At 40.6% G+C, this 131,833-nt stretch overlaps 6 protein-coding genes across 23 annotated transcripts; 5 read left to right on the top strand and 1 right to left on the bottom strand.

Annotated features, from left to right (window-relative positions):
* Positions 1-10,676: 10,676 nt before the first annotated feature.
* LOC124151599 (pneumococcal serine-rich repeat protein-like) lies at positions 10,677-24,364 on the top strand. 2 transcript variants are annotated; one of them, XM_048380874.1, is made up of 10 exons: positions 10,677-10,779; positions 13,421-13,450; positions 14,464-14,489; positions 15,509-15,752; positions 17,146-18,132; positions 18,602-18,680; positions 19,255-19,383; positions 20,102-20,225; positions 22,071-22,239; positions 23,782-24,364. In XM_048380874.1, exons 1-10 carry the CDS (start codon positions 10,746-10,748, stop codon positions 23,877-23,879), a joined length of 1,920 nt encoding a protein of 639 aa, XP_048236831.1. In that variant the 5' UTR covers positions 10,677-10,745; the 3' UTR covers positions 23,880-24,364. The 2 variants fall into 2 exon arrangements, with proteins under 2 accessions (XP_048236831.1, XP_046380088.2); XM_046524132.2 differs by having other exon boundaries at positions 15,509-16,118.
* Positions 24,365-30,326: 5,962 nt separating this feature from the next.
* LOC124151616 (hornerin-like) lies at positions 30,327-47,673 on the top strand. Its single transcript, XM_046524169.2, has 14 exons — positions 30,327-30,532; positions 32,728-32,760; positions 33,579-33,719; positions 34,053-34,073; positions 34,334-34,351; positions 34,521-34,547; positions 35,028-35,054; positions 35,656-35,694; positions 36,249-36,260; positions 36,652-36,681; positions 38,955-39,014; positions 39,287-39,316; positions 41,452-41,475; positions 43,771-47,673. The coding sequence occupies exons 1-14, from the start codon at positions 30,499-30,501 to the stop codon at positions 47,439-47,441; spliced, it is 4,167 nt and encodes a 1,388-aa protein (XP_046380125.2). The 5' UTR covers positions 30,327-30,498; the 3' UTR covers positions 47,442-47,673.
* A 485-nt stretch (positions 47,674-48,158) lies between these two features.
* LOC124151615 (flocculation protein FLO11-like) lies at positions 48,159-69,971 on the top strand. 2 transcript variants are annotated; one of them, XM_046524167.2, is made up of 15 exons: positions 48,159-48,276; positions 48,535-48,558; positions 51,682-51,717; positions 53,199-53,327; positions 54,725-54,748; positions 55,741-55,809; positions 58,613-58,657; positions 59,794-59,808; positions 60,320-60,358; positions 61,012-61,038; positions 62,404-62,427; positions 62,820-62,846; positions 63,731-67,726; positions 68,608-68,643; positions 69,272-69,971. In XM_046524167.2, exons 1-15 carry the CDS (start codon positions 48,213-48,215, stop codon positions 69,274-69,276), a joined length of 4,560 nt encoding a protein of 1,519 aa, XP_046380123.2. In that variant the 5' UTR covers positions 48,159-48,212; the 3' UTR covers positions 69,277-69,971. The 2 variants fall into 2 exon arrangements, with proteins under 2 accessions (XP_046380123.2, XP_046380124.2); XM_046524168.2 differs by lacking the exon at positions 59,794-59,808.
* A 957-nt stretch (positions 69,972-70,928) lies between these two features.
* LOC124151614 (WAP four-disulfide core domain protein 3-like) lies at positions 70,929-79,285 on the top strand. Of its 2 annotated transcripts, none has more exons than XM_046524165.2 (4): positions 70,929-71,045; positions 72,275-72,583; positions 77,696-77,926; positions 79,121-79,278. In XM_046524165.2, exons 1-4 carry the CDS (start codon positions 71,009-71,011, stop codon positions 79,252-79,254), a joined length of 711 nt encoding a protein of 236 aa, XP_046380121.1. In that variant the 5' UTR covers positions 70,929-71,008; the 3' UTR covers positions 79,255-79,278. The 2 variants fall into 2 exon arrangements, with proteins under 2 accessions (XP_046380121.1, XP_046380122.1); XM_046524166.2 differs by having other exon boundaries at positions 70,941-71,045; positions 72,278-72,583; positions 79,121-79,285.
* Positions 79,286-82,563: 3,278 nt separating this feature from the next.
* Positions 82,564-85,866, top strand: LOC124151598. 2 transcript variants are annotated; one of them, XM_046524130.2, is made up of 3 exons: positions 82,564-82,689; positions 84,222-84,500; positions 85,680-85,866. In XM_046524130.2, the coding sequence occupies exons 1-3, from the start codon at positions 82,653-82,655 to the stop codon at positions 85,811-85,813; spliced, it is 450 nt and encodes a 149-aa protein (XP_046380086.2). In that variant the 5' UTR covers positions 82,564-82,652; the 3' UTR covers positions 85,814-85,866. The 2 variants fall into 2 exon arrangements, with proteins under 2 accessions (XP_046380086.2, XP_046380087.2); XM_046524131.2 differs by having other exon boundaries at positions 82,588-82,689; positions 84,225-84,500.
* Positions 85,867-88,173: 2,307 nt separating this feature from the next.
* Positions 88,174-130,884, bottom strand: LOC124151613 (basic proline-rich protein-like). Of its 14 annotated transcripts, none has more exons than XM_046524151.2 (21): positions 130,538-130,884; positions 120,417-120,440; positions 119,171-119,194; positions 117,740-117,760; positions 114,109-114,144; positions 112,425-112,511; positions 111,259-112,167; positions 110,415-110,447; positions 107,070-107,090; positions 103,498-103,554; positions 102,683-102,715; positions 101,932-101,985; positions 100,432-100,530; positions 99,350-100,060; positions 98,015-98,047; positions 95,956-96,438; positions 93,492-93,518; positions 91,680-91,718; positions 91,389-91,497; positions 90,065-90,139; positions 88,174-89,391 (listed from the first exon to the last, which is right to left on the bottom strand). In XM_046524151.2, the coding sequence occupies exons 1-20, from the start codon at positions 130,623-130,625 to the stop codon at positions 90,070-90,072; spliced, it is 2,958 nt and encodes a 985-aa protein (XP_046380107.2). In that variant the 5' UTR covers positions 130,626-130,884; the 3' UTR covers positions 88,174-89,391; positions 90,065-90,069. The 14 variants fall into 14 exon arrangements, with proteins under 14 accessions (XP_046380107.2, XP_046380106.2, XP_046380110.2 ...); XM_046524150.2 differs by lacking the exon at positions 117,740-117,760 and adding an exon at positions 116,284-116,343; XM_046524154.2 differs by lacking the exon at positions 117,740-117,760.
* Positions 130,885-131,833: the final 949 nt, after the last annotated feature.

Here is a 131,833-nt window from a genome sequence, read left to right as displayed (position 1 = left end):
TTTTTGTGGTTAAGCCAAATTATTTTTGTCAGCATTTTTTTTCGTTTTAAAAATATTAAATGTAAACGTCAAACACTGACATAACATAAAAGGTCATAGGTGTTCATAGTCTAATAAATATAATATATATATATATAATATAATTATGACTCATGGGTGTACAGATCGATGACATATTTAACCTTTGATACAAAATGTTTAGTTGAGAAGAGAAATAAACCACTCAGAAAACGAACAGTCGTATAAAAATATATGATACAATTCTGCATGAATGTGAAATGAACATAAGACTGTAGAGCGATGCCTCTTCGATGCCAAATATTGACCTTTTTAATCCTTTCGGCATGTTGATCGGGAGCAAACAGCAAGTTATGACCAGGAACTCCATGGATTGAAATGTTAGGGACCATTGAGGGAAATGTTGAGACCAAATTTGTAATAATATATATATTTTTTAAAGTCATGTTGACACACTGTGGCAGATTTTGTTTCTTCCAACAAAAGGAAGCATAATTATTTTTGTTCAAGAATTTTCGGGGACAGTTGATTTGTTTCGATAAGACCCTAGCACACACTCCCCATCGCCCAATAATATCAAATGGTCGGCCACTGACTAGAACATTGTATCCTATATGTCCAAAATAGAAGATTTTGCATATTTAGTGCTGACGTCCAACGACATTGTGCTTGTAACACACTGGTCTTTTCATTTTGCTGTCAGGAGCCCGGACGTAAATCAAATGGTGCATTTCGAGTTACACATGGCTTACAGTATGCCACCGAGGTTATGACAAAACAAAGTGATAGTGTATTTAAAGACAAATGTGTATCGTAAATCTACTGCATGACATTCAGCACTTCCGTGCATTTGCTCTTTCGCTCAGTGTACGAGTTTTGCCATGAGTCCAGTTGACACAAGACACTGTTCTTCCAAAATATAAATGAATTAAATATTAAATTAATCAGATATAAATAAAAAAACTGATGAAAAGGAATCAAGTTAATTCAGCAATCAAACCAAGATAAAAAAGGTTTTAATTATGTCACTGGAATGAGACAAAAAGAGACATCAAATAATCAGTAAATCAAAATCCCTGTAAAGAGGTTAAAATATGTATTGTTTACTTATGACATCACTTTCTTTGAAAGCCAAATACAAGTTGACTATATATCACAATTTTGTATTGGCTTGATAATGATTAATCATTCGTTTACTTTCAATATGTCAAGAAGAAACACCGTAATAAAATCAAGGTGCAATTTTGGTCTGTTACACTTCAGTTGAGAGTGTAACAAGAATACATTTATCCTTCATTCTGACATACTTCTGTACCGTCTTGGCACTGTACCTGAAGCCACCAACTACTAAACTATTCATACACTAAACTCCTAAACATAATCACTAATATATGTGGAATATGGAAAGTAAATTTGACAAGTTCCTGGAGATGAGTAAAGAAAATAATACCCGTAATTGTGTCTAGTCTAATGAATTTCAAATAGGACTTCTTAATACTCATGACCAAATATGATATTATTTTCAATTAACTTTTCATAAAGTGTTTCAACTCCTTTTATTCAAAAATTATTGGAAACTATAGATATATATTTATACAGGAATAATTTTGAAAGTTTGATATTTGTAAATACCATTATGTTAACTTTAATATATATAGAGAGATATCCCAATCGGTATTGGGAGAAAAAAATAAGGTAATCGTATATATATATGCTGGGTGAGTGAGTGAGTACTTGTTTCAGCTCTGTTCAGACCATTGTCCGTTAAAAGTGGCAGGGAGCACATCAAAATTTCTTTTGACTTCTTCTCCATGGATAAGGGGAAATAAACTATGGAAAGTTTAGACTGTGTAGATAATCATTGTATAGACTCAACGCCCAATGTTTCAATTATATTGTTACTTCTATGATTTTAAATAAATAAATATGTTAGTCTTCTGTCAAAATATTTCTTATTCAGCAAGTAAAATAAGATTTCGAAAGTTTAATTTTATTGAATTACAAAACATACTGTTTTAGAAAAGATTGTTAACAATAGCCAGATATTACATAATAATTATGTAGTTATTGCACACAGTAAACACAACATCATCTAATATATATTAACAGGATTTATCAATTATCCAAAACATGATATTTGCTTGCACAAAAGAAAATAGTGTATTTCGAAAGTATGAAAACATGTTTTGAACATAAAACAGGGAGTCTTACATCAGATGGATTTCACATTAAAACATGAACAAAAGAAAAAAAATGAGTTATTATTATCGTCATAGTAATTGTACAACGTCAACAATGTCTTTCTATTTGCAGTAATCACCGTCTCAATTGTTAATTATACTTTTAACATATCTTTAGGTTGAAGTGATATCTCTTTCTGTATATGAAAATCACATTCATATTTAAACTGAACATTTATTGGACATTTGTCATCAATTTCAAGTTAATTAGTTGTTTGTTTTTCTTTTAATGACAATATGATCAATAAAAATAATGTTCCCAAAAATTCAATTCAAACTGTATTTCATTTGAAAGATGTCCACACCTTTTAAGTAATTATTCTATATAAATGCACCTCAAGCTCGAAAGTCTGATTGAGATTTATCTTTCTACATGCTTAATGTGTTACAATATGATTGATTAGATTAACATAATTTCTTACATCTACGCGTGTGTACTTTTGTCAAAGGTTTTCTACTTTCCAAAAAGGATCCTCCTCGCCTAATATTCAAGTTATTAAAACTCACACATGATTAAATAAAGTGACCAAAGCTTTTTTTTCCCATAATCATTTGATATCTCTAGTAATAGCAGCTACCACTGTACGATTCCGACAATACCTTGAGCATGGGTATATGAATTACTATCAAATAGTGAAGGGTACTCGATTTTCCCCCCGACATTTCTCGATTTCTCAGAACAATTTGAAATGACGAGAAAATCGTTCGAATTAACGAGCAAAAACTCGTAATTTCGAGAAAACTATTGAAACAACGAGAAAATAATCGAAGCAAGAGAACAATCGAAATTTCGAGTTTTTGAAAAACACTTGAAATAAAGACATAATAATCGAACGAGAAAAGAATCGAAGTAACGAGAAAATAATTGAAATTACTTACAAATAGTCGAAGTAACAAGAACAGAAATCTGTCAGCATCTCTGTACAATACAGGGGTACGGGTGGCACAGTCGTCTGAGGGGCCGCGATTCACTGTGCAGAGTTGCGTACCTTGGGCACGCCAGAAACCTATGATTGTGGGGTCGATTGCTGGTTAGCCCCGATTATATTTTTAGGTTTGTCAGCACCATACCCGTGCTCGTGGGTTTCACCGAAGTGGTAAACGTCTGAGACCTGCATCACTTCGGGCTTTCCTTAAATATAAAAATATCAAAAGTGATATAACTGGAATACTTTTAAAAGCGGCGTTAAACCCAACTCACTCACTGACTCGTACATCAATACAGTGTACAGCAGCTCTATATATTACCCCACACAATGACTCCATAAAGCCCTTCTAGATTGTACTACAAAACAGTACACGTGTCTCTGTATTAGATTGTCAACAGGACTATATATAGATGTGTGGACACCGATGGTGACCAAATGAATATCACTGTATGCACTGAAGCCGCACCTTCCTGTCGCCGTACCGTATGGCAGCTCGTGTTTAAGCTTCAAGGTACCGGCTTAGATATATTCGTGAGAGGCGCCAATAAAATCTGCTCATGCAGTTCAGTGTGTTGGGCATTTGACTGCTTGTGTGTATGTGTTTTAAACTTCACTTACAGGATATGTGTATGTGCTTGATATTTCACGGACTGCATGTGTGTCTGTGTATGATACTTCATATGTGTTTGGGCTTCATATTCCACGTATTGCACATGTGTATGTGCTTGATACTTAACTTTGTTTCAAAATAGATTTTATTCCATTTCCATTTTTTGAACGCATGGTGACTATGGACAGAGAGTAAAAATCAGTTGCTTCCATTTCCATTTGATAACAGTGCATTCTGTTGTTTTTGTTTGCAATATATTTTTCAATTTGACAGATATCACTCAATCTTTTTATGAATTAGACGGTATTTGTTGAATCATACATGGCAAATAATGAATCGTTTTGCTGACAGCAAAATAGGTTTAACTGCATGGTCATATGTACAATATCGAAACATAATAGTATGTTTTCTTAATTCAAGTTCAATATTTAGATTACTGTTGATAAATATTTCAACCTGTGACCAGAAGTCCTTGACGTGTTCACATTCATAATAAATATGTGATAAATCTTCTCTACAGCATTTACAGAATGTACAAATATCATCATCAACTAAGTTTAGGACAAGTAATTCTTTCTTTTGGTAGATTGTTCTATAAATAAATCTATATTGAAAGTCCACAGCGTACAGTACATTTACTGTAGTAGGCAAAAACTTCTTCAATTAATAGGGAAGTAGAAAATACCATACCAGTACAGTAAACTACGGTTATAGCGAACACGCTTATAACGAACTGACGGATATAACGGATTTACTTTTTTGGTCCCGACCATTTGATGTAGTTATGCTGTATATATGCTTATAACGAACTACGGTTATAACGAACTGAAATTAGTATTCCCTTTGAGTTCGTTATAACCGTAGTTTACTGTATTCTAATACTTTAATGCTTGTGATTATTTTGTCATAAAATATCCTGGATCCCTTTTTATCTGAGAGAATGTGAGAACAAACATTGTTTATGCTTAGTTCACTTAAATTTCATGATCTGTTTGTAACGACAACTTTAGGAATATCAGTTTACAGCTTTTGATAGTCCAAAATTGTTCCTTTAATTTTGTATCTGATCTTAAAATCTTCAAATTTAGAATACATTTTCATTGCGAATATCTCTTATGTAGTGAACACCACGATGCAACCAATGCCTTATAATATATGAAGATACAAAATGATGATTAATTAGAGCGGTTGAACCATGATTTGTTCTATATCATCATTATCAAACTCATGTTTTCTATAACCTATGCCCCATGCAGTCAAAACATCTCACCAATAAGGATTGTCCATATGACTGACTGAGTATGGTTTTACGCCGCTTTTAGCAATATTCCAGCAATATCACGGCGGGGGACACCAGCAATGGGTTTCACACATTGTACCCATGTCTGGAATCGAACCCGGGTCTTCGGCGTGACGAGCGAACGCTTTAACCAGTAGGCTACCCGACCGCCCCTTGTCCATATGAGATAAGCAGTCACCAATATTATTTATATTAGCGCCGAGTAAGAATGTGTGGCTTATGGGAAAGATGTTATTGCTACCTGTGTTCTATATTAATTATCCTTTGAAGGTAGACAGTTTAAGAGTATTTATAAAAGATTCAATGTCAATCATTCTAATACCACCGTCACTTTATACTCGAATCATATTTTTTTCTTTTGATCTTTTCCTTTTTGTCATTCCAAATAAATTTATAAATAAAATTGTTTTGATTTCATGAATAAATGTTTTTAGTGGGTAAGGTAGTGTAGAGAAAATATGTACTAGAGTAGAAATTTATAACTGTGATTTTCCCTATTCGTGTTTAATTTCTTCTACGCCAGTTGGCAAGTATTGTGTCTACAGCTGCATCCCAAAAGTTTGTTCACCTCAGTAAGACATTGTAAACAACCAACTTTGGAGTAAAATACAGAGAAAACAACAAACATTTTTATCATTTGATCATTTTATTCTGAAAGAACGTTCAATAATGAGTGTGTCCACCTTTAGCAGTGACGACTGCATTCACTCTTTGGCATTTTAGACCAAAGAGCATAAGTCGTCTTGAGATTGTCATCCTACTGATTGTTCTACACAGTGATTGCTTTAATTTTCCATGAAGAATGTTGAGCGTTGCATACCTATCTCTTAGACATTCTTTGCGGATTATTCTGTCTTCTCGTACAGAAGTACATTTCGGTCTGCCAGATCTTACACGGTCGTTAACACTGCCTGTTGTCTTGTACTTTTGATAGAGTTTTATCATTCCTCTAATTGACACCCTACATTCGTATTCTCTTCTCATTCTTCTTTTCACAGTCTTCCTTGGAAACCCCAAATCTCTCATGGTTACAATTTGCCTGCTCTCATCTAAAGTCAGGTTACGTCTCTTTCTCGCTGCCATCCTTCGTTACAAGTTAAATCAAATAAATTATAACATATTAAACTAGAATTTGAAATGATTTGCAGAGTCTTATCTCTAGAACAGTGACATTGGCAGATATTATTATGCAAAAAGCACATTGTATCGAAAAATCAATTAAACTGCATTTAAAGTTAACATTTATCTCGAAATAATTATGACAGACACTTTTGCAGAGGCCAAAGGTTAGCTACTAAGCTTACTGCATAGAAAAGATGATAACTTACGCTTTGATGCTGCAAACAATCTTCTCCGTCCTACTGACGACTGTTAGGTGACATATTAGAAAATGGATACAAAACTAAATATACATGTAAAGTTGGCAAATTTCGGTTACGTTTGGCACATTTGCATATAAGGTTAGTATGCATATCTAAAAAAACAATAGATTGGAAAATAAAATAATCTAAGGTATTAAAACACAGTACCTAACTTTAAGAAAGTGAAGTGAACAAACTTTTGGGATGCAGCTGTATAGTATCCAATCGCTTCTTTGTATTGAACATCCATAGGTCTTTTAAACAGGGTTTAGTGAAATATCTAAAATTTCAAAATCTCCTTTATGTCAGTGTTGTTTTAAATCATTACCTAAAGATATATTATTTCCCGACATTGCACCTAGCCAGATTTGATTGCTTTTGTCTTATCTACATTCATTTTAAATTATATAGAAATTATTTAATGTTTCTATGGCAGCTATTTTCAGATCCCCTCAGAAAGACTTGTGTATCGTCAGAATACTGTCCTAATTTGAGTTCTGCGTTATTTAGTGTAATGCCCTTTATGTAAGAATTAACCCTGATCATTGTATCTAATATTTCGACTACAAATAGGAACAGACAGGGAGAAACCGGGTCTCCCTGTCTACATCCTCTTTCTGACATACAAAATGATGAAATATGCCCATTTTGTAAAACAGATGCTGACGTAGTTAAAATCTTTATCCATTTAATGATTTTTGGTCCAAATCAATTTTTTTTGTAATACTTGTACAATAAATTGTGTTGAGACTGTGTCAAAAGCTTTTTCAAAATCAGGGAATAACAGTAGGCCTGGCCTGCTTAACCTTCTAGTTTCAAAGATAATATCATAAAGTATGCTTATGTTTTCAGTCATACAGCTTCAAGGAATAAAGCCTGTTTGTTTGTCATGTCTATTTGCATAACTTATGATTTTATAAAGGGAATTTAGCAATGTAATCTGGCGCCTGTTGTTTTACTAGATTTCTGTCTTTATTTGGTTTGGGAAGACAAGTGATAATTTCTCTATTCATTGTTTTAGATAATCTGTTATTTTTATAGGTTTCCTTCATAAATCTATGAATCCAAGGGCCTAATTTCTTCCAAAAGGACCAGATATCCATCGATACTAGTGCTCGTTTTATGTTTCATGGACAGAACTGCTGTTTCAATTTCTTCAATGCTAATTTCCTTATCAAGATTTTCAACTTCATCTTTACTTAGTTTAAGTTTTTTTATATTATTCATTTTAATATCTCTGGCTTGCTCGGTTGTGTTTATTTTCTTGAGAGGCGTCATTCGTGAGAGGCGCCAATAAAATCTGCTAATGCAGCTCAGTGTCCGTCGGGATAGGTTCAAAGTTCTCTTACAGCAGGTGTGAATGTGCTTGATATTTCCCGGACTGCATGTGTGTCTTGTGTTCAACACTTACCTGACTGCATGTGTGAATGTGCTTGATATTTCCCGGACTGCATGTGTGTCTTGTGTTTGACACTTACTTGACTGCATGTGTGAATGTGCTTGATATTTCCCGGACTGCATGTGTGTCTTGTGTTTGACACTTACCTGACTGCATGTGTGAATGTGCTTGATATTTCCCGGACTGCATGTGTGTCTTGTGTTCGGCACTTTCCTGACTGCATGTGTGAATGTGCTTGATATTTCCCGGACTGCATGTGTGTCTTGTGTTCAACACTTACCTGACTGCATGTGTGAATGTGCTTGATATTTCCCGGACTGCATGTGTGTCTTGTGTTTGACACTTACCTGACTGCATGTGTGAATGTGCTTGATATTTCCCGGACTGCATGTGTGTCTTGTGTTCGACACTTACCTGACTGCATGTGTGAATGTGCTTGATATTTCCCGGACTGCATGTGTGTCTTGTGTTTGACACTTACCTGACTGCATGTGTGAATGTGCTTGATATTTCCCGGACTGCATGTGTGTCTTGTGTTCGACACTTACCTGACTGCATGTGTGAATGTGCTTGATATTTCCCGGACTGCATGTGTGTCTTGTGTTCGACACTTACCTGACTGCATGTGTGAATGTGCTTGATATTTCCCGGACTGCATGTGTGTCTTGTGTTTGACACTTACCTGACTGCATGTGTGAATGTGCTTGATATTTCCCGGACTGCATGTGTGTCTTGTGTTTGACACTTACCTGACTGCATGTGTGAATGTGCTTGATATTTCCCGGACTGCATGTGTGTCTTGTGTTCGGCACTTTCCTGACTGCATGTGTGAATGTGCTTGATATTTCCCGGACTGCATGTGTGTCTTGGGTTCAACACTTACCTGACTGCATGTGTGAATGTGCTTGATATTTCCCGGACTGCATGTGTGTCTTGTGTTCGACACTTCCCTGACTGCATATGCGTTTGTGCTTGACACTTAACTTGCTGCGTGTGTGACGGCTTGATACCTCGCTGACTGATTGGTTCATCTTACACATTGGAACCGTTGTGTCTGATATGAGTACTAAAATGACAAAATGTGGGCAGCAGATCTTTAGCGTGGCAATGGGAGATTTGGAGACCCCCCCCCAAAAAAAACACACACACATAGACACGCCCACACCCACACCCACACACCCCATTTTTCGGTAACTTAGGTGTCATCTTATGGTTTGTGATTGCAGAAAAGTACTATTATTACTATCAAAATCAATAGGGTTGAGCCCTGATAGTGATTAAATCTATACCATTTCAAAAGACGTTGAGGACCACCCGATTCGTCAGTAACTATTGTTAATCTGGCATGGCATATGGCATATTAACTATAGCAATATGAAACAGTCAGGTGCTTCTTAACCTTTTGTGAGTAGCATATGTATTCAGCTGCCATTAGGGTGATACGTCTGTGCTGGCAGTCTTGCGGCTTGCTCACTTGGTGATGAACTGACGTCTTCAGTATCTGTGCGACCCGTGAAGATCCGAGGTAGAAGAGCTCTTCAGCAATCAAAGCATGCCCTAAATGTCGTAAGAGGCGACTTACGGGAACGGGTGGTGAGGCTCGCTGACTTGGTTGATGCATGTCATCGTATCCGAAATTACGTGGATCGATGCTCATGGTGTCAATCACTAGATTGTCTGGCCTAGACTCGATTATTTACAGACCGCCGTCATATAGCTGGAATATTGCTGAGTGCGGCGTTGACAACAAACAAATCGAAACAGCATCAACGCCTCCAGTAGCTATGCTGCACCGGAGACACGGGTGACTAAATCGCGCATTCACCGTTTCTTCCCTTGGGTGTGGCATAATCCTATACAGTTAGAAAGTGTGCAAGACCTGTATCACTTTATACCGACATTCCTTAATTTAACCGACATACTGTTCAAAGAAGCGCTTTCCTGACCCAATCACTATAAATAACAGCAGGGCAAAAGAAATATACACTTGAAAATTGGATTTGACCAAAACAATTAAAAAAGTTATCAAGACGTTGCTAGGCAGAAAACAGTTGCCGAAAAACATCCAGGTTAGGGTCCAAAACACAGCTATGATACCCGTATAAGATACATCACTATTAAATAACTATGTCCTGTTATTTCATTTTTAGCCACAATGGGTGTATACTTTCTTTTGCCCGGCAGGGTATTCACACGTCAAACAGATCCTATGTTGGCCTGTAGTCTAGCGCAGTAGAACTCTGCTGTTCGTTTATACAATGTCAATCGTTTCTGGGCGTAAGAAAGTGAATGAATTGACTCAGCGCCCACGTGAGAGGCAGCATCTAGAAACTGTATGGGTTCATGGGAGCAGCACCTATCGTGCAAGGTTCATGTGCTTATACAAAGACAGGTGCATGTACGTTCCACGTAGACACAGCACAACCCCGTCATAATCCAAGACAAATCGCTTCCTAGATTAAGCGATCCTGTCATCATGGTCTGCGTGACGCCAGTTAAAATAACATTACATCTACTTTACATCTTAAATAGTACCCTAAGCATGGCACGACAGTTTTATTACGTTTCATTCTATTTGTCTCAAAGGTTATCCAACCGTTATTAAAACCATTCCTTACAACACCTACATTCAGCTCTGTATGAGAAACAATACAATATTAACAAAAATAGTTATATTTCATGGGTTTTATTTACGCTAATGGGGAAAAAGATACCTCGTGTGACATATATATATTTTTATTGTTTAAAGTGTCAGTGTGGCATTGAAATCGTGATGACACTTTATACGCTCACGCAAAGGGTGGAAAGTAACGTAAGTTAAAATCAAAACACATCCTGCTGTCTCCATCTTTTGCATCGCAGTGGCCAAGGGCAGAGATCATCTGACAATGGGGCCGAGAATGATCTGGATCGCTTTCATGGGTAAGTCCGAAAATATTTAACAAGGCCGTGAAATTGCGTTTAGCTCAATGTCAATAGGACGACAAGCACATAAGCGACTGCAGTGATCTGTCGAAGGACAGCAATGGTAGCAGCGAGTGAGTGAGTGAGGTTTTACTTATTCGAGCCTGAGAGACGCAATGACGAAAGTGGAACACCAAACTTGTGCTTCACATATTGTGCCCATGTTGGGAGTCGAACCCGGAATGGCAAATTAAAGCAATAACTACTAGGCTAACAAAAGAACTGACGGGTAAAAGAAAATATACACTTATGTTTCATTGGTCCTGAAAATGAAACAAACAAGGAATGGTTATTCGATGATGAATATATTTTAGTTGTGTTTTGGAATTTAATTGTGCAGTGAGTGAGTGAATTGGGTTTTACGCCGCTTTTAACAGCAGACCAGTTGTATCACGGCGTGTCAGCTTAATGTGGGAGGAAAGCCTGCTCTGTGATGCAGGTCTCAGACGTTTACCACTTCGGTGAAACCCACGAGCACGGGTATGGTGCTGACAAATCAAGAAACATTATCGAGGCGAACCGGGATTCGAACCCACAATCATAGGTTTCTGGCGTGCCCAAGGGAAGCAATTCTGCACAGCGAATCGCGGCGCCTTAGACAACAGGGCCGCACTTGCCCCCTTTATTGTGCAGTGTTTCGGCGACTGTTTCAGGCCAGTAACAATTTAATGACGTTTGTAATTGTTAAATTAATTAATTATTAAATTAAATTACGCATTTATATAGCGCTACTTATCCAGACAACTGCCTGCTCAAGAGCGCTCAGTCGTATGCTCTTTTGAAGAGGATGGTCTTGAGTTTTGATCTAAAGGTGTTGCACCTGCTTTTCGGAAGGTTCTGTCGCCATATGTTGTTCTGCTGGTTGGTGGAACAGCAAGCTGTAGTTGGTTTGCAGATCTCAGTGTTCGGCCAGGTTGGTAAAGGGCAGTGAGTTCCTGGAGGTATACTGGGGATAGCCCATGGATCGATTTGTAGACAAACATGATCAGCTTGAACACGATCCTGAGTCTCACAGGTAGCCAGTTCAGCTCTTTCAGGACGGGTGTAATGTGTTCACGCATTGACTTCCGTGTGATGAGTCTGGCAGCAGTGTTTTGCACACGCTGTAGTCTATCCAGATGCTGCTGCTGGATACCATACAGAAGACTATTACAATAGTCAAGTCTTGATGTTACAAATGCATGGACTAGGCACTTGACTGATGCTGTGTCTACGTATCTTGCTATCTGTCTGATGTTCCTGATGTGAAAGTAAGCTGTCTTTGCACATACTGCTTACATGGTTATCCAGACTGAGTGTTGAGTCAATGATCACGCCTAGATTTCGGGCACAAGAGTTTTGCTCAACCGTACACTCCCCAATTTTCAAACCAGGAAATCGTACTTTGGACTGCATCTGTTAAGAGCTAATGATCAAGAGCTCAGTTTTGTCATCATTAAGTTTGAGAAAGTTGCTTCTCATCCAGCATCTGATGTTAGGTTAAATCTAAGTTTCAAATATATACTTTCTTTTGCCAGGCAGTTTATTCTTATAACTATTGTAGATGCTGAATAGTTATAATTATGTCTGGGTCTGATGAGTCTAGAATATGACTTTGAGAACATGATGTCACAGACATATGACGTCATTCTGAAGCTCGTCCCCTGACATGGTTCAAGAGTGTAACCCACTAAATGTTGCATGTCGGCAGATGTAGATGGTAGTATTCCTGACAAACAAGACTCGGTGAACTAGAGATCTGGAACTACACTTAGAAATACTTTATTGAGATATCAAAAATATTTTTAAACCATTGATTAATGAGAAGGCAATAGGTGTTATAGCTTATATTTTTTGCAGGGTGTCACGTAAATGTTTTAGTCTCTTACTTACCCCAAACAATATTTTGACGTGTTCACATTTATGTCTATTCCATTAAAACATATATTTAATATCTGGACAAACGTGAAGTCAGTGAATATGCATCTGGGACGGTTTTTGTCGTTATTTCGAAAGAACCTTTTAACGGAACATAATGGTTGTTGTTATTTTGTGAATGTGTCTTGTCAAAAGACAATCTCATTAAAATCAGATCTTAGTTTTCGCTATCGCTAAACAAAGATCTGAGGACATCCCATTACGGATCACGTCAGAACGACCTTTCGCGATTTTTGACCGACCAATTTAATGACTGACAAGAAATCGACAATAGCCAATCAGCTTTCTCGAGCTTTACGACACTAGTTTCAAACTGGCGACTACGCTTTGAAACATATTTTGACATATTCTCGATTAAAAAAAATTAAAACTGATAAGAAGAACATTCTGGAATGGCTTATATATGGCCTAGATTGTACGGATATAATCATAAAACCCGTAACTGTCGTTCGGAATACCCCGTGTTAAATATTTCGTGGTTGCATGATTGGAAAACACATTCCGACAGTCACTTTCATGATCTGGTAAGCGACGCTCTGATTGGTTGGATGAAAGGTCGCTCTGACGTGACCCTTAATGGGATGTCCTCAGATCTTTGTTTAGCGGTAGCGAAAACTAAGATCTGATTTGAATGAGATTGGTCAGAAGATGTTTCCATTGATGGTATGTTCTCTGTGTGCAGTTGCCGTGACAGTCGCTCACATTGATGGATGTAAGTATAGCCACACATTGTTTGTCTGGTACCAATGGGTATTTGGTTTAAGGGGGGTTTGGAAATAATTGGAAAAAGTATTTGGCACAGCTTTTTTAAAAAATAAGCAATGTCTTTTGAAACAAAATGTTCGCTCTTCCGTTCAGGGATCTATGATCCACCCCCATCAAAACTACATCGGCAAACACCAAAAGGTTGGTCCCCAGTGCCTTCACGAAAACATTTCAGCATATGACGAGTCTTGACCAGACAATCCAGTGATTGACACCACTAGCATAAATCTACGCATCAGGGATACGATGACATGCACTAACCAAGTCAGCGAGTCTGACTAACCGATCCCGTTGGTCACCTCCTACTAAAAGCATTGGTTACTGAAAACCAATTATAACCCTGGTTTTCACGTCGGTCATGAAAAGTGTCAAGAATGACAAATACGAAAACGGAATGTGCAAAGTATATTCACAAATATAAAATATATAATACAGTTTAGACCAGCTTTCTATTAGTAATATGCATATAGCAATATGCCAGCAATATCACGGCAGGGGAAACCAGAAATGGGCTTCACATATTGTACCCATTTCGTGAATCGAACACGGGTCTTCGGCGTGAGGAGCGAACCCTTTAACCACAAGGCTACCCGACCGCCCCTGAGTAGATCTATCTGAGAAACAATCCATTTTTTAAACAAAAAATTGAATTTGATCCTCCATTTATTAGGACGAGGTTTATTGACCATCTATTACTGAATCAGATAATCTTTTATCCACAATATATAATTCTGTACCTTCTTCAATATCCAGTGTTGATTGACAACGGTATACGCGTCTGTACCGAAAAGTTGCTGTTACAGTATATTAAAGAAGATGTTATCCATACATCTTTCGTCAACGTTGTCATCCGTCAACTTGTAAGAAATGCCTAGCAAACAATGTATTTAGCAAGACATTCGCACATTCCTCCGTCCCCTGTGACAAGTGTTGACATGTTTTCTGAATTTTCAATTTCAGTACACGTCGTAAAACGAAGTCTCGTGGTAAGTCTGATTACAAGTGTCAATTTGCATGTTTCAACAGTGGGCAAATATCCGCCCTGACCGTAATAGTCAGGTGACCGTAATAGTCAGGTGGCTCTATCATACTTGGTAATATTGATGAGGTTTTACAGGGTCATTGATATCAAACTTCGGAACCTTCAGATGTACAAGGTCACGCCAGAAACCTATGATTGTGGGTTCGAATCCCGGTTCGCCCCGGTTATGTTTCTAGGTCTGTCAGCACCATACCCGTGCTCGTGGGTTTCACCGAAGTAGTAAACGTCTGAGACCTGCATCACTTCGGGCTTTCCTCCCACATTAAGCTGACACGCCGTGATATAACTTGAATACTGTTAAAAGCGGCGTTAAACCCAACTCACTCACTCACTCACTCACTAACGTTATCTCAGCTGCATGTGTTTATGATGAGAGGCCTGTATGCGACTAAGGTCATAACTCGAAATGACCATTTGTCCTTTCGTATTAACAGAAATCAGAAGACCTGTTCTATATAGATATGAAGATATGTTCTACCAAACCATTTATATCAAAAAAGAGACAAACCCTTTCCATATCCAATCGGCATCTCTGCATAAAGTAGAGTGGATTGTACAATTCCGACTATATCTTGAGCATATGTTTATAAATCACTATCAAATAGTAATGATACCAGGTGTTGGTGAAAAGGTGACCGTATCCTGTCCCACCATGGCACCCGTCACAAACACATGCAAATGCAAGTCAACTGTTCACCTGAAATAACATTGGAACATATGGTACAAGTCAAAATAGGGAATTGCATCGGACATCATTTTTGTCACTGATGCGTCAAATTTGGAAATGTCCCCCACACGTCTCCCATAAATCTTTTTGAAAGCTTAACTGAGGCCTTGAATGTTGTAACCTTGATCAAACAACTTCTGAGCAAGAAACTCATATTCGATGAGAAATAATTTCTTTGTCATGGATGTAAAATAAAAATCGTTGTAAAATGTTTAAACCCCTTATTTTTTATTAAGGACGGTGGAACTAATGAGGTCAGTTCTGATAAGGCCTCGGCGGCGTCCGCAGCAGCAACAGAAAGTGCAGGGAAAGATGCAGCAACTACAGGGACCAGCGAGTCCTCCTCCTCCTCCTCCTCCAACACACTCGGGGCATCTCTTGTGCCCACTATTTCAAAGATGGCTCTGTCGCCGAGCACAATTGCGTCCATCTTATCATCGACCCCTGGAACCAAGGTCTCGACTGATAAATCGACCACAGGTAACTCCTCTTCTTCTACAGCTGCTGTAGATGCTAGTGCCTCGGCTACAGCTGCAGTTGCCTCACTCCCAGTTAATTCGGCATCGGCACGAAATGCCAGTGCTCCTTCACCAACAAACACCACTGGTGCCAACTCTTCATCAACAACCGGTACAAATGCTGGCCCGTCATCTAGTGCAAACGCCAGTTCGTCCTCCACCAGTGCGACCATCGGTATCATGCAGTCTTCGTCTGTCACCGATCCCAAAGCATCCTCGAATTCTTCTGTAACCACAATTGCAGCTTCGACGACATCAACAGCTTCATCAAATGCCAGTGCAGCATCAGGTTTACTATCCTCAGATAAAAATAGTGCAGCTGCAAATGGTAAAGGCACAGATAATAGTACAGTAAACTACGGTTATAACGAACACGCTTCTAACGAACTGACGGATATAACGAACTTACTTTTTTGTCCCGACTATTTGCTGTAGTTATGCTGTATATATGCATATAACGAACCACGGCTACAACGAACTAAAATTAGTGGTCCCTTTGAGTTCGTTATAACCGTAGTTTACTGCACTACAGTACTAGTAATGTAATCAACTGATTCCTTATTTCCTCTCTGGCTAAGAGACGACTAACGGGATCGGGTGGTCAGTCTTGACGCATGTCATCGTATCCGAATTTCGTAGATCAATGCTCATGATGTCAATCATTGGAAGGGCGGTGGGGTTGCCTAGTGGTTAAAGTGTTCGCTTGTCACGACGACGAAGCCTATTTCTGGTGTTCCCCTCCGTGATATTGCTGGAATATTGCTAAAACGGCGTAAAACTATACTCACTCACTCAATCAATCATTGGGTTATGTTCGGGCGGCCTTATAGCTAGCGGCGTTAAACAAACGAAAAACAAAACAAAACATAGTCTTCCACATGTCCAAAGAGCTGAAGGTCAACGGTTCCATACAATATAGTGGATAGAGCGTCCGCCCAGGGTGGTTCTATCCCCTTGCCGCGTCGTAACAAAAGACGCTAAAAGGTAGTACTTGTTGTCACCCTGTCTGGCGCTCGGCAGGAAGGCGATAAAACAAAGGCTTAAGTCTACCGTGTCTGAGTAGGTTATCCATGTTTATCCTTCGGCATGATATCTCAATGAATCCGGCATTTGTCCGGACTAGTACAAGCAGCCAGACACACGTGCATGCACGTCGCGAGATAAGTGCAATAATTTTGAACGCCACGTTAAACCCCATTTCACCTCTTATTCCACAACTAGTGCCCTTTAATTAGCTACAGGTAACGTTGGTCCTTATACAGTCGGAACTAGTCATAGTTTCACGGCCTCTGTTGGAGGCAGTTGTGTTTCGTTCCCTACAACTGTAGATTCAACATATTCTACTTCATCCACAGCTGCCTCCAGCGCCGATACCTTATTCGCGGCCGTTGTGAATGCATCACCTGCTCCTTGGACAGTTAACGCTTCCTCATCTGAGCCTGTCACTGGATCTTCAACCACAATAGCTTCCGTCGCTTCCACTACACCCATCACAAGTACCTCAACCACAGTCGTTGCTAGTACTGTTTCATCTTCTGCACCAAGTACTAAAATAAGTGTTAGTTCTCCAAGCACAACAGTGGCGCCTACATCTCTTACCTGGAAGAGCTCTGGTTCCCCCGCAATAGCGGCAACTGCAACAACTGGAACAAGTGCAGGCACCTCAGCAACCACAGGAATAGGTGCTAGCACATCACTGACAGGAGCCAGTGCCATCACTTCATCAGCAAGAGGAACAAACGCCATCACATCGTCAGCAACAGGAACAAGCTCCATCACCTCGTCACAAACAGGAACAAACGCCATCACATCGTCAGGAACAGGAATAGGTGCTAGCACACCACTGGCAGGAACCAGTGCCATCACTTCGTCAGCAACCGGAACAAACGCGATCACATCGTCAGCAACAGGAACAAACGCCATCACATCGTCAGCAACACCAACAAGCGCCAGTTCGGCGTCTGCGACAGGGACAAACGCCATCACATCGTCAGCAACTGCAACAAGCGCCAGTTCGGCGTCTGCGACAGGAACAGGCGCCATCAAATCGTCAGCAACTGCAACAAGCGCCAGTTCGGCGTCTGCGACAGGAACAAGCGCCATCAAGTCGTCAGCAACAGCAACAAGCGCCAGCACTACGTCAGCAACAGGAACAGGCGTCATCACATCGTCAACTACAGTAACAAATGCCAGTACGGCGTCAGCAACAGGGACAAGCGCCAGTACGGCGTCAGAAACAGGAATCAATGCCGGTGTCAAACCTACAGCTGGGGCAAGTGCTAGCTCTGCACAAACACCTCCAGTAGATTCATCCCCATCTGCTGGCGCACAAGTGAACAAAGGTGAAAAATCTACCTCCCCTTAAACATTACTTGTATCCTCACATATAGTACCAACTTTCAAATAATGCTCTCCATGAGGGGGAAGCAGATATATGTGTGGACTATTTTCTGACTTACATTTTAATCTCCCACACCATTTGTGACGAATGTAGCATTACACGTCACAAGAGTGAGTGAGTGAGTATGGTTTTACGCCGCTTTTAGCAATATTCCAGCAATATCACGGAGGGGGACACCAGAAATGGGCTTCACACATTGTACCCAACACGTCACAAGACCTTACTTTGTGTCAATTAGATCTATCTTGACCAATTGTTACGTTACAAACAAGTGACGTCAAACCAAATATTATGACGTCAGGATGCTCTTACAAACAACTTATATAGTTTCACAAGACGGTGATTGGTTGGATGGTGACAAGTCGGATGGCTAGATTCAGTAATAATACCTCCTTCTTGTCGTGTTTCAGTGGATACAAAGGGTGTCGAGACGACGTCTGTGACAGAGGCAACGAACAAACAACAGGGCACGACACCAGCTGAAACTCAGTACGTTTAAACATAAATATAGTTGAAAACTGACAATTTATACAAAATATACTTATGTACTTATGTATGCAGAAGGAAGGTCACTACCCTGAAACAAATGTGACTGCCTCCGTGGTCTAGTGGTAGAGCGTCCGCCCGGAGAACGGAAGGTCCGGGGTTCGATCCCGGACCGCGTCATACCTAAAGACGTTAAAAGATGGTACTTGTTGTTACCCTGTCTGGCGCTCGGCGCTCATGTTAAACTGCGGCATTGTATCTCAGTGAGCTAGCACTATAAATAGGCATCAGTCCGGACTAGTACAAGCAGCCACACAAACACACACACGTACATGCACGTCGCTATATAAGTGCAATAATCTTGGACGCGACGTTAAACCCCATTTTACCTCACCTGAAACAAACGTACCTGGGACTTCGTTACCGCTATGCTGAAGACATTTATTTAACCAAATGAAAGGATTTATGAACTAAACAATATTTTTGAAACGGATGACACATGTCTGTGTATTGTTTCATGTTGGATATTGATTATGGGGGCTGATATGACTACTATAAAGTGGTTCGACTTTTGCAGGAAAGCACAGCTATCGTTGGAGCAAATAAAAGAATTAGTGCAAATTTACAGCCTTCGACCAAGCAACTACGGTCGTTTCTTGGAAGCACTTCAGTGGCAGTCAACGAAGATGGTCAGGACTATGGACACGTGAGTGAGTGAGTGAGTGAGTGAGTGAGTGTGTGGGTGGGTGGGTGAGTGAGTGAGTGAGTGAGTGAGTGAGTGAGTGAGTGAGTGAGTGGGTGGGTGGGTGAGTGAGTGAGTGAGTGAGTGAGTGAGTGAGTGAGTGAGTGAGTTGCAGGCACATCGCGGCTTAATTCAGGATTAAAATCGCGTTTGTAACTTATCGTAGACGTTTGCCACATTGATGGAACCCATAAGCTCTGGTTTGGTGTCTATAAACCAAAGATCGTAATTGGGACGAGTGTAGGAATCGACTTTGAAAATGAAGGAATCAAAATATTCACATGATCCAGTTATTTGGTTTCAGATGTAGATCAAAACATATGTCCAGATGTACTTGTCCAAAGAACTTTGTGTTGATATTGTTAGAGAGGATTGGTGACAAGTGAGTGTCAGAAGGCCTCAACGGGACGGTTTTTGTACTAGCATCAACACGTTTCGACTAAATTTCGACTAAATTCAAATTTAACGATTCGGTTTGTTTCTAATAAATTGCTAATGGAATGCATATTTGTAAGTTTGGAGTTACCTCCCTTATGCCTGGCGGGAAGCACAGTTTATCCTTTTGAAAATAACCACAACTTGAAGGTAACTGCAGACAGACGAAGGACTTGCAGTGAGTGCTTATATCATTGGTAATTTTGAATAGGAAACATAAGAAATATTAATCTTTTTCAATGTCCAGACGCCGTCGAGTTATCACCCCCGTGGCAGCCACATACCAGGTGGTCCTCAACGGAGGTGACTGTGTGCCATGGAACAGCTTCCCCTTCGACCGCACCCTCACCTGGCAGGGGGGACGCGCCACGGTAAGAACAGCCCTCTCACCCTCAGGTGGTAGGGAGAGGGCACGGCAAGAAAAACCCTCTCACCCTCACGTGGTATTGGGGACGTGCCACGGTAAGAACAGCCCCCTCAGCCTCACTTGGTAGGAGTGGGGCACGGTAAGAACAGCCGTCTCACACTCACGTGGTAGAGACGGGACGGGGGATGGTCACGGTAAGAACAACCCTCTCACCCTCACGTGGTAGGGGTGGGGTGGGGGATGGTCACGGTAAGAACAACCCTCTCACCCTCACGTAGTTGGGGTGGGGGATGGTCACGGTAAGATCAACCCTCTCACCCTCACGTGGGAGGGGCGGGGGTGGGGGTGGTCACGGTAAGAACGACCCTCTCACCCTCACGTGGTAGGGTTGGGGTGGGGGGATGATCACGGTAAGAAGAACCCTCTCACCCTCACGTGGTAGGGGCGGGGTCGGGGATGGTCACGGTAAGAACAACCCTCTCACCCTCACGTGGTAGGGGTGGGGTGGGGTGGGGTGGGGGATGGTCATGGTAAGATCAGGGTTCTCATCCTTACCTGGTAGGGGGTGGCTACGGTCAGGACAAGCCTTACATTTACGCCTGGCAAGGGAGACACCACGGTAAGAGGGGTGCGTGCGTGCGTGCGTGCATGCATGCTTGCGTGAGTGCGTGCGTGCATGCGTGCTGTAAGAGCATCTCTGCGGTGACTTAACGCGTATCCAAATGTTATATGTGAATAGCAGTTAGATGTCAAGCAAATGTTATATCCATGACAGAACGATACGCGGAATCAGCAGTAGTCGGACGCACTCGTCAAATCAGTCAATCGCGAATCAATCAATACAGCATCTGCATTGACGGAGAAGTCCATATCCTTACTTCTTTCAAGACTGAAACTCCCTGATTATGTCCATCTGCCATCTACAGTTACCATACTGGGCAGAAAGATTGAGGGAAACATCAATTAATAGGTACTTACTGATGCAGTGTTGTCAATAAGCTGTCTTTTTAAACTATTGCATTAACATGGCTCCATATACCACACATATTATAAGATTGCGTCATCAAATGACGTCATTCACGCTTCATGACATCACGTCACCATGAGAACTTTGGGAAGTCCCACGCGTTTGCTTCTTTAGTGAGTGATTGAGTGAGTTTGGTTTAACGCCGCTTTTAACAATATTCCAGTTATATCACGGCGTGTCAGCTTAATGTGAGGAAATCCAGAAGTGATGCAGGTCTCAGACGTTTACCACTTCGGTGAAACCCACGAGCACGGGTATGGTGCTGACAAACCTAGAAACATAATCGGGGCGAACCGGGATTCGAACCCAGTATCATAGGTTTCTGGCGTACCCAGGGGACGCAACTCTGCACAGCGAATCGCGGCGCCTTAGACGACTGGGCCACCCGTGCCCCCGGGAGGTGAATGAATGACAGATGCGCTGAACACAAGGAGTTTCAGACGCGTCTTCTCCGTTGTTGAGGGGCGGTTGGGTAGTCCAGTGCTTAAAGCGTTCGCTCGTTCCGCAGAAGATCCGGGTTCGATTCCCCACATTGGTACAATGTGTGAAGCCCATTGCTTGTGTCCCCCGCCCTGATAATTCGATCCCCGGCCCGACAATCATAGGTTTCTGGCGTACCCAGGGGACGCAACTCTGCACAGCGAATTGCGGCGCCTTAGACGACTCGGCCACCCGTGCCCCCTGCTTCTTTAGACCATCATGTATTATTTGAAACTGAGGCTGATGAAGATGTAGTAGTATTTCCCCATAGGTTGAAACTTCCAACACCGAGCTGTGTACGTCAGGCCACTAAGTCATGTTTCGTTGCTTTCATCAACACAGATCCATTTCTTCAATCCTGATGGTCGATATGCCGAGCGTTGCCTTGGTAACCCTCTGACTGAAACCGACAAGGAGTGTCGTTTCCAGATCGTCATCCCCAACGAAATCATCACCGCGATAGACACGCCTGGATTCGTGGTGTTCAATCGGATTATGCATATTCAACACCGTGAGTATTGTCTAGAATCTTTACAATACAACTTTTGAAACATGAAGGCGCTGTAAGATGCCACAATGCTGAATCACGTCGACGTTTTTAGGTTGGCCCAAGGTGAGCGAGTGAGCTGGATTTAACGCTGCTTTGAACATTTATATTATGGCTTATGAGCTTAACGTGTTAGCTCAAAGTAAGTTTCAGACGCATACCGGTCGGTGGGGTAACATGGTGGTTACAACGTTCGCTCGTGTCGCCGAAGACCCGGGTTCGAATCCCCACATGTTGAAGCCCATTTCTTTTGTCCCCGCAGTGATATTGCCGGAATATTCCTAAATACGGCGTAAAACCTGACTCACCCAGACGCTTACCACTTTGTAAAACCATAGAGTTTACAAACCAAAACTAGCATCATAACGAATATGTGCTTCCTTTCCGTGATCATCGGATTCTGGTACGCCAAACTGACGTAATTCTACACAATACAAGAGCGCCGACGGCGTGAAGGTATCATCCATACAGTTGTAGTTGTGTGAGGGAGTGAGTGAGTTGGGTTTAACGCCGCTTTTAACATTATTCCATTTATATCACGGCGTGACAGCTTAATGTGGGAGGAAAGCCAGAAGTGATGCAGGTCTCAGACGTTTACAACTTCGGTGAAACCCACGAGCACGGGTATGGTGCTGACAAACCTAGAAACATAATCGGGGGGAAACCAGGATTCGAACCCACAATCATAGGTTTCTGGCGTGCCCAAGGGACGCAACTCTGCACAGCGAATCGCGGCGTCTTAGACGACTGGGCCACCCGTGCCCCCTGTTGCAGTAGAAGTAAAGTGCTACACCGAATGGATTAGAACGAGACCCGTGAAGATCCGGGGTAGAATCGGACTTCAGCAATCCATGCTTACCGCAAAAGGCCATTATGCTTGCCGTAAGAGGCGACTAATGGGAACGGTTGGTCAGGCTCGCTGACATGGTTGATGCATGCCATCGTGTTCCAATGACATAACATCGATGCTCATGATGTCAATCACTTGCTTGTCTGGTCCAGATTCGATTATTTACAGACAGCCGTCGTATAGCTGGAAAATTGCTGAGTGCGGCGTTAAACAACAAACAAACAAACAAACAAACACGATTAAAGCGAATTGTAATGTATTATAGCTAAAATGGATAGACTTATCAGTAAACCGCCCGCATGTTATCAAGAATCAGCGGGCTACTGTAACTTGATAATGCCCTCATATGGCTTGACGACGGGCCATTATCACGCCCGTTGTAAGGTGACGTCATAGGGTAGGCATAGGTGACGTCACGTTAAATAGTGACGTCATCTGGTTTGTTCTATGACGTTTCCATACTTGTAAAAGTGGGTCAGTGACATTTGTGTTGATTGCAGTAAAAAGTCCAAAACCGATATTGTTGTTTCTTTTTATTTGATACAAAATTCCATCCATTTTAGCTATTCGTCGGGCAGTTAATGGAAGACCTCGGGTTTCTGCAAATGATAATGCCCTGAAAAATAGCGTTACCCTTAAAATGACCTCTGTTTCAGTGGGAGATGTTCACACGATTGAGAACATGTTATCAAGAGGCCCCGAATTCATGCAGAGAGAGGCGACCATAAACGAGTTCTCGTCCTGCTACAACTAAACCTTTGGTAGTAGAACTACCACCCTGGCCTTGTTGACGCTGCCTGTACAATCAATCAACAGACATAACATTGTCACAGTGAATGTAGACGCATGTTCATTGTTTACAACGTCGCACGACGTACTGTCGAGATAGTCAAGGATGCACCAATTACATATGGCCTCCTTTCCAGGGAGTCAACAATATCACAAATATGTACATAACCCCCTTTCCAGAGGGTCACGTTGTAACAAGTCTATCTATGAATTCTTTTCAGATTCTCACGGTTGTAACAATTGCAACTATGAATACTTTTCAGATTCTCACGGTTGCAACAATTGCAACTATGAATTCTTTTCAGATTCTCACGGTTGTAATAATTCTATCTATGAACACGTTTCAGAGTTTAACGGTTGTAACACTTATATTTATGACATACTTTCCAGTGATGGTCAAACTTGCTTCATGTCCCATGTATCATGTTGTTTATAAAGAGAAAATTTAAACTCTTTGTGTCAATGTGTTGTTTGTGAACAGGGAGGTGAATGAATGACAGATGCGCTGAACACAAGGAGTATCAGACGCGTCTTCTCCGTTGTTGAGGGGCGGTTGGGTAGTCCAGTGCTTAAAGCGTTCGCTCGTTACGCCAAAGATCCGGGTTCGATTCTCCACATTGTTACAATGTGTGAAGCCCATTGCTTGTGTCCCCCGCCCTGATAATTCGATCCCCGGCCGCGTCATACCAAAAGACGTTAAAAGATGGTACTTGTTGTTACCCTGTCTGGCGCTCGGCATTAAGGGGCTAAAACAAGGACTGGTCGGCTCGGAGTCAGTATACTGTGTCTGAGTTGGGTATTCATGTTAAACTGCGGCATGGTATCTCAGTGGGCTAGCACTATAAATCGGAATCAGTCCGGACTAATACAAGCAGCCAAACAAACACACACACGTACATGCACGTCGCTATATAAGTGCAATAATCTTGGACGCGACGTTAAACCCCATTTAACCTCACCTCACCTCACCTCACCCTGTCCATAATATTCACAGAATGTATTCGGTTTGTTTTGTTGTTTAACGCCGCGCTCGGCAATATGCCAGCAATATGACAGCGTTCTGTAAATAATCGAGTCTGGACCAGACAATCCAGTGTTTGGTATCAAGAGCATTGATCTACGCAATCAGTCAGCGAGCCTGACCACCCGATCCCGTTAGTCGCCTCATACGACAAGCACAGTCGCATTTTACGGCAAGCATGGGTTGCTGAAGACCTATTCTACCCCGGAATCTTCAAGGGTTGAATTGGTAAAGACCGTCATACGACAAACAACTTCTCACATCAAGGTTACAGCATTCAATGCCTCTGGAAAAAGTATATGTCCAGTTGACTCATATGGAAGCATGGGTGGCCCAGTAGTTGAAGGTGCTGCAATTCGCTGTGCAGAGTTGCGTCTCTTGGCGATGCATATATATATTTATTATATATTTATTATATATTTATTATATATTTATTATATATATATTTATATATATATTCCTTTTCTAAACGAGTTCCAGAGCTCCAAATTGATGCACTGATATTAAAAACACAAACACTGAAAAAGGAGCTTGGAGTTAGACAAATGTCGAGTATTTTATCTACTTTCCAAGCCAATAGGGGATATTCGCAGATAGCAAATGATTTCATAAATGAAAAGACCCAATGCCATTCATGGTGTCTCACAATGACTTTCCCGTAACGTTGGTTCCAGAGACGCACACGCCTGTCTAGAAAGGCCAGGGTGAATGTGGACCCCTCTGTAACCATTAGACGAGACCATCGACACTACGCTCTAAACACCATGGCCACTGGCGAGAATGTGTTGAATCTTTTAACGGTGGTTCAGCACGTGGTCGCCGAGCATGCACAAAAGCCCCATGCATATCGTCTGGTCAGTAATTAGAACTCAGGTAGCCTCGCGCTAGTGAACAGCGTTTTAATTGGCTGTTTGATCTCGAGTTCTTAAGGCCTGGTTTCTGATCAATCGATCCCGGACTTGTGTGTTTGACCTTGGGCCCCCTGTGCGGGGCAGATCATTAACTTGTGTCTGCAGAAACCAGACTGGGCTGCAAACCACCGACTGAGATAACATATTGGCCCCTCTCGCTGATTTCTACCAGTTACAGGCATGCTAATAGCCCTTAGGGGTTCATCACGTAGTCGACGCATTCCCAATACGGAGAAATAACATGGTTCACATGCAATGTTTCGGGTGTGTTGGGGCGATAACTTTTGGTTCTGAAATCGTTCAACCTCTGTCAGTCATTTGTCACAGATGATCTTACACTGAACTTCTGACAATCGATCATAACATTTATATTTCATGATCCCCAAGTTTTAACGTAACGTTTCATCAGTGCACATTGGATATTTGCAAAGTAATTAATAAATAAAGCACAGGAGATACACACATACATTTCATATCTTAGATTCTGAAACAAATTCTGTATTGCGCGTTAACAACATCAGTGTTTTGTTGAAGACGTTGATGGTTGTTACGTGCATATATTTGTGAGTGAATATCCTGCGTGCATGTCGGACAAAACAGCAGACAATGTTATTGAACTTCAACGTTTCTGCCACTTAACGGGCATACTCGTAGCCTGATCTATGAGAATATGATATTAACCGCCGGATGTGATAAACTCAATCTACATCTCATTAAGAATTGACTTTCACTTTGTGTGAGTTCATTGGAGTATGAACCTTCATAGAGTGAGGGCCAACTCTATGAACGTTTGCGCTTACTTTGGACCTCACTCTATGAAGGTTCATACACCAAGGAACTCACACAACGTGAAAGTCGATTCTTATCATCTTTTATCAATTTTGGTTACCCCTAAGGATGTAGGCTTAGATCTATACACAATTTTATTTCGTACGTGTGAATTCATGCTTTCACAGACAGCCATACGACGACCAGCTGTATCGCGGAATAAAATAGTTCCTGAAAAAGAGAGCGAATATAGCTCAACTTGCTCTTCAGAAACATCTAACACATGTATTCAAATAACATCACCATTATATGAGAAAGGTATGTTAAGAACTACCTCAGCAAGTAAGTCACAATGACAGCGCGTCGTAATACATTTACATCAAGTACAAGACGTCAAAATGGCCGAAAACGGTAAACGTGACGGGAGGGATTTCGGAAGTTATTAATGAACCTGTGGCGATCAGTGAGAGGTGAAGGAAGATGTGTCAAATAGACACTAAGGTAAAATCATAGATTGCTGTAGACTGTCAGTGTCAGCCTAGACACAGATCGAGTCGATACTACGATAGATTGGATGTGCATTTCTTCGTTTTGTTCACTAGGATGGGTCGTAGCGAGGATATTCGTGAACGATCATGCAGTCGAACTCTCTGACGTTTCAAAATGTATACCAGAACGCTGAGTTCAAGATCAGAAGGCCTAAATGATCAACGCTTCAGTGTGCATCAGCGCAAGGGAATTCCCAGAAGATTCCGGGGTAGAATAGGTCTTCAGCAACCCATGCTTGCCGTAAAAGGTAACTATGCTTGTCGTAAAAGGCGATTAATGGGATCGGGTGGTCAGGCTCGCTGACTTGGTTGATGCATGTCATCGATCCCAATTGCGTGGATCGATGCTCATGATATTTATCACTGGATTGTCTGGTCTAGACTCGATTATTTCCAGACCGCCGTCATATAGCTGGAATATTGCTGAGTGCGGCGTTAAACAACAAACCAACCAACCAACCCAGGTCAAGTGACCGGCCTTTCGTCCAAAGGAAAAGTTCAAATTAAAAAAAATATTTTCCGTCACGGATTGTCTAGTTATTGAACAACCCCTATGAGTATAGACACGATCATAAATTTCGTAATGAGAGCTATTATTCAAGTTGCGTATCTTTCATGAAAAAGTATACAGAAGTCGTGTCCTGTTGACTCATACGGGAGCATGGGTGGCCCAGTAGTCAAAGGTGCTGCAATTCGCTGTGAAGAGTTGCGACTCTTGGCGTTGCATGGGGACGCCAGGACCTATGGGTTCGAATCCCGGTCGCCCCAATTATGTTTCTAGGTTTGTCAGCACCATACTCGTGCGTGGGTTTCACCAAAGTGGTAAACGTCTGAGATCCGCATCATTTCGTCTTTTTTCCCACATTAAGCTAATTCGTCGTGTTACACCGTGTTACGCCTGGGATACTGTCAAAAGCGGCGTTAAACTCAAGTCACCTACTCAATTACTAAATCATATATTTGATACCATCTCCTTGCTTCAACCAAACACAAATTACCACCATCAAATAACGAATTATGCTCGACATAGGTACATACTGCAACTCATCAATATGAAATAGCAGATCATATGATTTCTTTCGGATTTCCTCATGCTCTTAGCCGCCACGCCGTGATTTAACTATTCAAAGTGGTAATAAACTCATTCATATAGTGAAATGAGGTGGGGAGAAATGAGGTTTAACGTTTAGCGTTCAAGGTTATTGCACTGACAATACCATGCCACAGTGTGACGATCTCAGCGGTATGCTTGGGTATGTTATCTCAATATAACACTCACAGTTAATTAAATAAATTTACAGATAAAATATTGGATCTTACAATTAATAATTAACATGAAAACCCCCGATCTGCTTGCTCTCACGACCTGTCGTTTTTACGTCCATTACGTCTCTGCCACATTTACACTTTACCGATGTGCAACTTGTCAGGGTCCTCTGATGTGACTTCTTTTTTCTTTTCTCTCTCTCTCTCTCTCTCTCTCTCTCTCTCTCTCTCTCTCTCTCTCTCTCTCTCTCTCTCTCTATCCCTCTCTCTCTATCCCTCTCACTCTCTCTCTCTTTCTCTCTCTCTCCCTCTCTCCCTCTTTCTCCTCTCTCTCTCTCTTTCTCTCTCTCTCCCTCTCTCTCTCCCTCTCTCTCTTTCTCTCTCTCTCTCCCTCTCTCTCTCTCCATCTCTCTCTTTCTCTCTCTCCCTCTCTCTATCCCTCTCACTCTCTCTCTCTCCCTCTCTCTCTTTCTCTCTCTCTCCCCTCTCTCTCTTTCTCTCTCTCTCTCTCTCCCTCTCTCTCTTTCTCTCTCTCTCTCCCTCTCTCTCTATCCCTCTCTCTCTCTCACTCTCTCTCTTTTATTACTCGACAACAACCATCGGTGGTACATGGGTTGTACAACAACAAAAACCTACAGTAATAGGTATACAGCTTGATGGCATATAGTGTAGCATACGTCACAGTATAGCATTCAAATGTCTGAGGACCTTTGAGAGTTTTATTTTAAGGTACCTGCTTTACCATTTGTGAACAGTTTACGATATCTACTTAAGTTTAGCCAGTGGGTGTAGTATTCATTAACTCATTCAGCGCGTAAGGTTAAAGAGGAATTACAGTTGAATACATAATGGAACTCGTCACCAATTACTTGGCAGTCACACAATATACATATCATTTGTTCTCGTGATAGAATTTCCCATCGGCCTGTTTCTATTGGTAGTTTGTGCATGTGCCTATTGCTTGCCACTGTGCGCTACTGTCATGTATTATGTCGCAATTATGACTATTACAATGCAACAATGTCTCCTCATTCCCTTATGCTTCTCTTGCTCAAAAGTTGTTTGATCAAGGTTACAACACACAATGACCAAGTAAACCTTTCAAAAGATTTTATGGAGACATGAGGAGGACATTTCCAAATCAGTCACAGAAATGATGTCAGGTGTAATTCCCTATATTGATTTGTGCCATATGTTCACGTGTTTTTTCAATTGTTTGAACAATTGACTTGCCTTTGCATGTGTTTGTGATGTACCATCATTCTCGTCTGTTAAACGGCGATTAGGTTTAAGCCTGCTAGCATACTTTCTTTGTGCAATCCTGCGCTTTGGCACATTCAGCCGGAAGTAATTCCAGGATCCTTGCGTGTATCAATGAATGTGATCAATATATGAACTATAGCTGATTACACTCAAAGTGATCTCGGGGCGGTCGGGTAGCCTAGTGGTTAAAGCGTTCGCTCGTCACGCCGACATGGGTACAATGTGTGAAGCCCATTTCTTGTGTCCCCCGCCGTGATATTGCTGGAATATTGCTAAAAGCGGCGTAAAACCATACTCACTCACTCACTCACTCAAAGTGATCTCGGGGTCTTCAACAGGTATATGTCGAAGACTTCTTCAAATTATATGTTATTTTTAGAATGAACTACAGAAAACACCTCTTCTTCCACCTGACGGAAATAGCATAGTCACATTTCACGAAGTGACAATCTCGTCTCGCCTAACCTGGTCACACCGGAAACGGCTGCGGCTACGACGCAAGAAGACAATCCTCGTGACAGAGTTCAACACGACTGCATGACACTTTAATTGCGTTTTGCTGTCGACCGTAATATATGACAACAATGCCAGTAATTAACATGAAATATGTTTTATCAAAACTCATCCATTTGTCAATATCCTCTAATGTATCGGTGGAGCTTGTAGATTTCAGTTGTTCATATAATGGTCTATTGTAAGTAGATGGTTCAAGGTGTGTTCTATGTCTTCCAATGAGACACGTGGGTTGTGTCAGTATCATGGTAGCGAGCGCCGTGTGACCTGGGACTAGTGAAGCTGATCACCAATATGTTCACTGCCTGTTTCCTATTCACACTTACAGGTAGGTGTGGCTTGTCACGTTGTTCTGACCAGCCGTTTTAGTTCCTGCCAGGTCAGCTTTATGACAAGGACTTGCATGTACCATATAGGGCGTTCAGCTTACACTCGTGCGCCATTTTCGGGAAGAATGTACACGCACTTGACAATTCCGTCTTCTCTATTCTGGGTTTGCGCTATTGTGTCACTTGATTGTGGACCCGTGAAGATTCCGGGGTAGAATAGGTCTCCAGCAACCCATGCTTGCCGTAAAAGGCGACTATGCTTGTCGTAAAAGGCGACTAACGGGATCGGGTGGTCAGGCTCGCTGACTTGGTTGATGCATGTCATCGATCCCAATTGGGTGGATCGATGCTAATGATATCAATCACTGGATTGTCTGGTCCAGACTCGATTATTTACAGACCGCCGTCATATAGCTGGAATATTGCTGAGTGCGGCGTTAAACAACAAACCAACCAACCAACTTGATTGTATGGTCCATCGGTCACTTGATTATGTGGTCCATCGGTCACTTGATTGTGTGGTCCATCGGTCACTTGATGGTGTGGTCCATCGGTCATTTGATGGTGTGGTCCATCGGTCACTTGATTGTGTGGTCCATCGGTCACTTGATGGTGTGGTCCATCGGTCACTTGATTGTGTGGTCCATCGGTCGCTTGATTGTTTGGTTTGTTCTCAGGCCGCCGTCGCGTACGAGCACTAATGTCCGGCGTCAAGCTACAAACATATACATTTTATCATGCAAATTGTGTGAGAGGCGGGTGCTATCGGTAGGGAGGGACATGCTTACCATTTTATTGGACACGTGGTGTTATCACAGATTTTGAGTGTTCCATTCAATTTTTACCGCTATTTTGATTATTACTGTTTAGGCTGATAATCAAGATTGATTATTGTCTAGCGTTTACGTTGTAAATTTACAGAGCACTTATGGTCGCTCAATCATTTTTGGGGGAGGCATATTATATCTTGCTTATTTGGATTCACAGACGCATCGTGGAATGTCTATATATCTCTTACTAGAGAAAACAACTTTCACTTTTAGATCAACATGTTAATTGCTGGTAAAAATATAAATCATCATTGTCCACACGCTTATTTTTTAAAGTTGGATTAATTTATCCTATTTGTAATGATGAGAAGAATTTAAAATAACATCATCTTCGATTGTATTTTTGATGGGTTTTTTAAATGTTTGATATGAGTACAGGTCTGTCTATATATTCCTTTCTATTTCTACTCGAAAAGACATACAAAAATCTACTGCGGGCGGTAGAACTAGAACTAGAAAATTAGTCCATTTCTTTCCAATTATGCACCGTATCATAAAGTGAGTGAGTGAGTGAATGTGTTGGGTTTATCGCTGCTTTGATCAGTATTAGGATACACTGCGTGTATCATTAGAAGTGAGTGAGTGTGTTAAGATTTAAAGTTACATCGGCAGTAATTCAGCAATATCGTGACAACAACAATTTAAACATGCATCCGAAATATGTGTACACTTTCTAAAATACCCGTCAGGAAAGGACAGTACAATAACTTGAGTATCATTAAGAACAAGATGCGATAATGCAGTGTAATGTACCGCATACCTGTAAACCATGATCTTGTAACACCATTGGGAGAGTAAAGAATCTGAGGAACAACTCGTTACAAAGACACGATCTTGACTGAAACTTGGAACCAGAGTGATACTCATGTTAACGTTAAACAAACGTTTTGTGTGTGTCTCAGTCTAATTTCACTTATAACACGGACACTTTATGATTGTATGAATTAAACAACTTTATGAGTTGTATCGAATGATTGAACTCATCTATCGGGAAAAAGAAATAAACATTTGCAGTTTAAAAAAAAATACAAAACGTTATCGAAACGTTACTCTGTTGCAAACAGTCGCCGAGCTACTACACACTCCAAAACAGAAATATGATACCCTTATCAACTATATCACCATCGATTAACCATTCTTTCATCATTAGCCACCACAAAACATGGGTGTATACTTTCTTCTGCCCGGCAGTTTAACGATGATATAAATGGCCCGATGGCAACACATGCATACCACATTGAAATATACAGATAGATATTATTGATGCATTTCTGATCTGTTTTGTGTTTTTACCCAAATCACATTTTGTGTTGTCTCATTCTGGTTTACCAGCAAATTACTATGATGTATTCGCTGTGTTTCAGGATTATGTTTCTCCCAAATGGCTCCTCCTCCAGGTAAGCTAAAGGAAAGGTTTGTTTGTTTTGTTTGTTAGCCCACACCATGGTCGAGGCTAGACAAACCCGTGATTGATATTATGAGGATCGTTGTGCTACGATGACGTGCAATTAACCAAACTGGGAGATATTGCAACAATTAAATTGCATCACTGTGCTTGGAGATTATTATGACGTAATCGGTTCCAGTGACATCACAATGGCATCACCAGTCTCTGTCAGTTGATTTGGTTAGCTTTACTCCTTACACTCAAGACACTTGGGGCGCGTTACAAGCAACGAATCGCTTGGAGTAAGCAAATTTAGCTCACCCCCGTGCTTACGCACTTTTCCAAAATGGCGGCGGAACTACCGCTTGGTTGCCTTGCCCAAATGAAGAACGTAATAAAAGTCGCTCGATGAATTTATGACTACTTTGAAGATGTAGAGCGGACTAAGGAAGGTGCGATGTGAGCTGCCAATTTCCAAACTAATCCAGGCAAGAATTTCTTGTTCCGCTGTCAAACTCAGCCGCCATTTTGGTTTGAGAACGAAGCGATTTTGCCAGCGATTGTTGCAATTGCAAGCGGCTGGAAGTTAGCGTACCATTGTAAGGCGAATCGCTGTACATCGCTTGCAAGCGATTGGCTTTTAGCAACGCACCCTGGGAAGCAACTCTTTACAGCGAAATGCGGTGCATTAGAGGACTGGACCACTCGTGGCTCCTTTATGGCAAAAAGTCAATAGCGTTATATTTACAACTATGAAGGGATATGTTTGACCTGGAATATAGTTTTTGACAAAAACGTACTTGAAAGAATGATCTTGTTATCCTACAGGTCAAGCGGCATCAGCTGGAATGGCGGCTGCGGGAGGAATGGCTGGAGCCGGTGGAATGGGCGGGGCTGGAACAGTGGGCGGGGCCGGTTTACTGGGCGGAGTCGGAGGCATACCTCCTCATCTGTTGGGTGACCCGGGGGGTACGTGATCAATCACCGCAGTGGAAATCATAAATATATCAAGTTTAATAAATTCACAAAAAAAACTTTGCTGTTTAATTTTGTCCTACATGTATGACCAAATATGGACATATCTTCAATATGGACAACGAACATGCCAGGATCAGATTTTATTACGTAACTCCATTTACTCACGAAAACATAATGATTTGTAGGTCTGTTAAGGTGAAATGTCGACAAAGCTGTTGATAAGTTGTACAGAATTACATGTATTCACACAGGTTAGGTTTATATAATAACATACATATGTTGTCAAGGAGTCTCATGTTTAATCACATTTTATTGCGTTTTCAGAGAACCCGTTTGCCCTAGACGGTAAGTATATCCACAAAAATATATTTGATTAAAAATTATTAGATATACATTTGTTTTGTTCTGAATCATTTAAGAAATACAGTTATAATAATATGTTAATCAGAGGAAGAAATTCGACTAATTGTGAATGTTCAATTATCTGGAGGACAATTGAAGTATGTGATTCATTCTCAAACATAGCTAATCTACATTTTTTCTGACATTTCAAATTTGAAACATGTATGAATTATGCTAACGTATTATCATTTTCCTTTGTATAGGCATGTGCTGGAATTTAGGTAAGTTGGTGAGGGGTGTTCTTTTATATTTCTTGAAGAGCATATCGGACTTCATTATGAAGTGTTTACAGATTCGTTTTCTTTAATTTAAAAAATACTGGACCACAAATGACGCATCTAAAAGTACCTGGTAAAATTTCGAAAATTGAACATGCCATTTCTGTTTCAGAAAAACAACTCAGAGCCACATTGCCACGTGAGTATCCCCATTTACCGGATCTTGATGTTTGAGCTTCAGGAATTAAATAATATCAGGGCCGTTCCTCAAACTGATTTTACGCTACGAATGTCGTAAGTCTGTGTTACAGTATGGGAGTTACGAGAGTCCTAGCACAAAGATCGATTTGTGGAACAGGGTTTTATTATGAATGTCACTAAGTCGAAATTTATCGCGAAATATATTTGTGGTAATGTTGGTAATATTGCATGTAGTACAATAGAACAAGTTTCATAGTTATGGTGTCATTGGATTCGAATCAACAATCATTGCATGCTGTCAATATTATAGGCGCATCTCTGCACAACGAACTGCGTTTGATAACAACTGACCAATTAATATTTTGGAATATTCTTTTCTTCAAATTGTCACCTTAGCGTTGACAGAAATATTCAATAGTTTTTCTGTCTCATTCATCACTAAACTTACAATGAATTAATGTTCATATATATGTTACAGCAAATACAAGCCCCAAAGAAATGATGGGTAAGTACATAAGCACTGAACCGATGTGGTACCAAAGCTGATGATACAAATCTATATTACATGCATGTAGCAGCCACGATTAACAATACAAATAGAGGGCTTCCAAGTTGACTAGTCCACTGAAGTTGTGTTCATGTCGTTTATAACGAACACGCTTATGTCGAAGCTTTTAAGAGACGGATATAACGAACTGTTTATTTTTGGCCCGGCCATTTGGTGTATATATGCTGTATATATGCTTATAACGAACTGCAGTTATAACGAACTAAAATTAGTGGTCCCTTTGAGTTCATGATAACCGTAGTTTACAGTATGTAGAAAAAAACGGACAGAGTTAAATAAAGCTTATCCAAATAATCAAATAAACAAATCCTGGCACTTCGTGTCTGAACACATACTAACATTTAGCATTGTCACTGCAGCAGGATGGCATAATATTCTTAAATGTTTAATTGAAGTCTTTAAGGGACGTATTTCATACAATGCATGTTGTCACAGTAAGTTAGAATTTTTCAAACTAATGTTGACTTTTCAACCTGCAGTGCTTGTCATTAAGCAAATAGTGGGCTGGAAATATATCTTCTGATGTTTGCTGTTTCAGCTGACAAGGTGCAGTTGGCTATCACAAGCTTCCTTAACGGTGGGTGTACAGTGTGGTACAAAAGAAAGTATACACAACTGAAACAAACAAACAATACAGAGTTGCGTCCCTTGGGCACGCCAGAAACTAATGATTGTGGGTTCGAATCCCGGTTCGCCCCGATTATGTTTCAAGGTTTGTCAGCACCACACCGATGCTCATGGGTTTCACCGAAGTGGTAAACGTCTCAGACCTGCATCACTTCGGGCTTTCCTCCCACATTAAATTGACACGCCGCGCTATAGCTGGAATACTGTTAAGAGCGGCGTTAAACCCAACTCACTCACTCCAATTGTATACTCTCTTTACTCGGCAGTTAAGGTATATGTTTAGAGCAAGTTCAGTTCGATTTCTATTTTAAATATCTTATGAGTTGTAATTAGAGTTACGACATTCAAAGAACGGAAGCAATATCATACTGCAGAGATCAGAAATGAAAATTGCATCATGCTACGACACTAACTGGTAATGATGATGATGATGATGATGATAACTATAACTATGACGGTACTGATTGTTATGAACAATACAACATCAACTCATTTATGTTTCAGGCGGAGGAGAAAGTAAGTGTTTCTATTTCTGAACGTAAGGTTAAAAAGGGGCGATCATCGAAATGTAAGCAATGTACATCATTTACGATCACATACTCAAACGCAAAGGTAAATATCTTCATGTTCTGATTGATCATATCACGATATGACACATTGCAACAACACATGCTACTTAAATTTCATAGGTATTATTTGAACCAATGGGTGTGTGATTAAGTATGTTTTAATTCAATACAAACCACATTCTTGAGTCTTGAGAATCAGAGCGAAATTATTCTACGTCCGTATGAAAATCGCAAACCCAACTTTTCTTACAACTATTACCGATGACTCATGTTCATGAAGGTCTTATTTTGCCGGAAACAAATTTTCTTGGCCTTCATTTTTCCTGTATATATTTCAGTTCCTTCGACCGGCGGGGGTAACATTGCATGTAAGTACAATCAGATCACACGGAGGTCAATGTCTGTTCTCAGTACCGATCTACATTCAGTTCCACTCGGCTTTTTCCGTTGCATACCACTGCAACGTAGGAGGAACAGCGCAAACACGTACTGCACGTGCTACACAACGGTGTGCAGCATTAAAGGGGTCGTCTCCCGATAATTGTAATCGCAATCTGTCTCGCTCACGGGACGTTGTAGCTTGGGTTGCCACGGATATGGTCTGATAGAGCTGACGTTGAGTCAATTTTGATGTTCTTTATTTCGTGTTTTGAGGAGCCTTGATGTTTCGCCAATATCAGCCTGTCCAAAATTAGACCGCCTCCGTGGTCTAGTGGTAGAGCGGAAGGCCCGGGGTTTGATCCCCGGCCGCGTCATACCAAAAAGACGTTAAAAGATGGTACTTGTTGTTACCCTGCCTGGCGCTCGGCATTAAGGGGCTAAAACAAGAACTGGTCGGCTCGCAGTCAGTATACTGTGTCTGAGTGGGGTATTTATGTTAAACTGCGGCATGGTATCTCAGTGTGCTAGCACTATAAATTGGCATCAGTCCGGACTAGTACAAGCAGCCACACACACACACACGCGTGCATGCACGTCGCTATATAAGTGCAATAATCTTGGACGCGACGTTAAACCCCATTTCACCTCACCTCACCTGTCCACAATTGCGAGGAATGTGGTACACTGCTCCTGATAGGTCTTGCTTGTGGATGAATAGTGGTGTTCCTGTTGCATTAATGGTGTTCTGAATGCTGTTACTTCGCTTGAAAACTAAGTCAATGTTGGCCTGTTATAAGAACTTGTTAACCATACTCTGGACACCACTTGCTTGGTAACAGTGTCAGAACCTTCACCGAAACGTCGCTGCTAATTGTGATAAAGAAGTTGTTCATCAATATATCATATCCTTACTTAGTACTCTAACTTCTAAATGCCTCAGTGTGTCACCGTATTCCAATAGCGTGGGTCGATGCTTATGATATCAATCACTGGATTGTCTGGTCCAGACTCGATTATTTACAGACCGCCTTCATATAGTTGGAATATTGCTGAGTGCGGCGTTAAACAACAAACAAACAAAAATCTAAATGCCTCTCAAAGAAGTTCTGTTAGTCGGTGTTTTACAGAACTAGGTGCACAATCATACCAAAGGGACACGCCATAAGGTTCACGACCTGCATCAGGTTGTGTTGTGTCACGTGAGTTACAGTTGGAAAATAATCCCAATTATTAAGTACAAATGTCAGTTTATATTGTTTATTATGCCTTAAAGTGAAATTGACCAATCAGTGAGCAGAACTACTGACCCCACATGAGCCCCAAAATCGTCAGTAAATATGCAAGATGGTTGTTACTAATATTAGACCGTATACCAACAGCCATCTTGGATTTTCCAACACACACCTCACATATTTCACATGAAACTTCTGGTACATAAATTCCTTATTCGACACTGTTTTGTGTTTTTATATCATTAATTGTTATGTGCAAGGACATTAATCATTTCTGAGATCACGTAACTTTATTGTTAAAGATAATAGTTACAATTTTCAACAAGATTTGGCCTTTAAGGATTGAAGAGTAGTCTCCCTTTGACCCTTAATGTCAACGGTTGTACGATATGGTTACCAGACAGTTCGTTATGGTGTCTTTAGTCGCCGTGTACGGTGACATATCTGGGCTGATGCATCGCCCAAAATGTTCTGCTTATTTGATATGATACCGCAAACGGCAACTAAATATACCACTGTCAGTTACGTGCCACTGTGCGATGTTATAACGAATATTATAACTTCAGGTATAAGTGTGTTGTTAAACTACGGGTATGAGTGTGTTCTTAAACTTCAGGTATAAGTATGTTGTTAAACTCCAGGTATGAGTGTGTTCTTAAACTACAGATATAAATGTGTTGTTAAACTCCAGGTATGAGTGTGTTCTTAAACTACAGATATAAATGTATTGTTAAACTCCAGGTATGAATGTGTTCTTAAACTAAATGTATGAGTGTGCTCTTAAGCTACAGGTATAAATGTGTTGTTAAACTACAGGTATGGGTGTGTTCTTAAACTAAAGGTATGAGTGTATTGTTAAACTACAGGTATCAGTGTGTTCTTAAACTACATATATAAATGTGTTGTTAAAGTTCAGGTATACGGATGTTGTTAAACTACTGGTATAAGTGTGTTGTTAAACTAAAGGTATGAGTGTATTGTTTAAATACATGTATGCACCTATTTCATATTATTTTCCTCTTGTGCAGGTTTTATACGAAACGCCAAGAAGAAGGCTGGAAAAATGAAGGTCATGAATGCCGAACTCGGTAAATAAACATACAGCCATACATTGATTAATATCCGTTGATGTTTTCAACATATATATATATTGATATTGTCATGCATTTGTATTGAAACGTTCATCGAGCTATATAAAGTAAATTCATAAACGTAGGAATAATTATATTGATATTTTATTGGTTCTGAGCAGCCTCCATTCTAATTGGACAATTACGTCTTCATGCTGTTGAAGAAGTCGTTATTCCTGGAGATAACGTTATTTTGATAACGCTATAATCATATTGTGATGTCATTTCAGCTACTGCAGTCGCTGATCGAGTAGCCGATGGTAAGTGATTTTATGTTCGCTAGACGACGTTAACTAACGACTGGGGAGCTGTCTCGTGGAGCCATGTTAATAATAGGTCCCAGCTCTCTTTTACCTGTCGTAAACAGGCCACTGCACTGGATCAGCTGGTCAAATTCGGTGACTTGGCTGATTGTGTGCCATTGTACCCCATATTACGTTGCTCGTAATGTAAAGAAAACACACAAACAGACACGAAATGTGCGAGAAGGTTCCCTTTCAGATAGAATATGATAACTCTTACACGTAATACATAAATGAGTACTCTTTTTCGCAATACATAAATAATTACTTTTCCACACCATACATAAATAATTACTCTAATTACTCTTCAACGCATTACATCAATTATTACTGTCACAATACAAAATATAATTACTCTTCCACGCAATACATAAATAATGACTGGCACAAAATAATTACTCTTCCACGCAATGCATAAATTATGACTGTCACACAATGCAAAAATAATTACTCTTCCATGAATATACATAAATAATTACTCTTCCGCGCAATGCATAAATAATTACTTTTCCACGCAATACATAAATAGTTACTACCACAAGCAATATATAAAAAAATTATTGTCACACACATTGCATGAATAATTACTGTCACACGCTATACATGAATAATTACTCTAAAAAGCAATATATAAAGAGTTCCTGTCACACACAATACATAAATGATTACTTTCACACGCAATACATAAATAGTTACTCTCACAAGCAACATATTAAGTGAAACTGTCACACACAATACATAAATGATTAATCTCACACGCAATACGTAAATAGTTACTCTCACACGCAATATATAAAGAATTAATCTCACACACAATACATAAATAATTACTTTTCACACACGATACATAAATAATTTCTCTTTCACGCAATACATAAATAATCACTCTCTTTTGCAATATATAAAGAGTTACTGTCACACACAATACATAAATAATTGCTCTTCCATGCAATACATAAATAATCACTCTCACATGCAATATATAAAGAGTAACTGTCACCCAATACATGAATAATTACTCTCAAACACAATGCATAAATAGTTACTCTTACTCGAAATACAAAATTTCTGTCACATACAATACATAATAATTACTGTCACACGCAATACACAAATGATAAATCTTACTCGCAATAAATAAATAATTACTGTCATACACAATACAAAATATTGACTGTCACACTATACAAAAATAATTACTCTTATAAGCAATACATAATAATTCATGAAGGCCAGAGCGTTTGGTGGTAGTTCTTCCTGAATGTGGGTTCACTAAAGATGCCAGTATCTTCACCTACTCGTATGTGCAAATAAAGAGTGAGTGCGTGACTTGGGTTCAGCATCCAATGTTTAACAATTGTTGTCAGAGGAGGAGCCAAACAGGTTTTTTCTTGTGACAACACGTTTTGTCAGGATATCCTGCATGTCTTGCAAACAAATGTGGTTGGTTTAAAAAAATCTACGTTAAGTGCAAAATTTAAACGATACACATGCACTCACAGGCACACAGGCACACACACACGCACACGCACATACACACACACACATGCATATACATACATATATACACATACACGCACACATACACACACATGCATACACACATACACACACATACTCATACTCATATTCATACTCATACACACACATACATGTACACACATACACACATGCATACACACACACACACACACATGCATACACACATACACACACATATATACTCATACTCATACACATACACACACACATACATGTACACACATACACACATGCATACATACACATACACACACACACACTCATACTCATACAAACACACATGCACATATACACACGCACACCCATAGACACAAGCATACACATAAACACACACACACACACACACATACACACACGCACACACACAAACATACCCATACATACCTTCAAGTAAGCAGGAATGATTGATGCTCGGCTCCTACTACGAGACATTGCAACATGTGTTTTAATCTCACGTGTGTGTTGACATAATCAGTGTGAACCTAGGACTAGGTATGTACATACAGATCCATTTCATATGTTGTTTACCAAATTTTTCTTATTTCCCCCAGCTGGCTGCAGGATACCATGCTTCGGTATGTATTGACACGCGAATAATTCTAAAATATCATGAATATACGAAGTACGGCTTTTCCACCTCGCCCTTCAATAGGTGTATGAACGTCACATTGCGAGCTACATTCAATGTAGAAACCTCTGCTCGATGTATGAACCTCCACTCTATGTATGAACCCCCGCTCTATGTATGAACATCCGCTCTATGTATGAACCCCCGCTCTATGTATGAACATCCACTCTATGTATGAACCTCTACTCTATGTATGAACCTCCGCTCTATGTGTGAACCTCCACTCTATGTATGAACCTCCACTCTATGTATGATCCTCCACTCCATGTATGAACCTCCACTCTATGTGTGAACCTCCGCTCTATGTATGAACCTCCGCTCTATGTATGAACCTCCACTCTATGTATGAACATCCACTCTATGTATGAACCTCCGCTCTATGTGTGAACCTCCGCTCTATGTATGAACATCCTCTCTATGTATGAACCCCGCTCTATGTATGAACATCAACTCTATGTCTGAACCTCCACTCTATGTGTGAACCTCCGCTCTATGTATGAACCTCCGCTCTATGTATGAACATCCACTCTATGTCTGAACCTCCGCTCTATGTGTGAACCTCCGCTCTATGTATGAACCTCCACTCTATGTATGAACCCCGCTCTATGTATGAACATCCACTCTATGTATGAACCTCCAATCTATGTGTGAACCTCCACTCTATGTATGAACCTCCGCTCTATGTGTGAACCTCCGCTCTATGTATGAACATCCACTCTATGTATGAACCCCGCTCTATGTATGAACATCAACTCTATGTCTGAACCTCCACTCTATGTGTGAACCTCCGCTCTATGTATGAACCTCCGCTCTATGTATGAACATCCACTCTATGTCTGAACCTCCGCTCTATGTGTGAACCTCCGCTCTATGTATGAACCTCCACTCTATGTATGAACCCCGCTCTATGTATGAACATCCACTCTATGTATGAACCTCCAATCTATGTGTGAACCTCCACTCTATGTATGAACCTCCGCTCTATGTGTGAACCTCCGCTCTATGTATGAACATCCACTCTATGTATGAACCTCCACTCTATGTATGAACCCCCGCTCTATGTATGAACATCCACTCTATGTATGAACCTCCGCTCTATGTATGATCCTCCACTCTATGTGTGAACCTCCACTCTATGTATGAACCTCCGCTCTATGTATGAACCTCCGCTCTATGTATGAACCTCCGCTCTATGTATGAACCTCCACTCCATGTATGAACCTCCTCTGTATGTATGAACCTCCACTCTATGTGTGAACCTCCACTCTATGTATGAACCCCCGCTCTATGAATGAACATCCGCTCTATGTATGATCATCCACTCTATGTATGAACCTCAAATCTATGTGTGAACCTCCACTCTATGTATGAACCTCCGCTCTATGTATGAACCTCCGCTCTATGTATGAACCTCCACTCTATGTATGAACCTCCTCTCCATGTATGAACCTCCTCTGTATGTATGAACCTCCACTCTATGTGTGAACCTCCACTCTATGTGTGAACCTCCACTCCATGTATGAACCTCCGCTCTATGTATGAACCTCCACTCTATGTATGAACATCCACTCTATGTATGAACCTCCGCTCTATGTATGAACCTCCGCTCTATGTATGAACCTCCGCTCTATGTATGAACCTCCGCTCTATGTATGAAGCTCCACTGCATGTATGAACCTCCTCTGTATGTATGAACCTCCCCTATATGTATGAACCTCCACTCTATGTATGAACCTCTACTCTATGTATGAACCTCAACTCTATGTATGAACCTCCACTCTATGTATGAACCTCCACTCTATGTATGAACCTCCGCTCTATGTATGAACCTCTACTCTATGTATGAACCTCCACTCTGTGTATGAACCTCCACTCTATGTATGAACCTGTACTCTATGTATGAACCCTTCTGTATGTAGGAACCTCCACTCTATGTATGAACCTCCACTCTATGTATGAACCTCCGCGTTATATATGAACCTGAACCCTATGTATCAGTATCAATTTGAAGCTAAGTGCACGACGTGTATAATGTGTAGTTATCAGTTATAGCGTCACTAGTTAAATTGATCTAATTAACTCTTTGCTCTATTATTTCGTCCAGCAGGATGAAAAAGTTTCAATACTTCAACACTTTTGTTCGAAAATCAAATCAAACAGTGCTAGGTTTTTCTTTGAAATATTAACATATACTCAATCAAAGATACGCATATCGTTTGAGATATACCCTATTGTTTTACAGATGCTACTACTGGTATGTGGGCTCAGCCTCCGCCTGGCATGGCTCCAGCATCACTGACACCGGCTCTGACTGAACCAATGACTGCTTCTCATATGTTCCCCAGGCACCAGGCCCCGACCTATGATCCTAGAATGGGAGCAGTTGACCCCTATGGCAATACTATGGCTGGTCCAGGTCCTTATGATCCGCTAAGGAGCAGAGGACCTTACGATCCAGGGATGGGTACAGTTGGCAGTGTAGATCCCGGAATGGGCGGCATGGGCAGCATGGGTCCGGGACCATATGATCCAGCCAGAGGTGCTGGACCTTATGATCCAAGTATGGGAAGAGGCGGACCTTATGATCCAGGTATGGGAAGACCCGGTCCTTATGATCCAAGTATGGGGACATCCGGTCCTTATGATCCAAGCATGGGACCAGTCGGTCCTTATGATCCAAGCATGGGAGCTGCTGGTCCTTATGATCCAAGTATGGGACCACCTGGTCCTTATGATCCCAGGCTTGGCGGGGGAGCAGGGCCCTATGATCAAACTATGGCAGGGTCTGGACCCTATGATCCGTCTGTGGGTGGACCTGGACCTTACGACCCTGGTCCTGGAGCATTTGATCAAGGTCTTGGCGGACATTATCCAGGGCGGAGTGGAATGGGAACTGAACCCTACCCTGCCGATGTGGCTCCTCGATCAACATCCTCACATGACCGTGGGCGTGGCCTTCACACATCTCACCAGATGGCACTGCATGAGCGGAGGAGAATGGGACTGACACACAGAGGACCGCCGTCACAGATGGACATGGGTACTGGCTTCCGAGAACATCCACTGAGCAGGACTAATCCTACTAACCACATCACAGGAATGGAGCAGTCATCTCGTCACCTATCCTCTTCTATTGCCGACACTCAACTCAGAGGCTCCTCTGGTCAACAATCAGGCTTTGCTAATGCCGATCAAACAGGAGCCTTTCTAGGAGGTTCCAGTGGGCATGGTCAGTCCATGCCCGGCACTGGTACGAATCCCTTATTGCAAGACACTGCGCGCTTCTCAGCTGGAAATATGGCATCAACTGATCTTGGAACGTCTCCGACCAGGCCTGCTGATAACCAGTTTCAAAGAGCCATATTAAGGGATGGTGTTCCGACACCTAATCTGGCTAGTAGTCAAGCGATTTCAGGTTCTGGTACTGGAACTAATGCAATGCAGGCCTCAGGTGGTACTCACCTAATGGGCGACCCTGCTGGAAGTCAACTTGGTCAAACACAACGAATGTTGTCTCAGTCCGCAACACAGCTAGCTACAAGTCGCCAATCACAGTTTGCCTCTGATCATGCTGGATTTACATTTGACAGGAAACAATCTGCAAATCAGATGACGCCTACAAGAGTATCCTCAGGTATGTCCCAACAACCTGGTGGACTGAGCCAGGATTTTGCCAACGCACGGTTGCAGAGTGGTAGAAGGGATTTCAGGGATGTAGGGCTGATGTCAGACAGAAGGATGTCACACCCTTCCAGAGAGGCATCATTATTTTCAGAGAATCCCCGTTCGTCTAGAACAATGTCTCATTCCTCTGACATGATGACACATCCTAACTGGAGAATGACAGACAGATCCAACTCTCACTTCAATTCTCACGCTATGCGAGGAGAAACGTCAGGTAGCTCTCGTAGATCAATGCAGGCCATAGATCGACATCAACTTGTGGGCACTGGCTCATCATTTGACCATAGTTCCCAAAGGATGTCTTCGGATTCACCTAGGTCCTCTGACCGGATGTCAAGCTTTTCCCACCAGAGTATGTCGCCATCTTTCCCAAGGAGTAGAATGGCACAGATATCCCGGGTAGACACACGCGGATGGGGGACGCATTCACCTTCAAGAATGAACTCTCATTTTAATGATCAAGCTAGATTTGTGAGTTCGGCTGTTGGTAGCACTACAAAAATATTTTCAAAGAGACCCACGATCAATTCTGTCCATGAAACACCGGGTGTCGCAGAGGTAAGGGATCTAAAACTTACCGGGAACAACGGTGCCAAATTTGCAATGACATCGCCTGTTGGCCTCGGGGGAAAATCACCTGATGCTCTGTTGAGGGAAAAACAGACCTTATCGACATTTGACACACAAAAAGATCCCAAGGTTGGTACAGTAGGGAGCAATTCTTTGACACAAGGAACGACTCTTTCTGATAAGAACTTCTTTCACCGTAAAACAGATCTTCATTTAAACCAGAACAGAATTACGGGTAATGAAGAGAGTACGCAGCCAGCAAAGGATGTCCTTTTACCAAATATGGGCAGAAGTGCTCAAGGGTCATTATCTTTGTCCCAGGAATTATCACATGATGGCACATCACTAAAGAATGGAATACTTGGGAGAACAGGCAGCGATATGACTCAAACAACTAAGTCCACTGGAGATGTGACCAAGTTGGGATTAAACAATAACCGTCTTAATGACAGTATCACGGGAAGTGTTAGTGGCAGAGACACGCTTATGGGCCAAGTTTCTAATAAGGATCTCCATGCAGACTCGGTTCCACTGAGGAATACTTTACAGGATGGTGGTCAAAATGACCCCACCAGACAATCAGAGCAAGGTAGAAGTTTGTCGAACAATGCCCTTGGCAGTGATGCACAACACACAGACTTATCAGTGATGTCTCCTGACATGCTGACAGAGAACAGTTCTTCAGGCGGTGTTGGGGACGTGTTAAACAAAGCTAAAGGACTTGATAGTCGTTCTGGTTCTACGTTTACCAGTGGTAAACAGAATGTCACTGACATAGTAGATGGGGGTCGGATTACTGATGCGGAGCTTCTCACTAAATTCCGACTCCCCATAGTGATCAGTGCTGCGGACATCAATAGTCCCGTTAGGGATCCACACATTGACAGGTTTGGGGGTAGGCTGAGAATAACGCAGTCGCTAGGTGCAAATGATAAATTAATGGAGAAGGGACATAGTAGTGGTCTTAACACGCATGGTGGAAACCTCAGACTTGATGCTGCCTCAAGATCTCAATTTGCGTCAGAGAACAAGGCCGCCATGGACATGCTGACGGCTAACCAGGGTCAAAGTAACATACAGGATATTCAAATTGCTGTTCAGAGGCTAGGGGGTGGACGTCCTTTTCAGACTTTAGGGCCAGACAAGGCATCTGGTGGTGTTGTAGATACAGGTGTAGGACACGCCGATGCTGCTCTTGGGATGGGTACAGGACCTATTGATACATTACATTCCAGACAAGGAGCAGGAATGGACACACGTTCTGGTCACCCAATGGCAGATCGCCATGCTACTCATACGGGTTTCAGAGACGTAGGTCGGCTTCAAGGCCCTGATATGGGTATGGCTACCGATGTTGGATTTGGACACCCAGGTCCGTTCCACGGTGCTGAGATGGGTTTGGGACACCAAATGAGGGACAGACATGCAACTGATATGGGTTTTGGAAACGCAGCTCCGTTCCCTGGCCCGGATGTGGGTTTTGGAAACCCATGGAGGGACATTCATGCACCTAATATGGGTTCTTTTCACGGCCCTGATGTAGGGTTGGGTGCAAATCAAGGGATAGGCGTTGGATTTGAATCACATCATTCTACATATCAAATGGTTGATCCTAACCATGCCATGGGACCAGATCCATTCTTACTTAGCCTCCTCTAAATTTTGCAGATTTGATTGCAAAACTGCATTTCCTTTGAGTTAAAACTACTATTTTGGTTGTGAAAGTCGCATTGTACAGAAACGACGTGGATGGCATGATATGGCTTCTATGTTATAAAGGACTGCTAAATTATAATCTGTCATAAGGATAAGCCTACGGGTTCATTATTAGTGTGCTGAAATGAAATACGTTATGTATGATTTGAAATAAAATTGATTTCTATTAAAACAAGTAAATATTTTCTGTTTTGAAAAGGGTCAACATGTATGGACTGGTGGTATTTTTTTTTGTAAAAATTGATTATTCCAGCTGGGTGTAAGTGAAAAATGGATGCTTTGTCAGACATATGTTAACTGTCCAGGTGAACCCTGTTAATCTGGACCCGTTTAATCCGGAAACAATGCCTACCGAACGAATACAGTGGAGAACAATCATCAATATAAAAGGAAATAAAAGTATTTAGTTTCTTTAAAAAGTTAATCCGTAAATTTGTCAATCCGGGCGAGTTCGCTAAGGACGGAACAGTCCGGATTAGCGGGGTCTAACGGTACACCATGAACTATGATTCACAGCAGTGACATATCGTAAGTGCTGATATGGAGCAATATCATAAAAATTCTTTGCTGTTGGTGTCTCTATTCCTGTGACGTGCGCGGATGCTATGCAAGAAGGAAAACACCCTTTGTTTGACGTGACAATTAAAATGTCACGTGTCACGACCGATTAACGAGGGAGATGACACAGGAGGTCCTTCTCGCGCCGACGTGGAAATGGTCAATATGGTATCAGTGAGGATCCTTGTGCAGCCATTAGTCGTTTTGTTGACATTGAAAGGTAGGTTTACGCTTATTTATATTTTTCAATAATCAGTAGGTGTGCATTTGTGATTTTACCTGACATCAAATATCTCCAGCAATTGTTGTGAACAGGCTGGGAGCTTATGTTCCAGCTCAAATGTATGAGGCATTCCGCAAAGGCATTAAGTAAAGTATGTTTGTGTAACTGTCATGTTTATGAAAGTCATTTGTACAATGTTGGTGCATTATAAAATGTACCTGAGTTTGTTACCAATAACGTTGATTCAATTTCCAGGTGTCACCGGACAATGGGGCGGAGGTAACTATGCGTTATAAGTATTGTAATTCCTTGTTGAGTCAACGTGACTACAACGTTAAAACGCGAGGCATGAACAAAGATTGTTTAATTGACCATTATGCATGAAGTATGTATTATACATGCAACCAAAATATTATACATAACGTAATGGTAAGATGTATACTAGTATTAAAATTAATTTAAGAATCATATTTTTTTCATATCTTGGACGGATGATGTTTTACATGTTGGGCAAGTTTATGCATTTTCCCCACGATTTAAAGTGTATGTCATAACACTATTTACATCTAACTAAACAATGATGTCAAGGGAACTGCTAGGCAGTCCTTTAAGTAAGTATTGGATATGGCACATTCACGAACATGTTGTGGATCTCAGCTAAGCCTATGTGATATAATACTAGTGTACAAAGTTCCCAGTTCAATACAATATGTACAATATTCTCGTTTCAATACAAAGTTTACAATATTCACAATTCAATACAAAGTGTACAATATTCACATCTCAATACAATATATACAATATTCACAGTTCAATACAAAGTATATAATATTCACATCTCAATACACTATGTGCAATATTCACATCACAATACAATATGTACAATATTCACATCTCAATACAATATGTACAATATTCACAGTTCAATACAAAGTATATAATGTTAACATCACAATACAATGTGTACAATATTCACATCTCAATACAATGTGTACAAAATTCACATTTCAATACAAAGTGTACAATATTCACAATTCAATATAAAGTGTACAATATTCACAGTTCAATGCAATGAGAACAATATTCACAGTTCAATACAATATGTAGAATATTCACATTTCAAAACAATATGTACAATATTCACAGTTCAATACAAAGTGGACAATATTCACAGTTCAATGCAATGAGAACACTATTCACAGTTCAATACCACGTCAACAATATTCACATCTCAATGCAATATGTGCAGTATTCACAGTTCAATACAATGTTAACAATATTCACATCTCAATACACTGTGTGCAATATGTACAGTTCAATACAATGTGAACAATATTCACATCTCTATACAATGTTAACAATATTCACATCTCAATACACTGTGTGCAATATTCACAGTTCAATACAATGTGAACAATATTCACATCTCAATACACTGTGTTAAATATTCACAGTTCAATGCAATGTGAACAATATTCACATCTCAATACACTGTGTTAAATATTCACAGTTCAATGCAATGTGAACAATATTCACATCTCAATACACTGTGTGCAATAATCACAGTTCAATGCAATGTTAACAATATTAACATCTCAATACACTGTGTGCAATATTCACAGTTCAAAACAATATTAACAATATTCACATCTCAATACACTGTGGGCAATATTCACATCTCAATACACTGTTAACAATATTCACCCCTCAATACACTGTGTGCAATTTCACAGTTCAATACAGTGTTAACAATATTCACATCTCAATACACTGTGTTAAATATTCACAGTTCAATACAATGTGAACAATATTCACATCTCAATACACTGTGTTAAATATTCACAGTTCAATGCAATGTGAACTATATTCACATCTCAATACACTGTGTGCAATAATCACAGTTCAATGCAATGTTAACAATATTAACATCTCAATACACTGTGTGCAATATTCACAGTTCAATGCAATGTGAACTATATTCACATCTCAATACACTGTGTGCAATAATCACAGTTCAAAACAATATTAACAATATTCACATCTCAATACACTGTGGGCAATAATCACAGTTCAATACAATGTTAACAATATTAACATCTCAATACACTGTGTGCAATATTCACAGTTCAAAACAATATTAACAATATTCACATCTCAATACACTGTGTGCAATATTCACAGTTCAATACAATGTTAACAATATTAACATCTCAATACACTGTGTGCAATATTCACAGTTCAAAACAATATTAACAATATTCACATCTCAATACACTGTGGGCAATATTCACATCTCAATACACTGTTAACAATATTCACCCCTCAATACACTGTGTGCAATTTCACAGTTCAATACAATGTTAACAATATTCACATCTCAATACACTGTGTGCATTATTCACAGTTCAATGCAATGTTAACAATATTCACATCTCAATACACTGTGTGCAATATTCACAGTTCAATGCAATGTTAACAATATTCACATCTCAATACACTGTGTTCAATATTCACAGCTCAATGCAATGTGTACAATTTTCACATCTCAATACACTGTGTGCAATATTCACAGTTCAATGCAATGTTAACAATATTCACCTCTCAATACACTGTTTGCAATATTCACAGTTCAATGCAATGTTCATAATATTCACATCTCAATACACTGTTTGCAATATTCGCAGTACAATGCAATGTTCACAATATTCACATCTCAATACACTGTGTTCAATATTCACAATTCAATGCAATGTGTACAATATTCACATCTCAATACACTGTGTTCAATATTCACAGTTCAATACAATATTAACAATATTCACCTCTCAATACACTGTGTGCAATATTTACAGTTCAATGCAATGTTAACAATATTAACATCTAAATACATTGTTTGCAATATTTACAGTTCAATGCAACGTCAACAATATTCACATCTCAATACTCTGTTTGCAATATTCACAGTTGAATACAATGTTAACAATATTCACATCTCAATACACTGTGTTCAATATTCACAGTTCAATGCAATGTTAACAATATTCACATCTCAATACTCTGTGTTCAAAATTCACAGTTCAATACAATGTGTACACTATTCGCAGTTTGTTAGTTTACATTTATGTATCTCGTTACATTAAGAACAAAATGAATGAGTAGTTGTGTTACTGAATTTATGAATACAAAAAAATATTGTTGATAGGCCTATAGGATATAGATACCAAACATAGAAGGTTTCAAAGATGTCGTCAATGGCCAATGGAATTAACCTTGTACCTTTAGCCATTTCATGCTGAGCACGTAAGATATGCTGCATTGTTAAATGACAACCACCAAACAACGCCACATGTTGGCGGGGTATATTACCGGGGTTCCATTAGCCCTTCATTGTTTGTGTTCCAGTGGAGTCTATGGTCGGGCCAGGATTCATGGGTGGAGGTAAGTTATACAGCCATCGAGCTACTGTCTGTCTGCTTGTTTGTTGTTTAACGTTGGTTGGTTGGTTTGATGTTTAACGCCGCACTCAGCAATATTCCAGCTATATGACGACGGTATGTAAATAATCGAGTCTGGACAAGACAATCCATAGATTGACATCATGAGCATCGATCCACGCAATAGGGATCGATGACATGCATCAACCAAGTCAGCGAGCCTGACCACCCGATCCGGTTAGTCGCCTTTTACGACAATCATAGTCGCCTTTTACGACAAGCATAGTCGCCTTTTACGGCAAGCATGGGTTGCTGAAGACCTATTCTACCCCGGATCTTCACGGGTCTTGTTGTTTAACGCCGCACTATTCCAAGTGTATGACAGCGGTATTTGACGATTTGGTCACTCGTTTCTCCGGTGCAGCATAGCTTCTGAAGACGCTGAGGCTCCACCCTGCTTCTGTTGTTTTGTTCTTTGAATCTGTTTCGGTCTGTTCGTTTTTAAACGCCGCACTCAGCAATATTCCAGCTACATGACGACGGTCTGTAAATAATCGAGTCTGGACCAGACAAGCCAGTGCCTGACATCATGAACATCGATCTATGCCACTGGGATATGATGACATGCTTCAACCGAGTCACTGAGTCTGACAACCCGATCCCGTCAGCCGACTTTTACGACAAGCATGGGTTGCTGAAGACAAGACCTGATGTTCATGGGTGCCGAGCTAATGTAGATTCATCTGTGTCTGCAATGTCAATTTCCGTCACCTGAAGTCCGCGACAATGTAACCTCGTCATCATTGTATAATTGTTAGATTACATCTATTCCATCGACGTTGCTTCTTCTGGCTGTTTAGAGCACATGTATTGTCGTATAGAATAGATACATTACAACGTTATTTCAACTTCTGGTCGTGAAGAACAGATATATTGTAACGTTACTTTAACATATGGCCGTGCAGGTGAGACACTGGTACGTTATGACAATTTAAGTCATAAGCAGGAATCTGCCTTAAAAGGCGACTGTGCTTGTCGTAAGAGGCGACAAAGGGGATTGGGTGGTCAGGCTCGCTGAGTGACCAAATCGTCAAATACCGCCGTCATACACTTGGACTAGTGCGGCGTTGAACAACAAGACCCGTGAAGATCCGGGGTAGAGTAAGTCTTCAGCAACCCATGCTTGCCGTTAAAAGGCGACTATGCTTGTCGTTAAAGGCGACTAACGGGATTGGGTGGTCAAGCTCGCTGACTTGGTTGATACATGTCATTGTATCCCAATTGCGTGGGTCGATGCTAATGATGTCAATCACTGGATTGTCTGGTCCATCCTCGATTATTTACAGACCGCTGTCATATAGCTGTAATATTGCGGAGTGCGGCGTCAAACAACAAACGAAAAAAAACAAAGACATTATTATGAATCAGCATTCGGCACTATACATTATAATGGTTTTAACTCTTGAAACGTTTGTGTTTAAACAGGAGGATTTGGCATGGAGCTAGGAGGAGGAATGGGCGGAGGAATGGGCCAAGGAGGAGTAGGGGGTAGCGGGGTCGGAAGGAGTGCTGCACCTCGAGGAACGGGGGGTATGGGTATGCCAGGGGGATTCCGTACGTATACAGTATGGTCTTTTGACTTGATAGAGCGCATGTCCTCGAATACTGGACCTATATTCAGTCAGCTGTGCTGTCTACATTTGACAATGTTTGAGATACAATCGAGAATGATCGTTCTTCGAAGATTTATAAAAGCGTCAAATGACTCTTTCTCAAAAGTTGTTTAATCAGGGTTGCAACATTCAAGGCCTTAGTATAGCTTTCAAAACGCTTTGTTGTAGACATGATTGTGGAGGACATTTCCAATCGATGACAATAATGATGCAATTCCTTTTCTTGAACTTTTCATGTGTTTGTGACCAGTGCTCAGTTTTTCACGAACGCCTGTTTTCGTCACTAGATGATCGTGATTGATCAGCACATGTTTAGGCTTAAGTCGGAATCGTCAAATGAACCCTGGTTGGGCAGTTATTTCATACGAACATTGAACGGGTTTTGTTGCTTGTATTAACTGAATGCAAAAATCAAAACACCTAAAACATAAGATAACTGGTATGAGTTGCTCGTTTTCATGTGGCCTCTGTTCGATTCATACTTCCTGCCAGTACTCGGGGATACTCGGTGCTTAACGTAACATCATCCAAATAGTTCAGGATATACAAGATACCGTATTCGACGTAATAAACGCCCCGCTCTAATAAGCGCCCACGGCGATATATTGGCTTATTATATTTACAATCCCAATTAGCACCCCTTTCGATTGATCAATGTACACAAGACTTATTTATTCGTGTATAATATGCACTCGTGTGTTATATGCACCCTTAATTATCGGCAATTAAATTCTGGAAAAATATATCTGTCGTATATAAACATTTCAGGCTGTCAGCATAAACCACGAAATTTATCTTTCAACTCTGTTTTTTTCCACCAAAATACCATTCTAATAAGAGCCCCCTATTTCTAATTTTGAGGTGAGGTGAGGTGAAATTGGGTTTAACGTCGCGTCCAAGATTATTGCACTTATATAGCGACGTGCATGCACGTATGTGTGTGTGTGGCTGCTTGTACTAGTCCGGACTGATGCCGATTTATAGTGCTAGCTCACTGAGATACCATGCCGCAGTTTAACATGAATACCCAACTCAGACACAGTATACTGACTCCGAGCCGACCAGTCCTTGTTTTAGCCCCTTAATGTCATGCGCCAGACAGGGTAACAACAAGTACCATCTTTTAACGTCTTTTGGTATGACGCAGCTGGGGATCGAACCCCGGACCTTCCGCTCTCCGGGCGGACGCTCTACCACAAACATTCATATTTGTTCAAAACGTTTTCATGAACATGCTGTTCTGATAACATAATTTCCCTTCTCTGTATACAATTGCTTAGTTTGATAAAGATTCTGTGCCATGTTAATATCAATAGAAATTCTCTGTTTGTGTTACAGCACTGATGTCCTTAGACCAACTAGGTATGTGTTGCCGCTTCTACTTAAACAATGTCTGCATCTTTGAGTCAGTGGGAACTAATTACATATCTGAAGTCCATCCTTCTCATAAGACAAGAGGGGGCACGGGTGGCCGAGTCGTCTAAGGCGCCGCGATTCGCTGTGCAGAGTTGCGTCCCTTGGGCACGCCAGAAACCAATGATTGTGGGTTCGAAACCCGGTTCGTCCCGATTATGTTTCTAGGTTTGTCAGCACCATACCCGTGCTCGTGGGTTTCACCGAAGTGGTAAACGTCTGAGACCTGCATCACTTCGGGCTTTCCTCCCACATTAAGCTGACACGCCGCGATATAACTGTAATACTGTTAAAAGCGGCGTAAACACAACTCACTCACTCACTCACTCACTCACATAAGACAAGAAACCCATGAAGATCCGGGTTAGAATAGGTCTTCCGCAACCCATGCTTGTCGTAATAGACGACTATGCTTGTTGTAAGAGGCGAATAACGGGATCGGGTGGTCAATCCCACTGGCTTGGTAAATGGATGTCATCATATCCAATTTGTGTAGATCGAAGTTCATGTTATCAATCAGTGGATTGTCTAGTTCAGACCGATTATTTCCAGACCGCCTTCATATAGCATTATTGTGTTGCCTGTTTTCGTATTACCACGTGGGTAATAAAGTAGGTGTACCCCACATAGATATAGGTGGGCCACTTTGTATATATACGCATGGTCGATACTGTAGTCAGATAATGACAGACATGTCTGACGTTAAAGACAAAGACAATACATTTCCTTTTCAAATAAATACAGCAACAATATTAATTTCTATCGCCATGTTTCGAATAGTTTGCGATACTGTCGCCAGCGGGACGTTTGATTTGTTCGGAAGTGTACAATCACGTTGCGACAGTTTACCGGTCGTGGGGAAGTTTGTTTTGGACAGTAGTGTAGCGGGCTGAATCTGCATCATCAAGCCTTGTGTACATGTGATGCGCATCTTGTTTCAGCGGAGTACAACGAGATGCCTTACTTCCAGCGCCCTCTAGCGGCCCGGATTGCGTCAGCGCAATGGAGATGTAAGTATAGTTATATCTTTCAGAAAGGCATTTGCTGACAAGAAATATCATTACCTTTGTGATTCTATACACCTCGTCAAAAGTATCACAAATTGGAAATGTAATTGCGAGTTCATTTTGAATGTAGAGATTTTCATATGTGAACTGTGTGTTGACACATAATCTGCCTGTAGAATGGTAGCCATCTTACCTGCGAGCCGTATGCATACCGAGGGGGTCTCTATAAAGAGTTTCATGTTTGATGAAAGAAAGGTGATGCGCTTTTACTGCTATTAGTTGAATGGAAGTTCTACCAATTTGAAAGTCTGTCTTTGGAACGACTGTAACTGTTACTGAAATGCCTAAGCGAACTATCCCAGAAAATCAAAGATGGCAAACCATTGACATGCACCAAAGGAGCATGTCATATCGGGTCATTGTCACGGTGTTGATCATTAATCATGCTGTAATCAGTCGACTCATTAGAAAAGACACATTGACTGAACATGTGAGATCCGACTTTCCGAGATCAGGACTTGCACTGTTCTTCGTCATCACCGCCATACCTACAACAGAGAGCCCCTTAGCACTACAAGGCGTGGACTGAATGCATCAGGATGAAGGCCAGAAGACCAATAAGACGTCCACTCCTCACCCCAACACATATGGGACCGTTAAGCCTGGTATCAGGCTCGAGCACACACTAGAACCTGAGGTCATGGAGGAGGATTTGTTGGTCTGACGAGAGTCGTTTTTATTGCACCACACTGATGGTAGGACTCGTGTCTGGAGGCACAGAGGAACATCTCATCATCAGTTCAACATCCAGGAAACAGTGGCGTGTGGTGGCGGCTCACTGGTGGTATGGGGATGTTACTACTTTGATTGTAAACTTGATTTGGTCACAATTCAGGGGACATTAAACGGACCAAGGAACTAATATACCAGCTTTGACGTTTCTTGTTGTGCCTCACTTGGATAACCGTGCACTTGCCACACGTCCTGTCTTCATGGGCGACAATACCCGCCCTCACCGAGCTGTGACTATCGCCAAAGCAACGCCAAAGAGACTCTGCCTTGGTCTTTACCAAGACCAGACCTGAATCCAATCGAGCAGCTATGGGATCAGCTGGGACGTAGGGTTAGAACTAACTGTGACACAGGTACAACGTTACTGAGACAAGTTGATCTGTATTTCTCATTCCTGACAGTTACCATACTTATCCTGCCTCTATATATCCCCATTTACAGTCCTTGTAGTCGCTGGGGAATAAAGTTGTGTTTTTCTTGCTAATGCTCATTTTCCCCTATAATTCAGAAAAATACCATGAAGTATTGCTTTTGTTTCGCTTTCCAGCTTCTACTTACCCATTTCTTTTCTGATTCTCAAAACATATTGATGGCGCGATACTTTTGACGAGGTGTATATATACACAGCTACGACATTTTCAATTCATGATGGGGCGGTCGGGTAGCCTAGCTAATGGTTAAAGCTTTCACTCGTCACGTCGAAGACCTGGGTTCGTTTCCCGACATGTATACAATGTGTGAAGCCCATTTCTGGTGTCCCCGCCGTGATATTGCTGGAATATTGCTAAAAGCGGTGTAAAACCACACTCACTCACTTCAATACATGATTTTAGTTTATACAGACTTTCTAGATAAAATTACTAGCAATGCACAGTGGATTCACAAGTTGAACGCCCACTGTAGTGCAGGTCTTAGGCATTTATCATTTCGGTGAAACCTACTAGCACAGCTATGGTGCTGACAAACCAAGGATAATTATCGGGAATTCGAATCCGAACTCATATGATCCGGGCACATATAAGGGATTCAACTCTGCAAAGTAGGTTGTGTCGGCAAAGGCAACTGGCCCACCAGAGCCCCAGCACTTCAAGTGGGTGTCATTGTACAATCAAATACGACATGACTGTGCATGTGTCATCGTTTTCTATTTAATTCCCTTACACTAATCGTTAAAAGGGGCAGTCGGGTAGCCTAGTGGGTTAAAGCGTTCGCTCGTCACGCCGAAAACCCTGGTTTGATTCCCGACATGGGTACAATGTGTGAAGCCCATTTCTGGTGTCCCCCGCTGTGATATTGCTGGAATATTGCTAAAAGCGGTGTAAAACAATACTCACTCACTCACTCACTAATCGTGAAAAGTTAGAAGCTTTAACAAAACTTAAGAAAATGTTGTATATTGTCATATTGCCAGGGACTTTTGAAGCGTTCTGTCTGCCTCAATCAATCAGTGATACATACTGTCGTTTCACTCCTAGGATTAAAATATGTGAAATACAAACCTTACAAATAGCAAGATTACATATGATCCCCTGACCTCATGGCGGTATCAGGTCGTTCCATGATATACGCGGGTTATGGCAAGCCATATGTTATCTACATATCCTTGTACACAGGTGTCTGTCCTTGTACACAGGTGTCTATGCTTTACACACATGTGTCTATCCTTGTACACACGTGTCTATCCTTGTACACACGTGTCTATCCTTGTACAAACGTGTCTATCCTTGTACACATGTGTCTATCCTTGTACACACGTTTCTATCCTTGCACACAGGGGTCTATCCTTGTACACAGGTGTCTATCCTTGCACACAGGTGTCTATCCTTGTACACACGTGTCTATCCTTGTACACAGGTGTCTGTCCTTGTACATAGGTGTCTATCCTTGTACACACGTGTCTATCCTTGTACACACGTGTCTATCCTTGCACACACGTGTCTATCCTTGTACACACGTGTCTATCCTTGTACACATATGTCTATCCTTAAACACACGTGTCTATGCCTGTTTCTAGCCCAGATGCCGTCTATGCTAGGACCGGATCCGCTCCAAGGGGGATGTAAGTTTCTGTCCCAAATATTGCTGGAATCTACAGTACCTCAGCCACAAGCAGCAATGTGATGTGATACACTGCCATCTCCCATAGCTCATGTCACGTCTCGAAATAAAACCCTTACAATAACCATAGGAAATATCTGCTTAAACCAGGGTCCATTATATGATTCCGACCGTATCATAAGCATTCGTTTATGATGAATATTAGGATGACACTAGGTGTTCACGGATAACCGTACCCACTATAGTAATCACTATTACCCAACGACTGAAAGCTGTTTATCAAACCTGGAGTCAGAAATTCATAAATGGTTTTATCTGAAGCGTTCGGCCGGCATAATTGCTGTATACGAAAAGCTGAATTTGTAAATGTGAGAAGGTTCAAGCAGTGCAACCATGCTGACGTACTGTAGATTCTTATGTCCCTGGGTACCTTGACCCGTTGTGTTGGTGTATGCTATCTCACACATCGCATCACCAGCAAGACATGTTGTTGGAAAACCTTTAACTCACATTTGCCATTTGTTTCGACATCTTTCTCAATTGAAGAATACTAACATAAAAGCATTGACAACGTCAATACCGATTGAAAGTATCGTGGTGTTGTAAGATAAAAAACAGCAATTAGAATATAATAAATATATTTACAGATAAATTAACTTTATTGTGGATATTTAAAAAAAATTGATTTGATTATTTATCGCTTTTGTAATATGATGGATATATGAATGGTAATTTATTCGATCGTATCCGACATCAAAATTAACATCGTTTTATATATACATTGAAACCTCTTTATCTCGAAGTCGACTTCAGTCAAACTGTCGATAAATAATGTGTGTGAAGCGGTTATGGGGTACCGTAAACTGTTACGCTGGAATATATTCCTGTTGAGAAAACCACTACGATATGTGAGGCATACTAATACGCTCCATAAACACGAGGCATTGTGTGAAGAAGCCAATCAACGCGTTTTTTGTGTCATTGGTGGCTTAAATTCTGTAACATAAAGCATATCGCCTTATACGCTGTAAGTTCGAGTTCGCGTTGACGAGGTTTCGTTGTATGCAGTGTGTACTTGTGTGTTGTGTTGTGAAACGATTACTTGGAGATGGTCCTTATGTTCGTCCTTTCTTGCAGGGCAGCTCCTTGGGCGTAAGTGACACTAGCATAGATGACGGTGTCTTGGTTTGAGGAAACGTTAGACAAACAAAAACACTGGCAAAGAAGTGGAAATACTAACAAACTCTTTTTATTTATACGTGTCGTCATTAACGAAATAAAGTATTGGAAATACCAATCCAAAGTTCTGCAGTTTGTCCCGTATTGAAGGTGGTCTATGCTGAATCGCGGATGTGCTAGGTTGAAACACTGAAGTAGAACACAGATTACATTTATATTGCACGACTTTATATTGTTTAAGTAAAACATTGGAGGAAGCAGGCATAAATTAATGCCACGTGGGCTAAGTATTTTGAAGTCATCATGAGAAATCCTTCATGAAAGTGACACCGTAATTTGTTAAGGACTGTTTGCTATGTGAAATTCATGAACGATGTGATAAGTACATATATTTCGTGATCTAAATGATGTCTGTCATAGAGACATGGTTAACGCTTCCGAAGCCAATACATTTATCAGGATATAGCATCATTCATTTTTATAGCAACCCCGACGGTCACAGAGAAGCCTAAACGGTATATGTGTGAGTATACTTCTGTAGCTATACTTCATGTGTTGCTATACTAACCTGTCCAGCTAATTAATGTTGTCATATACACGAACGTGCGACCATTTGATATTCTTAAGGGGACCTATGGTTTTGGAGAACATAAAGCTGTTCCCGAGAATGAGTCCCAAGATATTGTGTCCCCGGGTTCTAGGTCAAACTGGAGATGCTGGAGCAAATAATGGGTAGTGGGGCCAAGAAATATGATTTGCTACTTCTTTCAGAGAAACGTGATGAATGCCAGTGAGCAATGGTTTAAAAAAATCTGACTCAAGATCCTACGGCCAAGTACACTATTTAAATGGTCATTAATCTGTTTTGAAATATATCAACATTAATGGTATCAATATTGTCAAGCATTCTCTTTCATTTATGCTAGTTTTATTGTCATTATTCTTGAAACAAGATGCGTTCTGTGAATCCTGAATCTAAACAGATTGATTTGCTAAATTTATTTATTTCGTCTAGAAATGTGGATTTAGGGGAAAATAAGGAATAATTTATTTATATCGTTGCCACGTTGTAGTGCAGGTTTCGATAGTTGAACATGTGTTAATGCGAACACTGGAACGTAAAGATGCTATCACCGATTCAGTTGTTTTGTTCTGTCATATGATCATATTTTCCAGATCCAAGACTAGGGAATGAACCAAAAGGTACGTTGTAGACATTATTCAAACAAATGCGTATGAAAGACTTGATACCTGATTCATCTCCAGCTCCTTTTGAGGTGAAAGTGGGTTTAACGTCGCGCGTCCAAGATTATTGCACTTATATATGCACGTGTGTGTGTGTGTCGGTGTTTGTGTGTGGCTGCGTGTACTAGTCCGGACTTATGCCGGTTTTATAGTGCTAAGCCCACTGAGATACCATGCCGCAGTTGAACATGAATACCCCACTCAGACACAGTCTACTGACTCCGAGACGATCCGTCCTTGTTTAAGACCATTAGTGTCGATTGCCAGGCAGGGTAACAACAAGTACCATACTTTAACGTCTTTGGTTATGACGCGGCCGCGTGCTCCTGTTGAAATGAAAAAAAATAGTGGATAAAAGTTTTTATTCTACTTTGCTATTTTTTAACAAATTAAAATGCCATACCACATTGTTATAATATGGGTGTAAATAAAAAGGTTTCTAGATACATTGACTATGCTACATTTGTAAACTGTACAAGTGTTGCATAGAAGTGTAATAGTGTAATATTTCTTCTGTTGTTAGTCAAACTCACCAGGTTCCGTATCGCATTGGTTTTGTTGTATTTCTCTACTAAAACGAGAAAAGAAAGACAATTGACTAATTATGTTAAGATCATTTGTTTGATAGGCATTACTAAGAAGTTGATGGATTACAAAGTAGATACAATTTATGGATAACAACTTCAGTAAAAAGCGACGTTTCGGTATAGATTCTTAAACCGTTGCAAGCAAGACTGAATGAGGAACATTGTACAGGATATATACAGTAGGTGGAGGATGAACATTAGAGGTTTTACAGTAACAACAATTGTATACATGAGTGGGACAACAGGAGGAGGAGTAATGACAACAGAAGGATAATACTGTCACAACACGATGGACAGAGAACACATAGGTGGAAGCCAATTGGACATGAAGCCAATTAAACAGGATAAGTGATTTTTGGTTAATGAGTTCATAGTAGACGGATGGGATGAAATAGCCTCGATCTCTGTTGATTGATGGCTTGTGGTGGCGAATGTGGACTGCTTCTGTTAGTTTTCTTTTAGTGAAATAATGGAGATTGTTGGAGAGGATTTAGACGTTGTCCCAGTGTTGTGATTAGGACAGTTGCTGATATGGTCCGAGATGGCTGATTTACTGTCTGATTTGATGGTTGAGGTTTTGTGCTCTCTGATTCTGTTGTCGATGGGGCGGGATGTTTATCCATAAATTGTGTCTACTTTGTGATGTTAAGATCAGTTCTGTTTCAAAACTAAGGAGAACATGTATATTTTCATAACACCATAACATATCCCTGAACATACCACTGTGCTGTTTCAGGTCCCGTTGGTCCAGACAAACATGGTAAGAATTCAGAATTACTAATTATTAAATTGTCACTGTCAATTCCATGGATATATTTTACAAACAAACGTACAGGCGCCCCTTGCCACATGGGTAATTCTCTGTGTCGTTTAATTGTGTGTTCTTTATAAAACAAATTGTGATTATGTTTTGGACACTAATGTGAATATTATCCTTTTATTTAATTTTCGTATAGCACCTGGTACTATCACTGATTTTCAGTGATCCATTTTAACATATTCACCACTAGTGTGCCTTTAAGGCCTAATAGAATCTCTTGACTAATTATTCTTTGGCGTTTACGTTTCACATTTAACACTAATCTTGCAATTGGTTGTGGTGTTCATAAATGGGTTGCAGAAATATCACCAATAGAATCTATTCTTTTGTAGCATGGAAAAAGCTCAAGGCTACCTTTGGTGAGTATTTCTAAAGACGATGTCACATTACTGATGACAAGATGGTATAGGTGGTGAACATCACGTGTTCTGATATTAAGAACGTGTCGATGTAGACTCTTACATCAAGCAAGTGCTGTATGACGTAAGTTACCAAAGCATACCCCACTTGTAAATGCTTCTCAAAGATCAAGGGTTACATATGTTGTAACGTATTAGCATTAATACTTTACTTTTACCACCGGTAAGACAGGCTTACCCTTTCCCGAAAGCCTGATGTCAACCCTGGTTTTCAGTCATTCAACAGCTATTTTGCCTTTTACGCCCGATTGAATCTGGTTTCTCTTCTGGTCGAGATTGGTTGTCATCTGGCATTATTCTTTTTTTCTTTTTTTTTTTCTTTTATTGTTTTTAGAAAGACGCACCTGTTACATAAATGGGCTTCCGCCCAGGGTAGCAGAAAGCCCATGACATAAAGCACAACTTATCAGTACATCTTACTTTGTTGTTTTTTTTTACAAAAAATAACATACTTCTCACTCACACTCACTCTTGTTTATATATCATATTGCAGTTTAGGAAAGTACATGGTCTCAAACATTAAAATCTTAAGTACAAAACTAAAATTAAATTGAAAGCTGCTCCTCATTTTCGAAAAGTTGATGATACAGCATCCAAGCACCATAGAATTTCTGTTGATTACCTGTCTTCAAAGCAATATCTTTTTCAATGTTGTATCGTGAAAAAGCTATCTGGCATTATTCTTTATATTTACTGAGGATAAATACATTTTTACATTTAGGAATTATTTTTTATATGCATGTATGTTTATGCTGATGGCTTGTAAATGGAACAAATTCACAACACATGTCTCATGGGATTATTGTTCGCTTATTTCATTTCAGACAAAACATTGTCGGTGTTCCCGACTCAGCAACGGAATAATTTGAAACAAATTCACAGTAGATTCACCCAGGAGCCAGCCCATCCCACTCAGTCTAATGTCAAGACTCACTACCCAGCTTCCGGCTTTCAGAGCAGGCCTCCTCATGGACCACACACACACAACACACACAACGCACACAACACACACAACACACACATCACTCACAACACACACACTGCACCACACCCACGTCTTGCAAGTCGAGTTCCAGGTAGCCATTTTACGACTAATGTCAAACCTTATGCCGGTCCTACACATCAGTCTCTGCCTACGAATGTCCATGCGCCAAACCCCCAAGTCCCCTCCTCACCTCAGTCGGTGTCTCCTTCAGCAGGAGGTGTGTTAAACACAAAGCCGCAGCCCAGCACTGGTGTCAAGTACAAGCACACCGTCCCGGTTTACCCTGCCTTTCAGCAGACTAGTGTCTCACAACAAAATCAGCCCAACCAGACACAATATAATTCAATGCCATATCAGGGTTCGGGAAATATTCCAACGAAGCAATCATCTGCTTTTACATCACGAGGGATAGTTCAAAGCGGAAGGCCTGTAGCGTCCAGTAGTTTAGCCCGAACTGGTTCCCAGGCCTCGTCTGTAAGGGGTGTGTCCCAACCTATTCATAAACCAGCCTCGGGATTAAATCAGTTATACGTACAGTCGAACACTGGGTTATATAACTTACAAGGTATCAAGGCCCCGGATGTAGGATACAATCAATTTGGGCAATCCAACTCTGCAATAATCCTAAATCCAAATCCTAATCCTCAGATAGAATCCATGAGACAGGCTGTGCAGAATGGAGCAAGCTTTGGAACTGTTTTGAAATCAAACAAAACGGCAGGAATCGTTTCCACTATGTCCCCATCCACAGCAGCACCACAACAGACAAAACCGCGCGCTGTACAACCGCCCACACCGTTGGATGCGTTAACCCAAGCAGCGGAAGGACCATCTATATTTAACCTCAACTCAGTTAAACTTAATGGCGTAAGAATTAGATCCGGCATCCCTGATGCAATTCCAGACTCATACATTTCTGTTACAAGTTCTCCCTATCTGGATGCCGGTAATTTGTATGGCATGAGACAGGCGCCACAATTCACAACACAGTCATGGGGCTATGCTTCTCCGGTGACCTACTACCCTATTCCCCAGACTGGGTACCCAGACTATTTTACGCAGGCTCCTTATTACCAGGGGTATTATGAGTTTAACCCGGCACTGAACCAAGTCGCTTCAGGCACTGTAGGTTCTGACTATATACACGGGGGTTTAGTGCTCCAGCAGAGCCAGAACTCTCTATATCAGATGGGCCAACCAGCCAGGAAAATAACCACACTAACACCAGCTACATCAACCCTATACGATCCAACAACACGAGCACCGATCACACAACCAACAAAATTGTCATCAACCACACAGGCACAAGTCACACAGCCCCGGACCACATCACCATCAACCTCACAAACCACATCGACACAACCACCTACCACAACTAGTGGGAAGTTGACGACACAATCAGTTTCTATGTTACCGTCTTCTAAGAAGGTTGAGGAAGCTACTCCGCTACCAACACAGGCAACGCCACGTCCATCACCGTCTTCCCCACTGCTACACATGAGCCCACGTTCACAGAAACTGAATCCCGAGAGAGCATCACTATATCGAGACAGACAGGTAAATATCAGACCTGAGTATCTCCTACAAAGAGACAGATACCGGGCTGTATGGAATGTCAGACCCAATCACACCATGGGTCAAAGGCCAAGTCATATTAAACCAAATCCGAACCCTCGTTTTCCGTTAAGGCAGCCTACAACTGAAGGTACATCGAAGCTGATTACTTCAACTGCAGAACTGATACCGACATCAACAAGTTCCACGGCAGAACTGGTACCGACGACAGCAAGTTCAACTGAAAAAACAATTTTCCCGTCAACAGCAGACCCAACAGCGGAACCAACAGCAATTCCCACTGAAAACAGCTCAACATCGGCCACCACGAACAGTTCAGTCCAGCAAAAGACCGAAGGACCACCAGCCATGGGAACTGTTACCGAGGGCCACAACCTGACGAAGCCTCTTCAGGAAAACGCTACATCTTCAACCATAGTCCAGTCCAGTTCGTACCAAGAAGTGTTTAGTCAAAGACACCAGCAGTTTGACGCTCAGATTCAGAATATGGACAGACTAGAAATGCTTGCCCAAGAGAATGTTGATTCGCAGACTAGAAAATCGGTAACAACAAATCCTTTCGTCAACACACATCCGACCACCGAAGGCTTGAGTCAGACACCTAAGTCAGCCACACCTACAGCAACAACGTCAATACCGGTGCCCGAGTCTACAACACGTGTCACCGTATCGACAGCCACTGCGTCTTCATCAGCACCTCTTACCACTATCCAGACGCCGACGACAGTTACAACTACTTCACCGCCTACAACGTCACAAGTTAATGTATTAGATACAGAATTTACGACGTCACACTACACAGATTATCTTATCAGTGCGGGTAGGAACCCTACATTGATCGGGCAGTCATTGGTCCTAGCACAAAATAGGTTTGACCCACGCGTCCAGGGACATCTGAACGTGAGAGGTCGAATTGAACTAAGTGACCAAATGCAGTTTTCTGGTAATGGTGAACCACAAGACGGCCATCTTGCTTTGAAGCAAATGGGAAGCAATATAGGAATCACGGTAAAACCAGTTCTTACTCAACAACCTACAATACCTCCAGGAAGAAGGCACCCCAGCTTACCACGCCGGTCATCTTTCATCAACAATGCTCAGACAATGAGACAACACACGCCAATGCAGACTTCAATCCGAAACATGTCCGGGTTGTACGCAACCCCAGCTCCCAAATTTCCCCTGAATACGAGAACAACGAGTGTACAGTATCAGTATCCTCAGCGTGCGGTGCAACCACTTCGAGCCTTCCCCGTTAACAAGCAAACCATGGCTAATTCCCAACGATTTGGAAGCCAGGCTGTTTTACCAAGAAACCACTTTCCTCAAAGGCAGCCTGTAAGGGTGCACCCACACAGAGTCACACAACAACCATCTTTCCGCAGACGAAATTTCACCAAACCGACATTCCCTCATAAAACTGTACACAATACGTTTCGAAATTCATTACACAAAGGGTTACATCCAACTCACAATTTCATGAACCACCCTGGAATGACGAGAGTTCATGGTCTAAAGCCAGGGTTGCCAACAGCCCTTGGAGGTCAGGGCAACCCGAGACATTCATCTAAAGTGACAACTAGACCCGTCCCAGGCACACATCGGGCAAATACTGGACGGAAGAATGTTCCTTATACTATTGCAGCATCTGTACAGCCAGCTCATCCTCCAGAATCTGTCCAAGTGAGAAACACTGTGTCCAAGACGAGACCACATGGTGGGAAACCAACTGTGCCCCACAGTCATCCTAGCAGTGAACCTAAAGGAAGACCAGGCCATCCTTCCGCGACTCGTCCCCACCTGAAACACACAGCACCTTCTCCACGGTCACCCCCGCTACCACAGAGACCCCCATCTAGATCCAATGCCATAGCCTCAACTGAACACCCACGAGGTCAACTTTCTGCATTGAATAGTGGCATTAGTAAACTAGCATCTGCAATACTGACCAGACAGACACAAGCCGTACACCATTCAACGATTCCAAGAGCAGTTGGTCAAAAGGGTCATCATCACACAGCTTCCCGCCATCCTGCTGCACACCCACATCCGCGGCATCGTTCAATGTTACCACAACCAGCGCCGACGTCAGCCCAACATCGTCCTCTACTGTACTCTACTCTGGGGAGTTTCACAGCGGCGGCCAAGACTCATCAGACCTTGCGTGTAGGGAACCCCGCCAATCAGATTAAGCTGACGTCAGCTAATCCCCGGCCTCAGCATCCAACATCCGGCAAGTTAGAGATTCGACAAATGAAAAGTAAGTGTCGAGTGAGTGAGTGAGTGAGTGAGTGAGTGAGTGGACGAGTGAGTGAGTGAGTGAGTGAGTGAGACAAATGAAAAGTAAGTGTCGAGTGAGTGAGTGAGTGAGTGAGCGAGTATTAATTATTGTCTCACAAGTTATGTTTTTCCATGTAAGTTCTATCTTAAATTTTTGTCTTTATTTGCTAATTGTATTCAAGTGAGAGATTGTTTTCTGTATTTGCTATAATTATTATTATTATTAGTATTAGTATTAGTATTAGTAGTAGTAGTAGTAGTAGTAGTAGATGGTTTTTCCTAAAGGACAATCAAGAACGAGCCACTTTGAACGTCCTGTAGGTGTGCGAGGATCTTTTAATCGTCTGTTCGAATCCCATATAACCTGATTAGGATTGTTCCTTGTCCGCACCATAACTGTACTCGTGACTAACACCAATGTGGAATAGCTTTTGGGCACTCCTCTCATAATCCGCTCAAATCAATCACGTCTTCCTACGACCTCATGCATCGAACGCTTTTATTGTTTGTTGATTGATTTGTTGTTTCATTGCCCAAGTTGGGTGGTAGGGTACCCTAGCGGTTAAAGCCTTTGCTCGTCATGCCGAAGACCCGGTTTCGTTTCCTCACATGTGCACAATGTGTGAAGCCCATTTCCGGTGTCCCCCGCCGTGATATTGCTGGAATAATGCTAAAAGTGGCGTAAAACCATACTCACTCACCAACATTCCTGTTATATGGCCCAGACAGACGATCAACTGACACAGCTTAACAAGCCGATTCATGTAACTGGGAATCTAACCGTGATCCCAACTAAGAAACTCATTAAACCATACACTAATAGGTTCCTTGCTAATGGCACGTGTACCTCGTTCTTTCCAGCGGGCCAACCAACTCCAAGAGCCATCCAGCCAAAAGGTACGTTACCCTCAGTCCCTGTGCCTAAACAGGCCACATGATCTCGAGTGATAACTTGAAGTGTCTTTTACTTTTGTTTTTTAGATCAGTATTTTCCAAAGTGTATAAGGGAAGGGACAGGTAATGTTTGTGGGTACCAATGTTTTTTTATACATGGATTGGCTAGTAGCCAAAGGCGTCATGATGCGGCGTGCGTCCCTTAATCCAGCCGGCATCCGATATTCGTGGAAAGCCGCATCAGATCATTCCACATTGAGCAAGCCCTCGTGAAAATCCGGGTTCGAACTCGGGTTAGAATTGGTCTTCAGCAACCCATGCTTGCCGCCAAAGGTGACTACGCTTGTCGTAAGAGGCGACTTACGGGATCGTGTAGTCAGGCTCGCTGATTTGGATCATGCATGTCATCGTATCCCACTTGCGTGGGTCGATGTTTATGATGTCAAGCATTGGATTGTCTTGTCCAGACTCGATTATTTACAAACCTCCGTCATATAGATGGAAGAGTGCGGCGTTCAACAACAAACACACCGTCATATCACAAAACTCTATTTAAAGCGCGTTTAGCTGAAAGCTCATGGTCAACCGAGTCAATGATACATGGCATGATCCACAGTGTATTTGTTTACAGGCTAACTGCTGCTGCTTGGAGGGAGGAACATCGTGAGATGCCCTGTACACCTGTCTGTATATGAAGACTACAACCGGGCTGTGTTTCCCAGTGTGTTGGCACCGCATGGTTCCTGTACATGTTCCTTAAATAGTGATTCAGTGGCGGATCCAAGCTCTACGAACCAAGATGTGGAAGTGTGTGTGCGGGTGGGGGTTGGGTGTCGTGTAATGGTGTTCGAAAGAAATAGATACAAGTATCATGAGCCCCAAATGATGTGATTATATGACTGAAATAAATAGTAATTGACCATTATCTGCCACTGCTATTATCAACAACCCCGCCCCTACCCCGACTCTCGTCACTATGCCCCACCCACGCCAACCACAGGCTCTACACACACACAGTAGTTAATATTGCATCCTCCGTAAAGCACCCCCTCCCCACAATGCCCCACCCCAAAATCCCCAACCCCCGCCAAAACACACACACACACACACCACACACACACACACACACACACACACCACACACACACACACACACACACACACACACACACACACACACACACACACACACACACACACACACACACCGTTAAACAAGCATGGATCCGCCGCTCACTTAACTGTTATGTCTACTGAAAACAACCTATATTTGATTTGTACAAACATATAATGGATTCTATTTCATCTTAATAAAATGTCATTATCGTCAACATTGTGTCCTGTTGCTAATACGAATTCCAGTTGAACGTGTTCTTGGGAACACGCGTCATTTGGGAGACACGCAACTTCAGCAAATGTATGAGTGAGTGAAGCTTTACGCTGCTTGTTATATTCTATATCACCGCGGCCTTTGGATCAAACAAACCATCAGAACTGACCTTTTCCGCTTTTATCACAGAGGGACAACAATTGATAAAACACTTGACTTTCACATTAACTGCGTCTGTAATCTTTTCCAGGAACACAAAAGCGACACAAACCTTTCCATAATCATAAGAATTCTCTTCTGAAAGAAGAGTCCAAACTGTGATTCCTGCTAATTCATAAGCATGTGTTTGTTAATCTTTATGAAATAGTGATGATAACAGGCGCTCTCTTCTGAGTCCAATGTGTGATTCCGACTATATCATAAGCTAGTGTTCATGAATCATAATCAAATAGTGAAAATGTGACAATTATTGAAAGATATTCTTCCCTACCGATGCTACCACTAACAAACACATGCAAAGGCAAATCAAGTGTTCACCTGACCAAACACTGGAACACACGATGCAAGTCAAAACAGGGAATGGCATCTGACAAAATTGTGATCATATGACGCTGAAGTAAGAGCGTGCTCGATTGTACCTCACAAGTTCTGAAATGTGGACACCAAAGGCTGGAGCTGGGATACTGCTTCACAAAAGAGAACATGGACTATTGGAAGTCATCCTTCTTTTCTTGATTCTTTATTGTCACTCTGAATTTTTAACAACGCTTTGATCCAAATATAAAACAGACGAAGCGGGTACACTGGTCTCTTATATTATTAGTTCAGGTGAGTAAATCAGTGGAAGGGATTGGCTTGTGACCATTTGAAAGATATCAGATGATCGATATCCCTGCTTAGTACTTGGCCAGATTCCCGTGTTTTGAACATGATCAAAACTGACCTCGTGACACAGACTTATCTTATCTTATCTTGTCGCACCTATACCATGGTCTGGTTGAAATAGAAGAGCACCTTTACATCTGTGTACACGTCAAGATGGTCACAGCAATAGTTGTGTTGGGGCTCTGTGCTGGTATGTATTTATTTATTTCTGCAACATATACGTCTGAGTTAACACATGGCTCATCTAGTTAGGGTGACTGGAACTTTGTCTCTTGAGGCTGCTCAGACTCTAATCCGAACATTGTGAATATTTTGATCAATTTGTGATAGTGTTTTGTGTGTACGCTAAACAGGTGTGTCTATGTAAGCATGTGGTGAGATTCATAATAAATCTCAAATGTTGTAGGTTGCTTTGTTTGTTGTTTAACACCGCCCTCAGCAATATTCCAGCTATATGACGGCGGTCTGTAAATAATAGAGTCTGGAGAAGGCTATCCACTGATTGACATCATGAACATCGATCCACGCAATTGGGATACGAATACATGCATCACCCAAGTCAGCGAGCCTGACCACCCGACCCCTAACGACGCGACTAGTCACTTTTTACGGCAAGCATGGATTACTAAAGACCTATTCCACCCCGGATCTTCACAATACCTTATTTGTGGAATGATGTAGAGTTTGTCAAAATGTTAAAAAATGTGTCTATAGTGGACCTCTGAACTAGTTGACTTGTTGACCTTGTCGACTGACTTTTTGTGGTGAGAAATATGTAAGGACAATATTATGGCATGAATCATGATGATAAATGAAGATCTTAAAACATCATTCTCACATTGAATTCTTGAATTAAAATTAGAGTACTTTTCGAATGAAACTTAAAATTATCAAACCTTTAATTTGATTGATATTGTTATTTTATCATTAATCCTCGCCAACATGTCCATTTTAGTTTAGGAAGTGCCCTTTTTGTATGAAGTTACCCTGCCCTTTATGAATCCTAGGGGCAAACTATAAACATATGTGCATGACAAACACGTACAATATATTCTTAGGACATGACATAATTGACGTCGTAGTCGACGATTTTGGTCACTCAAAATGACACCATGGGCCGTCTGTTGTCTCGAAGACATGTCTCACTTAGGCAGTTTCTCACCGTCAGAGCTGATCCTAGGCAAACGCAGTGTGATAGATGCTGTAGAGGTTACAGTTGTGGTCCATTTGCCAGCCCTGTAGTCTGAAAGTTCTTGGCCGCTTTCAGCAATATCCCAGAAATATCATGGCAGGGAACACCAGATATTGTCTTGTACCATTTTGGGGGATCGAGCCCGGGCCTTAGGCGTGACGAACGAACGCTTCCCCTCCGTCCCTAATACGACAGAAGACTTAACGTCACCACATGGTTATTTTCAGCAGTGGTACAAGGTGTCCCTTTCAAGCGACAGTTGATCGGGGCCTGCGTGGAGGAGTGTTCAGTGGTCGGCGTTGGGTTCTTCAGTGGTTGCCCACATGGTCAGACCTGCCAGTCCAATGGGTGTGGTCACACGTGTCAATCCGTCATCCTGGGCAAACGACAGTCTTTTGGGGCCTGTGTTGAGATGTGCTCGCCCGCAGGAAGTGGCCGATTGGACTCGTGTCCCGCAGGATATGCCTGCATGACTAATGGCTGCGGACATACTTGTCAGAGTGTGATGCTCAAAGGAAGAAGCATCGTGGGACCAAGTATGTATTTACATGTGGCGGCCACAAGCCTTACAATTATGTTTATATGGAATACTGTAAGGAACATTTTCTTGCGATTAACTTTTCAAGAGAAAATGCGATTTTTTCGTGAACGCGAAATCTTGACCAGTCTCGCATTCTCACACTGTGGGCATATTAAGGTTCTTTCAAATGTTGTAGATAGTGATATGGCGAAATGTCCCTCACAATATTCCGTAGTTTTAAGGGGTTATTTATCCTGAACACTGAGAGAACCCTGACCGCTAAAATTAAAATAAAAAGGACGGGCAGCATCTTGATCTAATCAGATGCTCAAAAGTATTTTGATCATGGTTACAACATTCAACCCCTTAGGAACGTTTCGTGTTAGACATCTGTGACAAAAATAATGTGCAAACAATTGATTATTTTGACTGTTACGATTTGGTCCCGTAGATGAACAGTTTAGGTGAGTTGTCTTTGCATGTGTTTGTGACGGGTGCCAGCAATGGGGCAATTAACGTTTTCCCTTTCGAAAACACCCGGTATCATCACCAACTGATATTGACCAATAAACACATTCTTATGATAGTCTGAATCGAAAAACAGTCTTATGCCTTACATTCATTAGAATGTAGATATCATGGCGCTCACAAACGGCAGGGTGTATAAACTTTCAAGATATGATAGCGCGGCTCTGTGTATTTGCAATCGGAACTCCCCCATTATATTCGTTTTTTATACTTCCTTATTTAGATAAAATTATGAGAACCTACTGTAGATACTACATCCCTCTCGCCTGAAAATTAATTGCAAGATGTTAAAACGTTATAGAAAACCTTTTCAGGGTGTTGTTGACCAGACTTATCTTCAAATCAATTACAGAGTATTCATTTACAGCCATAGTTTTTGGATAATTGCAATTTACCTGTGCCATCTTCAGACATACGTACTGTAGTAGTCATAGAAGTCGAATGAGGATAGATACAACTAGAAATATGAGTGGACGTTAATATGCTGACACAGAAAGTCATGTATTGTTCAGTGGTGTGACCTCGTTCAAGGTTCTCTGTACACCAACTGATAAGCAGTGTGACAACAAAGGTCATCTTCCAGTCCTCTCAACGCGGATAATCCCTGTGGTGCTATCTTCACTGCCCACGTCCAACACCTACACAGACTGGAGAAAATGATAGTGAACTTGTATGTAGAAAAGAACGTCCTATATTATCAACATTCTGGAAACAGCAAAGGTTTAACTTGAGACTACCATGCAATGTCGGTCACATTTGGTCTTCCTGGTAATATTTGGTATTATTAGTAATATTTGGTCTTATTGGAAACATTTGGTCTTTTAGGTAACATTTGGTCTTATTGGTAACAGTTGATTTTATTGGTAATATATTATCTTATTGGTGACATTTGGTCTTACTAGTAACATTTAGTCTTATTGGCAACATTTGGTCTTATTGGTAACATGTGGTTTTATTGCTAACATTTGATCTCATAGGTCACATTTAGTCTTATTGGGAACATTTAGTCTTATTTGTGACATTGGTGTTATTGGTCACATTTGGTCACATTAGGACACATTGTTTCTCAGTGGTCACCTTGCAACTGTTGGTCATATTTAGTAACATCTGGTTGAAGTTCCTCCAAATCTATGTTCGAGTGTTAACACTGCTGTTCCTTCCCAGAGTGCCCCCCGGTGATGTGTGAACTGTTCTGTTCTAACGGGTTCGCTACTGGAGCGGATGGCTGCCCCACGTGCAGCTGCAACAGTAATGCACTCCCTGTGGACCTGCAGAAGCTGCTCGGGACCCTCGGCTAGAAGATGTGAATGCAGACGGGTTGAAATAAAATATTAGCTTTTGAAACAGTGAATAAAATTAGTTCAACTTTTACTGAGATTTACAGACTGAAATATATCATATATCATATCAGTCAGTCATACCAATATCAATACCACAGTCATACCAACGGCGAATGTTACTTGTCGACTCCCCTATTGAAACAATATGTTTACCCAGAAATCTGCACGTAAAAGAACTTTGTGCGAAACTAACAAACAACCAACAGGTGCTATACAATCAACAAATGTATAACGAAAATTCACAAGGTTTACAAATAAATATAAATTTCTGCACAGCAATTACAATGGCGGAACACAAAGAGTGACAGTACAATATTAAAAGGCAATCCATAATATGATTGGATTGGAATCAAATACAAAATCAGTAGTGATAGCAAAAGTCAGTGATAAGCATAGATATAGATATATATATATATATATATATTCCTCCAGCGGCAACAGCTTTAAAGCTTCCGAGACGAGGAATTCAGGGATGGTGAGTGATCCACACGAGTGCAGGTCTTGATGTAATCATAAGTGAGAGAGAGAGAGATGTGTTCACACGTTCTTTTCACCTTCCATTCAGCTAGTTAGTTACTGAAAATTTCTACACAGTGCTCTCACCAATGTAGCGGTGCTAGAACATTCCACATGTTTCTTTAAGACACTATCACCTTTGATAGGCATTTAGAAGCTGGGAAAACATGATTACATGACGCTTTCTCATGTATAGCAACTCCTTTTTTCCTTGTACGACATTTGAGAGCTACTTTTGCTCCTTCAAAAGGTGAATGATTTCAACTGATGAAGGAGCCAGAATTGAATGCTTTCAACCTGATGAAGGAGTAATAAGAGAATGCTTTCACCTAATGAAGGAGCAAAAAGTAACTCTCAAATGTCGTACAAAGAATAAGAGAAGTTTCTATCCATAAGAAAAGTGTAAGAATAATTCCTCTAATATTTGTCAAATGTTCGTAAAGAATAACAAACAGGATGATCAAGGATTGATGCATCTTCCTGCAACAGGACAAGATTTTCCCAAGTTTGGTGCTTAGGGAACAGGAGAATTCATGAGAATCGCTTTTCTTTCAAAGCAGCCTGACATAAATTGCTGTCCCAAACAAATATGCCCAGCAAATTAGAGAGAGGGACCACCACATGTGAGAAATGTTGATACAATATACGGTAGTAACCAGCCATACCAAGAAATCTCATAAGTTCTTAAGTCTCTCGAAGAAGGCACGCACTCTTCAGGAGTTCGTCATACGCCATGGCATGATTGATTACATCATCAACTTCGACCTCCACAGTATTGGTTGTGATGACATTGATGAGACGTCTGGCATCATCACATAAGGTGATACCCACATGACACGCTTAATATCTTCCAACAAAACCAAGTGCCTCAATCTATCAACATCACCATTGACATCCTTTGAAGTACACCGCCTATCAAACAAAGTTTCCTTCTCCCTTGCAAACTCATCGCCTTTCTTCGCAGACCTAAACATCTGCCTGTAAACTTCAGGAGCCAATTCATAAGCCTTCAAAACTTCAACCTTTCCTCCTATCAATAGGTAATGCAGAATAATCTTCATGAGCTTTTCACCTCAACACACTCTGCAACAACATGGTCCACTGATCTTGCGGCCATTTCAAACGGTTAGCCACCTTTTCAAAATGTAAGAAAAACCTCTCCACATCACGCTCAGAGAAGGGCGGAACTAGTTTAATCTGCTGGGAAAGATTAATATCTCTTCCAGATCCCAATCTCATTTTTCCTTCTCAGTTTTGATTTCCTCAAGCCGATATAATCTCTTTTCTTCTTCCTGCTCTCAATCTAATTCTTTTGTTTTCGTTCTCTGCCTCAATTTCTTTAAGCCGTTTTTTCTATTTCAAATTCTAATTTCCTCAAAGCCAAAACATCAGTTTTTTCTTCAATCGAAGCCAAAGCATCATCGTCCACAATGATTGTGTTATCAGATTCGAAACACATGGATACAAATTTCCTCAGGCCAAAACAATACGATTATATTATTGAAATGAATAGTAATTCATCATTATCCGCTCTCATCTGATTGTCTGTTCTGAAACAAACAACCCCCGCCACTACCCCGATTCACTTCTTCATCCCCACCCCACCCCAACACACTGAAGTTAACATTTCATCATCATCACTCCTTCCACCCTAACCCCCACCCCTCGCCAATACACACACAGAGACACACAGACACACACACAAACACACAGACACACACACACACACACACACACACACACACACGACTTCCGCATTAATAACGTATTTACTCTTTACTACAGGAACATAAAAGCGACACAACCCTTTCTATAATCATAAGAAATATCCCCTGAAAGCAGAGTCCACTGTCTGATTATGACTTTTTCATGAGCATGTGTTTGTGTATCATTATGAAATAGTGATGATACCAGGTGCTTGTCTTGAACATTATCCAGTCTGGCCTTGTGACACAGGCTTATCTTATCTTGTCGCACCTGCACCTAGGTTTGGTTGAATAGAGCACCATTACATTTGTGAACACGTCAAGATGGTTACAGCAATAGTTGTGTTGGGGCTCTGTGCTGGTATATGTTTTCTTTATTACTGCAACATATACGACTGGGTAAACATTTGGTTCATCTTGTTATCGAGTTTGGATGGTTTGTCTCTAGAGACTGCTCAGACGCTAATCCCAACAACGTGATTATTTTTTCAATTTGTGTTTTTATGTGTACATAAAAGATAAACGTGTGTGCATGATACTCACGTATAATATGTTCGTCATATTGTTAAGGAAAGAGATCGTTGTTTCAAAGAAATTTTAACAAAGACGAGTGGTACCAGATACGACCTGTGGGCCTCTAAGTATCAGTGTACTGTGTATTTGTCATCGTTAACGGGACCGCCTCGGTGGGGTTACAGCCCTTAATGTAAAAAATAATCTTAATGTAAAAAGTGGGAGGTCAGGGGTCTGTGTTGGTACAGATTCCACCTGAGACCTACAGAGCATCGGGGATCACCGTCCTGATATAACCTGAATACTTTTCAAAGCTGCGTTAAAAACCCGACTCACTCACTTATTCAGTGGACACGTAAAACCATCATGTCCATTCATCTCCAGATTTAAACATTACAATGTCATATATGAACTCTAAAGTGTTCGTGTTTAACTTTAATGTGAACAATTTCGCTTTATCCACTCGGCAAACCCACCATCACTAATTTGACAAAAGACTTAATGTCACCATATGGCTATTTTCAGCAGTGGTACAAGGTGTCCCTTTCAAGCGACAGTTTGAATGCCCAGATGGTCACTGGTGTCATCCCTACATTCAGGGCAAACGACAGTCTTTTGGGGCCTGTGTTGAGATGTGCTCGCCCGCGGGAAGTGGCCGGTTGGACTCATGTCCCGCAGGATATGCCTGCATGTCTAATGGCTGCGGGCATACTTGTCAGAGTGTGATGCTCAAAGGAAGAAGCATGGTGGTACCAAGTATGTATTTACATATGCCGTGAACACGACTTCCTATTATGTTTATGTGGAATACTGTAGATACTACATCCCTCTCGCCTAAAAAATGAATTGCAAGATGTTGCATTTGAAAACCTGAAAGAACACCTTTTCATGGGATTGTTGTTGAACAGACTTATCTTTAAATCAATAACAGAGTATTAATTTACAGCCATAGTTGTTGGATAATTGCAATTTACCTGTGTCATCTGCAGACACACGTACTGTAGTAGTCATAGAAGTCGAATGAGGAAAGATACAACTAGAAATATGAGTGGATGTTAATATGCTGACACAGCAAGTCATGTACTGTTCAGTGGTGTAACCACGTTCAAGGTTCTCTGTACACCAACTGATAAGCAGTGTGAGAACAAAGGTCATTGGATGCCATCTGACAGTCCTCTCAACGCGGATAATCCCTGTGGTGCTATCTTCACTGCCCACGTCCAACACCTACACGGGCTGGAGAAAATGTTAGTGAACATGTATGTAGTAAAGAGTGAGTGAGTTTGATTTTACGCCGCTTTTAGCATTATTCCAGCAATATCACGGCGGGGGACACCAGAAATGGGCTTCAAACATTGTACCCATGTCGGGAATCGAACCCGGGTCTTTGGTGTTACGAGCGAACGCTTTAACCACTAGGCTACCCGACCGCCCCTTGTATGTAGTAAAGAACGTCCTATATTATCAACATTCTGGAAACAGCAAATGTTTAACTTGAGACTATCACACAATGTCGGTCACATTTGGTCTTCCTGGTAATATTTGGTCCTATTAGTAATATTTGGTCTTATTGGTAACATTTGGTCTTTTAGGTAACATTTGGTCTTATTGGTAACATTTGATTTTATTGGTAGCATATTATCTTATTGGTAACATTTGATCTTATTGGTAACATTTGGTCTTACTAGTAACATTTAGTCTGATTGGCAACATTTGGTCTTATTGGTAACATGTGGTTTTATTGCTAACATTTGATCTCATAGGTCACATTTAGTCTTATTGGGAACATTTAGTCTTATTTGTGACATTGGTGTTATTGGTCACATTTGGTCACATTAGGACACATTGTTTCTCATTGGTCACATTGCAACTGTTGGTCATATTTAGTCACATCTGGTTGAAGTTCCTCCAAATCTGTGTGTGAGTTTTAACACTGCTGTTCCTCCTCAGAGTGCCCCCCGGTGCTGTGTGAGATGTACTGTTCTAACGGGTTCGCTACTGGAGCGGATGGCTGCCCCATGTGCAGCTGCAACAGTCATGCATTCCCTGTGGACCTGCAGAAGCTGTTTGGGACCCTCGGCTAGATGATGTGAATGCAGACGGGTTGAAATATAATATTAGCTTTTGAAACAGTGAATAAAATTACTTCCACTTTTACTGAGACTTACAGACTGAAATATCTCATATAGTTCATCACACAGTCATACCAATATTAATACCATAGTCATACCAATGGCCTATGTTACGTGTCGGTTCTCAGACTGAAACAATATGTTAACCCAGAAATCTGCACGTAAAAGAACTTTGTGCGAAACCAACAAACAAGTACCATACAATCAACAAATCTTTAACGAAAATTCACAAGGTTTACAAATTAATATAAATTACTGCATAGCAATTAAAAATGGCGGAACACAAAGAGTGACATTACAATATTAAATGGCAATCCATAACATGATGGCGCAGTGGTCAGAATCAAATACAAAATCCCTAGTGATAGCAAAAGTCAGTGATAATATATATATATATTCCTCCAGCGGCGTCAGCGTTAAAGCTTCCGAGACGAGGAATTCAGGGTAGGTGAGTGATCCACACGGAAGTAGGTCTTGATGGGATCAAAAGTGTGAGAGAGAGATGTGTTAACACGCTCTTGTCCCCTTACATTCAGCCTAACTACCACCTGAAAATGTCTACACAGTGCCATCAGCAATGTAGCGGTACAAGAACATTCCACATGTTTCTTTTAGACACTATCACCTTTGATTTTCTTACCTTTGTAATTTAGAAGCTTGGACAACATGATTACATGACGCTTTCTCATGTTCAGCAACTTCTTTTTTCATTGTACGACATTTGAGGGCTACTTCTTGCTCCATTAAAAGGCGAATGCTTTCAACTGATGAATGCGCAAGAAGTGACTGTTTTCACCCGATGAAGGAGCAAGAAGTGAATGCTTTCACCTAATGAAGGAGCAGGACGTAACTCCCAAATGTCGTACAAAGAATAAGAGAAGTTGCTATCCATAAGAAAAGTGTCATGTATTCACACTATAACCGTCAGCGGTATACTGGATCGGAAATTTGCCCACGACGCTAACATCTAAATGTAGTAAATTCCTCACGACTGCTTACAGTAAATAGTACAACATTCATGACGACTAATAACTGTCCAAACACAATGCAATGAACGTCTACCGAATCTCAACAGAAACAATGTAATACAGTTACAGTCGTTTTTAAACAATAAAATACACTTCCATTTAACACTCTCCCCTTTCAAAGAAAGAATGTTTGAACATAGAGAGAACTTTCTTTGTTAATTAACTGATAAAAGTACAAAAACTGCTTTGTACAGTAGATAATATTAAATGATAATTAAGAGAAATGTTAACATGAATGCAAATCATGTTTGCAGTCACAACGGACCACATTCAAGCAACTCGAGACAATGCATCAGCAATCCCGTTGTCTTTGCCTTTAATCTGCTTGTAAAGATGGGCTCCATAGCATCGGGAGTTGGTACTTGTTCTTCATTTTATGACGAAATGTCAGTGGATTGTGTTGAGTGTATACTTGAATAGGAAACAAAGTAGACCCAGAGTTATCTTCTACATGTTGCATGGCTAACAATGGAGCAACATTTCCTTTTTCAAAGGAGGAATAATTCCTCTGATGTTTATCAAATGTTCGTCAAGAATAACAAACAGAATGATCAAAGCCTGATGCATCATCCTGCAACAGGACAGCTCCAGCACCAATGTCACTAGCATCTTCTGTCAATTGGAATTTTTTTTCCAAAGTTTGGTGCTTGGAGAACAGGAGGATTCATGAGGATCGCTTTCATTTAAAAGCAGCCTGCCATGTACAATTGCTGTCCCAAACAAATTTGCCCAGCAAATAAGTGAGTGGGGCCACCCAATGTGAGAAATTTTGATACAATTTACGGTAGTAACCAGGCATACCAGGAAATCTCTTAAGTCTATTGAATAATGCACGGATCCTCTTCAGGTGTTCGTCCTAGTCCATGGCATTATTGCTTACATTATCAACGTAGGCTTCGACTTCCTCAATAATGGTTGTGGCATCATTTTGTTTTGGTTAAGTCCATCCGGAGTCACACAAGCTGATACCCACATGGCACGGTTAAAATACTCCAACAAAACCAACTGTCTCAAACTATCAAAATTACCATTGACATTTTTTGAAGTACACCACCTATCAAACAGAGTTTCCTTTTCCCTTGCAAACTCGTTGCTTTTCTTTCGTAGACCTAATCGTCTGTCTGTAAACTTCAGGAACCAATTCATAAGCCTTCAAAACGTCAGCCTATCCTCCTATCAATAGGTAATGCAGAATAATCTTCATGAGCTTTTCACCTCAACACACTCTGCAACAACATGGTCCACTGATCTTGCGGCCATTTCAAACTGTTAGCCACCTTATCGAAATGTAGGAAAAACTTCTCCACATCACGCTCAGAGAAGGGCGGAACTAGTTTAATCTGCTTGGAAAGATTAATATCTTTTCCAGCTCCGGATCTCAATTTTTCCTTCTCAGCTTCGATTTCCTCAAGCCGATATAATCTCTTTTCTTCTTCCTGCTTCCAATCTAATTCTTTCCTTTTCGTTCACTGCCTCAATTTCTTTAAGCCGTTTTTTCTCTCTCAAATTCTAATTTTCTCAAAGCCAAAACATCAGTTTTTTCTTCAATTGAAGCCAAAGCATCATCATCCATAATGATTGTGTTATGAGATTCGAAACACATGGATACCAATTTCTTCAGCCCCAAGTAATACGATTATATTATTAAAATGAATAGTAATTCATCATTATTCGCTGTCATCTGATTGTCTGTTCCGAAACAACAACCCCCGCCCGTACCCCAATTCACGTCACTATACCCACCACACCCCAACCCCAAGCCCAACACACTGAAGTTAACATTTCATCGTCATCACTCCCTCCCCCAAATCCCCAACCACCGCCAATACTCAAACACACACACACACACACACACACACAAAACACACACACACACTCAAAACACACACACACACACACACACACACACACACACACACACACACACACACACACACACACACACACACACACACACACACACACACACACACACACACACACACACACACACACACACACAAACACCCCCACACACACACACTTGACTTCTGCTTTAATAACGTATATACTTTTTACTGCAGGAACATAAAAGCGACACAGCCCTTTCTATAATCATAATCAGAAGAAATCTCCCCTGTAAGCAGAGGCCAATGTCTGATTATGACTATTTCATGAGCATGTGTTTGTGTATCATTATGAAATAGTGATGATACCAGGTGCTTGTTTTGAACATTATCCAATCTGGCCTAGCTTGTGACACAGGCTTATCTTATCTTGTCGCACCTGCACCTAGGTTTGGTTGAAATAGAAGAGCACCTTTACATCTGTGAACACTTCAAGATGGTTACAGCAATAGTTGTGTTGGGGCTCTGCGCTGGTATGTATTTATATATGTCTGCAACATATACGTCTGAGTCAACACATGGCTCATCTAGTTAGGGTGACTGGAACTTTGTCTCTTGAGGCTGCTCAGTCGCTATTCTTAACATCGTGAATATTTTTTCAATTTGTGTTTTTATGTGTACATTAAAGATAAACGTATGTGCAGAACACACACGTACAATATGTTCGTCATGTTGTTAAGGAGAGAGATCGTTGTTTCAAATACATTTTAACAAAGACGAGTGGTACGAGGTACGAGCTGTAGGCCTCGGAGTATCAGTGTAGTGTGTCTTTGTCATCGTCATTCTCCTACCAAAAGGGACGGCCTCTGTGGTCTAGTGGTAGAGCGTCCACCCGGAAAGAGAAACGTAGGGGGTTCGATCCCCAGCCGCATCATACCAAAAGACGTTAAAAGATGATAATTGTTGTTACCCCTCTGGCGCTCGGTGCTAAAACAACACTTGCCAGCTCGGTGTTATTTTCATGTCTGAGTGGGATATTCATGTTAAACCTGTGTGCTAGCACTATAAAATTAGTCTGGACTAGCACAATAAGCCAAAACCACACACGTGGATGCGCGTTGTATAACAGTAATAACTTTGGAAGCGACGTTCAACCTCATTTCACTTCACCTCACCTTCGGGCGGTCGGGTAGCCTAGTGGTTAAAGCGTTCGCCTGTCACGCCGAAGACATGGGTTTGATACCCGATATGGGTACAATGTGTGAACCCCCGCCGTGATATGGCTAGAATATTGCTAAAAGCGGCGTAAAACCATACTCACTCATTCACCTCACATTCAAAAGGAAACGCAAATGTATTTTTGGTGAAAATGTGACAAATGTGGGTCAATGATTACTTTAATGTTTCAACATTTTAAGTCTGCAGTCATTATGTGTATGTCAACCCAGGGAGTCAAGAACCGCCTGGCACCAAGAAGCGTCAATGGAAGTATGAGGGTACGAATCAGACTTTGGTGACTGGTGGCGCTCTCACCCTGTAGTGTCGGTGCCAGTCATGGCACAGTCTGCAGTTGTATGGGGCGCTGTCGGACTCTGCTATGCCAGAGATGATCGATAGGGTTCAAATGTTAACGAGAGAGGACCTGCTTGTGTTTAGGTATGCCGTTGTGAGTCGTGGTCTGAAAGTTTGCCATTCCACAAAGCGACCTCAGCGCCACGACTGTGGTACGTCAGTGTTAGTGCCCTAAGATCGCTTTGTGGAATGGGATGTCAGGTGGTTGTGTTGGTACAGATTCCACCTGAGACCTACAGAGCCTCGGGGATCACCGTCCTGATATAACCTGAATACTTTTCGAAGCTGCGTTGAACCCGACTCACTCACTTATTCAGTGGACACGTAAAACCATCATGTCCATTCATCTCCAGATTTACAAATTACAATGTCATATATGAACTCTAAAGTGTTCGTGTTTAACTTTAATGTGAACAATTTCGCTTTATCCACTCGGCAAACCCACCACCACTAATCTGACAAAGACTTAATGTCACCACATGGCTATTTTCAGCAGTGGTACAAGGTGTCCCTTTAAAGCGACAGTTGGGGATCTGTATTCAGGGGTGTACACATGTCGGCGTTGGAACCTCCAATGGTTGCCCAGATGGTCAGACCTGCCGGAATATGGATGGGTGTGATCACTGGTGTCAACCCATCTGTATTGATACGTGCTCGCCCCCGGGAATTGGCGAGCTGGACCCTTGTCCTGCAGGAAAAAACTGCACGTTTAATGGCTGCGGGTATATGTGTTTGAGTGTGGTGCTCAAAGGAAGAAGCATCGCGGAACCAAGTATGTATTTACATGTGGCAGCCACACGCCTTCCCATTATGTTTATATGGAATACTGTAAGGAACATTCTCGCGTGATTAACTTTTCAAAAGAAAATGCGACATTTTCGTGAACGCGAAATTTTATCCATCCTCGCTTTCTTGCACTTTAGGCATATCTGGCTTCTTTACAAAGTTCTAGACTGCAGCAGGCGAGAAGATGGAAATGCCCCTCACAGTATTCCGTAGTTTTGTGGTTGAAGAGGCTATTCATCCTGACCCCCGAGGGAACCCAATCAGGTGCTAAAAAGTTATTTGATCATGGTTACAACATTCAAGTCCTTTGAACACGTTTTATGGTAGACATCAGTGAGTGAGTGAGTGAATGAGTTTTATTTTACGCCGCTTTTAGCAATATTCCAGCAATATCACGGCGGGGGAACCAGAAATGGGCTTCACACATTGTACCCATGTCGGGAATCGAACCCGGGTTATTGGCGTGACGAGCGAACGCTTTAACCTCTAGGCTACCGGACCACCCCGTAGACATCAGTGACAAAAGTGATGTGCAAATAATTGCATATGTTGACCTGTCCCATTTGGTGAACTATTCAGGTGAACAATTTGGTTGTCTTTGCATGTGTTTGTGACGGGTGTCAACAGAGGGGCAATTATTGGTAATATTGGTCATCTTATTGGCAACATTTGGTCTTATCGGTAACCTTTGGTTTTATTGGTAACATATGACCTCATTGGTAACATTTGGTCTTATTGGTAACATTTGGCCTCATTGATAACATTTGGTCTTATTGGTAACGTATGGCCTCATTGACAACATTTTGTCTTATTGGTAACATTTGGTTTTATTGGTAAGATTTCGTTTTATTGGTAACATATGGCCTCATTGATAACATTTGGTCTTATTGGTAACGTATACGTATGATCTTATTCGTACGATTTGGTTGTATTGGTAAGATTTGGTTTTGTTGGTAATATTTGGTCTTATAGGTCACGTTTAGCCTTATTTGGAACTGACGACATTTGGTGTAAGTGGTCACATTTGAACACATTAGGACACATTGTTTCTTATTGTCACATTGTGATCTTGGTCATATTTGGTCACTTTGGCAACATTTGGTCACATCTGGTTGAAGTTCCTCCAAATCTATGTGTGAGTGTTAACACTGTTGTTCCTCCTCAGAGTGCCCCCCGGTGCTGTGTGAGATGTACTGTTCTAACGGGTTCGCTACTGGAGCGGATGGCTGCCCAATGTGCAGCTGCAACAGTAATGCACTCCCTGTGGACCTGCAGAAGCTGTTTGGGACCCTCGGCTAGATGATGTGAATGCAGACAGGTTGAAATAAAATATTAGCTTTTGAAACAGTGAATGAAATTACTTTTACTGATGTGAGGTGAGGTGAAATGGGGTTTAACGTCGCGTCCAAGATTATTGCACTTATATAGCGACGTGAATGTACGTGTGTGTTTGTGTAGCTGCTTGTACTAGTCCGGACTGATGCCGATTTATAGTGCTAGCTCACTGAGATACCATGTCGCAGTTTAATATTAATACCCCGCTCAGACACAGTATACTGACTCCAAGCCGACCAGTCCTTGTTTTAGCCCCTTAATGCCGAACGCCAGACAGGGTAACAACAAGTACAATCTTTTAACGTCTTTTGGGATGACGCGGTCGGGGATCGAACCCCGGACCTTCCGCTCTCCGGGCGGACGCTCTACCACTAGACCACGGAGGCGGTCACTTTTACTGATACATACAGACTGAAATATCCCCAAAAGTTCATCACACAGTCATACCAATATTAATACCATAGTCATACCAATGCCCTATGTTACGTGTCGGTTCCCAGATTGAAAGAACATGTTCACCCAGAAATCTGTACGTAAAAGAACTTAGTGAGAAACCAAAATTCAGTAAACTACGTTTATAACAAACACGCTTATAACGAACTGGCCGATATAACGAACTTATTTTTTAGTCCCAGACATTGGTTCTATATATACTGTAAATATACTTATAACGAATTGCGGTTATTACGAATTAAGATCAGTGGTCCCTTATAATTAAGTTCGTTACAACCGTAGTAAATTCAAACTGTTGGAGTTCAGATGAAGCGCCCAACACTGAACATGACGAGTCTTGTGGAAGACCACCTTTAATTTATTGAAGTACACCCACTAGATTAGCATCTTATAATTAAACAATAACACATTGAGGACAACAAAAGGATCAGATAATGTCAGACCTGTTCGGCGTTCCACAATCCTCTGTGACACTATTGTATGGTAATTGTGGATATGCCTCTCAATTCCGTAACGTGAAGGTATGATTGTTAAATATGCACAGAATGCCAACATAAGAACAGTTCGAGTACTTTGACCACCTCAGTGGGGACCGCGAACACGGGTACATTCAGTGGATTCTAAAGGCTCGGGTATAGATACGGTGAGGTGAGGTGAGGTGAGGTGAAGTGGGGTTAACGTCACGTTCAAGAGAAAATGATTGCATTATATAGCGACATGCATGCATGAAATAGAATCCATAATATGTTTGTACAAATCAGATATAAGTTGAGATAATAGTTGAGTTAGCGGCGTACGTGTACGTGTGTGTCTGTGTGTGTCTGTGTGTGTCTGTGTGTGTCTGCTTGCACTAGTCCGGACTGATGCCAATTTTGTAGTGCTAGTCCACAGTGATACAATGCAACAGTTTAACATGACTCCGATCCAACCAGTCCTTGTTTTATCCCGAAATACCGGGCACCATGCAGGGTGACAGAAATTACCATCCTCAGAGCTTCCTCACCCTCCATACTCGCCAGACCTGGCACCAAGTGATTTCCACCTATTTCCTAAACTGAAAGAACACTTTCGCTGAAAGCGCTATGACGACAACGATTCCCCCAAAGCTGCCGTGAATGGGTTTTTCAGGGTGGCTTCACAACACTTCTTCCTGACCGGAATTGAGAAGCGTCTCTATCGATATGAGAAGGGTACTGAAAAATAGGGAGATTATGTTGACAAATATAGAAAAAACACTTTAGCAATTGTTGGTTTTGTTTGTCAGGCTTTTTGACCAGCCCTTCTTCACTGCACCCTGGTTCTTGTTGGTGCAGCATCCGACTGGGGGTGCCCCAAGTGGCAGGGTTTCAACACTGACAAAATAAATATGTTGTTCTACATTGTAGAGTGTGTGAGTGAGTGAACTGTGTTTAGCGCCGCTCTGATTAGTATTTCGGTTTTATCAGGGACGTCAGCTCATTTAAAATCCCCTGTGGTGAAGATCTCAGACGTTTACCTGGAAACCCACGAGCACGGGAATAGTGCTGACAAACTTTGAATCATAATGAAGGCGAATGTGGGATTCAAACCCCCGATCATCGGATTCTTGCCCACCTAAGGGACGTAACTCTTCACAGCGAATTGAGGTGCCTTGATGACCGGGCCACCATACCCCCTGATATCTGTGAGTAAACGAATATGGTGTAACGCCCCTTTGAACAATACCCCAGAAATTAGCATCACACATTTTACCCATAGGGGGATCGAACACAAGCCTTCTACGTGACGAGCGAACGCTTTAGCCACTAGCCTACCCGACCTCTCCAGTTAACTGTAGGCTACTACGTAGAGTTGGACTGGAAACGAAAAGAATCAGAACGCATAAATTATATTTGTAATTATTATTTTATTTCTATTTAAATACATTTCGCCTGAAACAGCCATTTTTGATAAATGAACGCAGGACTTTCTATACACTCGTTGATTCATTGTTCCTTGCCACGTTGTTCTCGCTACCCCAGACCCAATACAACACAGGGACGCACACAACGGGAGCATGCCTCTTGCAATTACACGATCACACATATATTCCGATGTCTGACGCTAGTTTAGAGAATAACATTGACCCGCGACACTTAATATATCAGGTAATACAAGATTGTATTGGAATTGGCTTACACAGTCAATAATCAGTCATAATTTGTAAAACATATATACTGCGCAAAAGAAGTAGAACAACACCAACAGTAGGAAGGTTGTGTGTCGCAACACCCATCAGCCATGGCTAACTGTATTCATGTGAACAAATATGTGTTCTTTAACTTGTTTTGAGTAGTATAATGTGTAAATCCAAGCGGTGAAGTAAGACACGGCTACCCTGGGTTTGGTGGCACAGAGGAGTATGTGTTCCTCAGAGAAGCTGCCACCTTATAAACAAATACAAGGGATTCAACAAATCAACATAACCTGTATCCCTCAATTACCCCAAAGGTCTAGTCGTAGGTTTTGCATCTTAAACACATTTAAAACAATAACTATCATAAACATAGAGCAATGGGTTTTTTTTGCTTTAAGAAAAAACAAAGAAATATTTAAAAAATAAATAATTAAATATAAGTATCTTAATAGAGCAGCGTTTTGGCTTTAAAAAAGAAAAAAAATGTGAAGAATTATTTTATAAAAGTTAGAATCATTTGATATAAGCAATGATCTTTTCGCTTTAAAACAGAAAAAAATAATTAAAAATAAAATATGTTTTTAGAAAAATAAGTATCATAAATATAGAGTAATGTGTGTTGCTTTAAAAAAAATATTGTATTTTGAACAAAGCTTCTCACATGTAGACAAAAGAATGAAAGAACAGATACTAATCTTGTCATATCACTACCCCTACAACCGTCTATCTTCTGATACAAAGATGAAGAAGCAGCTATGGTCGACGGGTCTTCTCCGATATTGTACAATGTGTCTTCTCTGTCGGAACGGTCTATGTATATAATATTGCTTTCCGGTAGATCAAATCCTTCCTGGTGAAGCACTGTATTGGCATCGATGTTGCAAGCACGGAATATCGCCTGAAAACATCATACCTTACTGTAATAGTTCAGCGTCTGTAAAAACAAAACAGGGCGTATGTAAATACACACTCTTAGATTGACTCCACAGCATAAATTTGTCCAAATATATACAGTCAACTACGGTTATAACGAACTCAAAGGGACCACTAATTTTAGTTCATTATAACCGTAGTTCGTTATAAGCATATAAACAGCATACATGCATCACTAAAAAATAAGTTCGTTATATCGGTAAATTCGTTATATCGGTCAGTTCGTTATAAGCGTGTTCGTTATAACCGTAGTTTACTGTACATCTAAAACACAGTTATGTAGAAAACTTAAACGAGTAAGAAAATGTATAAACGTTTTTAAAAAAAGATTATTTTGAAATGACAATAATGCCCAGTAGAAAACTGCGGACACTTTGTTCATCGTTGTATGAAAAATATTATATTGACAACAACAATCCACGCCGCCGGGGTACGATGGGACGCTATCAACCAGTCAGCGAGCCTGACCGATCGCGCCCGATCGATTTGGCTGCCTGATACGACCAGGGCTCTGTTCCACCAAACGATCGTAGCGTTAAGATACTTTAACATAGGCTTACGATAGTCGTAACGCTACGATCGCTCCGTGGAACGGGTGGTTTCTGGGGACCAGTTCTAACCTTGAATCCTCACAAGGTTGTAACAGTAATATTGACGGAATACATGATACTTGCCAATTCTATTCACAGAGAACCCGCGTGGCACCGATGTAGAACTCATTGCTACACACACTGCCGCAGTCGTTGATGCTGAAACATATGAGATTCCTTCATCACAGGCGATGAATTCAACATCAGTATTAACTGTTATAGTTCAGCTCAAGAATCTTTGTTTCAGAATTGGATATCGTGCATGTACCTATGTGCGTATTTAAATAAAAACACTTATTCCATTTATCTCGATGTAGACAATAGTATATTAGGTATCCATGATGTAGCACTATTTCAAATCTGAAGTTTTGTCTACTTTCTTTGAAAAGTGGAAGGCAATGGTGGCTTGTCATCTCAGGCACGGCTATTTGCTGAGCAGAGTAGCGTCCCTTGGGCACGCCAGTAACGTATGATCATGGGTTCGAATTCCGGTTCGTTCCCATAATGTTTCTAGGTTTGTCAGCACCATACCCGTGCTCGTGGGTATTCACCAAAGTTCTTAACGTCTGAGGCCTACATCAGTTCGGGCTTTCCTCTCACATTAAGCTGACACGCCGTGATATAACTTGACAATGTTCAAAGCGGCGTTAAACCCAACTAACTTCCTCACTCACTGGCAGTGTGGACAAACGAAAACAAAGTGATTTTTATCTCAGACACACGGTAATTAGCTGATGTACATTTTGCTTACAATATGTTAGTGCCAATGTTGTTGTATGACGCAGAATGTGCAATTAAGGGAGTGACACATTTCATTTCGACAGACTTAACACAGAGTCGGCAAAATTATTAAATATCACAGAGGCGGTCGGGTAGGCTAGTGGTTAAAGCGTTTTCTCGTCATGTCGAAGACCCGGGTTCGATTCCCGACCTATTCCCGACAGCATTTGTTTCTTTACAGCACCCGTGATAATCCGGGTCAGTACAGGTTTCAGCAACCGATACTTGCCGTAAAAGGCGCTAGCGTTTGTCGACGACTAACGGGATCGGGTGGTCAGGCTCGCTGACTTGGTGGGTGCATATCATTGTTTCCCAATTGCGTAGACCGATGCTCGTGATATCAATCACTGGATTGTCTGTTCCTGAGTCGATTATTTACAGACCGCCATCATAAAGCTGGAATATTGCTGAGTGTGGCGTTAGAGAACAAACAAACTAATCCTATTTACAGCGATGTGCATATGGTTTTGGTAATGTTTCGTTTGTCCACACATACCCCCTACACACCTACAACCCAACCCCTACCCAAACCCTAGCCCACCCCTGCCCTCACCCCCACCCTGAACCCCACCCCAAACCCCACCCCGAACCCCACCCCCACCCCCACCTTTGCTTGCTGACTACGTACATGCATTCGGCTGTTGGGTTGTTTTTACATCGGCAGAAGTCTCTGTTCCATAAGGCCATGGCTTGGTGCGGCTGGGAGCAGTCAGCCCTGGGCGCGTTTCTATAGCAACCTTGAAATAAACATGACATGTTAATCACAAAAATCTCTATGATGTATCAGAGACTACTACTACAAAGTCTTGTAGTGCAGTGATGTCAAATACAAGTTCTCATCGAAGACGCACGATGGCAATACAGCAGGTTCGACTCCATCAAGGTTAAAGGTTTGTGAGGCACCCACTGAAATACTTACTTGGGACCCGTGGTAGTGTTTTGGCTATTTCAATGACATCTGAAAATAAACGGTAAAATATGTAAGCGAGTAAGATAGTTAGGTTTAACGTCATCACCTGCACTATTTGAGTTATATCTAGGCGGGAAACAGAAAATCCTGATCATGACGAATCATGATTTGAGTTAGTGAGTGAGTATAGTTTTACGCCGCTTTTAGCAATATTCCAGCAATATCGCGGCTGGGGACACCAGAAATGGGCTTCAGATGTTGCAGTCATGTGAAGAATCGAGCCCGGGCCATCGGCGTGACGACCAAACACTTTAACCGCTAGGCTACCCCACCGCCCCGCTAGTGTTTGGACCTGCGGTGAGAGAATTGTGGCACATTCCAGGGACGTAACTTTGCACACTGACTTACGATTGTCTAGACAAGTCCAATAAACAACATGTTTTGAATACACAAAAAATAAATAACTATTTAAGGCACACTGCATAAATTACTGCGTGTCAAGTATGATCGACTATACAGTTCTATGCTGTATTATATTTTGCTATGCTGTTTTACATTACACTCAGCTTTTCTTTGCTGTTCTACGTTGTACTATGCTTTTCCACGTTGTGCTATACTGTTCTACGTTCTACAATTCTGTTCTATGCCGTACTATATTTTTCTATCCTGTTCTACATTGCACTATGCTGTTCTACGTTGTACTATACTGTTCCATGCTGTACATTATTTTTCTATGCTGTTATATATTGCACTATGCTGTTCAATACTGTTCTACGTTGTACTATGCTGTTCTACGTTGTACTATGTTTCACTATACTGTTCTACGTTGTACTATACTGTTCTATGCTGTAATATATTTTTCTATCCTGTTCTACATTGCACTATGCTGTTCTACGTTGTACTATACTGTTCCATGCTGTATATTATTTTTCTATGCTGTTATATATTGCACTATGCTGTTCAATACTGTTCTACGTTGAACTATACTGTTCTACGCTGTACTATGTTTCACTATACTGTTCTACGTTGTACTATACTGTTCTATGCTGTACTAAATTTTTCTATGCTGTTCTACATTGCAATATGCTGTTCTACGTTGTACCGTGTTTTTCTACGTTGTGCTACGTTTCACTATACTGCTATATTGTTATATTTTGTTCTACATTGCACTATGCTGTTCTACTTTGTACTATATTTTCCTATGCTGTACTACGTTGTACTGCGTTGCACTATGCTGTTCTATGTTGTGCTGTACATGCAACGTTACACATTTTGTTTCATAGTGAACTACGGTGAATTACAGTGTACTATGCACTATGCTGTTCTATGTTGTGCTGTACATGCAACGTTACACATTTTGTTTCATAGTGAACTACGGTGAGTTACAGTGTACTATGCACTATGCTGTTCTATATTGTGCTGTACATGCAACGTTACACATTTTGTTTCATAGTGAACTACGGTGAATTACAGTGTACTATGCACTTTGTTGTTCTATGCTGTTCTATGTTGTGCTGTACATGCAACGTTACACATTTTGTTTCATAGTGAACTACGGTGAATTACAGTGTACTATGCACTTTGTTGTTCTATGCTGTTCTATGTTGTGCTGTACATGCAACGTTACACATTTTGTTTCATAGTGAACTACGGTGAGTTACAGTGTACTATGCACTATGTTGTTCTATGCTGTTCTATGTTGTGCTGTACATGCAACGTTACACATTTTGTTTCACAGTAAACTACGGTGAATTACAGTGTACTATGCACTATGTTGTTCTATGCTCTTGTTACAACACTCTACCCTGGATCTAGTCTCACCGAACAACCTGTACACGTGTAGTCCATCTGAAACATAGAACAGAAACACGGTGAAACCACCTGATGTATACTGACACCCATTTACAACACAAAACACCAGTGGTAGATGATGATAGTATGAGAACTACGTTAACAACATATCTAACGAAGATAGCGACTTGACCAGCAGTGATTTACTAGGGGTGATTGGTATGTTCTGAACCTCTCACAGAAAGACTGGACCTAAGGTGTTCTATATTTCCAAATAATCCCCTTCGACAATGATACACTTTTACCATCGAGATTGTGGGGATTTCGTCCCAGCTTCGTAGAAGTCCTCTTGGCTGTCCAAAGCGTTACCCGCAGCTGCTGTGAAGTCATTGTTCGCGTTGAAATGGTTCCGGTTTAGAGCTTTGTTTATGTTCGAGAATAGATGGACCTGACAGACCAAGATCAGGTTCGTGCTGAAGGAGTTCAAAGCTATGCTCGTAGATTGAAGCCATGGCATTGACTGATTTGTACTCTGGCGCATTCTCCTAATGGAAGAACACATATTATCTGACCTTCCCGTGTGTCAAAGTCTTAATTTCGTCCCCTAATTGCCTCAAAGGTGCAGCATAATACGCCCCGTTTGTTGTCTGGCCTTTTGGAAGATGACAACCTGGGCATTCCAGAACACGGAGGTCATAACCGTCTCAGCTGGTGGGACAGTCTTTGTGAAGCCATGGTTATCCACAGCAACAAATCGCTGCAAGAACATGTCTGGGTCAGCTTCAAACAGATCCAGATTATCACGACTCATGTTGTGTCTGGTGCGTTTTACTCAGAAGCTTTGGGACCCAACGAGCTGATACTTTCTTCTTTGCAAAAGTGTCTATGATAATGGAAGGTATTTCTCCTTGGAAATACCCACCATATCATCGATTCCCTCTATCATTTCTGGTGTTGCTGGCGGAAGGGGTATCCATCCCTAGTGTTGTACTCATATCGTCATGGGTACCTTTTTCTGTTGGGCAGCTTTTTCTGAGTGATCACTAAACGTTACTCAGGTTTTTCCGTTTTCCAAAGGTCACAGCCCCTGCTTATTTTACTGACTCGTCACAGCAAACAGTTTTTTAATGTTCCGCTATAAAATCGTGTAATGTCTACAAGTTATTTCGCTCTTACGTAATTTCTTCTATGTGAGGCTCAGTCCTCGTCGGATAGTGTAACAGTAACATTCGAACGAGAGGCGTGGCCAGTCATAACCCAGGGCATCAATCAAACTGGAGCAATATTCATTATTAAACAACATAAACATTCAGTTGAGAGGCGTGGCCAATAATGACCAATAGCATCAATCAAACTAGAGACGTGGTCATTATTAAACTACAGAAACATTCGAACGAGAGGCGTGGCGAGTTATAACCCAGGGCATCAATCAAACTGGAGCAATATTCATTATTAAACAACATAAACATTCAGTTAAGAGGCGTGGCCAATAATGACCAATAGCATCAATCAAACTAGAGACGTGGTCATTATTAAACAACATAAACATTCGAACGAGAGGCGTGGCCAATAATGACCCACATCATCAATCAAACTAGAGACGTGGTCATTATTAAACAACAGAAACATTCGAACGAGAGGCGTGGCCAGTTATAACCCAGGGCATCAATCAAACTGGAGCAATGGTCATTATTAAACTAGATAAACATTCAAATGAGGGGCGTGGCCAATAATGACCTACATCATCAATCAAACTAGAGACGTGGTCATTATTAAACTACAGAAACATTCGAACGAGAGGCGTGGCCAATAATGCCCTTCATCAGTCAAAAGAGAAACGTGGTCATTATGAAACTACAGAAGCATTACAGCTACAAATAAGATGACTAGGCAGCATATGATTAAAACTATGGTCATCTTCCCGAGGCAAGGGAATTAACTGACTATAAAAGTCCAGTTTCCACCCTTGCCGAACTACGCTGTGCTTATGGAGTTACATTTTGGCTGGACAAACGAATCTTTCAAAGTCCAATCAAAATCGCGCACCGAAATCGAAATCCGGTTCGTAAACTGTCATGCATAGTTCGGTCCAATGCAGGATTTGCAAAGCATGTTCATCGCCAACTCGTTGTCAACAGATATTTTCCAAATCTTTCATGTTTTTAATCAAGGTGCTCGCGTGATTTGATGTACTTCGCGAAGTAAGAACCGTTTTATCACAAAATAGATCTTGATGGGCGATTATATCGTCTTAACTGGGCGCCACCATTTTGTTTGTAACAAATGCATGTGACACGAGACATGGAATCTGATTTGTACATATGGGAGAGGCATAGAATGGACATAACTCGTAATAGCCACTGGTGGCGCTACGATCGAGCCCAGGAATTCCAGGCTAGTTCGGCAAGGGTGGAAACTGGACTTGTAAAGTCAGTTAACGCTCTTGTCTCGGGAAGATGCACTATGTTATATACCTTTGAAAAGTGTAACCTACCTCCATTAACACGACACAAATCGGGCATAGCTGGGCTCATCATACACGGCTGTACCTTCTGCCAGGCAACGAAGGCGGGGCCTGGAGGGGGGCGGGGCATCATTGGTCGCGTGGGCGGCATCGCTGGCGCCATCGGGTTTCGAGGGGGGTAAGGATTAAAGCCATACGTGTTATTAGCTGGCTGTGGTTGATATGCTTGTTGGGGCGGCTGATAAGGCTGAGGGCTCGGTTGTCTTTGTGTGGGCTGTGGTTGTGGCTTTGGCTGAGGCTGTGGTTGAGGTTGTGGTTGAGGCTTGGGTTGAGGTTGAGGTTGAGATTGTTGCGGTTGCTGTTGTGGTTGCGGCTGTGGTTGCATTTGCGATTGTCCTTGATTTGGGTAAGTGTTGGGGTAGTCTCTCACAGCACCGGCAGGGGGCGCTGAATTCCGGGGCCCCTGATTGGATGATGGAGGTGCGAAGAAGTTATTTGGTATGTCGGGATAACCTGCGGGAGAAGGAAATCAAAGTTAACATGGACAGTACGTGTAAATATAAACACATCGAAATAGGTTAAGCACCCCTAATTGTTTCAGTATATATTCCCTGAAAATGTACATATGACGTGGATCTGAGTGTAATAAATGTCTTGGATATCAGCAATACCTGGGCATTATTTGGGAACGCTGTAGATGGACAGATGTACTGGGTCACATCATAAGACATAACGAGTGAGTGAGTGAGTTGGGTCTAACGTCGCTTTAAACATTATTCCAGTTATATCACGACAATATGGCCTGAACAGTGCGTGAGTTGGGTTCAATGCTGATTTGAACAATATTCCAGTTATACCCCGGCAGTATGACCTGAAGAGTGTGTAAGTGAGTGAGTCGGGTTTAACGCCGCTTTGAACAGTAGTCCGGTTTTATCCTGGCATTATGACCTAAAGAATGAGTGAGTAAGTTGGTTTTAACGTCGCTTTGAACAGTAGTTCGGTTTTTCCTGGCATTATGACCTAAAGAGTGAGTGAGTAAGTAAGGTTTAACGCCGCTTTGAACAGTATTCTGGTTTTATCCCGGCATTATGACCTAAAGAGTGAGTGAGTAAGTTGGGTTTAACGCCGCTTTGAACAGTATTCCTGTTTTACCCCGGCATTATGACCAAAAGAGTGAGTGAGTAAGTTGGGTTTAACGCCGCTTTGAACAGTATTCCGGTTTTATCCCGGCATTATGACCCAGAGTGAGTGAGAAAGTTGGGTTTAACGCCGTTTTGAACAGGATTCCGGATTTATCCCGGCATTATGACCCAAAGAGTGAGTGAGAAAGTTGGGTTTAACGCCGTTTTGAACATGATTCCGGATTTATCCCGGCATTATGACCTAAAGATTGTACTCAAAAGGAACATGGAACAGTTACAAAAGCTGTAAGTTAATAATCGATGATAACGCAATCATATACAGTGCTGAACATCCACCTCTTATATATAAAAATATTATCTTTATTCAGATCCAAAACGTATATTGTAATTTTTTAGGATAATATTGCCATACTTCCCGGCTAAACCGTTTGTGTTTGTACGTACATTGCTTTTTCAGGATATAAACATGATGCATTTTCACATTTTAGGGGGTTATTGAATACTCTGTACCCGAAAATTTCAAGTAGTAAATTTTCTAGTCACCGAACACTAAACAAACCCAAGATATCTTAAAACCACATCATGCATGTTTATCGACATTGTAGTATGCAAAAACTATCAGTTATTTTCTGAGGCAATTTCTCTATACGTGAACGTCATGATACAGTTGATGACGTCACATGATTCAGTCATAATTGAACTGAAAATAAACAAACCAAATCCCAGTTGTTCTGATAAACAATGACCCATCGGAATAGAAATAATTAGAATAGCTCATCCTTCAAGTTTTGATTTGAGGGGAAATATACTTGTTAAGAAAATATCCATGCGCAGGGAATAGTCTAGGATATTCCGAATCTAATTTCATCACGTTCTTAGCCAATCATATCACAGCAAAGATTCATACTCGCTTTACAATACTGATTCTATAACACTGACAGACTTGCCTCCTTGCCACTGAGCGCCTCCGCCTGGTTGAGCTGTAACATGTCAACAGCAATAATTAGTCACCATGACAAACAAACAAACAACAACACATGACAATACAGTCAACTACGGTTATGACGAACTGAAAGGGACCACTAATTTTAGTTCGTAATAACCGTAGTTCATTATAGGCATATATACAGCATTTATACCACAAATGGGCGGGACTAAAAATAAGTTCGTTATATCGGTCAGTTCGATATAAGCGTGTTCGTTATAACCGTAGTTTACTGTATCTTGTAAAAAAACATGTATACAACAAATGGTCGGGACTACAAATAATTTCGTTATATCGGTCAGTTCGTTATAAGCGTGTTCGTTATAAACGTACTTTACTATACAAAACTATTCGATCTGAATGTAACATAGTACTACATGTGCATATTGTTTTGGGATCTTAAGTAAAAAATATTAAACTTCATTTTATTTGCATTACATTAAATAAACGAAAGATGTGGGTGTGGCAAGCAGGCATTCATTATTTTGTATACTGCAGTGACATAAAACATATTGAACTTAAGTAGATATGTAGCCGTGTAGAGCACGGTACATGTTTCACGTTACAGTGACACTCATGTATAGATACCCGGTGAATATTACAGGGTGATTATCCGTGTAAGTGGTTTAGTCAACCTCAACCTCTTGTAGCATATAGGAGTGTTAAAGTAGCGACCCAAAGCGTTAATGAATAATGCACGATGTTATGTTTTCATCACATCAATTACATGAACTGCATCAAAAACAGCTTTGGCGATGTCTGACGGATGGTCATGACTCCTGCTCCATTGGTAGGGACATTGAGGAAACTACGCACTTTAAAAGAAGTACAAAACATTCTCAATATGTTTCTACAGAGGTGCATGCAGCGAAAAGTACATCAAAGGTACACATCGATATTTAGTGTCTTATACTCAGCTGACATTATTGAGAATGAAAACGTTTTTTCTGTAATATTAAAATGATAATTCTGTTGATAGGAAATAGTGTCCTTGTGCAGTATGCTCAGTGATTAATCTCACAGAGAGTTAAGACATATAAATTCAGATGCTCCACTAAATACACTGTCTACAGTTATCTATATAGCTAACTACTTGTATTACACACATCACACGATTAGCATTATCTAGGACTATAATCTAACTGACACATGTTAGAAAATAAAGGAATACAAACTGAAAACATTGTTTCAAGTAACATGACACATTGGTTTAATCTTTAAATAACATATCATTTTAAAGACTTGTGCATGCAAGTTTGACGACGTATGACGTCATGGCATCGTATGTGGTGGGTACCTGCATAAGGGTCGCTGGATGGGTAGCCGTTCGCAGGACGTGACACGGAAGGTGATGACGAGGGATTGCTGGGTAGATAGTCATTGATGGAGCGTGACATGGAAGGGGCGTTGCTGGGCAGGTAGTCACTCACTGAACGTGACATTGAAGATGGTTGGGCGTTGCTGGGCAGGTAATCACTCACGGGACGTGACATGGAAGATGGTTGGGCGTTGCTGGGCAGGTAATCACTCACGGGACGTGACATGGAAGATGGTTGAGCGTTGCTGGGTAGGTAGTCACTTACGGGACGTGACATGGAAGATGGTTGAGCGTTGCTGGGTAGGTAGTCACTTACGGGACGTGACATGGAAGATGGTTGGGCGTTGCTGGGCAGGTAATCACTCACGGGACGTGACATGGAAGATGGTTGGGCGTTGCTGGGCAGGTAATCACTCACGGGACGTGACATGGAAGATGGTTGGGCGTTGCTGGGCAGGTAATCACTCACGGGACGTGACATGGAAGATGGTTTGGGTTTACTGGGATGGTGGTCACCCCCAGAGCTTGGCCTGGAGGTAGGTGGGGAAGGGTAGTTATGCATGTTGTCGTTGAGACCACGTGACAGAGAGGGTGAAGCAGTTGGTGCTGATGCTGATGGGAGTGCCGTTGGAGGTGATGGAGCCTTGGGAGCCGTTGGAGCTGGTTGTCCGGCTTTTGTTTTGGAAACAGCTACAGAAGCAGATATAGTTTGGATACATGACAGAAAGCATCGCTAAAATTAAAGTCACCATTTGTGTCACGAAGTCAAAATGTGAAAATTCCTCCCTCTTTGACGTCATTTATATGTTTGCAAATGAGATATGATTATTATTATTTAACATAAAAAAACGGGATATTAGAATACACAGGTAGCTCCCCTTCAGGTATCGTTAGCGACAAACGCGATCTGCATTTACCTTGAGTATGCATGTGCATATTAACTCTGGAACAGTTATCAAAATTATACATGTCTGCATATAGATAGTGCCATAGCTATTGTCAATAATGGTGGGCGTTGACACGGGGATACGGTAAGGTAGCTCCGGATAAGGGGTCTATACCTGCGTTTGGTTTATATTTGTCCGCGCTTGGGTAATTAGGTAAAAGGGCTGACATAAGAAGGGAGGTGCTGCTTCCTGGTGACCCCGGGGCGCCAACAGCTTAAAACAGAACAGCATGAATAACTAAATACATGTAATTGTTTTTTTTGTTTAACGCCTCAATCAGCTGTATTAAAGCTATATGACGTCAGTCTGTAAATAATCGAGTCTGGACATGGCAATCCGGTGACTGGCATGTTTTTATTTGTTTGTTTGTTGTTTAACGCCGCACTCAGCAATATTCCAGCTATATGACGGCGGTCTGTAAATAATCGAGTCTGGACCAGATAATCCAGTGATTGGCATCATGAGCATCGATCCACGCAATTGGGATCGATGACACCACCCGATCCCGTTAGTAGCCTCTTACGACAAGCATAGTCGCCTTTTACAGCAAGCATGAGTTGCTGAAGACCTATTCCTCCCCGGATCTTCACGTTGTTAACATGCCTTGTCCTTTTGCTATGTGTAAAACGATAACAGGGAGTCTGCTTTGAGATTCAGAGGGAGAATGTCTCCTGTACCCATTTCGTAAAATGCGACCAAAGAGGGTCACCGTGACTAAATGGAGCGGACTGGTGTTCATGCTTTCAGTCACTGTGTCTGGTCCAGATATGATGCATTACATACATGTACCATCGCTGGTCGCGGCGGTAATCAACATTCACTCAGTCATGCCAGATACAGATGATATATAAGTTATAACATGCATCCGGAGAATGGTGAATATGACGTCATGATGACGTAATGCATGCGTGGTGAATATGACGTCATGGTGACTTAATGCATACGGTCTGAATATGACAACATGATGACGAAATGCATAGGTCTCACATGCTTGGATTGACAATGAATGTCAACATTCCCCTAATGAAAGGAATGGGAAAAGATCGGACATGCCAGTGATTGGAGGAAAAAAAAGATGTGAATGATATACCTGTTAGATAAATGGTTATAGTTAATATATTTGGCAGATCCTCGGGTGAGCCATCAACCAACCGACTACCATCGAGTCGTACATACCAAAGTGGGATTACAAAAGCAATATCTTAATAGCTGTGTTCCGCTCCACCTTTATTATATATCCCCTTCTGGCCCTTATTTTATCACCCATTGTCCCATAACATGATCATACTACTCAACCATTGCTAAGGATCATAGTTTTAACTTCAGGATAGAAATCATGCGGAATAACAAAGCCATGTTGGTTTCTGTTTGGGTGCGATGATACCGACCCATTCTGATATATATGTACTTTCTAAAAAAGTTATCAAAGGAAAATGGTTATTTGAGGGGATTTTTAGTTTCTTTTATCAACCATCTTATATCCATTATGTTCATCTGCATTTAAATGCTACATTTAGTCAGGTATGTCCATGTGATGGGAAGGAAACAAGCATCCTTAGAATGGTTGGAGTAGTATAAGAAATGCCCTGCCGAGCCCAGGGGCCAACAACTGACCGGGAGTATCTGCAGGATCTGCTGTAGGCGGGCCTTGTTGCCATGCTGGTCCGTCTGAAATAATAACTATATGTTCCTAGGATATGACTATTTAAACATTGCATTTAAAGAAAGCAGTTGGTTCACAAATCGGGCAACCATCCAGGTAATGGGAGTTTTGTTCCATCAACTAAACGTACGATTATAAAATACATCGGGGAAGAGTGAAACCTTGCCACCTCCCAGTGTGACTAACATTTCAAACCGATTCTATTTCATATCGCGGTAGGAAACGTTCACACAGGGCCTATTTTCAAAACCTTTAAAAATTCTGAACCAGATGATAACAAAATAGCTTAAGGGAGATGTAATTGTATTGATGCGTTAATATCCATTATCTAATTCATAACTGTCTGATGTTCTGATGGTAAAGCATCTTTTGACGTACAGCCTGTATAGTCAAAGGGTGGGTGGGGTGGGTGATCGCTCATGGATCCATATTTGGTGTCTCTTGGGAGAAACAGACACGCCGTATCATGCTTGGAGATTAGATGTTAGTCTCACAGACAAGGTATACCACGACAATGAATGATGAGTATATGCTTGTAAGGAATATATATATCCATAAGGAATGTTCAAGAAAGTTATGCGGGAGACTTAATGAGATTATGAAACGTTAACTGTTAAGCATGCTACTGTATAAGTTAAATGGAAAATATGAATTATGAATGAAAATGATACATGTCTCCTTTGAAGAAAATGACGGACTTACTTTGTTGCCCCCATGGTTGCGCAGGTGCGGGAACTGAAGATGAAGAAGAAAGCCCTTAAGATTGATATACTACACATCCTTGAAATCAGATGAAATGGGAACTAAGCCGTGGAGTCACTGACGACCGAAACAAATGTAGCAGGGCGTGTAGTCATCCCACACATGACATCCTTACCTTGGTTATGTGGACAAGGCGTCCAACCTCGAATCAGAAGGTCCGTGGTTCGAATCCCATCACGGGACTCGGAAGTTTTATTGCCGCTACATTCATATTAAATTTGAGCAGGGAGTACCCCGTCAACAGAAGGCACGTCAAGGACGCAAAGTTGGGTACTGAGACTTATTTTGCTCAAATCTAATATGAACGTGCTCACGTTTGGTGCAAATGTGGGTGACATAAAACTTCCTAGTCTTGTGATGGGATTCGAACCATGGACCTTCTGATCAGAGGTTAACCCTGTCAGCAAGCTGAAAAGGTAAGGATGTCATCAGTGGGATGACTCCACGCCCCGCTACGCAAAGTCAATATTAATCTACTTTATATAACTTGGACATAACACTACTTTCACAGTTTCCAGTATTCACAGAATCACAAGGTTATATCTCGCACTTTTGACGTCTCGACGAACTTTAGCTCACTGGGTTATGACTGGACATATGTTTACATTTAAATCTGTTAATATGTTTAATCTATATAAAAGCAGCATAAAGCTAACATGTACATAACATTCGAGGTCACGGAAACCAGTTATGTGACACTTCAAAGTTCAAGGTTACCGAATACATGATTTATTATGTCAAGGTCACAGGGTTACCATCAGGCGGGTCAGCTGGATCAGGCATTGACGATAGGTGAAACCCTCCCTGCATGACTGGTCAAAGGTCAGAGGTCAGAGATTATTTGGAGTACATATCAAACTGTGTTAACCGTCACAAAATCAAATCGATTGGGTTGTTTTCATTCATATTAATCGTTTATCATATCGTTTATAATTTACACGTATATCCAGCTTTTAATTTCTCATAATTAAGGCCATTCAACTTAATTATTAACAAACAGTTTATTGATATAATTGACCCCTGTTACGAAATTCTTAAGTGAATATAGCTTGCTTAGATGTATTGCGTGCTAATATTCATGAGTAGATATTTTAACTATTACAGACAAATGCGCATGCATGTATGTATATATAGATATATATAGCTATTGCGCGTTTTATACAATGATATAGCCCGAGTTATATATACGGAATAGACACTATCCTGTTATGGATATACATCCGTTTGGATCCTGTGTTAAAATAATCCCCTCGCAACCAATGCCTGTCCCCTGAGGGCACTGCATTTGACTCTGTTGTGCTGATTATAGCTACTGTGTTGTACTGCATTCGTCAACACTCGTCTCTTTCCGTAACCTGCACGAAGACTCGTCCCTCTATCGATGAAAGTTATGTGCGAAAATACGACAAACCAATCAGAATGCGCGTATGATTTCAAGTTCTTCGTCAAGGATTCCCTCAGAAATATTTTTTGATTTTACATATGTCTTGCATCTAAAAATATACCCAAGGCACCGTTAAATGTGTTCAATCATACTGTATAATTCCGCATGTCCAGATGTGCTTTAAATTACATCTGAAATATATATATAATATTTCGGGATATATATGTGAACCATAACACGACGAGTTGTCAATTATTTTAGGTATGCCCGTTTGCGCTGAGACGGAACCCGGTCGCAAAAATGGCCATGAGAGGGGCACGAGTCGCTATTCGGCTTGTCCCGGAATAACACGAGTTGGTCACGAATATGTAGTACTGATTTACACCTGGCCGTCAGCTTCACTAAGATTGCCGCTATAGCCGCTATACTAGTATATACACGGCACGGCACGCGGTCCTTTGCACGGCGCACAGGTCACAAATCAGGTACAGTTAAGCAACGTTGGTTGCAGAGAGACCTTGATGGAGGAACGTGTTTGGCAGCTTGGTTCCTGAAAGTTTCTAGGGCTTTGGTCCTGACCCACACTGAAGCACATGTAACACATGTGGTCTCTCCTTGTCTTTGATCGAAATGTGCCTCACTTGGATGGGACCCTTGTCCCCTCTACACGCAACCCAGACAGCGAATGGGACTTCTCAAAGGAGCCTAGTCAAACCCACCCAGAACTCTTCGGAAAATGTGAAGACTCCCTAACACTGCAGCCTTCTTCATTACCCAGATTGTCAGAAGGGCTGTATTCCTGGAAGCAACCCGGGTACTCTCCCAATGTCAGTCAACAGATTGGGAGGCACCAAACCTGAGGCACCGAAAACAATTGGGAGTCGGACAACTTGGTACTTAGGATGTAAGCGGGACGAGGTCTGCATATTTGCCATGTTTTTCCTGAATCTTGTTAATCACATTGGTGTCAAAAGGGACAGAAAATTCAATAATGTAAATGATTTCATTGGATTTATCAAAAAGGACAAGATCAGGTTTGTTGGCCTGGATACGTCTGAGGCTGTATACCGGCCTATTCCAATGAATTTTGTATTTATCATTTTCCATGACGCCCTCTACATATTCCGGGTCGTACAATGGATGGACCTCTGTGTCCAAACCACAAGCACGGCGAAGACGGTAATAAAATGATCGATCCACTTCATCATGTCGCTTAAGATACTGTGTTTGTGCCAAAGCTGGGCATCCCCACACAATGTGTTGGACAGTCTCATTAAATTATTACATATCTACATTTCATATTTACAGTTTGATGCAAAATCACACATGGACTGTTTCGAGTGGGAAGTTACTGGTCCTGAACAGCAAACAGAAGGCCTTCTGTGTCACTTTTCAGGCCAGCCGACTTCATCCAAGAGAAGGACTCTGCAGGTTTGCTTATCAGTCGTCTTCGGCGCCGCAAATCGCTGTGCAGAGTTGCGTCCCTTGGGCAAGCCAGAAATCTTAAATTGTGGGTTCGAATCCCGGTTCGCCCCGATTATGTTTCTAGGTTTGTCAGCACCATACCCGTGCTCGTGGATTTCACCGAAGTGGTAAACGTCTGAGACCTGCATCACTTCGGGCATTCCTCCCACATTAATCTGACAAGCCGTGATATGACTGGAATACTGTTAAAAGCGGCGTTAAACCCAACTCGCTCACTCACTAATTTGCTTTGTAACTGTCTGAAATAATATCTTGTGACTGAACCAATTTTGAATGGTTTCTGCTTATCTTATTTGCCTCTCACACATTTTCATTGATTAAATATTATGGTAAATATATTCTTATATAATTATGTAAATATTCCAATACATGTACACGGGGTGCGCATTCCTTGTCGGAGCAGATTATGATATGAACTACGTTCAGGGTTACTGATTAGTGGCGATGGTATTTGATTATCACACAATTAATCGTTATGTGGAGATTGTATAGATTCTATTACATCTACAGTAAACTACGGTTATAACGAAATAAAAGGGACTGCTAATTTTAGTTCGTTATAACCGTAGTTCGTTATAAGCATATATACAGCATAACTACAGCAAATAGTCGGGACTAAAAAAGTAAGTTCGTTATATCTGTCAGTTCGTTATAAGCGTATTCGCTATAACCGTAGTTTACTGTACACGTCATTGTCAGGCAGGAATACATACATGAACAACCTGCCATTGGATAATTGACTACCTCATGATTAATGGATATGTATATATGGTATTGTTATGTTCACAGTGCAAGCAGCAATACTAACATATAAATGATAGACGCATGTGAAGTATAAAGGCAGTATGAGCATATAGAGCTACATGTGATCACTGCATGACCGGTTCTGATACGGCAACGCTCTGTGACGCTGCGCGGTGTGGAAGCGGTGTGGAAGCGGTGTGTCTCAAGGTTGCTGTACCACGACAGGCTACAGTATATGCTATGTAACAGTCAATGGGTAAAATGCGATATACTCAGAAATATATGTCTAAAGATGCCAAAATATTGCAGTAATTACACACTTTGACTGAAAAATCTGCCCATTATATCAATTTTTTTAGATAAATGAAAAAGGCTTTAAACATCAAACTAGATCAATTATGCTAGGAGTATTAAAAAATTACAATGACTTTTTCTTTTAATCCTATCATTTTCGGTCAATGGTTGAAGAAAGTAAAAATTAATATGTTTTGAATTCGTTATCAAAATGAAATCGATAGATGTTTCAGGTATATAGTTATATAACTCAAATATTTAGGCATTTTTCTTATTTGGCTTTGTGAAAAGTTTGTTGGTTTGTTGTTTAACACCGAATAAAGTGGTTGACCATTTTACACATTGACTGTAGCATATATATATACTATATATGTATACACACATGACAACAACAACGGCAAAGGAATGTTGATAACATACCTTGCTGCCATGGAGAATATGCTTGAAGGAAAAGAATGACAATGATTTCCCGAGTGCTGTAGAACATAAGATCTGCATCGGTGTGTGGATTGCTACAGTTTGCAAATAAAAGTTCTGTACCTAATCTGAGTTAAAGTCAAAGGTCTGTCTTACTGCGGCATAGCGCCGGCGGAACTGCGACACTACTGCTACATAATAACGACACTACTGAGACACTAATGCGACACTATTGATACATAATTATGAAACTGCGACAGTACTACGAAACTTATGTGACACAACTGCGACACTACAGCCACATAATAATGACACTACTGATACTGATACTGATAACTGTTACATGATTTTGACACTACTGCGACACTACTGCTACAAAATTATGACACTACTGCGACACAACTGTTACATGATTATGACACTACTGCGACACTACTGCTACATAATCATGACACTACTGCGACATAAATGTTACGTGATTATGACACCATTGCGACACTACTGCTACATAATTATGACACTACTGCTGTATAATTATGACACTAATGCGACACTACTGCTGCATAATTAAGACACTTCTGCGACAATAATGTCGCATAATTATGACACTACTGCGACAGTAATGTTACATAATTAAGCCACTAATACGGTACTACTGCTACATAATTATACCGCTAATGCGCCACTAATGCGCGACTAATGCGACACTGCTGCGACACTTCTGCGTGTGAGCTAATGAGTGAGGTTTCACGCCGCTTTTAGCAATATTCCAGCAATATCACAGCAGGGGACACCACAAACTGGCTTTACACCTTGTACCCATGTCGGGACTCGAACCCGGGCCTTCGGCGTGACGACCGAACGCTTTAACCACTTGGCTACTCGACCGCCCCGACACTACTGCGACACTACTGCGACATATTTATGACCCTCCTGCGAAACTAGTGCGACACTACTACGACACTTATGCGACACTAATGCGACAGTACTGTTATATAATTATGAAACTACTTCGACACTACAACGACACTTATGCGACACTAATGTGATACAACTGTTATATAATTATGAAACTAATGCGACACTACTTCGACAATACTACGACACTAATGCGACACTACTGCTTCATAATTATGACACTACTGTGACAATAATGTTACATAATTAAGCCACTAAATCGGTATTAATGTAACATAAGCATGACACTTCTTCTACACTAATGCGACACTTATGCGACACTTATGCGACACTACTACTATACTACTGCGACACTACTGTGACATAATAAGAACACTACTGCGAAACTTAATTGAATTAAAGATATCTCTATTTGAATTAAAGATATCTGTAATGCATTTGTGGATATGTAAAACCTTTTTCAAGATATCTTGAATTGAATTTAAGATAACTTGAATTTATTTCTAATATATTTATGTACTGTAGGATGGTAATTGTTAAATGATATCTTAAGTACATTTAGAGATATCACAAACTAATTTGTTGATATCACCGTAACATTTTAAGATATCAGTAATTGTATTATGGATATCAGAAATGAATTTAAGATATCTTTAATTATTTTTTGATGTCCTAAAATCATTATTGATATCTCTAAATAAAATACCGATACTTTTAAAACAATTGAAGATGTCTGTAATTCCGTAATAAATGTGAAAACGGCTTGCCATACTGGCGCTGTCTAACCATAAACGAAGTTGGGTTTCTTTGGTTTCTGGGGCGGTCGGGTAGCCTAGTGGTTAAAGCGTACGCTCGTTGCGCCGAATACCTGGGTTCGATTCCCGACATGGGTACAATGTATGAAGCCCATTTCTGATGTCCACCGCCGCGATATTGCTGGAATATTGCTAAAAGCAGCGTAAAACCATACTCACTCACTCACTCACTCACTCACTCACTCACTCACTCACTCTTTGGTTTCTGGCGTTTGTACGGGACGCACGGCGAATTGCGAAGCATTATATGTCTTGTCCACGCGTCTCGTTAAAATGAAGAACTGTAGATATCAGCATTGTCATGAATATGTCACGAGATCTATGGTCGGTGCCATGGTAACATTGTCCATGCCGTTTGATGATCAGCATCCGATACATAATTGCTATCTGTGAAAACTCAAAAGGCCACGCTTTTGAAAAATGATTGTATTGATGCATGTGACCCACATACAAGTGTACATTCGGGCTACACTGACAATTTCCTCACTTGACATATAGCGTTACATTTACAACATACAAACCGCAATTTTGTTTCTCGAATTAATGATGTAAGACGCCATTCTCCAGATATTTACAATTTGTTCCGATTGAAATCGATCATTGGGAATAATAAGTTTGCTTTCTGTCGACGGTAATGTGCAATGAATGTGAAAATTGAACGAAGTTGATAAATGCCTATCTGTGGTATTCTTAACGATTCTTACCAAAGCATGCGTACATAAGACATACCTACAATATAATTAGGTGTGAGGTAGGATACATTCATTGTCCACTGGACCCTCGACTGGTGAAAGATGGGTGGGTGGGTGAGTTTGGTTTAACGCCGCTTTTAACAGTATTCCAGTTATATCACGGCGTGCCAGCTTAATGTGGGAGGAAAGCCCGAAGTGATGCAGGTCTCAGACGTTTACCACTTCGGTGAAACCCACGACCACGGGTATGGTGCTGACAAACCTAGAAACATAATCGGGGCGAACCGGGATTCGAACCCACAATCATAGGTTTCTGGCGTGCACAGCGAATCGCGGCGCCTTAAACGTCTTGGCCACCCGTGCCCCCACTGGTGAAAGGGTTGATGTACCCAGGAGGGCTCAGGGAACAACCCATGACACTTTTGTTTGTTTGTTTGTTTGTTTGTTGCTTAACGCCAGACTCAGCAATATTCCAGCTATATGACGGCGCTCTGTAAATTATCGAGTCTGGACCAGACAATCCAGTGATTGACATCATGAGCATCGGTCCACGGAATTGGGATGCGATGACATGTATCAAGTCAGCGTGGTTGACCACCCGATCCCATTAGTCGCCTCTCATGACAAGCATAGTCGCCTTTTACGGCAAGCACGGTGTTGCTGAAGACCTATTCTACCCCGGCTCTTCACGGGACACTAGTGCACGACATATGTAATGACGATATCAACCAGAGACTAAATCAGTAAAACTAATGGTAGTATAATGATAGGGCAATTATACCGATCCGTGTTATATCTGCGAAAACATGCCAAAATGTAGAGAGGAGTTTATGTGAACTTTGGTCACATACATATATGATCCATAGTTGATAAGAAATGTAGATACATTTTGCAGTAATAACAGGTAATGCTTATTCACTTACCTGGTTGTTGGTACGGGGAAGCGCGCTGATTGGCTAATGAAATAGAGAGAACATAATAAGTAAAACTGTACTTTATGATTCGTACAATTGTACACCAAATGGGTCAACATTCTTTACAATAATTATTAGTCTAAAGTAACTACAGGATTTCTATTAGTTGCTGACAACTAGGTTGAAGGAGGTCATGGTGAGTAGGGAGACATGCAGAGGTAGAGTGCATTGATTAGTGCTACAAGCTGACGTCATCACGTCACTAGAGGATTCTGCAATCTGAATGGTCCATCAGCTGACGGAACCTGTGTTATACCATGGGCGTGTTGAGACTTCCATACATCTATGCAGTTACAAACGTTGATATGATCGTTTACTGCTTTCAGTTGTGATAAACTCTGTTTCTGTTCACCAGCAGTGAATGGGTACCCGGTAGGATGGGATGGCAATGTCGTTGTAAACCTTCTAGCGCCTAACGGGTAGCTTAGGTTGTATACTCCCCAGGGTGCTGAGAATCATACTTGAGTGCACATTGACCAGGATAAACATAGCGCTTTGAGTATGCCCCTGAGTGGTGTGGAAATATGCGCAATATAAATAGCCTTTTATTATCATTATCATTATTATATATCCTAGATGATGGAAGAAGCATTTGTTTTGAAGCATTTAAAAGTTTCCAATTTTAAACCAAGCATCACGCTTATAAGGTTGATTCCAAATATAGTTATGTTCTAAACATTAATCCTAAACATATTGTAGTTGATGTTCTGATTGATTAAAAGGCACACTTGAAAAAAACACTTATTGTACTTTGACAACATGAAACATTAAATGATGAACGATCACAACCAACCTCCCGAGGTGAGGCTATTTGGGGGAGGCTCCCATCCTGGTGGAGGTTTATCAGGAGGCGGTTGCCATCCAGGGATAGGGCCGTCTGGGGGTGGTTGCCAGCCTGGAGGCGGAATATCTGGCGGTGGTTGCCATGGCTGCGGTGGTTTATCAGGTGGCGGTTGAAAACCTTGAGATGCACCATCTGGCAGTGGTTGCCATGGCTGAGGTGGTTTATCAGGAGGCGGTTGAAAACCTTGAGGTAGACCATCTGGCGGTGGTTGCCATGGCTGCAGTGGTTTATCAGGAGGCGGTTGCCACCCTTGAGGTGGACCATCCGGCGGCGGTTGCCAGGGTTGCGGAGGTTTATCAGGAGGCGGTTGCCCTCGGTGGTTTGGGGTATCTGGCTGTGGTAGCCATGGCTGCGGAGGTTTATCAGGAGGCGGTTGCCAACCCGGCGGTGGACCATCTGGGGGTGGTTGCCATGGCTGCAGAGGTTTATCAGGAGGCGGTTGCCAACTTGGAGGTGGACCATCTGGCGGTGGTTGCCATGGCTGCGGAGGTTTATCAGGAGGCGGTTGCCAACCTGGAGGTGGACCATCTGGCAGTGGTTGCCATGGCTGCGGAGGTTTATCGGAAGGGGGTTGCCAGCCAGGAGGTGGACCATCTGGGGGTGGTTGCCACACTTGGTTAGGGCTATTTGGTGGTGGTTGCCATGGCGGGCTTTGATGGTTAGGGGGTGGTTGCCAGCCGGAACCCCCTTGGTTTGGAGCGTTTGGGGGTGGCTGCCACCCCGCCCTAGAACCCCCTGGGGAACTTCCTGAAGGTTCCCATCCCCCAGTGTTTGGACTATTTGGGTAATTCTGCCATGCTCGGCTCTGGTCACTTTGCCAACCACCTTGGTTTTGTGGATTGTTTGATAGCTGACCGCCTGAAATGTTTCAAACTTTGAACAAAAACTTATATCCTGCGTTAAAACTTTTCTTTTTCTTTCAACTTTGTCAAAACAAATAAAGACAAGGGACATTTTTAATAGGTTGAAATCTACAATAAAATAGTGTTGAATTCTTTTAGACTTTCCTTTGCAAGAAGTTGTCGGTAACGTTATGAAATATATGTAGTTACGTCCATGATTTATTACACGTTAATTAATATTCATATTCGTTGGTGGTAAGCTGTGGTGATTACCTAGACTGTCAGGGAGGTCGGGGGGTTGGGCTCCATAGTATGGTGACCCCGGGGGTGATGCGGTGTGACCTTCACCTCCAGAAGGTGCTGCTCAAAGGTTACAAGTGAAAGGTTAACACATGCATCTATAACGACATGCAAATATACTACTATTAGACTAAGAGATCTAACGCTAGGTCATCACTCACATTTTACGACACTTTACAACTATTGAATGACGTTTCATCTGAAACAATCAGATTTGACTATCGGTTTTTTTTCTGTATATCACTGCTGTTTCGTTTTTTAGAGGAATAAGGTGGAACGTGATAGTGAAACCTCATTAGTCCGGACGGAACAGTTCCGCGTAACAGAGTCCGAATAAAGAATGGTACAGTAAACTACGGTTATAACGAACTCGACTAGGGACGACTAATTTTAGTTCGTTATAACCGTAGTTCATTATAAGCATATATACAGCATAACTACAGCAAATAGTCGGGACCAAAAAGTAAGTTCGTTATATCCGTCAGTTCGTTATAAGCGTGTTCGTTTTAACCGTAGTTTACTGAATACGTAGCAGGTGAGCTGAAATGTTTAGCTTCGCGGACTAATGCCGGCGTTATAGTATCAGTCCACTAAGATACCATGCCGTAGTTTAAACATGAATACCCCACTCAGACACAGTATTCCTACTCGAGTCGACCAGCCCTTGTTTTGTCCCCTTGATGCAAAGCGTCAGGCATGGTAACAAAAAGTACCATCTTTTAATGTATCGTGGTTTGATGCGACCGGGGATAAAACCACCGAGCTTTAGCTCTCAGGGGAGACGTTCTATCCACTAGAACACGGAGGTTGTCCCGTGTACCCAGTAGTTATCATATGACACTAGTCATACGGACTGGGCCATGTCCGGATTACCAGGGGTCCGTAGTAACGAGGTTTCACTGTAGATGTTAAATTCATATTTTGAGATGGAAAACACATTAACAGTGTGTCATAAAACAGCAGGCGTCGACCGATCAAAATGAAATTATTCTTTGAAAATATTAAAACTTTTTTTCACTCGAAATGAATAGAAACGTATACAACGCCAGTAAAATGCTTGTTTCAAATGTGGGTGATTAACTAACTGGAGCTAAGAAACATAATTAAGACATTCATGTTTATTCATAAGAAGAGGATTACCATGCACGTTAGTATTGTGAAATGTACAAACTACATGCAATACATTCAGCATGAATAAAAAATAACATTGGCTAACAATACTCTTCTAGACGGCAAATACATCATATGAACGGTTATATATAACACAGTTTTACATGAATTAAATATAATGCCATATACATATGTAATATACTCAGAATTCAATGATAATCATTGACACTCGACTCTGGATATAACGAACTCTGTAACAGCTCAATTCATAATACCCGATTTCGCGCAAACAATGTCGATGTTGCTCATCACTGCTGGCTCTAGGGACGATAGCGCTACGTCTGTAAAAGGTGTTCTAGGATTTAGCAAATTGGGAGTCCCCTTTTCTAGCCCGGATCTTCACGAAGTACTTTGTCGAAATAGGGTATTCGAATTCGGTTCGGTATAACCCAGTGTTTGTTTTATCCAAATTCGCTATACCCAGAGTTGACAAGCAGAATGTGTACATCCTAACAGAAACGAGTCCAAACACTGGCGGGGGACTTACCTTGTGGCCACTGGTTGTGCATGGGCTGGGATGGCACTGAATCAGAATCAAAGTCATGTTAGAATTTGTTCAACAGAGAAACTTTGGTATTTTTTATTAGAAACTTTTTAGAACACTAATAGCGATTTTCGTTTTTTTGCCCGTTTATCATAATTATGATGCAAAAATGTTTGGCTTAAAACGCATTGCATAATCCTTACATTTTATAAATTGTATTTGGAAATACTTACATATGAGTGTTCAGATAGGAAAAGTAGATGCTTAACTTGTCACGATTGGACAGCTAACTTACTGTAACTTACTTACAAATGAGAGTCTTGTGATCATATAACCACACAGAAAACAACATGTATGTACACGGCTATGTAAAGCTGTACTCTTGTGAATAAAAGTGTAAAATAATACAGAATATTAGTATTATAAATGCATATACGTGTATTTTACATGGGGCGTAAGTAGATGGGATTAATCAGAGAATGCGACCACATAAACACAATGTCGTGTGTGTGCATGTCAGCGAGAGTCGAGTTGGCTTTATACATGCATGTTCTATTATGAGTGAGTGAGTGAGAGTGGTTTTACGCCGCTTTTAGCAATATTCCAGCAATATCACGACGGGGGACACCAGAAATGGGCTTCACACATTGTACCCATGTCTGGAATCGAACCCGAGTCATCGGCGTGACGAGCGAACGCTTTGACCACTAGGCTACCCGACCTCCAGCTCTATAATGATTATTGCACGCTTTGAGAATATCTAACGTGACGGTGACGGACAGTAATAGCGCTCATATTCAATTGTTTCTTTTTTTCATTCATTTTTTGTTGTTGGCGTTTTTTGTTTTGCTTTGTTGGTTGTTTTGCGCCGCAATCAGCAATATTCCAGCTGTATGACGGCAGTCTGTAAATTGTCGAGCCCGGACCAAACGATCCAGTGATTGATATTATGAGCATAGACCCACACTGTCGGGTACGATGACACACCATCATCATAGTCACAGTGAGTGAGTGAGTGAGTACCCCGATTTTAGCAATATTCCAGCAATATCACGGCGGGGGACACCAGAAATGGGCTTCACATATTGTACCCATGTCGGGAATTGAACCCGGGTCTTCGGCGTCATAGTCACAGAGCCTGACCACCCGAGCCATGAAGTCGCCTCTAACGACCAACATAAGTTGCGGGGGACCCGGGGACCAATTCTAACCCGGAACCTCCTCCACGGGGACATGAGATCGTATTCCTCACAAACTGCCCACTAGCGATAAACTCATAAAACACATAAAATAACTACTTTGTCAGTTGAAAATGTTGAAAAAGGTCAAGGTCATATTTTCATCTTGAAGGTCATGGGCTGAAATGCATGACCTCGGTTGGTGTGGTGGCGACATTAATCAATGTTGAGGTTAAAGGTCAAGGGAGTTCGAGAAACGGTTAAATATGTTGTGTTTGATCGCAAAAAAAGAAGGGATAAATTAGTTGTATGGCATGACACTTGTGTGAGACTAACATGCAGAATATGAATACTTGTATCTAACATGCACATTAGATTATAATATAGGATCTACACATATGGGAATAAGGTATTATAATAACGCTTCCCTGGATACAGTAATCAAGAGCCTATTCGATTATAATTTACATGAAAAAGGTGTCTTTATAAAACGAATGATTTTTTTGCCGAAAGTACTGTTCACTGACATAAACCGCCGGGGAAAAGAAAGTATATACCAATGATTGAAGGTAGATAAAATGAAACAAGAAATTGGTATTCGATGGTGGTATTTGATACGGATATCCTAGTTGTGTGCGCTGTGAAGGCAACTGTTTTCGGCCAAGTAAAGTTTTGGTATCGTTTAGAATTTCATATCAAATTTTTTTCAAGTATATACTTTCTTTTTCGGTTTATAAATGTTCTCTTTTATGAAACCTGTATTTAGGGTAAGCATAGATATATCAACTGTATATCAACAGGCGTAAGGTATCCCATCGCTCTTGCATTGCAGACGTTCAAGCTGTTGATTCTCGCCGAAAATAACTGTAAATATTCATGGCTGATAAAAAAAATGCGGTGTATCCAGTGTGGTTTTGTGCTCGAGCCAGCACGTGATCGAGTGCATTGCAAGACAACGGTGAATCTATCTACAATACACAGAGTGGGGCTGTCTCATTACTCATATAATTGTTCCTCGGCCATTGGGCGTTATACCCCGAAGGTGGAAAGTAACTGTTCCCTGGAGAAAGAAGGGGGAGATGAAAACGACGAACACAAACACAATCATGAACACGTTCATGAACACGATCACAAACACGTTCATGAACACTATCGCAAAAAACACGTTCATGAACACTATCGCAAACACGTTCATGAACACAATCACAAACACGTTCATGAACACTATCACAAACACGTTCATGAACACAATCACAAACACGTTCATAAACGCGATCACAAACACGTTCATGAACACAATCACAAACACGTTCATGAACACGATCACAAACACGTTCATGAACACAATCACAAACACTTTAATGAACACGACCACAAACACAATTTTGAGAGAGACTAAAACACTACACATTAAAGACAACCCAATAATCTAAATAATAGAACTATTTGGATTTCAACTATGCAGTAGGACAATACAATTAGTTGGTCCATAGCTTCGCTAGAAACGATACAAGAGACAATGACTGCTGCAGTGCCATGAGAAGAACCTGGGTATTTCCACTATAACAGTTTCTGGGGTAGATTCTGACGTCATGTTTCATCAAGTACACCGGATGGCATTCACTTGGGATATAGTATCTTGTAAAAACACCAGCAGATAAACATAGATTAATAAATATTCAAAACGAGATTATTATATTTTAATATAAACCTTATGATTCATTACGTGTCTTGAAAGGTTCATGCAGCTTGACGTAAGAGGTTGATGGGTTGGATAAATGTCAACAAACGCTGAAATTCATTGAGCATAAAAGTCCGAAAAAACTGAATCTATTTGCAGTGACAGTTACTAAGTTGCACGTCACATAAAATAAAGATGTGAAAACGCCGCTTTAAACGCTATCCAGCAATATCACGACGGGACACTAGAAATGGGCTTCACACATTGTACCCATGTAGGGAATCGAACCCTCGTCTTCCGCGTGACAACGAACACTTTTACCCCTAGGCTACCCTATATATTATGTTAAAGCTAACACGTAGGTAGGGACCGAAAATGACGGAAATACTAAATTGTCCTCATGTTTACGTCGGACATATTGGCTGTTCTGAAAATAATGTGTGGAGTGTCCAAGAAATTATCTGCTGGCTCCCTTTCAGAGTAAACAACTGTATGTCGTGAAAGCTGACTAAATAATAGATAATGGAGGGTAGCTAGGATGGACGTTCATACTAATCATGTAATACTGATGATAAATATACAAGTGTACAAAATGGCAGCAGCTACATCTAACTATTCCCAGGTAACCTCTGGAGGGGAACTACAGTCTATATTAGTGGCCTATTCTAGGAGGCGAACACTGAAAACATTACAGCATCACATTTCTATACGGGAAGAGATCGTGTTTCAAAACAAAACCCATTGTACATCATATACAAAGTAATTTAACACTTACGATATTTACTTATAGTATCATCTGAAATGGATTCGAAACAACTGATGATAGAACTGTCTATGTCATACTTCTCTATGAGAGAAAGAGATAGAGAGAGAAAGAGATAGAGAGAGAGTGAGAGAGAGAGAGAGAGAGAGAGAGAGAGAGAGAGAGAGAGAGAGAGATTAAGATAAGCTTAAGGAAAGTAAAAGCTCAAGATCCATAAAAAGTTGTATTACATTCCTTTCAAAACTTTAATCACACACCGTAAATTAAGTGTGAATTGCTTTTACGTTTGTAATAAGGTAATGTTGTTCCCTGGTATTTCACATTTACAAAAATAAATAAATAATTTTTAAAAATATTTTTTGCAATAACGAGGGAGTGAATCAAAACTTAACGTCACATTGTCAGTATTTCAGCCATATAGTGACGAACATGTATCAATGAAACACGCAGTTCGTCCTCACGCGTTTAATATTGTCCTCGCTATTACGGTATAGAGAAGAAGCGTAAACACATAAACAGAACTCTGTGTGTCAAAACGCCCCTCTTATATATAGGCACGGATCATCTTAAATATACACGAAGGACATGTTATGAATATATAACACCCCTGAAGCTACTTGAAGCAGGATGTTAGTCCTTTGGATGGTGGTAGGCATGAAGCTATGTATCAGAAGGCTTTTCTTGTCGGGCAGAAAGGGTAGTTTCATGTTTCATCCTCGACGTTTGAGTTGTAAATAGCTTACGAGAACCTTACACTGTGGTTGGTGATCGAGGTCGGCTGTGTTGGAAATGCCAATACAGCTTTATTAACTAAATCAAGACAGACATTGTATTTTCACGTTGTCATTGTTTTCTTCATTCTTTGAATTGTTCATGGCATTACATTTTAATTACTGACTCTTCATCATTTTGATTTGCATCCCCTGTATTTTACGACTTTTGTCCCTTTAATGTATTATATCCATTTGTTTGTAAATGATCCATTATATATTTCAAAAGCTGTCTCATGAATATTAAAATAGTCGGTGCTTGTATGAAAGAAAACACAATTAATTTAACATCAGAAAATGCAGGGTGTGTAACCCATTCAACATGTACAGTATTCTTACCTTTTTGTACAGAATGTTTTGTTGCCGCTTAGAAATAGTTACAAGGTTACAAATCTATTATCATTAAGTAAGCATGTTAAAGTTGAATATAAATACTTTTCTGTCATCAACTGCCTTTATTAGTTTTGTGACATGATGACCTTGCATTATTTCATTTAGATATTTAAAACTAACATTTTGATAGGGGTAATGAGATAAGTCATATAATTTTTAAATAAATATACACTTGACATATTTTTTGATATTATGGAAAATATATAATTCGCCTTTCCAAAGTTGAGTGGTATAAAGCTTCTATTTGAGCATCCTGATTTCATCTGATGATTATACTTACAGCCTCCCTGAGCTTCCGCCAGACCTGCAACAACAGAGACAGCAAGAATATATTCCATAACCCTTCGGGTAAATTCAATCATGCTCGTTCCCCAAAGATTTTAAAGAGCGTCAAAACGTGTATTACAAACATGTGGAGGACATTTCGATATCTGATGCCATTCCCAAGTTTGTCTTGTACTATACGTTCCTGTGTTTTTTTCCGGTGAAGAATTGACTTGCCTCTGCATGCGTTTGTGACCGGCGTCCCTGGTGGTGCAGGACACGTTCCCCTAGATCATCACTATAACCTGCACTATTGTGTAGTGATTCATATATACATGCTCATGATATAGTCGGAATTGTACAGTGGGGTCTGATTGTAGCATATATTTCTTATGATTATAATAATAGTTTTATTACTGATGCTACAAATCAGGAATGACCTCCTCATATCGACTATAAAACATTTGAATGTTGTAACCCAGATCAAACAACGTTTGAGTCGTAAGGCGTCCTTTGAAATCTTCGACTGTGCGTCATAAGTTGTGTAATGTAGACACCCAAGTGCTGCTGGAATGATATTCAACATAAAGAGAAAGCTGACTGTTGGAAAGTTGAAGTCCCTGGCCATACAGTCTTGTTGAGTTGTTTGTGCTTGAATGTATTTAAAATAACATCTCGTCGGCTCATCATAATTCTCCCCAAGAAATGTTTAAAAATAATGTGTTGTGTTGATGCAATGTTTGAGTATTTCTATCGTTACACGAGTAGCATGCAATAAAAGCTAGGAAATTGTGTAATTTTGTATAATTTTGTATTAATTGTCTCGTGTTCGATGCTGAAGATAATAACGCATCTAATTCACACAGCGTTTCAATTTATCAATTTTTTATAGGTAATACGGCAAAGACTTACATTAACGCGTTCAAGCTATATACACAGCCAGGCAAAAGAAAGTATAGTCATGGAAATTGAATTTGATCAAAACTTTACAAACGTTACAAAAAGGCTACTAGGCTAAAAACAGTCGTCGAAAGTCCCAAACCACAGTGATACACATTTCATACATCACCATCGAATAACCATTTCTTGTTTGTTTCAGGTTTAGCCACCGTCAAACATGGCGTATACTTACTGTTGCCCGGTACTTAGTTCAGCTAAATCTTTGGCACATGCACAATCAATGAATCGCAGTTCAAAGTGATAAAACACAGTCCAAGCTACTAGAAACCTTCAATCACAAAGACAATATGTTTCATATCTACCTGTTAAACATGTCGACACCAGAGCTGAAAACAAGGAAAGGAATCATGAATAAATAATAAACAGGATTCTGTGGGGGAGGTTTATACATTGTAAAACTATAATAAACACGTTCATGCTCTGTCGGTTTATGCATGGTACAAGAATTATAAACAAGGGCCCATTGTGGCGCTTTATGCATTCTACAACTATCATAAACAATTCATGTAGTATCGGTTTATGCATTCTACAACTATCATAAACAAGGTCCTATTTTGGTGGTTTATGCATACTACAAGAATAGGCAACAGGGTCCTATTGTGGTGGTTTATGCATGGTACAAGAATAATAAACAAAGGCATAAAGTGGTGTTTTATGCATACTTCAAGATTAATCAACAAGATCCTATTGTGGTGGTTTATGCATACTACAAAAATAATAAACAAGGTCCTATTGTGGTGGTTTATGCATTCTACAACTATCATAAACAAGGTCCATTTTGGTGGTTTATGCATAATACAAGAATAGTAAACAGGGTCCTATTGTGGTGGTTTATGCATGGTACAAGAATAATAAACAAAGGCATATAGTGGTGGTTTATGAATACTACAAGAATAATAAACAAGGTCCTATTGTGGTGGTTTATGCAAACTACAAGAATAATAAACGAAGGCCTATTGTGGTGATTAATGCATGGTACAAGAATTATAGACTAAGGCATATTGTGGTGGTTTATGCATGGTACAAGAATAATCAACAGGGTCCTATTGTGGTGGTTTATGCATACTACAAAAAAAATAAACAAGGGCCTATTGTGGGTGTTTATGCATGGTACAAGAATAATTAACAAAGGCCTATAGTGGTGGTTTATGCATGGTTCAAGAATAATAAACAAGGCCCTAATTTGGTGGTTCATGCATTCTACATGAAAAAAAACAAGGACCTATTCTGGTGGTTTTTGCAAACTACAAGAATAATAAACAAAGGCCGATAGTGGTGGTTTATGCATACTACAAGAATAATAAACAAGGATATATTGTAGTGGATTATGCATTCTACAAGAATAATACACAGGGGCCCATTGAGATGGTTTATGCATACTACAAGAATAATAAACAAAGACCTATTGTGGTGGTTTATGCATACTTCAAGAATAATCAACAAGGTCCTATTGTGGTGGTTTATGCATGGTACAAGAATAATAAACAAAGGCCTATAGTGGTGGTTTATGCATGGTACAAGAATAATAAACAATGACCTATTGTAGTGGTTTATGCATTCTACAAGAATAATTCACAAGGGCCCATTGCGGTGGTTTATGCATACTACAAGAATAATAAACAAAGGCCTATTGTGGTGGTTAATGCAAACTTCAAAAATAATAAACAAACGCCTATAGTGGTGGTTTTTGCATACTACAAGAATAATAAACAAGATGCTATTGTTGTGGTTTATGCAAACTACAAGAATAATAAACAAAGGCCTATATTGGTGGTTTATGCATGGTACAAGGATAATACACAAGGGCCCATTGAGGTGGTTTATGCATACTACAAGAATAATAAACAAAGGCCTATAGTGGTGGTTTATGCATACTACAAGTATAAAAAACAAGGACCTATTGTGGTGGTTTATGCATACTACAAGAATAATAAACAAGGTCCTATTGTGGTGGTGTATGCATTCTACAAGAATAATAAACAAGGCCCTATCGTGGTGGTTTATGCATCGTACAAGAATAATAAACAAAGGCCTATAGTGGTGGTTTATGCATACTACAAAAATCATTAACAAAGGCCTATTGTGGTGGTTAATGCAAACTTAAAAAATAATAAACAAGGGCCTATTGTGGTTGTTTATGCATACTACAAGAATAATAAACAAAGTCCTATTGTGGTGGTTTATGCAAACTACAAGAATAATAAACAAGGCCCTATCGTGGTGGTTTATGCATGGTACAAGAATAATAAACAAAGGCCTATAGTGGTGGTTTATGCATGGTACAAGAATAATACACAAGGGCCCATTGAGGTGGTTTATGCATACTACAAGAATAATAAACAAAGTCATATAGTGGTGGTTTATGCATACTACAAGAATAATAAACAAAGTCCTATTGTGGTGGTTTATGCAAACTACAAGAATAATAAACAAGGCCCTATCGTGGTGGTTTATGCATGGTACAAGAATAATAAACAAAGGCCTATATTGGTGGTTTATGCATGGTACAAGGATAATACACAAGGGCCCATTGAGGTGGTTTATGCATACTACAAGAATAATAAACAAAGTCATATAGTGGTGGTTTATGCATACTACAAGAATAATAAACAAGGACCTATTGTGGTGGTTTATGCATACTACAAGAATAATAAACAAGGTCCTATTGTGGTGGTGTATGCATACTACAAGAATAATAAACAAGGCCCTATCGTGGTGGTTTATGCATGGTACAAGAATAATAAACAAAGGCCTATAGTGGTGGTTTATGCATGGTACAAGAATAATACACAAGGGCCCATTGAGGTGGTTTATGCATACTACAAGAATAATAAACAAAGGCCTATTGTAGTAGTTAATGGAAATCTTCAATAATAATAAACAAGGGCCTATTGTGGTGGTTTATGCATACTACAACAATGATAAACAAGGTCATATTGTAGTGGTTTATGCAAACTACAAGAATAATAAACAAAGGCCTATAGTGGTGGTTTATGCATGGTACAAGAATAATACACAAGGGCCCATTGAGGTGGTTTATGCTTACTACAAGAATAATAAACAAAGGCCTATTGTGGTGGTTTATGCACATACAAGAATAATAAAGAAGATCCTATTGTAGTGGTTTATGCATACTACAAGCATAATACACAAGGGCCCATTGAGGTGGTTAATGCATAATACAAGAATAATAAACAAGGGCCTATTGTGGTGGTTAATGCAAACTTAAAAAAAAATAAACAAGGGTCTATAGAGGTGGTTTATGCATACTACAAGAATAATAAACAAGATCTTATTGTGGGGGTTTATGCAAACTACAAGAATAATAAACAAGATCCTATTGTGGTGGTTTATGCATGGTACAAGAATAATACACAAGGGCCCATTGTGGTGGTTTATGCATACTACAAGAATAATAAACAAGATCCTATTGTGGTGGTTTATGCATGGTTCAAGAATAATAAAGAAGGACCTATTCTGGTGGTTTATGCATACTACGAAAATAATCAACAAGGTCCTATTTTGGAGGTTTATGCATACTACAAAAATAATAAACGAAGACCTATAGTGGTGGTTTATGAATACAACAAGAATAATGAACAAGGTCCTATTGTGGTGGTTTATGCATACTGCAAGAATATTAAACAAAGGCCTATTGTGGTGGTTTATGTATTCTACAAGAATAATAAACAAGGACCTATTGTGGTGGTTTATGCAAACTACAAGAATAATAAACAAAGGCCTATATTGGTGGTTTATGCATGGTTCAAGAATAATAAACAAGGTCTTATTGTGGTGGTTTATGCATACTACAAGAATAATAAACAAGGTCTTATTATGGTGGTTTATGTATACTACAAGAATAATAAACAAGGACCTATTGTGGTGGTTTATGCATACTACAAGAATAATAAACAAGGCCCTATTGTGGTGGTTCATGCATACTACAAGAACAATAAACAAGGACATATTGTGGTGGTTTATGCATACTACAAAAATAATAAACAAGGGTCTATATTGGTGGTTGATGGATACTATAAAAATAATAAACCAAGACCTATAGTAGTGGTTTATGCATACGACAAGAATAATCAACAAGGTCCTATTGTGGTGGTTTATGCATACTACAAGAATATTAAACAAAGGCCCATTGTGGTGGTTCATGCATGGTACAAGAATAATAAACAGGTCGTTTTGTGGTGGTTTATGCATACTACAAGAATAATAAACAAGGGCATATTGTGGTGGTTTATGCATGGTACAAAAATAATAAACAAGGCCCTATTGTGGTGGCTTATGCATTCTACAACTATCATAAACAAAGGCCTATAGTGGTGGTTTATGCATGGTTGAAGAATAATAAACAAGGCCTTATTGTGGTGGTTCAAGCGTACTACAAGAATAATAAAGAAAGGCCTATTAATATATGTGGTGGTTTGTGCATACTACAAGAATAATGAACAGGGTCCTATCGTGGTGGTTTATGCATACTACAAGAATAATAAAGAAGGTCCTATTGTGGTGGTTTATGGATACTACAAGAATAATAAACAAAGGCCTATTGTGGTGGTTTATGCATACTACAAGAATAATAAACAGGGTCCTATTGTTGTGGCTTATGCTTACTACAAGAATAATAAAGAAGGGTCTATTGTGGTGGTTTATGCATGGTACAAGAAATATAAATAAGGCCCTAATGTGTTGGTTTATGCATACTACAAAAATAATAAACAAGGCCCTATTGTGGTGGTTTATGCTTTCTACAACTATCATAAACAAAGGCCTATAGTGGTGGGTTATGCATGGTTCAAGAATAATAAACAAAGGCCCTATTGTGGTGGTTCTTGCATACTAGAAAAATAATAAACAAGGCCCTGTTGTGGTGGCTTATGCATGGTACAGGAATAATAAACAAGGACCTATTGTGGTGGTTTATGCATGGTACAAGAATTATAAACAAGGCCCTATAGTGGTGGTTTATGCATGGTTCAGGAATAATAAACAAGGATTTATTGTGGTGGTTTAAGCATACTACAAAAATGATAAACAAGGCCCTATTGTGGTGTTTTATGCATGGTACAAGAATAATAAACAAAGGCATATAGTGGTGGTTTATGCAAACTACAAAAAATAATAAACAAGGCCCTATTGTGGTGGTTTATGCATGGAACAAGAATAATAAAGAAGGACCTATTGTTGTGGATTTTGCCTGGTACAAGAATTATAAACAAGGGCTTATTGTGGTGGTTTATGCATGGAACAAGAATAATAAAGAAGGACCTATTGTGGTGGTTTATGCCTGGAACAAGAATTATAAACAAGGGCATATTGTGGTGGTTTATGCATACTACAAGAATAATAAACCAGGCCCTATTGTGGTGGTTTATGCATGGTACAAGAATTATAAACAAGGACCTATTGTGGGTGGTTTATGCATACTACACGAACAATAAAGTGGTTCATATTGAGGCGGTTTATGCATTCTAGAACTGTCATAAACAGGTTCATATTGGTTTTTTTTATGCATACTACAACTGTCATAAACCTGTTCCTATTGAGGTGGTTTATGCATTCTACAACTGTCATAAACTAGTTCATATTGAGGTGGTTTATGCATTCTTCAACGTTCATAAACATGTTCATATTGAGGTGGTTTATGCATTCTACAACTGTCATAAACAAGTTCATATTGAGGTGGTTGATGCATTCTACAACTGTCATAAACAAGTTCATATTGAGGTGGTTTATGCATTCTACAACTATCATAAACAAGTTCATATTGAGGTGGTTTATGCATTCTACAACTGTCATAACAAGTTCATATTGAGGTGGTTTATGCATTCTACAACTGTCATAAACAAGTTCATATTGAGGTGGTTTATGCATTCTACAACTGTTATAAACAGGTTCATATTGAGGTGGTTTATGCATTCTACAGCTGTAATAAACAAGTTCATATTGGGGTGGTTTATGCATTCTACAACTGTCATAAACATGTTCATATTGAGGTGGTTTATGGATTCTACAACTGTCATGAACAGGTTCATATTGACGTGGATTAGGCATTCTACAAATATCATAAACAAGTTGATATTGAGGTGGTTTATGGATTCTACAACTGTCATGAACAGGTTTATATTAAGGTGGTTTATGCATTCTACAACTGTAATAAACAACTTCATATTGGGGTGGTTTATGCATTCTACAACTGTCATAAACAAGTTCACATTGAGGTGGTTTATGCATTCTACAACTGTCATAAACATGTTCATATTGAGGTGGTTTATGCATTCTACAGTTGTTACAAACAAGTTCATATTGAGGTGTTTTTTTTGCATTCTACAACTGTCATAAACAAGTTGATATTGGGGTGGTTGATGCTTTCTACAGCTGTTTCAAACAGGTTCATGTTGAGGTTGTTTATGCATTCTATAACTGTCATAAACAGGTTCATATTGAGGTGGTTTATGCATTCTACAACTGTCATAAACAGGTTCATGTTGAGGTGGTTAATGCATTCTACAGCTGTTACAAACAGTGTCATATTGAGGTGGTTTATGCATTCTACAACTGTCAGAAACGGGTTCATATTGAGGTGTTTTTTGCATTCTACAACTGTCATAAACAAGTTCATATTGAGGTCGTTTATGCATTCTACAACTGTCATAAACAGGTTCATATTGACATGGTTGATGCTTTCTACAGCTGTTTCAAACAGGTTCATATTGAGGTTGTTTATGCATTCTACAACTGTTATAAACAGGTTCATATTGAGGTGGTTTATGCATTCTACAACTGTCATAAACAAGTTCATGTTGAGGTGGTTTATGCATTTTACAACTGTCATAAAGAAGTTGATATTGAGGTGGTTGATGCATTCTACAACTGTCATAACAGGTTCATATTGAGGTGGTGTATGCATTCTACAACTGTCATAAACAGGACTAGTTCATATTGAGGTGGTTTATGCATTTTATAACTATAACAAACAATGACCTATTGTGTCTCTTTAAGCATTCTACAACTATAATAAACAATTGCAAGGACCTATTATTATCCAACTGGAATAAAGAAGGTTCTACATGCGACCGCCATATGGGAAAATGTTTCTAAATTAGGCGTTTAACAACAAACTATCAAACAACTGTTTATACATTGTACAAGTAAGATACTTGTACACGTAATCCTGTATTGCTGGAATATACATTGTTGAAACTACAGTCAAACCTTGTTATCTCGAACAATGTTATCTTGAATGTATTGATATTTCTAAACTATTTTCCGGTCCCGAAAACCTCACTATGTAGATAAATGTTAATGTGCCCGCGTATCTCGAATTCGAGACAAAAATGCAGAGAGCTATCTGGAACCTTGGACTCGGTCCCAACTCTGATTTGTAGAATTGTGTACCAGAATTGAGAAGCGCAAGTATATCTAGTAGCTGTTTAATAGACACTGTCTTATAGTGGTTGTTTCTCCACTGTAAACAGGACCATATGTTGGTGGTCCTATGTAGGTTTTTTACACATCGAGAACTATAATAAACAAGGTCCTATGTAGTTTTTTTACACATCGAGAACTATTATAAACAAGGTCCTATGTGGGTTGTTTATACATCGAGAGCCATTAAAAACAAGGTCCTATGTTTTTTGTTTTTTTACTCTGTACAATGATAATAGACAAGGCCCTATGGTGGTGCTGTATACATTGTAGAACTATAATAAACATGGTTCTATGGTGGTGCTGTATACATTGTAGAACTATAATAAACATGGTTCTATGGTGGTGCTGTATACATTGTAGAACTGTAATAAACATGGTTCTATGGTAGTGCTGTATACATTGTAGAACTATTATAAACATGGTTCTATGGTGGTGCTGTATACATTGTAGAACTATAATAAACATGGTTCTATGGTGGTGCTGTATACATTGTAGAACTGTAATAAACATGGTTCTATGGTGGTGCTGTATACATTGTAGAACTATAATAAACATGGTTCTATGGTGGTGCTGTATACATTGCAGAACTGTAATAAACATGGTTCTATGGTGGTGCTGTATACATTGTAGAACTGTAATAAACATGGTTCTGTGGTGGTGCTGCATACATTGTAGAACTATTATAAACAGGGTTCTAAGGTGCTGGGTTATACCTTGTAGAACTATAAAATACACCATGGTGGTAGTGTATACATTATAAAACTAAAGTAAACAAGGCCATAATGTGATTGTCCTATGGTAGTGATTTAACTAATAGTATGATAAACAAGGTCCTATGTTTGTGGTTCATACATTCTATAACAACATGTGTACACACGATATAACTGACATTACGACGATGGTGTCGTAAAGTTGACAGCGTATGTGTAATGTGAAAACACAGAACGTGATTACCAGTGGTTTGAGTACAGAGAGCTGTTGTCATGGAGTGTGGAATGTATTGTGTCACTTGCCATCCTTTGTCGCTGTCATTGTAGTTCAATTGATTTTCCATTTTTGCGACACTTAACACAATTATAGATACATTAAACCCCGAATGTATAGACTGTTAAACCCCGAATTTTAGTTCGTTATAACCGTAGTTCGTTATAATATACAACCTCTTTACAGCAAATGGCAGGAACCAGAAATTAGGTTTGTAATACCCGTCAGTTCGTTATAAGCGTGTTCGTTATAAACGTATTTCACTGTACATTAAACCTTCACGAAATGATGTACTTATTGTTCAGTTTGTTCATTAGGGTTATAACTTGTATATTCACATTATTGCCTCCATGGAATTGCGAATTTATCAGGCTCTTCCGTGTATTTATTACGAGCGGAACACGAGCAAGTTTGGAACACGAACAAAGCATAGTCGGCTATGACGTCCGTATTTTAAGGAGCCGAATACTGTCCGCCTTCTGTCAAGCGGCGTGCCAGATATGCAACATCCAACCACACACTGCAGGCAATAGTTTCAAGCCGGCAAAAACAGGACTGTCACACACTCATTGCCTCCTCTGTTGTCGTGACGTACTCTCATATATTTTGTAGTGTAATGATTACAGCACATTTGACATATTTTGACTATGGCATTTCAGCCACGTTTTTCTCTTCATTTTACTTTTGTTTATCTTTGCCAATTTTGTTTATCTTTGTCAATGCAACAGAACAACCAGTCATCCAGGCTCCGCAATTTGCTTTGCATATCAAATCATATGATTTGGGGTTCGAATCCCGCTTCGCCCGATTAGGTTTCTAGGCTTGTGAGCACTATACCCGTGCTCGTGGGTTTCACAAAAGTGGTAAACGTCTAAGACCTGTGCCACAATAAGCTCATGATAAGCTGACACGGCTTGATGTAACAGGAATATTGTTAAATGCGGCGTTAAACCCCAACTTACTCACTCACTAATCCCAAATCATGATCATGTTAATTATGTATATATACGTCCAAAGATCTAATGGCACAGAATGTGGGCTCTACTGACTAGCGTGGCTTCACTGGACCGAATTGAATTATGTGAGTGAGTGTTGTTTTGCGCCGCTTTTCGCAATGTTCCAGCAGTAACAAGGACGCCGGAAATGGGCTTGACACATTTCACCCAGGTTGGAAATCTAACACGGGCCTGACGAACGAAAGCTTTGACCACTTGGCTACTTCATCGTCGCTATCAGATAAAAAATATATATGAACGAAATGGTCAAAAAGACCGAATCATATCATGATATATATAATTACATTAACTTTATGTGCTTAGTCAGTATTTACCTCATGGGAGGCAAGAAATAGCTCTGAAACGGCGTTACAAACAATAAAAGAAGTTGTTATCCATCAAATATCCTGTGTCCTGGGTTTCCCTTGTTCCCAGAAAGTTTGTGTTTATAGCCAGGTGGTATGAGAGATGTTGGACTTCGCTATAACCATAGTGCAGGATGACATGTTTTATGATGGATGGTGGGACATGACATGTAATAAATGGTAACGTCACGTTACGGTGCTCGAGACCCTTCAGAATGACATTAACTAATAGTCGGAAACATGACCACATTCCAGTCTGTGAGATAGATGTCTCTTTCATTATATCACCAGAGAACATGAAAAAATAAATGAACCAGAATCCCATCGTTAAAAAATACAAAAAGTACTCAATTGGAAGAGATCTACATTAGTGTATAATATCACATCGTATTTAGAGTCCGTACATACGAAATACTCTTTAACATGATGTAGTTAATTTTCTATACAGTCCAAGTTCATCTTTTTAATTTTACATTAATTAGACATGTATAAAAACTGCCTATTGATACTTCGACATTGGACTACTTCAAAACATATAGATATACACTGTATGTTCATTTAAGATGGTGGTGATAAGACCTTCAGTATTAACTGCCGCCATGTCACGCGATGTTCTACCAAACCGAATCGACCTACCCCATATGACGATTCTAACCATGGTCCTCGTGTCCAGAAAGGAAGGGTGTCCAGTCCAAATATTGTCCTTCAGTTCGTCGTGAGCCATACACCACTCCGGACACAGCGTTCCTTCCACCTGTCACGTGACGAAGCAGACTGTTACTTGTCACTCAAAACGTAGACGGGTTTATCACAGATCTTATATTGTCATGAAGGAGTTGATTGATGTCAATGAACAGGACAGGCAAAGTCTGTGGTGACCATGGATCATCAATGAACCGTTGTCCTTCGTTTCTTGCTGAACTGACTGGACAATTGATATATCGACCTGCCAATCACTATTATCTAATTTCCATGTCACGAATTACTTCAACCGGGAGGTAACACTGTTGTCCTTTCTCTGCCCAACATGGCCTCGGGTAGTATATTTGTTTATGACGTTGTCATTTTAATGTCGTGTTTCAATCTAGATTCAACTGTATTTTGTTTTCATGTATATGCGATAGATGCTTGATACGCAATAGGGTTTGCATATAGGCACTTATTTCTAAAGGATTGCAGAAGATTGAATTGATAAATACAGTAAATTATGTTTATAACGAACACGCTTATAACGAACTGACGAATATTACGAACTTATTTTTTGGTCCCTGTTATTTGCGTATAGATGTTGTATATATGCTTATAACAAACTACCGTTTCAACGACCTAACTGGTGGTCCCTTTGAGTTCGTTAAAGCTATAGTTTACAACATATTTCATTTCTACCAGGTGTAGTAAAATGCTTGCACAGAATTTCATTTTAGTGCATGCCAATTATAATTGAAGAGCTTAGAGCCATAAGGGCCAATGTCATGTGGAGTCTGTTTTGAGAAAAGTGATGAAAACACATAACATTATGCATGTTAATGAACTTTTTTTTCACCGATAAATTCCTAGACATTAACGCATTCTGACAGCAGAGATATAAATGTTGTTAAAAAAAAACATTAAAAAAAACCAAAACTTACGTTATTAATTTTTGTGAGGGTGGGAAGGGCCAGTGTCTGTATTTTGGCCCTTTTTGACGCTCAGGCATTTGCATGAGATTTACCATGTGAGATTGATAAACTACTACTTAAAGTACAAACACAAGCTATTGAAGTACTTTTAAATGATTTAATCTAAAGCTAACTTTGTTGAAATAGTTGAAATATGATAATAAGGTTCCAAACTTTCAAAATCTCTCTCAGACAACCAGTCTCAACCAAAGTGACTTTGGCCCTTTTGAAACTTGACTTTGGCCCTTTTTTAGAATTTTGAGTAGCTATATTT

The sequence above is a fragment of the Haliotis rufescens genome, unplaced genomic scaffold, assembly GCF_023055435.1.
Source record: "Haliotis rufescens isolate VD_foot unplaced genomic scaffold, xgHalRufe1.0.p SCAF_33, whole genome shotgun sequence".
In the NCBI taxonomy this organism is placed as follows: domain Eukaryota; kingdom Metazoa; phylum Mollusca; class Gastropoda; order Lepetellida; family Haliotidae; genus Haliotis; species Haliotis rufescens.
The sequence above is the reverse complement of the archived record's forward strand: the minus strand, read 5'-3'. Positions and strand labels throughout refer to the sequence as shown.

Excerpts from the sequence above, each read along its gene's own strand:
- LOC124151615 (XM_046524167.2), top strand. The coding sequence starts at position 48,213 with ATGGTCAATATGGTATCAGTGAGGATCCTTGTGCAGCCATTAGTCGTT. Across the intron at positions 51,718-53,198 it reads GCCAGGATTCATGGGTGGAG|GAGGATTTGGCATGGAGCTA; the intron begins GTAAGTTATACA and ends GTGTTTAAACAG. Across the intron at positions 67,727-68,607 it reads AGAGATTCGACAAATGAAAA|CGGGCCAACCAACTCCAAGA; the intron begins GTAAGTGTCGAG and ends CGTTCTTTCCAG.
- LOC124151598 (XM_046524130.2), top strand. The coding sequence starts at position 82,653 with ATGGTTACAGCAATAGTTGTGTTGGGGCTCTGCGCTG. Across the intron at positions 82,690-84,221 it reads TGTGTTGGGGCTCTGCGCTG|CAGTGGTACAAGGTGTCCCT; the intron begins GTATGTATTTAT and ends GGCTATTTTCAG. Across the intron at positions 84,501-85,679 it reads AAGAAGCATCGCGGAACCAA|AGTGCCCCCCGGTGCTGTGT; the intron begins GTATGTATTTAC and ends GTTCCTCCTCAG.
- LOC124151599 (XM_046524132.2), top strand. The coding sequence starts at position 10,746 with ATGGGGCCGAGAATGATCTGGATCGCTTTCATGG. Across the intron at positions 18,133-18,601 it reads TGGCGCACAAGTGAACAAAG|TGGATACAAAGGGTGTCGAG; the intron begins GTGAAAAATCTA and ends GTCGTGTTTCAG. Across the intron at positions 19,384-20,101 it reads ATGGTCAGGACTATGGACAC|ACGCCGTCGAGTTATCACCC; the intron begins GTGAGTGAGTGA and ends TTCAATGTCCAG.
- LOC124151614 (XM_046524165.2), top strand. The coding sequence starts at position 71,009 with ATGGTCACAGCAATAGTTGTGTTGGGGCTCTGTGCTG. Across the intron at positions 72,584-77,695 it reads AAGAAGCATCGTGGGACCAA|CAGTGGTACAAGGTGTCCCT; the intron begins GTATGTATTTAC and ends GGCTATTTTCAG. Across the intron at positions 77,927-79,120 it reads AAGAAGCATGGTGGTACCAA|AGTGCCCCCCGGTGCTGTGT; the intron begins GTATGTATTTAC and ends GTTCCTCCTCAG.
- LOC124151613 (XM_046524150.2), bottom strand. The coding sequence starts at position 130,625 with ATGGCTCACGACGAACTGAAGGACAATATTTGGACTGGACACCCTTCC. Across the intron at positions 114,145-116,283 it reads GCCGAGGAACAATTATATGA|TGCCATCCCAGCCCATGCAC; the intron begins GTAATGAGACAG and ends ATTCTGATTCAG. Across the intron at positions 110,448-111,258 it reads AAATAGCCTCACCTCGGGAG|CCAATCAGCGCGCTTCCCCG; the intron begins GTTGGTTGTGAT and ends CTATTTCATTAG.
- LOC124151616 (XM_046524169.2), top strand. The coding sequence starts at position 30,499 with ATGTTCACTGCCTGTTTCCTATTCACACTTACAG. Across the intron at positions 35,055-35,655 it reads AAGCCCCAAAGAAATGATGG|CTGACAAGGTGCAGTTGGCT; the intron begins GTAAGTACATAA and ends TTGCTGTTTCAG. Across the intron at positions 36,682-38,954 it reads CGGCGGGGGTAACATTGCAT|GTTTTATACGAAACGCCAAG; the intron begins GTAAGTACAATC and ends CCTCTTGTGCAG.